This window comes from Silurus aristotelis (genome assembly GCF_946808225.1).
Source record: "Silurus aristotelis genome assembly, chromosome: 19".
NCBI lineage: Eukaryota > Metazoa > Chordata > Actinopteri > Siluriformes > Siluridae > Silurus > Silurus aristotelis.
The window spans coordinates 3,111,455-3,251,454 of record NC_139592.1 but is presented as its reverse complement, the minus strand read 5'-3'; the positions used below and the strand labels follow the sequence as shown (position 1 = coordinate 3,251,454).

Here is a 140,000-nt window from a genome sequence, read left to right as displayed (position 1 = left end):
TTTCGACACTGATCAGAACCATAAAAAGAGAAAAAACATACTTTTAAATGACTTAATCACAGGTTGTTACTTCTAAAGGCCAAATCGGAGCGGAGGATATTAAGTCACAAGCTTTGTTAAGGGCTACACTTCAACATCAGGCTAATTCCTCTGTCTGATGCGAGACGCTAAACCTGACGTTATGTGTTTTCTTGACGTTTTCTTGGCAGCAGAAATTTAGCTCGTGATTGAGAAGTTTAAATCCTGAAGACGTCCAGGGAACCCAACTGAACTGCAAGGGCCTGAAGTGAAATTTTGAACTGTGCACCTGTAGGCTTGGATTGCATGCTGACTCAATTGTAGGTTGTTTTGGGTAAAAGTATATGCCAAACGAATACATGTAGTGTAATGTTTTCTACATTTTTCATAGCTCTGTACAGTAAATAGACCTAAACTTTATGGGTCGAACGTTTTAGTTTCTGTCAGAATGCATTTGTGGTTCAGTGCAACTCGACTTGCCTTGTTTTATCGTTCAGTTTAGCGTACGTTAGGATCAAAATGGAATTCACGTGGCATGTTATTGAAGGAAAATAACCGAATCGTGAATGAATAGTGGGACGTTACTAAAATAGAAGTGGAGTAAGCCATAAATTAGATTAACCAAAGAAATGTACAGGCGATTGAAAAATATGTAAACATTTTATATGAAATTATAAAGAATTATTTTTTTTTTAATTCATTTTCATGTACATTTATTGTTGAAATGTCTGCAAGCCAAGTTACTTGCAGCTTTCAGTTTTTTTCGTATATTTGCCTTCTCATCATTTTTTTTTTCTCTGTTGAACTTTATAAAAGTAAAAAAAAGTCCAAAAATTAAAAAAAGAACAAAATGCAGCTTTTCATGGTAGCAAGCAAACAAAAAGACTTTCCCACGGCAGACTGCTAACACCGGAGTCTCCTTCTATCATTTTAAATAAATATCTTCTAACAAACCTCCTACCACAGATAGTCCCTGTTTTTTCTGCCAAACAACACATAAAAAAAAACATGTCATAATACAAGCTCAAGTGAATGAGCTGTTACTATAGTAACTCATATTTTCCCCATTTGCAAGGACAAACATTACATAATTGATATAAATATTGTATCATATATTATGATGATAACATTTAACATTAAGACTTTTCATTCGTGTTGTCCTGATACCCTGCAGGTCAAACTTTTCCTCCGGTTTGTAGGGGACCGGATGAAGCCTGCAGTCCCTGGTGGTGCCTTGGCGATGAGGTCATGCGTACGTGAAGGCCGACAATGTGATAATGAGAGAGGGATCAAGACAGAAAGAGGCAGCATGAGGGCAAATAACATAATGGTAAATATGGGTAGTGACCGGATGCGATCTCTAGAGGGCAATGCTGTGGTCAGTGCATTAATTAAAGCAATCTCCATCGAAGTGTTGTTGCCAAGATGGCGGGGAGGGAGTAAAGAAGGTAGGGGGGTCGAGGAAGAAAAGAAAGAATGGCATTGAGGCAAACGAAAATGAGATGGCTCGTCTTTTTCCAAGTATAAATGAGTTTTTGATTGTAAGCATTCACACACATGTAAGCATTTTTCACATAAGGCACTGGGAAATGAGGAAAACAGAAGTGTGAAATGAGTAAAAGATGGAAGAATAGGGGAAAAGGGGGAAATGTGCAGATAATTTGGCTTGCGCTTTTGTTTTGGAGCTTTACTGCCTTCTTCTTTAGAGTTCAGGCTCCAAAATGTTATGAAAAAAAAAATCCAACAATGCAAACAATACATTTTGTTTAGCTGCGGTAAAGCTGGATAAATTGAATGGGGTGGAAAAAAAATTAAGAGACTTCATTGGACATTAAAATGTATTGATTGTGCACCTTGAAGATTCATTTTTGGATGATCAAGAAAAGCTAAATTATTGTAAAGGGATTATACTTGAAAAAAAAAAGGTAAAAAAAAGAATAAGGTAATTTATTTGGGATTTAAATATACTGAAACCTTAACGATTGCCACATAGGAAGTCGTAATTTGTGCTGAATTGAATTCTTAAATATTTTCTATATTAAAACAAAATATGATTGAAGTACATTTTTTTTTCTTGTCTAACAGGGTTCCTTTTTTATTCTTCAGAAAATAATTTAGTAATATAGTATGAAATATTTTTTATATTATATTTTATAATATATTTGTAAATATTATAAAAAAAAAAAAAATATATATATATATATATATATATATATATATATATATATATATATATTTATATATGAAGATTATTTTTCTTTAAAGTCTAACTAAAACATCCTTTTTTAAATTTTTTTAAAGCAAAATAAGATAAGGTTACAACTGATTTCAACTTCTTTAAAAAAAAAATATTTTATTCCACACCAATTTATAGACTCTTTAAAATGTATTATAATACCCCCCCCCCCCCCCCTTGCATCAAAATACTTATCTGAAGCTGGAAAGGATCCTGCCGTTCCTCTAATATCCATATAACAAAAAACTGATAAATTATATTGATTAATTTGGAATTTTATATTTGAACTTTATACTTTTTAATTTTAATATTTTATAATTTTATTATATTCAATTATATTCTATTATTTAATATTTTACTGTGTTTGTTTTTATTTTTCATATATATATATATATATATATATATATATATATATATATATATATATATATATATATATATATATATATATATATATATATATATATATATATATGAATATATTATAATATATTATAATATATTATATCATATTTTTTCTGCATCAACTGCATTAAATGATTGTCAAGAAACCGTAATACTATAATTTGACAACTTCGGATCTGTACTGACTAAATCCCATCAAATTACTTTAAAGGCATTGATCTTTTTTTTTTTTTTTTTTGAGGACCACTTTCATAATTCCTTTAATAACGAAGATTTATTCACGAGTTGAGTTGTTCAGCATAGCTCAACGGTTCAGGCTCTGGGTTGCTGATCAGAAGGTCTGGTGATAACAGATAACAGGTCAAGCCCGGTAATCACCAAGCTGCCATTCTTGGGCCCGTGAGCAAGGCCCCTTTGTAGTCCAGGGTGGACTGTATCATGGCTGACCTCAGCTTCCTAACATCACTAAGATATGTGAAGGAAGAATTTCACTGTGCTGAAGTGCTAAAGTACCAGGGAAAAAGAAAATCCTAAAGTGTTCTTTGAAGCATGTTTGAGAAGACATCATGTACCATTTTCAGGCACTAGCACTGCTCTGACATTTAGAGCTGACATTTAAAGGCAACACAAACATGCACACACGCAAGCACACACTCTCACACACTCTCACACACTCTCACACACACACACACACACACACACACACACACACACACACACACACACACACACACACACACACACACACACACACACACACACACATGCCAGAGCTATTTTTGATGTTTAGCACTATGTAATTGAATGTAATGATACACCATGCCCGGGAAAAAAAAAACTCTTCACATTAGGACCAAAGAGTTCTGAATTACATTGCACAAGCATACGTACAAACAGAGGAGAATACACACACACACACACACACACACACACACACACACACACACACACACACACACACACACTACTAATTTGACATCCAGGCTCTATAGTTGCCCCATATCATGCCCCCGAAGAGCTCAGGCTGGACATGTTTCTAATATTCGTATCGGTGTATGGGACTAATAGAATTAAAGTGCGACTGATCTGCTGTCCAAACACACGCGGGCATCCTGCCTGGACACCTGCAATAACACTGCGGGGTCCTACTGAAAATATCCGCACTGTCAAGCCCCCAAAGGGCAGCCCCCAACCACCCCCCTGCCCTCCCGGGCCCTGGCCTGTTTGATATTTTATGAATGGGGGAAGAGGATGAGAATGAGAGACATAAAGACACACACACACACACACACACACACACACACACACACACACACACACACACACACACACACACACACACTGTTTTCTCTTCCTTACGGTTGTCATCAGATAGTCTCTCACACACTGAGCCCTCAGATATGAAACACTTTTAGGAATCTGACTGATTACATCTCAACCCCAAATGGCCTGCAGGCAGTGTATATGTGTGTGTGTTTCTCTCTCTTGTTCTCGTTTCATGTATGTGTATGTGTGCGTGTGTGTGTATGTGTGCGTTTGTGTGTGTGTGTGTGTGTTTGTGTGTGTATGGGTGTGTGCGTTACTACTTGCTTGTCAAAATTTAATAGGCTTTGCTTTCAGTTATTCTTGAATAATGATGTGTTACTTGTATTTTGAATTTGTGTGTGTGTGTGTGTGTGTGTGTGTGTGTGTGTGTGTGTGTGTGTGTGTGTGTGTGAGCACATGTGTGCTTACGAATAGATCACTGTATATCCCGGATCCTTTTTTGTACAAGAAAACATGTCTCTCTCACATTCAAACACACACACACACACACACACACACACACACACACACACACACACACACACACACACACACACACACACACACACACACACACACACACACTTCAAGGTTTGGGAACTTGGTCGAAGCAAGTCTAATTATTCAAAGATGAGAACAGAGGAAGGAACTCTATTATTTTTTATTTTTCTTGCTTTCATTCTCCCTTTTTTATCTCTGGATACATGGAGGGAAAATAGTGATTGTGGAGGCTTGACTGTGTCTCGTTGCTTTCTACAGGATAGAAACATAAACAAGCACACAGCTTTTATCGTCAGCTGAACGAGACAAGGTCAAAAAGTTGCAAGGGAATGATCCAAAATAAATAAATAAAGAAAAGTATATATATAAGAAGAAAACTGCTGTGAGGCATCATATGAAATTAGATTACTTCCCTTTCTCTTTCACTCTTATGCTTTTTTCTCTCTTTCTCTTGGTATGTGTTTCTTGCACTCTTTTTCTGTTTTATATACCTCTTTTTATTCCCTTTCCTGCTGCTCAAAGCCAACCGCCATGAAACCACTGCCACATTAGAGCCTTTAACTAGCTGAGCTTGGCACTTAGCTGGCCCGACGCTGTATCTGCCACCTCGGCCCCGTTTCCCATCCCGTCCCACTCGGCACACACCACTGCCCTTCACGACTTCTCGATCGATGCTCACACATAATCAACTCGTAACTGCGGAAACCTTACTTTAAAAAATATATATATTTCCAGAGTTTGTTCCTGTTGAGTAACACGTTTGTGTTGGAAGAAACAGTTTGTGCTTCAATCCGAATCAGAATACGGATTTTGTAAACACGCAGAGTTCGTGGGATTTCCAGAACAATGCAGGCGAAAGAGTAAGAAAAAGAAAGGGGATAACAACACAAAGAGATTAGAGATGAGTTTAAATGCACTGGGTGAAACAAAGACAAACAGGAAACAGATGTTGTTAGCAGTCAGGTGTGTATAAAGCAATACAATGTGTGCACTGGATTCGAACATGTGGATTTGACATGGTACCTGTATCAGCAATGGAGTCCGAAACGATGCCAAACAAGACACTAGTGTGTGTGTTTGTGCATATGTGTGTGTGTGTGTGTGTGTGTGTGTGTGTGTATTATCTATCTTGCAAGAAAATACTATATGCATCTTAAAATGTGTGTAATAAACACTAGTGGGCAGTAAGGAAGTTAATGTAATGCATTACTGTACTTAAGTAGCTTTTTTATGCAGCTGAACTGCATAAAGTGTTTCCATTTGGGGAGATTTTTAGAATTTCAAAGTCAAATATTTCTTTTTACTCAACTACATTTAGCAAAATCAGTCATTCCTTTTATTTATGAGGATAAAAACTTAACTGGTCAAACATGCAGTAAGACACCGATCAGGGTCGAGCACATGCTCTGTTTTAAACTCGTTCTGATCGGCGCTTGGTGTATTCACTGATCACCAACAGACAGTTCAGCATCAGTTCAACAGCAAGCAGAACATTAAGAGAGGAATAAATGATGAAGAAACTCCAGACTCGAACTCGCCACAACACACGTGGCTTTTTAAGTAGCTGAAAAGTAGGTTTTGGGTTCATGATAATTGTAATAGATTTCAATCAGTATTTGAATCATTTATATCATTCTATTAAGAGAGAGAGTTGAGAGTCACATTAGAGTCTTGTGACAAAAGCGATTACAGTAAAATTATAGCTGTAATAAATCATAGTACAGTGCAACCTTGATACCTGCGGGGGTTACGTTCTATGACCCCTCGTGAGTAACAAATATGGCAAGGTGTTGACTCAGATTTTGATGGTTCCTTTTTCAAGGGGAATTTTACATGTACTGTAGTGTAAATGTAACAAAAATTGTGAATTACTCGTCATTAATGTTTTATTTACGACTTCAAATGAATAATACAATAATAAAATAGTTTTAAAAACATTTTTATGTAATTTTTTAGTAAAAATGTTACTCGCGGCTTCTCGCAAACTATCAGATTTTTCACGAGTCACTCTCAGTCCGGTTCCAAATGAAAAGTCACCAACTATGGAGGTCGCGAATGTCAAGGTCGCGAGAATCGAGGTTCCATAGTACTTTGGATACTTAAGTTCAAGTTAAAGCAAATATTTTTGTACTTTTACTCAAGTTCAAGTTTAAAGGGAGCACTTTTACTTTTACTTTTACTGGAGTACTTTGTCCATCACTGCTAAGACTTACACTTTTACAAGGGGCGTTAGGTTTATTAGCACAATTAAGACAATCCCAATAATTGTGTTAATATACAATATGAAGTCTGTGGACACCTCACTGTAAGATGGGTAGGTGCGTTTTAAACATCTAATTCCTCATTTACTGGAATAATAACCTCCACTCTTCTGGGAAGATGTTCCACTCTAACCGTCTAACCCTTAATATAACCCCCGTGTGTGTGTGTGTGTGTGTGTGTGTGTGTGTTTATGTGTGTTTATGTGTGTTTATGTGTGTGCGCTCTACTCTGTCGCTTAATTGTGTTTGACTGATTCTAAAGTCTGTATTCATAATTTTCTCCTTTACTGCTGGGAAACAGCTGGATTAGCAGCTGGACTTGAGGGTGTAGAGGAGGAGCATCTGTCAAGATGAGGTCATCAACATGAGACAGCAGTTTACAGCACAGACGTTTTAAGTTCTGGGTTTATTTATCATGCCGCATCGTTGCTCATGTAATATTCCTCTACACACACACACACACACACACACACACACACACACACACACACACACACACACACACATACAAAAACTGACTACGATTGCATATAGTCAGTAATATAAAAGTTGCTCTGCTTAGTAATGCCTTTGCTTAATCACCCACAATGCACCAGTTCAAACACATTGTTCTCGACATGTGGTCTAACACAAAGACTTTTCTTCTGGTGAGACGTAGCATTCCCACTTTTTAACGAGTCTGAGAACAAACAGAAAGACAAGCAAGCTGAGCTGGAAGTGTCAGAAGTGGCATTATTGCTGTGTGTGTGTGTGTGTGTGTGTGTGTGTGTGTGTGTGTGTGTGTGTGTGTGTGTGTGTGTGTGTGTGTGTGTGTGAGATCGAGAACAAGTGAGGAAAGGTTTAATAATCTCTTAGGGAGTGTGTAATTTCACTAGATCACATGCTCAGTCAGTATTTTGCAGCCCTTTTGCGAGGTTTCACTGACACCTTCAACACATTTATTTAAGGAATGAAACTCGTATAAATAAACGTTTACACAAAAGTATTGGGACACCATTAAAAGTTTTCCAACCAAATGTGGTTCCTTCCCAAAACCTTCGGAGGCACAACACTGTAAAGGACGTATTTGGTAGTATGAAAAGTTCCTTTTACTTTTCCCCTGTGCACAAATCCAGCTGCATGGAAATCTGCTTTACATGGGATGAATTGGAAGATCTGCTATAGAGCTCTGACTTCAAACCTATTGAACATGATGAATGTGAATGCTGACTGCACCCCAGGCCTCCTCACCTCACCTACATCAGTACCTGACTTTACTAACACCATTGAAAAACACAAGCAAACTTCAACATCTAATTGAACCTCTTACCAGAAAAGTGGATCGTTCCTGCTCTCCAGAATTGCCCGTTCCATCCTGACGGAGTTCTCTTCAAGTGGAGGCCACTGGCTGCATGTGGTTCCACATGAACATGTCTAAGGATCTATAACGTTTCTATGAAGAGATGTGGAGGGAAACTACGAGGACAGATTTGGACTGTGATTAGTGTAGACAGTTTGCTTCAGTGGCTTGGTTCTCTTTAATACAGTTTTTGCATTTAAGTGTCCATCAGTGAACAGTTTATAACCTCAACCTAACCCTAACATTAACTCTAACACGAGTCAATGCATAAATATTATAACTCTAATGAGAGTAGTTTGTGATTTCCAGCACTTATGGCTCTGGATGATGGTTCCCAGCCACTGCACCCTCACATGTCATGTCACATGATCTCTGAACCAGAGTCACATTGTGTGTGGATGAGCACGTGCACATTAGTCTCACTTTCCACTGCATTCATCATCTCGTGCTTGTCTTCCATGAAGAGAGAGAGAGAGAGAGAGAGATTGAGAAAGAAAGAATAAAAGTAGAGAGAAACTCTTTCACCGCTGCTACACACTGACTGTCTGAGGTGATCATTGTTTTCACAACCCCAGACCAGGCTGTTTACCCAAACGCACAGCTGGATGTATGGAAGAAAAGTCTCACGCAGTGTGTGGTGTGTAGGTTCTCATCATTGTACCCAATGTGTACAGTTTGAATGTACAGAATGTGTATTAATTGTTTGTGTTGTTGCCATTCAATGTTTAATGCTTAATGTTTTTACCTGTAATCAACTCATTTGCTTTTACGATATAGGGCTTGTAAATCCCATAAACCTGCAGTTAATATTTACAGATTTGTAGAGCAAGTAATAAAACTCTTGGGGGTGCATAGTTTCAAGAAAATATTTCGTCAGCAGTGTCATGAAGGTTTTCCAACAGTGTATCCTGGAGCATTTAATTCCCCCCATTGTTTTTTTTATCACTCTTTAACAACAACTTGAACAACAGCAACAGTAACAGTCATCCTGATAAAAATACTTGGTGTGGGAAGAAATACTGACTGAGTGGTACAAAATGTTGACACTGTTGACTCCTGCCATATATATATATTTATATATATATATACTGTACACAGTACTGTCAACAGTGTCAATATATATATATAAATTACAGGTTTTCTCTGGAGGGTTTCTCAGGTAAACAATGAAATCCTCAAACCGACATCATGTCGTCACTTGTTTGCATCAAATTCTCGTTGCTTTGAACCAATTGTGAATGTTTTGGTACATTAATCTGCTGTCTGCTGTTTCATATGATATCAATTGTTTATGTTCATGTTCATCAATATAAATGATACTGGTTTCACCTAAATAGTCTTATCCCCCATAACATCTCGTAATCGGTTCATTATTCATTCAAGTCATTGAGTCGTAAATGGTTACAGTTTTTATCAGTTGTTTTGGAGCATTTCTCGAATCACCCTTAAAATTTGCAAACCGTTAAGTGCATTTCTTAATATAATTTATACAAACAACACAAAATATTGGATTTCTTGCAAAAGTCATTTCTCAAAATCCTCAGTTCATCTCTCAAAAGTAAGTATCTTATATCTTATTCCCATCAGAATGAAAAGTCCTTTTTGTCATTGTTCACAAACAAGTTCATTAAAATGTTTATTCGTGTTGTCAGTATGATGCACAGTTTCAGGATTTCTTGATATAAACTAGGTTTGGTTCACAGTGACTGAAAATGCACAAAATTTGACTTCCTTCTGTTTGGCATTTATGAATTTCAGCTGCACAAATTTATTTATTTGATTGTATATTTGATTTATATTGATTGTAAGAGACCCGACAGGATTCACACTTTTACTGTACTGTAAGTGTTCGTTTGTTTCTTAGTTCTTCATCCGTTTTCAGAATGTATAATTCTGTGTTTTGTCTGTATTCACTCTCCAACTGAAGATTCACAAGATTTACCTTTGACCTGTTTTAGAGAACTTGTTGATCATCGGTTGATCTGATGCTGTTCACTTGCCTTCATTAGTGACGTTCAAGATTCATCTGCACAATTCATCACTTCAACACATTTACAAGAAAAAAGTTTAATATAAATGTTAGATGACAAATGGTTTAACCATTTTGCATTCAATGACGTATACAATAAACTGATGCTGAGATGTTTTGGGGGTTAAAAGGTTTTAGGTGAAACCAGTATAATATATTTTGATCAACATGAACATAAACAACTGATAATGTAGGAAACAGCAGACACTCGTACACAATCGATTAAATTAATGTACAAAAGCATTCGCAATTTGATCAAAGCAACAAGAAATATTCTTATGATGTGCACAAGTGACCAAATGATGTGGAGGTTAAACAGGTCATTTTGAGAATTTCATTTCTGATCTGAAAAACGATCCAAAGCAACTGAGAAAAACTGTAAATCACTTGTCAGAATCTGTCAAGCCTAAATTTTTGATAAAATGTTTTTACATTTTTTATGTGTCTTGAATTGATGAATTGTGCAGATTAATCTAAAATATCACTTATGAAGGTGACTGAATGGCATCAGATCAACCAATGACCGATTAATTCTCTAAAACAGGTCAAAGGTAAATCTTGTGAATCTTCAGTTAGCGACAAAGCAAAACACACAATTACAATTTCTAAAAATGGATGAACAACCAGGAAATGGACGAACAACTGTACAGTAAATGTGTGAATCATGTCTGGTCCCTTGCAATTCAGCCTTGTGCATTTTCATTGTCAAATCAACAACATGGATAAACAGTTTGACGATCTTGTTTGTGAACAAATGACAAAAGGACTTTTTTTTTTTTTTAGGATTTAAGGATTTAAGGATTTTGAGAAAAGTACAGGCTTTTGCAAGAAATCCAAAGTGTGGTGCTGTTTGAAGAAATTGTTGTGAGAAATGCACTTACTGCTTCGCAAATATTAAGGATGATTCGAGAAATTTTACAAACAACAGACAAAATCTGTAAATATATACAGAAAAACTTTACCAAATCAACGTATAGTAAATATATTTTCCTTTGTCTCTATGAGCAAGTTGTTGCTATAGAAACAAAGAAATACTTTCGTAAATAAGGTATATTTGTATAAACTGTGGTTCAAAGATGGAACCAGTGCGAGTGCTCTTATACAGAGTAATAAATCTTCAGCACCTTTTGATCAAGCGTTCAACAACTACATCGGCCAAGATTAAACTAAATTAAATAAAATAGCTATTCCATATTGTGTAATACAATAGAACTAACACACTATAATGACCGATACTTTCACATTCATTCCCTAGTTAGGGATCACACATGCTTTCAGAACAATCCAGACATTCGTAAAAAAAAAATGTTTGCAATTTACACACTTAGTAGCCAAATGCTTTAACAAATTGATGACAGGGTTTGAGTAGAAAAAATTAAAAAGAGTGAACCGTTGGCTTGTTACTTGTCGAATCCAATCGATATCTGCTGTTAAAAAGGCGCCGAGTGCTTTTTCCACAGCTGCCGTCGTTTCAGCCAAATCTTAGTACGCTCAAGCTGACGCTCTTACAGGGGGAAAATAGCCGTCACGTCTGCACCACCGAGGCCAACGGCTAGCTCGGGATACTTCGGCTTGGACGTGGAGTGAGATGAAATACGATATGACATTAGAAAAACTTTCTGATTTTCATTTCGCTGCAACAGTTCCTGAAAATGCAACTCTGATATATGAATGTTAGTTTTACGGGTTAAAAAAAAAAAAACTTTGGTTTTAGGTTACGGGTCGTCTGTTTGGAAGTGTCAGGAATAATCTATGTCTTGTTGTGTATTTTACTGGATTTTACTAAAGAACGTCTGCCAACTCGTATATTCGAGCCACAAATCCGAATCTCAGTTCGGGATCAGGCGCTTTCATCAATCTTTTTTTTGGACAGCGTCCCCTCAGATCCGGTCAAGGTGAAAGGTTAAGATGAATAATAAAAGTAACGTATCGAAGCTTATCTTATTCTGTATGATAGACATAAGCGAGTGTTTTTCTGGACCGCTATAAATTTCCCCCGAGCTGCTCGTCGCTGTGATGTTGTACTCCGGGTGTAACTCATTCGCTACAAAACCTGTGGACAGAAACACAGCAGGAAAGGGGGATATTTATTCGCCTGATTATTTCATAAATCACACTGCTGGAAATCAGAGGCTTGGTGTTCGAAAAAAAAGATCTGTTTCTCCACTTGCATGGGTGTGTGGTGAAGAACCCGGGGCCGAGCTTCAGTTTTGGAGAAATGCTGTGGTGTGTTTCACTCCTCACATTCGTATCAGCCTGCGGTCAAGTTGTAACCAGCTACAGGAAGTCTACGGTGGCCCTGCAGGGACAAAATAAATCTGCGTTGAAAGGTAATATGGGTAATCAGTAAGCTTACAGACATGGGTAAGACTGCATTCGGGGTGATTGATAGAACAAACGAGCTGCATGACAGTTTGGTTGGGAGTGTGTGTGTGTGTGTGTGTGTGTGTGTGTGTGTGTGTGTGTGAGTGTGTGTGTGTGTGTGTGTGTGTGTGTGTGTGTGTGTGTGTTTGTGGAAATGGGTGTGTTGCATTCTGGGGTTTTAGCTAAAGAAGAGCTCTGCCCATTCGGTGTTGATTCAGTGTGTTTTTGTTGATGTTGTTGTTCAGCTTCAGATGCTTTGGGTCAGAGCCATGTGTGTCTTCCCATCTGATGCTGGTTTGGTGGCCAGAGTGTTGAGCGAGCGCGAGATGTGTTTGCTCAGTGAGTCATGCTGGAGCTTAGCTGTTGCTCCAGCGAGAGGAAATGATCAGTTTAACATCCAACATTCGCCCTTCCGATCCCTCTCACCCCTCACCACCCCTCTACGCCCGTCATTCTTCATCCATATTTTGTCCGAAAAAGCATGAGAGAATCATGGCGCCATCGTCAGACAACTGAAGGAATGTCAGCCTGCACACTGCTCTTTGAGTGTTACACAGTTCCAGACTGTATACGACATATTTGTTTTTGCTGAAAATCAAAAATTTTTATTTGTTAAATCACAGCAATGGGTGGATTTGAAATCCTTTTAACGGTAATAAACCGTAATCTGCGACGGCATTATGTAAAATACATTTTATGTTTATATATACACCCCAATTCTGAAAAAGTGTGTAAAATGTGTCAAATCTGAATAAAAACAGAATGCAATTTTTTTTTTGCATATCACAAACTTATCTTCTAACTTTTTGAGACGTGTTGCAGCCATCAAATTCAAAATGACTATATTTTTTCCTTAAAATGGTACAATTCCTCAGTTACACAGTACACACACACACACACACACACACACACACACACACACACACACACACACACACACACACACACACACACACACACACATCTGAGACACAGGTTCATTATAACATGTTTAGACCACTTTATGGTCTCCTGCAGTGGTACTGGTATATACGTGTACATGATTAATTTGTCCACACTGCAAAAATCCGATGTAAAAATCAAAGTTGAAATAAAATTGAAGACAAAAATGATAAATATCACCTATTAATTTCCATTTATCCAAAAACTAAACTTTATTAAGTAATTAACTTAAATTCATTCTAAAGCCACATGAAATGCCCATTTATAATGTGTCTATTTCTATATTTTCTGACAGAAAGACTTCAAGGTACTGTGTAGTAAAAGCAATAAATTGACAGATAAATTGTTGAATTTTATGATCATTTATTTTCCTGATAGAAATTATCATGATTGTCTTATAGTTTTATTTCTAACAATGTATCTGTCATTCTATATACTAATAATAATAAAAATTAAATAAAAATTAAATTAAAATAATATATAATAATAATAACAATAAAATTTATAATAATAATAATGAAAATAATGTTTTTCTAATTAAATGAAGTGCAATTTTTTGCAAGTGTTTCACAAGATGAAATGAAAAACAATGGGACATGAAAGGTTTGCCCTCCCCACACCTTTAATAATTAATTTCCCCATGATAAATATGCAGTAAGTATTTATTTATTACAGATATTTAATTTTACTATATGATGACAGACAGGATATACACATTAGGAACAGCTAAGCAGAGACTAAGTTCTTTAATAAAGCCTGTATATATGCCATCTTTAAACGGGAACATTGATATGATCTTATATTTAGTACACCTCATAGAAATACAACAATAAGTACAGGGATTAAAGAGGTGGCCAGGAATAAAAAGGCCTACAAAGCCCTTTCGACGTATAACAAAGTGAACCCAAGATGGAACAAATAAATATAAATCTTATTTTTTTTGAGCAGAAAAAGCTTTCAAATTGCATTTCACCGAAATTTTCCATCGTAAAAACGACTGTGTGGAATTACTTCTGGCCTTCAATACTGGCCCGCCTTCCTTCCATAATTTCACAGCTTCATGTAAAAAAGAAAAGAAAAAAAAAAGCGAACCAATAAAACATAAGACGTTTAAGCAGCTCTTGAAGTAGTCGATTCTAATTTGCTCTCGGTCGGGATTTCGAGTGCCAGTCCTCTTTAACTCAACCCGGCCTTGTTCTGACCACTCATGCATGATGGCTTGAACTTCACAGAGAAAGAAGGAGGAGTAGGAAATAGCATAGTTATCAGTGTGTGCAAATGTGTGTGTGTGTGTGTGTCTTTCTCAGAGAAATGTTAGTTTTTTTTTTTTGAGTATTAAACCATTAAAAAATAATCATACAATACGCCTGTATATGAGTGTGTGTGTGTGTGTGTGTGTGTGTGTGTGTGTGTGTGTGTGTGTGTGTGTGTGGTCTATGCTCTCTGGCCTCTGCACCTGCAGAGTTAAGCCCTCAGGCCCCCCCGGGGGGGGGGTTTATTTAGGTAACCGTCTCCTATTCGCTGTCTTTCTGTCTCGCCGTCTCTGTCTTGTCCCTCCAGAGGAAATCCCCAATTAAAATCAGCCGTTTGAAATAAAACAAAAAATTGCAGCAAAGGACAGAGTAGACGCAAGAAGAAGACACAGAGACTGCACTTCAAGCAGGCCGAGGGTCAGTCGGGAGGCTCTGATGTTAGCTTGTGTACTCGAAAGGAGAACGAGACTCTGAACTTCGGTCCAGACCCAACACAAAATTGTAGTCAGGAGAAAAACAAATGTGAATGGAGAACTTGTTTTTGTATCCAGCAAATAAAAAAAAAAACTAAAATGTATTCAATTTTATGCTTATATATGTGTGGACAGATTCGATAACACAGATCTTACCAGGAACCTGAAATGTCACAAGACAGACAGACAGACAGACAGACAGACAGACAGACAGACAGACAGACAGACAGACAGACAGACAGACAGACAGACAGATAGATAGATAGATAGATAGATAGATAGATAGATAGATAGATAGATAGATAGATAGATAGATAGATAGATAGATCTGTTTCATGATAAGTGTTTTTCTTTGTTTTTTGTTTTTGTTTTTTTGCAAAGATCAAGATTTATATATAGATATGTACAAAAAAAAAATAATTAAATAACACAACGAGATTACTAATCACATAAATCTCAAAACCTTGAATTGTAGATGGGCTTTTACTTGTCACATATAAATTATAACACAGCAAAATTTTTTCTTCACATATTCCAATGATGATAGAAACCTGGGTTCAGCCATGATGGAGCACAGAGGGTTAAGGGCTTTGCTTAAGGGCCCATACAAGGCAATTAATTAAAACATTAACGTCCAACAGCATGTTGAAAACCTTTTGACAAAAAAAAAATTGATTTTGTTCGAATTTGCCTTCTGTGCCTCAAGCTGCCTCTAATTGTAGCGGACGCAGACGAGCCGATGCTCGGTACATAGCACACGTTCCCCCAGCATGACGTGCTAAAGAGAGATTTTGCCTGGTCGTAATCTTCAAAATGCTTCGACCTTGGCAGCTGTGATGCCCAACCTAAAACATCTGGAGTGACAAAATCACAGATTAACACACTAATGCCAGCACACTACTCTCCAAACGACGGTTCTCTTAGCTGATCTCCTGCATATGATGATATCCTCTTTTTTCGTCTTCTGCATTACAAAAATCCCTTATGTACCAGATCTGAGAAGCAAAGGTATTTCTTTTCCCAGATGTTTCAGTGTAGACAATTTAAAATAATCAGAAACACACACAAAAATATGAATTGGCTTCTATAAACAGACCTCTTTGATAGGCAACACATTCATGAAAACAGGTTGATGTGAGGGGTTTTAAACACACATGTCGGTGTTGGTGTTTAGGGTCCAGGTGTCCGATACAGCATGAAGCCATAGTGGACTTCATTCATTCCTGTTTCCGTGGCCAGAAACTACAAAGTAACCAGGTGGAGCTGAAAAAGAGTGAGAGAGAAAGAGAGCAAGAGCAAAAGTGTGTGTGTGTGTGGAGCAAGTTATTGCCTGCTAAAAGAGCCACCTCATAGCCTGCACATTGTAAATCAGCAGGAGGCCCCAAAACACAGCAGGAGATTGGCGGAACTAAGCCACGCCCCCTCGTTACTGACAAAAACCATGCTGAAACTAATGATGGATCACGCAAGCTAACGCGATCTAACTCAGGTTAGCTCAGCTGCATCCTAAACATACTTTATTCATCAAACGGCCAATACATGCTGTAACAAACACAAACGTTAACATTACACACACTTTCATTATTACCATGATCAGCCCCCCATCCCCATGTCTGTCATTCGCAAGAAACCTCCCGAATCTGAGGAAAAGTTTTTCCCATGAACTTCAACTGGGATTGTTTTACACACTGCACACTTTTTTACACACATTATATATATATATTCCTAATGTATTAGCTAATGGTAACAGTGGCACGAAAAAAACTCAATGAGATGGCATGAGTAAGAATCCGTGAGAAGAAGAAAGAAACAAAGGGAAGCCCATCCTCATCTGGGTGACACCAAATATCCATTCATTACAGTATTACAGTTCCATCAATGTTGAGGTTATGTACTGTTCACTGATGTACACTTGAATGCAAAAACTGTTCATGGCAACTGTAGTCCCAAGCCATTGCAGCAAACCGTCTACACTAATCACAGGCCAAATCCATCCTAGTGGTTTCCTCCACAACCCTCTATAGCAACCTCAGAGATCCTCTGACTGTTTATGTGGAACTATGGCATCGAGATGGAAGTCTTGAAAGCAGGACGAGACAGGATCCACTCATCTGGGGAGATGTTTCACTAGATTTTGGAGTGTGCTTGTGGAGATTTGTGCTTATTCAACCACAAGGGTGTTAGTAAGTTTAAGTACTGGTGTAGGTGAGAAGGTGAGGAGGCCTGGAATGCAGTCAGCATTTACATTCATCCCAAAGGTGTTCAATTGGGTTGGAGCTCTATAGCAGGAGATCTTCCACACAAAACAAGCATAACTTCATGGAGCAGAATTTGTGCTTCATGCTACCACATAGAAAGACATCTGATACAATTGTGTGGGTCCAAGTTTGTCGTAACAGTTTGGGGAAGAAGCACACACGATATTTGCTCTATACACAATTTACTTATTTCATTGGATTTCTTGTAGATGCAGTTTTGCAGCTTTAGGGATAGGGGCCTCCCTCAAGGGCCCCGGAGTGTCAGCTTATTGAGGCTGGTATTTGAACTGACAAACTTTAGAGCCAAAGTCAAATGCCTTAAACACAAATCTTCCAGCTCCTGTGCTACTGTATGCTGAAATAAACCTTATTATAAAAATCCTATCATCAAATATGAAATTGTCACAAGATTACAAAGAGAACATACAGAAAAACTATTTTCTACAGGTTTTATTTTCAGTTCCAATTCACCAAGATCTGTGTTTTGCTTCATAAAACGCACAAACGATTCTTATGTAATTCTCGGCTTCAGCTTCGTTTAAGGAACACCGTTCCCAAAAAAGAATCGTATTTAATATCCTCGACTTCCTGCTCGTAAACCAAACCATATTATGGCCTGCTATGGTGCAGAAGACATTAAGCTGCTGCATGTGATGGTGAAAAAAAAATCAGCGGCCTATATTAAACTCTCACATCATTAGAAGGGTGCAAATCCCAGTCTCACACACACACACACGTATCCATGCATTCACTAAAAAAACACACAAACACAGGACTCTCTTTGTAGAAGCTGGAAGAAGGCCCCTGAAAAAAAAACCTAGTTAAACACACATATCTTTTAATTGCCTAATTCTGTCTGGCAAATGAGGTGTGCCATTATCAACATCTCTCTCTCTCAAACACACACACGCGCGCACACACACACATACACACGCACACACACATGCACACACAAAATTGAAAGTGCCAAGGAAAAAAATTGAACCTGAGAAATTGAATGTCTGCATGAAAAAGGACTTTTTGGCACTATTTTAGCATGTACTTTACCTAAAAGTGCTTTTAAAGAGTGCTGTTAGGAAGCTGGGGTCAGAGTACAGGGTCAGCCATGTTACAGCGCCCCCTGGAGCACAGAGGGGCCTTGCTCAAAAGTGCAGCATGGCAATACTTGGTCTTGAACCCCCAAACTTCTGATCAGTAATTCATTTTGCCTCTCACATTAACTACTGATATCTCAGACACTCTCGAAACCTCCTGCCACAAGTCCAATCTCACAAACACATGGCACAACAAGAGACGCCATTTTAAACCGACACACATTTCATGTCTTCTTGTTATTGAGACCAAAGATTAAACTAAACACAGAGTATTTCCACTGATTTAGGGAGAGACTTGATGTGTTATGTCTCACATTATTGCGATCAAGTTTGCCAAACAAAATTTTATATCCAAATGAATAAATAAAGAATTTATTATATGTTCCGGTTTTCTCTTTCGCTCTCGGAGGGCATCGGTGTGGAGCGAGGAGTCATCAGAAAGCAGGTAGTAATTCATAAGAAAGAATGTGGCCTGAGGAGCAGCGAATGCAACCTTAAGAGGTCGGGGAAAAACACACACACACACACACACACACACACACACACACACACACACACACACACACACACACACACACACGCTGTTCCAGTCTGTTTCCTTTCAATAAAACCCAACACTTAGCACTTCATTTCGGAGCACTTTTGACATGATTATGCAGGTTAGTTAAAGGAAAAACAAGGTCAGAGTGAGAAAGTGTGTGTGTGAGAGAGAAATAGAAAGGAATAGAGATAGAGAGACAGAGAGAGACAGAGAGAGAGAGGGAGAGAGAGAGAGGGAGAGAGAGAGGCAGAGAGATGGGAAACAGAAGTTAAGCATTCATCAGAACATTTCAGAGCGTTTTCTCTTTTTTTTTTTCACCCGCTTTTCAGTAATGAATAAATTCTCCATAAATGAAGGAGTGAGGGTGAGAGAGGCCTTTAAAGGGACGTGCTTGGCATGGTGAAGGGGAATATTTTATTGCCAAGCCTTAATGTGCCTTTAAAACAGCCTCTTAATTAAGAGCAAGCTACGGCGCTATATATTACAGCCCATTATCGGCCATTCACACACCAGCCCCTAAGTCCAGGGTGAGCAAACCAGAGGCTAGGAGTTATGGGACGGATGCACATGTACTCATTAATAAACTGCTTTGAGAAATGCAGGAAAGAGAGACTACAGTGTGTATTTCACAGAAACATGTTTAATTTTCAAACAAATATGATAGCTACTGAGACATAACATGACCAGATTCTGCATATATATATATATATATTTATTTCTATCCAATCAGATTTCAGCCATTACATCACCAGACCAGCAGTGACAGCACCTGCAGGCTTTTTTTTTTTTTTTTTTTACCATAGTCTCTCTGTTGCTTGTATCTGTTGCTTTGGAATATGAATGGGTGGCACTATTTTACAGTATAATGCTGTAATGATATTTTACAGGATTAAACTGTAAAATATTGGGCAAATAGAAAAGTGCATTGGTTTCCATTGAAACGCTAGGAAATGTGATCCAATTTGTGTCTCAGGAAACGAGACGAAGGCAGATGCAGGTACAGATTCCGTTTGTATTGCAAAAATATACAAAACTGCTTTACAAAAAACATAGACTTGCGAACTTGAGCAAAACAATGACAACAGCAGAGAGACAAATGCAAGAGATAAAGAAGAACCAAAAGCACTCAAGCTACAGTTCTTTCTAGCATATTTATATACTTTTGGACCCATCAAGTTTCCATTATCTGTCTCTTCCACTCTCTGGACACATATTCTGTCTCTCTACATCAATGTCTTCCTCTCTGTCTCCTTCTCACTCACCCACCTTCCAAAGAGGCGTAATTCCAAACCCATGCCTCCATTCAGCTTCAGGAGGGAAGCCAAAGGCAGCCATTAGGCCACCGCGCAGTGCTATTAAACTTAATATAACACCCTCTCCATAAAACACATCCATTCTACCATGTGATGTTTCTGCTGTTGACTTTGGGTGCACAGACAGCCATGTGAGCAGGAAATCACTGGCACTGTGGTTAAAAGAAGTATGTGTGTTCATAAAGCGCAGAGTAAAAAAAAAACGATTAATAGAATCATATAATTGTGAATTTACAGTAATTGTGTCCTCATAGAGACAGTGCACCTCCACCCCTCCACCACTTCTTGATAATGTTGCTAGAGAAAGTCATTAGGATGAAGCTTGCTGCTAATACTGAGCTTGCTGCTAATCAAGGACAGAACAGCCATTAAACTAATTAAATAGAACGCTCACAAGAATAGAAAGTCTCCGAAACGCTCGAGTTCATCAAAACCAGGGTGAAGTACGAGACCGCTGCACTTTTATTTCGCTCTCGCTCTCTGTTCTTTTAAAGAAAGTTCCTAGAGAGTTGTGAAGAATACTGATTTCGATTGGGAGAAATGTGCAGCTGAAAGATTTAAACCAGAAACTTTGAAGTTTGAAATCCACATTTATAAGCCTAATTGTTGTTTATGGCGTAGTCGGATTATTATCCGAAAAGTTTAACACAATACATTTTTATTTGTAGAGCACTTTTATCCCAAAACAGCTTCACAGGGATAAAGTGGTAATAAAAAATGTTCCTTATAATTCCTTAGAAGTCAGTGGCCACTGTGGCAAAGAAAAACTCCCTAAGATGGGATGTGGAAGAAACATTGAGAGGAACCAGACACAAAAGCGAACCCATCCTCATCACTCAATGTCCATTCATTACAGTTCCATTGTAAAGGTTCCAGTGATGGTGATTAAATGCAACCTGTGGTTCTGAGCCACTTCAGTAGGCTTTAACTTCATAGATCTTTAGGTTGTTAAGGTATAACCATCTTCAGATACACAGAGTGGTCTCGAAGAGAAACCTATCCAGGTAGGGCATTGAGGGGTGATGGGCAGAGAGAAATAAGGATTGTTATATAAATGTGCATGGTTCTTTCCTTCACTAACAAACACCAACCAAAACCAGGATTAGTCAAGATCAAGTTAAGGATGAGTCAATGCAAAGTCAAGATTGAATCCAAATAAACGCAAGACCGTGTCAAGACTGCGCCTTATCACAGGAGAAGATGAGCTCAGTGGTTATAATGTTGGATTTCTAATCAGGAGGTTGTGAATTCAATCCAAGCTGCAGTGTTGTGCCCTTGAGCAAGGTCCTTTACCCTCCTCACCACTGCTCAGTTGTCTAAATGAAATCATTGGGAAAGTGTGTTCCAAATATCATTAATGTCTAATCCAGCAAAATTTTCTAGGCGTATGCAGTTGGCTAGGGTGCAATCATCTGTGGGACGCTAGTGAGCGCCCCCTTTCATTATTTTGCTGTTTTGAAGTATTATGATTACTTGTGATTATCTGAGTGGCCTCTCTGGTGATATTGGCTGCTGCTGTTAGGAGCTAGTGAAGTAGACGGTGGCAGGGAATGTTGTCCATGTTTATCTGGATTAAAATTGTTTCATCATGATGAGAAGGCCATCAGGGGTTTAGTATCATATAAAAGTAAAAAAAAAAAAAAAAAAAAAAAAAAAAAAAAAAAAAAAAAAGGAGGAAAAGAAAAGCGGAATATAGATTTATGCTATTACTATTATGCTATTTTTTAGGGAAGGTTGTGAATGATTTGTATGGTGTGAGGGGAGGAGCATTGTGGTGGGAGGGAGGAGCCAAGGGGGTTGGCAATAGGGAGGGGGAGTGAATGATTTCTTGTATAGGGTGCCCAAAAAGGCGAAAAACGGCCCTGGTCAAAGCAAATAATCAAATTCATGTTAGTTGACAATTTAAGTTTTACAGCTGTGATGTCATATAGAAAAAATTTAAGTCAAGAATAAGACCATCCTTTTTTGAGAGCAACAGCCAAGACCAAGACCAGTGACCAAGTCTAAGTACATCTTTCAGTATGTTCGAGGAAATTCAATAAAGAAAAATTCTCAAGACTGGAACTGAGTTCTACCTACAGCCCAACAAACTACAGTCTGTGGGTGTACCGTGGGTCATGAACTACCAGACTGTGGACCAGTTGTTGTTCCTAGAAAATATTTGTAACATTTTCATTCACCAGACTGAACCATGCACACAAAAAATACTGCTGTAGAGTCAACAATCGTATGAGAAAAAAAACAACATAGTTGTGATGGAAAAAAAAAAACTTGCTCCACCACATGTTCAGAGACTCAGCAAATATTTTAACATTAAAAAATGACAAAAACTATTAAACTGTTGTTGCCACTCATGCCATGTTTGTTGCTTATTAGAACCTTAGAGGGATTTGCAGATTACTGGATCCTATAGCTGTAGAACACACGAACCATCGGAGGCCCGTCTGAGTCGCTCCAACTTCCAACGACACACTGCTATTTTCCACTAGAACCACTTTTCCACTTTATCCCAAAATCCAAACCTAAATCACTATAAAGCAAACAGGAAAACCGAGCTCACATCAGCATCAAATGTCAATTACCCACCACCTTTTGTGCCACCCTCTGGTCACCACATGTACGCTTTACACTCCGGGCGCCTTTGATGCTTCCTGGTGCCACGACAAGGGGAATGCTGGGGATGCCAGGGAATTCTGTGAGTCTCCCCACATATGCCAGCACAGTGAGTGAAACCATCTGTGTGTGAGTGTTTGTGTGTGTGCGTACTTCTAATGGGTTTTTAGGGGATAATAAAGACAATAAAAGTAACGAACATTAAAGATAGAAGAAAGGGGTGTGTCCGGTAAAGAGCCGAGGCTTACACTCCTAAAGAATGTCTGATGTGGTTCACTTCCTGCCTGTCAACACCTCTGCCCCCTTTCCTTTTCTTTTGCTCTCGATCTTACACAAACACACACACACACACACACACACACACACACACACACACACACACACACACACACACACAAACACACACACACACAATTAGAAGATGTAGCTACATGTAACATGACACGTGTAATTATCAACTTTTATACAGACATTTAATACATATTTCCATTCTTTACTCTTTTCAAATGATGTTGATTTGGGCGCTAAACTATGTGCTTACTGCTTAGTCTGTCATGCTCACACACACACACACACACACACACACACACACACACACACACACACACATAAACATGCTCCAGAAGGCCAGAAGGTGTGTAATTTATGAGCTGCGAGGTGTGTGTGTCAGTTTGGTAGTTTGAATTGGTCGCACAGCCTTTCATTAACATGCAGTACTTAATGCGTGTCAATTCGGCATCTCACACACACGTCTATCCATCACTAAACACGTTACGCCACATGGTTGATTCTGTTACACGCAGCCAAAAAATATTGCCCCTGTCTGTTTCTCCTAACGTTAATCGAGAGCAGCGGTGTGCCAGGCTGACAGCAGGTCATACCAGGCTCTTACTGGAATTCTGCTAACTTTGTGTTTACAGTTTAAAAAGTATTTGTACTTCAACATGTAGCGTTTTAGTTCAGAGCTTCACACTCATTTTATATTACAGTATTTATACAGTCAATTTTGTTACAGTAATGACGACACAATTCTAAGAGCTTTTGTGTTTATATTTAATTCAATTATGCATTCATTTTAAAAGATTTGTTTCATAAAAATTCTCCATTATTACTTATATAAATATATTTACATATAATTTACATGTAATTTAATAATACTTTTTTTATTTATCAATAGTTATATGGTATAATAACAACAACAACAATAATAATATATAATTACATACATTTATATTATACATATTTATATATTATTAATGCTAATTATTATACTATTTGTTTAGCAAAATACATTTTTTATCAATTAATTATAAAGAATATAATAATTTTTTATATTCTAAACTTCTATAAGAATTAAAGGTACAGTACATTTAGAAATGTTTCATCATGCTCTAGAGAGAAAATGAGAGGGAAAAAAAAATAATAATAATATAAAATATTTAAATAATTTTTTTAGACATCAGAACTACTGGCTGCTTTGAAAACAATATTTAGATCCATTAGAAAAAAAAAAAAAAAAAAAAAAACGGGCATGATGTTTCCATTATGGCAATCAGACCAGACTGTTTACATACTTATTGTTTTCCAATTTACAAATTTTAATCTGGGTTCCTGATCAGAAGGTCAGGGGTTTAAGCCCCAGTATCTCCTTGAGCAAAGCCCTTAACCCTCTGTGCTCCAGGGGCACAATATCATGGCTCATCCTGGCTTCCTAAAATCGCTGAGCTATGCAAGAATTTCACTGTGCCGTGCTGTAATGTACACGTGACAAGTGAAACGCCCCTTCAGGCTTTTGGGTTTTGTACATTCTGAAATGCTTTTCTGCTCACCACGGGTGTAATGTGTAGTTATTTGAGTTATTGTAGCCTTCCTGTTTTCTTCAACACGCCATTTTCCTCAGACCCCTCTCATAACCTGGCAACAGAACCGCTCACTGGATGCTTTCTGGTGATGACTTCTCCAGCCATATGTATTTCTTCTCCAAACTGTTGCCACATGCAACAATAGTACGTTTTCTTTACACCCTTCTGTTCATCAGCATGACAAATCCCCTGTGCACCACAGGCTTCTCACCTCACCTGCAACAGTACCTGACTTTACTAACACCCTTGTGCATGACTCAAATCTCCACAAAATCTAGTGGAACATCTTCTCAGAAGAGTGGAAGGTTATTATAATGGTAAATAGGGATTAAATGTGGAATGGGATGTTCAGAAATCAAACATTATGGTCAGGTGTTTACTATGTGATATATTGTAAGGTTATGGAAAGAAAGAGAGAGAACAAGATAATTGCTTTGTGTGTGTGTGTGTGTGTGTGTGTGTGTGTGTGTGTGTGTGTGTGTGTGTGTGTGTGTGAGAGAGAGAGAGAGAGAGAGAGAGAGAGAGAGAGAGAGAGAGAGAGAGAGAGAGAGAGAGAAATACACACACATCTGGACAAACTGCTCAGGAAACAACTGCTTCACATCACTGCTGTCATCACCTTTCAGTGTGTGTGTGTGTGTGTGTGTGTGTGTGTGTGTGTGTGTGTGTGTGTGTGTGTGTGTGTGTGTGTGTGTGTGTAGAATGTCTGCATTAGCCCCACTCAACACGTTTGGCTATAATTAAGGTTGAAACTCCTTTCCCTCTACAAATGTACAAGACAGCCCTGTGGTGGAAGTTGTGAAACTGTGTGGCTCCCAGATGGCTTCAAGGTGAGAGGCTTTGTGTAAATGTGTAAGTGCACCTGTGTGTATACCTAGACACATGTGTGTGTGTGTGTGTGTGTGTGTGTGTGTGTGTGTGTGTGTGTGTGTGTGTGTGTGTGTGTGTGTGTGTGTGTGTGTGTGTGTGTGTGTGTGTGTTTGTGTGTGTGTGTGGGGTGGTGCTACTTGAGAACATGCAGACCTAAGGACTGTGTGAGTACACCATAAAAAACCGGCATGCCTGAGAGGGCTACTATGTTGGAAAGGAGATGTTCCAGTGCACCACATTCACACTTTCTCTGACAAATCTTTGACCAAATCATGTGAAGCAGCACTGCATTTTTATCAACACTAGAGGGCAGTGTAGGACGTCTGTGTTTACCTGTGCCCCAGACTGTGGGGGTCAATCAGAACAACTCGAATTTCGTGTCCATCAAATTCAGTGTTATTTTGTAACATACATAATTATACACGGTATGATATCGAGAGATACTTTGTACATTTGTCTGTACCAAAAGAAACAAATTTAAATTAAATAAAAAAAAATAAAATTAAGTAAAATGTACAATTAAACATATGTTTTTTAATTCAATTTGTTTATTTCTATAGCATTTTACACAGTCGACAAAGCAGCTTCACAGAATGTAAGAATTATAGAACAAAAATTTTAATAGGTAAACTTTGTGTATTTATCCCCAATTAGCAATTAGCTTATATGCTTTATAGCTTTATATCCCCTTCATATGTTTTTAGCTTTAAATTCCTAATTAGCTTTATATGTTAGGTTACATATAAATGTAGCAAAATGTAATTAAACATACAATAAAAAAATAAACAAATAGAATATATAGCCCTAAAATCGATCAAATCCTTACGCTCGCTTATTCATAAAAATAGTGCTACTGGCTGTAAATATTGTCTCCGGTGTTGGTGCTTTTACAGTTTGTGAAATGTTTTAGATAAACCCAAGTAACTAGCATCATTCTCTAGACAGAAATGACAGTAAAGAAAGATTAAGCAAAAAATAAATAAATAACAATAATAAAATAAGAGCGATTTGCTGTTTCCAGCTGTTATAATGCAAGTGATAACAGGAACTACATTCTTTCATGTAATGTTTCACATCTTTAAATAAAATGACAGAATAAAGAGTTACTGGTTCATGAATTAAAAGGGATTAAACATTTTTGAGATGCTAATTCTGTATCACACAAACCCAGTCATGGATTCCTTTTGCGATAATCCATTTTTCATCCTTAACTAGCATTTGCAGTGAGAACACAAATAAATCCTTATTCGATCGAACTATACTTTTTTGCAACTATGTTTTCGAGCCCTTGCACTGCTTGGATTAAAATTTTTTTTGATGAATCCAAACATTAAATGAGACTCCAGTGTGATTTGTATTATAAGCTGAGCAATAGCCTCTTAAGTCATCCTTAAGTCAACGTTCTATTTTTGTGCTGGTGATTTTCAACCATGAGGGTGAATACAGATTTGCACTCGGTGCCTGTCTGCGCTTTGACCCCAACCTTGAGCATTTTGGATCAGTCGTTATAAAGAGCCTTTACACCTCCGTCCTGGTGCCTGTGGCTCCCATGTGTTACAGCATTTATTTGACAGAAGGCTCATTATTCTTCATTAGCACATGTGCAGAAACCTGGAACGTGATTCTGACTGGTGCGTGGCATCTATTCACCTACACAAGCTGCTACACAAAAACGCTCTGAAAGGGAAGCGATCATGTACATGATCAAAATCTTGAAAGAGAAATTCATATAATTGTATAATGCAACACAAGTTTTGTAACAATTTTCATAGAAGTGTGTGGGTGAGTGCATTCAGGAGGTCCACCAGAGTTTTATAAAGTTAATTGGTGTTAAAATATGCCTTAATGGATTGCTGGGGATTTGTTTCTTACAGAGCAGGAAGTGGACCAGAGGTTTTTCTGCACTATTAATTAGACCGCATGGTGTTATGCCAAAGCCTCCGGGCTGGAACGCATTTTTGGGGATGAATGCAAGACAAATTTGCTCTGTATGTGTGTGCACATGTGTGTGAATGCTGGCTTTCCCCTCATTCCCCTTTTTTAGGCCATAGATATAAAATTTGGATGTGGAGTTGAGGCAGTAGAGAGAACGTTGAGAGAGCTGAGTTTCCTCTCACTCACACATAGTTTTCCTCCCCATTTGCTGGCATTCAGATGCTTGTTTGGTCCCTGGACTGGATTGCTGTAACTCCTGATAGGCCTACCTCTGAGGGACATCTGACCTGATCCACAATGTACTGTAGCTCCACAACCTGTTTTCGAACTTTAGAAGTTCTCCCACAACGTCTGATTGCTACACTCCTGGTAGCTCCCACATCATATTTAAAACACTAACTCTCATCTACAAAGCCAAATATGGACCAGCTCCTTTCTCAACACTCATCTCATCCTGTACTGCACCATGCTTCCTCCAATCCTCAACCAATGCCCAACTAGTCACACCATTTATCAGAGATTCTGCTCTGTTCTGGAACTAAGGAGGTAGAACAAACCTTTTTCAGCCCTTGTCCACTCACACAGCTAGTCATTAGCAAACTTCAAACAACGTTTTTCATCCAGAAGTACTTAAATCAGCATTTTTCATAAAAAAATTTTTTATAACTATTATTTTCTCCCAACAGAGTTTTTAGACGTAGTTTAGTCCTAATATGGTGCCGTAAAAAAAGAACAAGTATCAGAACAGAGAATTCTGTGACTTCAAACCACATTAAGAACTGCCCAGTGCCATTAAAGCAATGAATTAATCTGAATCCGCTCATATAAATGTATATTAGAATAGTGCCAGTGTGCCATGATGTTGCTTCTCCTTGTTCAATGAAGCAATAAAGTGCATATTGTCAGAAGAAAAGAATTGACCACTTGCTGTTGTTGAGGTAAAATGAAAATGTTTCCAAAAACACCACATCACAAAGTGTTTTATTTCTTTTATACCACAGCAAATAGACAGGAGATTTATAATTACATTCAGTTATGAGGAACATTCCAGAAACAAGGTAGTTATCTCTTAACTTATAACACATACATATAACAGCAAGCAGAGCCTGTGCAACCACCAGACTCCCTCTTTCTCTTGTCTTTTGGATAAGACCAATTTGCTTTTAGAGGGGTCACATTCCTCTTTCTTTATCCCCTATTCACATCTACAGACAAAGAGAAGACAAATGCACAATTTTCTGTAAGATTCTTTGTAGGGAAGTGGTAGCTCAGTGGTTAAATCTCTGGGGTTTCATCCCCAGTATTGCCAAGCTGCCACTCTTGGGCCCTTGAGCAGGGCCCTTTTAACATTCTGTGCTCCAGAGGTGCTGTATCATGGCTGACCCAAGCTCTGACCCCAAGCTTCCTAACATCACTGTGATATGTGAAGAAAGTATTTCACTGTAATGCACATTTATAAAACACGATACAGGTTTTTTTTTTTTATTTGGGCTTTTGTACAGCAGTATGAACAAAAGACATTACAGAAATGTAAGTAATGCACAAGCCAGTGGTGGTGAAGATTATTATTGCATATGCTATATTATACAGTGTATATTTAATTAATAAATTATATAGAGAGCTTGATTTTTCCCAAACTAATTATCTAGCTAGCATATCATTGGCATGCTGAACTGGCAAAAAAACATTTACTATTTGGATAAAAATTTATTTTAGCATTGTGGGAACAAATTTCACCCAAGCTACAAACTTTTGAGGTCCCGAAAATGTGCATAAAATCTTTATCTAGCATTAAAATCATTCTCATGGCTGGATTGGGTGGCTGTTGCAAGATTACAATAGACCACAATATTGGAATTGTTGCGGTCCAACCCACAAACATCCAGTAACGAAGGCATCTGATGCAGCTTGCAATGTTCCGAAGAAAACGCAAAAAGTTAAGCACTCCGTTCTAAATTTGACCGTTATAAAACACCTAAAATTACATCTGAACGCGATAAAGCGTTAACGCAAAACATTTTCTTAAAAAATGCTCGCCTGTGAACAGATTTATGTATGTTTATACTGTTTATAACGACCCTCATAAAAACCTGTGCGCTGTCTTATAATAACCAGGAAATGAACAGAAAATCGTTGTGCATTTGTCTTCTCTCCTCCAGTAGATGTAAATAAGTGATAAAGAAAGAGGAATGTGGCCCCTCCAACCCCTGATACACCTTAGTGTTATGCCCATATCAACCATCCCTTACATCTTGATTTCATACCTTGCATTCCTCAACTGTTTGAAACATGCCCTTTCGGACATCTACACAAATCTCGGAAGTATGCATCAGCTACATCAGTTGTGTGTGTGTGTGTGTGTGTGTGTGAGATTGTCAGTGCCAGATTCTGACACTTCTACAGCTGTATCTCCTCCTACCCTCCAGACTTGCTCAATCCATTTGGATGTCTGGTGTTGGAAAGGATCCCACATGGACACATCGATACCCTGAAGATTTGCAGTTGAGTTTATAGTCGAAGCTTTAATTTTGTTGTAGTAGATAATTTTACCTAATTTCTCCAGAGCTGCTGCTGCAATCATAAGAAGCTATGTTTATTGAATTGATTGAATTTATAGAATTTATTGAATCTTTGGCATTTGGCAGACTCCCTTATCCAGAGTGACTTATATTTACTTTATTTATACACCTAAGCAGCTATGAAGTTAAGGTCCTTGCTCAGGGGTCCACAAGTGGCAGTTTGATGTGGCTGGGATTTGAACTCATGACCTTCAGATTCAAAGCTTTAACCCCTAAACTACAACTTTACCATCTTGTGTTTATCCCAAGACTCCTTCACAAATCTGTTCCTACTCAAAATCTTTTTAATGCACTTAATACTTCACACCTGTAAAAAAATTCTGGGGAGGGGTTCCTTGCCACTCTGCCTACTGTTAAGCTCCTTTGCGACAGTTATGAAGTGCCACACAAATACACTGAATTGAATTAAATAGTAGATTTCAACAGGAGTGCAATCATTTTATACTCCATTTCACAGTGATACCTATTTGTATTGATAAGTGCTGAACTAGCCCTGAGAGGAGTTCCTTAGCCATATATAAGTTTGTTTTTGGGAAGTGGGAGGAAACCCTGAGTAACCATTGGAAGCAAACTCAAATACAGAGAGAATATGAGATGAGACAGCGCACAGTAACCAGAGCTCAGGCTCAAACCTCGGACCCCAGAGCTGTGTGGCATGGCTCCACCATCAAATCAGGCATTTTGCGATATTTTTGGCGAACAAGTCACAAGCACAAGTGTTTCGTAGTTAAAAAAAAACTACTCTAGTCTTCTATCCAAAGAACCTTATGTTAAATATAGTAAAACTCGAGCACAAAGAGATTCATTCTTTGTAACATCTACCATCTTCTATACAGTAATAAACTAAAAGTTGTATAAAGATCCTACAATGGATCACATATTTCCAGCTGCACTGGATTCCCATTAAACAGCATATTGAATTTCCAATATTGAAATATTGAATCCTGCGTTTTGTTTATTAGGTATTACATAACCTGAATAATTCTTATCTACCTGACCTAGTTTTATTAAATGCTCCTTCTCGAAGATCGTTGTCCTCATTCTCTTTAGTTCTCCTTGTATGTGTTTGGATTTTATGGGATCTCGAGCTTTTAGCTACGCTGCTCCTTATTTGTATAATTACTTCCTCATGATATTTGCAACAGTGACTCTTTTTCTACATTCAGATCTTGTTTTAAATCTTTTCAGGCAGGCATATTAGTGATACTGTGTGGAGACGTCTTATTGATTGTACAGTGTTTTATTATTTAAAATTGTTCATTGCGTTATGTGCTTTAACTGTATGTAAGGAATGCTTAAATGTATGTAAGGTGCACATTAAATAAATAAATAATAATATTTATTTATTTAATGTGCACCTTACATACTTTTAATATACATTTAGATATATACTTATTGTTATTAATACTACTACTTCTACTACCACTACTAATAATAATAATAACAATAATTATTTTTAATTATTATTGTTGTCATTTTTATTATTAACAGTTGAAATATTTGGACCATTTAATAATCTCTACAATTGAAAATTAATCACCAAATTCAAAAGTATATATTTCCCACAAATAAAAACAAACAGCATGGATTCACAATATCAAGCGTCTGAACCGCAGCCCAAGATGGAGGTTGGACTTTAATATGCATTTTTTGCCATTGAATATTTTCTTAGCTGGATTTGCATTTATTTTTTAAATAGTAATCTCAGTAGAACAATAAGTTGTACAATGATTATTATAACATGTGCTAAGCTTCATGTTCACAGTAACGTCATACGGAACAATTGAGACATTTTCAATACATTTAGTACTGTTTATGTTTTACAGCATAGATATGTAACATTTGTTCCCTAAATAGTTTCTTTTTGGAAAACAAAGTAAATTTTAGCACTGTGGTAACAAATTTAACCCAAGCAACAAACTTCAGTGGATCCCAAAAGTTTGCATAAAAATGTTATTTCCCAGTTTTAGATTAATTAAAACCAATTTGGTGTTGGAGAAGTAAAATTTCTGTTTCGTTTACATTTGCAGCATTTAGCAGACGTCCTTGTCTAGAGCGACAAATGCACAACAATTTTCTATAATTTATCTTTGTAGGAAGGTGTTAATGCAGTAGTTATGGCTCTGGGTTACTAATCAGAAGTTTGGGGGTTCAAGCCCCAGTATCGCCAAGCTGCCACTCTTGGGCCCTTTCGCAAGGCCCTTAACCCCCTGTGCTCCAGAGGTGCTGTATCATGGCTGACCGTGGCTTTTTAACATTGCTTGGCTATAAAGAATTTTACTGTGCTGTAAAATATAAAGCACAATTACCTTTCTGTGTATTACAAAACATACAGAAAAAATACAGATTTTTATTAAAGCTATTATTATATTATTTTATTTACCATTTTATATACTAATCTTGATTTTTCTTAACTTAATAATCCAGCTAGTGTATCATCGGCATGTTGAACTGCCATACAATTGTTCCCCAGGTTTCTATTTGGATCAAACATTTATTTTTGCACTGTGATCATTTTCACCCTAGCAAACAAACTACTACTACTTATTTCACATTATAAATCAGTGTCATGGCTTTATTAGGTAGCTGGTGCAAGGTTACAATAGACTTAAACAGAAAACATGCAATAAGACACTGCTGTTCAAAATACTGGAACTGTTATAGACAAAATGAAAAATGGATGTCCACAAATATCACTAACTAAAACATAACCACTATGGTTCTGTCAAACCTATTTCCCTTTATATATACATTTTACTATATTCCCCGTATCAGCCATCCAAAAGGAATATTTTCTGTGCTTCAGGATACTTTGAAGTCTTTAAAGGTTTTTTATCTCGACAGTCAGAGTGCAAATGTGTTTGCTTTTTTGTCACACCGAGTGGTTATGAATTCGTTGGAGAACATTCGAGAAATTGAGAACCGTTGCTGTTGTTGGCTGAAGCAGCAGGCAGAAGTCAGTGAGCTGTGTCTCATGTGTGCTTAAAAACGTCTCTGATCGAAACCCTTTAGGGTTCAGCGTGTCGAATTCAGAGAGCTCGACTTCAAAGTCGAGCGAAACCCCTACTGTGAGAGCGAGAAAAAGAGAGAAAAAGGGAAGAGAAGGAAGGAGGAGTGCCAAGTGAAGAACACCAAAAGTGTTGGAAGGTGAAAGTTGAAAGAGAGGTGAAGATAATTTTTATCAGAAGGTAAAGGATTGTGGCAGCTGTCTCTGACAACGTGTGTGAACATTTTGTGTTGGTTTAAGGGTCTGTGTGTGTGTGTGTGTGTGTGTGTGTGTGTGTGTGTGTGTGTGTGTGTGTGTGTGTGTGTGTGTGTGTGTGTGTGTGTGTGTGTGTGTGTGTGTGTAAGCAGGGGTTATTATGGTATTGTATGTCCTCTCTCTTCACTGGCTGACTGCACCTGAGACCAGATACAGTTAATTATCCACCACACACACAGCCACAAACATTAGGAGTGCAGGAAGCAACCAGACTGACAGAGGAACCTTCCCCTGGAGGAGCACAAGTACACAGAGACGAAGGACAGGAGCGAAGATGAGATATGGAGCACAAACTAAAGAACTGATTCTCAACATCAACGCATACAGAGAAGATGACATTGCATCAACATTTTTTGAGTGATTTTTTTTTTACTCAAGAATTCATAACTAGCTTTAACAGAGGAATTCAGAAGATATCACCAGATGTTTAAATCAGGTTCATCACACATGCTTGGTGATCATTTCCATTCTCTATTTGATTTCATCGTTTCTGTCGCCAGGAGGACAGACAGGAGCAGGTGGCATCATGCCCACTCCAGTCAAGTCGTCTGTAGACGGTGTGACGTGTGACTCAGGGGAGCTGGAGCAGGTGGAGAGGACACTTCCTGCAGGTCTGGGGAAAGTGCCCAGAAATTTAGTGAGAAACTTTCCACACACTAAACGTGTGGGAAGCTACCTGGTGGGCAAAATGATCAACAAGGGCTCTTTTGCTAAGGTGATGGAGGGTATGCATATCGGGACAGGAGAGAAGGTGAGACACACACACACACACACACACACACACACACACACACACACACACACACACACACACACACACACACACACACACACACACACACACACACACACAGCTGTCAATCAACAGCATAGCATCACACACTAAAACATGCCAGTCAATGCTATGTTAAAGGACTGTCATCCATTTTTTATGCTGTCTCTCAGTTTACAGTGTGTGTGTCTCCTATCAAAGATGAAAAGTGGTTGCACTGTGATACAGTAGAACAGCACTATTTAAAATATAAATAAAAATAATTTTATGGATTCGGTTATTTAAAAAAAAAAAAAAGTGATCTTTTTAAAAGATTCCTAAGGTAAACCTCAGACAAAGAAGCTGCCAAGATTTCCAATTAATATGATTTGCACAGTAATGTTTGTTCATGTGATTTCCTGTGAGCCTCACCTACCATTTACCATATATATATATATATATATATATATATATATATATATATATATATATATATATATATATATATATATATATATATATATATATATATATATATATATATTTATATATATATAAAATCCTTTTGAAATATTTTTAAGTTGGAGTAGGCAAACAATTTATATCAAATGTCTTTGAATGTGGTAGCATTGAATTTTCCCTTCACTAACTAGGGGACCTAATGAATAACAATGTTCCTGTGCACAAAATTAGCTCTCAGAAAATATAGAGATATAGCTCAGGCATTGGACTCTGGATCGGAAGGTCAAAAGTTCAAATAGAAGCACCACCAAGCTGCCACTGCTCGGCCCTTGAACAAGGCCCCCAACCCTCAACTTGTTCTAAGTCGCTCTGGATAAAGGTGTCAGCCAAATGCCATAAATGTAATTGTAGTTTACATTTGTTGAAGTAGAGGATCTTCAAGTGTGGCTTGCTATAAAGCTCTGACCTCAACCTTTTTTAAACACATTTAGGATGAATGTGAACTCTGACTGCACCAATCACCTCACCCACATCAGAAGCTGACTTTACTAACACCTTTGTGGCTGAATAAGCAAAAATCTGCACAACCGCACTTCAAAATCTAGTAGAACATCTTCCCAGATGAGTGGAGTTTATTATAACAGAAAATTGTTGCCAGGTGATGGCTTCATGATAATGAATCACTAATCCTGTCAATGCAACTCTAGTCATTTTATTTTAAATGGGTGTGAACTTTAAACCTATAATGTCACCCACTTCCTGTTTGTATGTTGTGACATTAAAATTATCATGGCAACATCAATTAAACATAGCATGAATTCCCTTTGCATTTTCAACCATTTTGCATTAGGTAAAGTGGCTTAATCCATTACTTACTATGAAATATAGGGTCATAAATTTAAAGTCAGCAAATGTTGGAAATAAAAGCATTTTGATATGACTTTTAAACATCAAAACAAACAAACAAACAAAAACCCTATTTAGTATATATGTTTTAACAACAATATTAAAATTTGGTTCTTTCTTTGACTGTTACATGATTGTATATCACCTGTTCTTTGTGCTTTTTTGCCATACAGTTTAAAACTTCTTTCCAAAAATGCATTGAAATAATTATCGTTAAAACTAATAACCTAGGATGGGTGACAGGGTAAATCCAAACTTGTGTAGTATAATTTTTTACATACAGATATATGCATATATATATATAAGATGTCTTGTTTTGTTTTCTAATTCACAGCATTTTAGTCCTCTGTCCTCTGAGATAATGTGTTTTGACATTTTTATTAGAAAGAAACGATTTGAACAAACTAAGTAAACTTCAGTAAAAGTTTTTTTCCTTGTATTTCTATTATAATATTTTGGTTAGTTACCAAATCCGACTTTTAGACAGTAGCTGTAAAGTAAATATTGGAGCATGTCTCCACAACAGGCCGTGTCAGGTTTCACTCAACCTGGTCGTATCAGAGGACAAATTCTTTGCCTACAGACTAGTTTCATCAGCCTAGTATGATTCTGCAGAAAAAGCTGAAACGTGCAGGAAAGAAACTGTAGATAAATGGACAGTAGCATATTTGCGGTTGACACGTTGATATTTTGTTTCATGAGGTGACTCTGTATTTGCAATTGGAATAAATCAATAGGCATTAAAACACAAGGTCTACCCATGTCAGAAAAAACGTTGCACAGTGTCACACGGGAACTTACAACTTGTCCCACATTTGGTCTGGTGTACGTCTGGTCATGCTACTACAGGGCCAGAAATGGATAACAACATGGTGGATCGAGTTACCACAAGAGTAAGAGCATTCGGGTGTTTAAGTCTAGGTTCAGGAACAGTGCAAGTGTCCGTGTTTTTTTTTTTGGTGGTGTCTTTTTCCCTTAAGCTGTTTGAAATTTGGGGTTTGGGAAATATCTGTAGCTACCTTTGGTCACAGAAGTGTCAATGGAAAAGATTTTAAACAAAGACATAAAAACTATAACTAGACAGGGTTTGAAATGTACATAGATACTGGAGTTTAATCAATGGGTTTGCAGTAGTTTATATGTAAAAATGGGGATAAATGAGCTAAAAGAAAGTTTAATGGGGACCCAGTGTGGTGTCTTTTTTCCTTGTACGCTGTTTAAAATTTTGGGTTGCAGCTACCTTTGGTCACAAAAATGCTGAGTATGCATTAAAAGTATTGGAAATCAAAACATAAAACACTAACTAGGCAGGGTTAGAAGGGTTGGATAAATGCTGTAGTTTATTCATTGGATTTGCAATAGTTTATATGTTAAAGGGGGAATACATTAGTAAAGAGAATGTTTAATGGGGACCTTGTAAATTGGAAAATCCGGCCAGTTTACTGATCTGCAATTTGGTTTAGATTGGCATTATATAGAATAAAGGAGGTAAATTTTAGGAATTTAAATGTAGAATATTTCACTGCTACTGTTGAACACCAAAAGTAATGTGTGTGTGTGTGTGTGTGTGTGTGTGTGTGTGTGTGTGTGTGTGTGTGTGTGTGTGTGTGTGAGACACAAATGAGAATGCTATGTCTGCTCACCTTGGTGATCAACTCTTTCAGGGGTCACCGAATCCAGTCAATTTGATCCATTTGTGCATGGGCCTGTCTGTTCGTCCAGCTCTCGTTCGGGTCACAGAGTCCGCCCTGACCATTTTTGTTTCGCTCCTGAAGTTGCTATAGCGATGACCAAGAGTCTGATTAAATAGCATGCATCAACTCAGTCTTTGCCATGTGGGCCTCTTTCCCCATCGCTGCTCGGTGCCCTTCATTAGTATCACACTAACAGTGACACAGATGGAGAACGAGACGGTGGATTCATCACAATTTAACATTTAAACATTTGGACTAAATGTCCAGACTGTTGAGTCTGGGAAGGTTTGGTTTGCCCTGACAATGTCTCTTTGCTCAATTATGAAGCTGTGTTTGTTCTTTCCCCTCAGTGTCTATGAGAACTCTACTTTCACGCTTAGATTCAAATTTATATGTATTTCTTTGGCAGATGTCTTTCTCCAAGGCTACTTACGAAAAGGGCAGAATAAATGTTTTATTACCTTAGCAGTGTAGACAATAGGAATTAGAAATAAATGCATGAAATTGAAATTAACTCTTCGGATTCATCAGTCATCTACACAAAATTGGAAAAATGCTAATCAAATTTTTATTTAGATTTTATTTGTCAAATTCACAATACACACTATTATGTGCTGTAAAATTCTTTTTTTGTATTTTGTTTCATTAAAAAAATGCAAACGTAAAATGGAATAAAAAAAGGATAAGAAATTCAGAGTAGAATAATTAGTAGAATTTTCAATAGAAAAATATAGAATTTTAATACCATAAAAATATTTATAAATAAAAATTAATAAAATGCACATGAATTACATACATAAAGACCACAGGGGTAACAGCTAAAAAAAAAAAACACATCTTATATACACACACAACAGACAGGCATAACATTATGAGAGGTGAAGTAAATAACACTGATTATTTCCTTATCATGGCACCTGTTAGTGGGTGGTTATATATTAGGCAGCAAGTGAACATTTTGCCGTCAAAGATGTGGACTTGGAGGTAGCAGAGCTGAAGATATTGAGGTTTTTGTTGGGAGTGACGATGATGGACAGGATTAGAAATGAGTTAATTAGAGGGACATCGCATGTAGGACAATTTGGAGACAAGGTAAGGGAGACCTGAGGGTGACCTAAGACCTAATGGGGACATGGGGTATATCGGTAGGAGAAAGCTGATGATGGAGCCATCAGGAAGGTGGAAATGAGGAAGACCAAGGAGGAGTTTTATGGATGTGTTGAGGGAAGACATGCAGGTAGTTGAATTGAAAGAGGCAGAAGTAGAGGACAGGGGGGTATGGAGACGGATGATCTGCTGTGGAGCCCCCTAATTAAAGCAGCTGAAAGAAGAAAATTCAGATGAGATGATATACTGTATGATAAATAATTCATTAATTTATTCCCTTGTCTCTATAATACATCCCTGTTTCCATCAGGTGGCCATTAAAGTAATCGATAAGAAAAAGGCAAGGCAGGACGCATATGTGTTAAAAAATATGAAACGTGAGCCAAGGATCCACCAGATGATTCGTCACCCCAACATCGTCCTTCTGCTGGAGACCCTGGAGACAGAAAACTGCTATTACATGGCCATGGAGCTGTGCGCCGGAGGAGACCTGATGGACAGAATCTGTGAACGCAAACGGCTGGATGAAAGGGAGGTCCGCCGATACACGCGGCAGATCCTGTCCGCTGTCGATCATCTGCATGCACACGGCATAGTGCACAGGTAAGGGACTTGAGGGTTAGTCACAAACTTGGTTAGTTCATTGGTTTATTTTTTCTTAGTAGGATAGTTGACTATGAAAGTTGTCCAAAACAAACAAACAATTAAGGAAGTTTATCTAAACTATAACTTCTACAGAAAAAGGAACAGCCAAAGTGCACAGTGCACAGATTTCACAAGCAATCTAAGGATAAAACAATGGAGAGGCAATTAATCTGTAAAAAAAAAAAAAATGGAAACTGGAAACAAAAATATACATAATGTTTTTATAGTCCATATATTCACGTCCAGCACAAATGTTCATGTATAAAAAAACTCTCGCATGACAAAAATTAAACATGTTCTCCTACAGTGCAAAACTACCAGCTTTCCTGACCAGAACTGTTTCTCATTTGCTCAATTAGATAAAGTTTGAGGCGTTTTAAAGTCTGGTTAAGCCCAAAAATGAAAGAGAATAAAATGACATTTAAAGCTGTGATGCAGGAACTGCTCGCATTTGCAAGCTGAAATTGTGTGGAGCTTGTTATAACAGAAAATGGGAACTAATTGAGGAATGATATGTTTAAAAAGCACATACCAGTCATATGAATTGAGTCTATTTAGTGTAACTTCCTGTTGAAGATGTTACTGGTACTTGAAGATGGGTCGATTTTGTGGACCAAATAATAGATGATTTTTAGGAAAATCATCTTTTTAACCTGAGACATATTCAAAACAAATTCTGATTTCTAAAAGTGTGGGGAGCACACTGTTTCAAAGTCTGAAAGTTGTACAGAGAGATTGATTTGTTTGACGTTATTTTTCCATCATTATTTACACAGGGACCTGAAAATTGAGAACTTTCTACTGGACGAACACAACAATATTAGGATAGTTGGTGAGTGTTTATTGTGTAGTGTCAGGCTTTTATCGATCTGATATACTATAAGTGGATTATTATCCCCAAACATTTTGATACCACCAACAGAATATGCAACAGATGTAATAAAAAAAACAACAACACTCATATATATCTTATATACTGTATATATAGGTATGGCCAGACAAATGTTATCTCTCTCTCTCTCTCTCTCTCTCTCTCTCTCTCTCTCTCTCTCTCTCTCTCTCTCTCTCTCTCTCTCTTTCTCTCTCTCTCTCTCTCTCTCTCTCTCTCTCTCTCTCTCTCTCTTTTTCTGTGTGTGTGTGTAATCCAGACTTTGGTCTAAGTAACACTCTGAAGCCTGACTCTCTCTCCCCGGAGTTGTTAAACACTCAGTGTGGAAGTCCAGCGTACGCTGCCCCAGAGCTTCTTGCACACAAGAAATATGGACCGAAAGTGGATGTGTGGTCTGTGTGAGTGACCTTCTATATGTTATTGGTTAGAAAAATTACAATAAAAAAATGCAGCATGTGTAAAATGGAGCTGTGGGAAAATATAATCAGCATGCTGTAAAACTTGAGTCTGAGTTTGGGGTTTAAATGTGATTCTGCAAATGAAGGAAGAGAGATATGACATGGTTCCGAGTCGATCAGGCTTTTCCATAGCAAAGGGAGTGCATAGGAAATAAACAGAAAGCTCAGAAACCTTAACACCTTATATATCATTCTACTTGATTACTCAACTATTCATTTCATAGAAAGGTGACTAACTTATATACTCAGAGAATCTCCTTGTATAAAACTGCAATCTACATTAATACCATGAGACAATGATGCAAAATATTTCATTATGATAATAGAATCGATTGCTGTCATCTTTTACTGACATTGATTCTATTGCTACTACTTATGCATTATTATTATATATCTGGCATATGTGTGTATACAGGGGTGTGAGTATGTTTGCAATGATGACCGGTACTCTTCCCTTCACGGTAGAGCCATTCAACATAAAGCAACTTCATCAAAAAATGATTAATGGAGAAATCAGCGCAATCCCATCTGACATTAGTAAAGGTAACACACACACACACACACACACACACACACACACACACACACACACACACACACACACACACACACACACACACACACATACACACACACCCCCGTATTCATAATCCGCATGTAAAATGGTATTATTGAAACTAATAAAAATAACACACTATTTTATATAGCAGCAGAGGTGTGACGTATGTGGGACTAAGAATTAAATTTTTTCGATATTTCTTGTTTAAAATTCCCTGCATTTGGACAATTGAGTGCCTCTTGCGATATTTCGCTATTGTTTTTTCTTCTTTGGGCTGAGTGTATGTGTCTTTCAAATCAACAGTATATGAAGCCTTGGTATATTTGTTCAATGAAGAGATAAAATTTTAGTATTAGTGCACGGTCTGGTCAATACAATATCATTTTCAAGAATATTGTGATTTAGACAACCAGTTTGCGCAATTGGAGGCTCCAACCTCCCCTTGCTTTGCTAGCAATATTAGCTCCTGCAACACTGATCCAAACTTGAGAAGACTTTAGCCAGTGGTTCAGTACAAATGAGGAAAGGAGATGGAGCAGACAAATATATCACATGTAGTTTCACAGAGACAGGTGAGAAAGAGAGAGAGAGAGAGAGAGAGAGAAAGAGAGAGAGAGAGAGAGAAAGAGAGAGAGAGAGAGAGAGAGAGAGAGAGAGAGAGAGAGAGAGAGAGAGAGAGAGAGAGAGAGAGAGAAAATGGGAAAACAGACAATAAGCGACAGCGAGCCGGGGGGGGTGACCTAGATAAGAGGTGCGGATAGTCACGCATTACAAACAGTTTTTCTCCTCACACTGATTATCTGATAATCTGATCCAGCACATTAAATATGGACAAGGCGAACAGTGGAGATTTAACAATCCCAGTCACTCAGACACACCCTTAAGCACCGTGCTGTTTATGTGACCACCCATGAGGAACACTCGGTCTGACACGCTAGCAAAATGCACAATATGTAACTGATAGCGCTGTAGATCAACAAGAACTAATGAACATTTAGCATAGCTTTGTGTTCTCTCTTTTATACTCCTGTGCACTCCAGTAAAGCCTAAATGATTGTGATGCATTAAAAATTGATGCCATTTTTCTTAAGACGTTAAAGAAATACATAAGAAAATGGTGTATGTGTGAATTTAAAGCACCAAAGGTGAAGCAGGGGCCCTAAATTAATGTTTAAACGCAGAGGTTAAATGAGGCCACTAAGCGAATGTTTAAATGTGATCGCTGCTGTCGAACGACACTAGAAACTCCTCCACCGGAGCAAGCAAGGCCATGCGCAAAGACGACTTTTTTTGGGTAGCGTTACCCAACGCGCCCACAGGCCACGCAGTGCGAAGCCGACCTGCCAATCATCAGTCACCTCTGTGCCGTGAAGGTGGTAAGAAAGGGGAGAGTGCCATTTAAACTTGATCTCCTGACAATGTAAGCGAACTAAAACCAAGAGATCACGAGGTGAACGTGCATTAGAGAGACAACTTATAGGACTATATTTACCAAAGCAGGAATGCTAATTGGGGCCAGTGTTGTGAAGTATAGGTTCATATCATATGTCAATTTTCTTTTTCTTTCTTTCTTTCTTTCTTTCTTTCTTTCTTTCTTTCTTTCTTTCTTTCTTTCTTTCTTTCTTTCTTTCTTTCTTTCTTTCTTTTTTTCATTCAGGGGCGGTGCAGTTTGTTTTGTCTCTGCTGGAGCCAGACCCAATGAAGAGGCCGTGTGTTAAAGCAGCCCTTGAGGAGAGCTGGCTTAATGAGGGCTACACTAAAAGACCCGTACACACCATGGTCTACAAGAACAGGTAAAGTGCCTTGAAATTACCTACACTTTGTCTGAATTGAAGTTGCTCACATGCTAACTAAAAATAATAAAGCAGAAACCATTAAAAAAAAGCACTACAATCATTAAGTATCCTGCAAAAATTTTAAATATGAAACTATTTACACTGTGTTTTTAAAACATCAAAATGTACCGATATATCTAAACTCGTTTGAAATGTTTATTTCCTTAGACTGCATCCAGAAGAGCTAAACTCAGCTGTGTTGAACTTCATGACTGAGGCTCTTGGCTATGGCCTCTCAGACATCATACACACAGTGATCAACAACAAACCTTCCACCATCTTAGCTACATACCAACTCCTGTTAAAAAAACTGAGCAGGCACCAGAAAGGATCCAAGAACATGAAGGTAACTCAGTGAAGCACAAAAACAAACATAGTGCAACAAATAAAAAAACTTTGCGATCATGGCATTATTTATTTTTTTATTTTTTTGAAGAAAACATGCCTGTGGTCTGAAGGATAAAGTGACTTTCATTTGTAAAGCATTCATTTGTAATACTTATAGCTCACTTTATGCAAACATAGTTGCATATTTTATTTATTAAAAACATTCAGTTCTTATAATAAGCAATAGCTTCTCACTATCTTTGTGCAACATTGTATGTTTCAGGATCCCTGTCTAATTGTCAAAGGGATGGTTTCAGCCCATTCAAATTAGACAGTGGTCCTCAAACTCAGGATACCACAAGGGGCTTGTATGGCTGTTGGTTTTTACTTCAACCAACTAGAAATATGATTTCTGATTATACTAGTTCCATTAGTTGATCTTGGTCTTTAAAAAATCCATTAGAGATAAAATTTATTTGAGATGTAACTTTTAAAGGTGCTATATAAAATAAAGATGATTATTAGTATTATTATTAATATTTTTGCTGAAATGAAAACTCACATCAAAGCTCTGATCTCAACTCCACTGAACAATGTCAGTTGTGCTCCAGGCCTTTGATTCAACATTGCAGATTTGATTGCAGACCCCTGCTTTAAGCAGAGAAATTGTAGACAGATATTTGAATCAAACTTGGCTTAAAAGTACTTTTATTGACAGACTATAAATGTCACACATCTGTTAGACTGTTCAGCTGAGGTCAAATTACATTCATCGGTACATTTATGGCATTTTGCAGACGCCCTTATCTAAAACAACTTAGAATTATCTTATTTTTACAACTAAGAAGTTAAGGGTTAAGGACCTTACTCAAGGGCCCAGCAGTGGAAGCTTGGTGGTGCTGGGGTTTAAACTCATGCCCTTCCGACTAGAAGTCCAACATCAACCACTGCGCTCCCACCAAATCAGGCTAGAAGCCGTTTCTAACCATGAAAAAGTAACAAAATGCAATACTTTGGTGTACTGCCCAGAAATCAATTGTGAAGCAACAAACTTTTTTAGAAGCTGGAATCCAGTGAGTGGAACCTTCGAAATAAACCTGTGTGGAATGAGACAAGCAACACTTCCGAGAGGAATCAGCAACAGGTAACCTATCCAACAATGATTAGTAATGTTCATGTGGCACCTTTGTAAATAGTGTTCCTTCCTTAGTCCTGCTAAAAAGTTTAAATCTTAAGATATCCACTGTTTAGGGATAATATTGCTGGTGTCTGGTGAACAGACCCATATGTGAGCTGCACTGTTACCACAATGTACCACAATGGTCCACTATGACATTGTCCCCTGTGCATCAGTGATGTGGAAGTCTTAAGTACATTGCAGAGATTCCTGTCCTTCATGTGAATGCCAACTGTATGCTCTTTCTCATTCAACATGTAATCTCACTAATGCTCTTGTGGCTGAATGAAAATCTGACCAAAGAAAAATCCCCACAGCCACCCTCAAAAATCTAGTGTCAAGCCTTACCAGAAGAGTGTTGAATTTTTCAGCAGCATAGGAGGACTAAGTTTTGAGTAGGATGTTCAGAAAGCACATATATATGTGGTACACAGGTGTCTACAAAACCTTGTTTGGACATTCCTGTCAGTATTTTAGTAATGTCATACACTAACCAGGCATAACATTATAACCAGTGACAAAAATAAAATTTATCTCTTCTTCATGACACCTGTTAGTGAGTCGGATATTATTAGGCAGCAGGTAAACATTGTGTCCTCAAAGTTGATGTGTTAAAATCAGGAAAAATGGGCAAGCATAAGGTTTTAAGCGATTTTGACTAGTGCCAAATTGTGACGTCTAGACGACTGGGTCAGGGCAGCTCCAAAACTGCAGCTCTTGTGGGATGTTCCCGGTCTGCAGTGGTCAGTATCTATTAATAGTGCTGCAAGGAAGAAACAGTGGGTGAAGGCTGCTCCTTGTGGTCCGATCCAACAGACGAGCTCCTGTAGCTCAAACTGCTGAAAAAGTTAATGCTGTGAATGCTCAAAGGGTCTGAACTGTTTTGGCAGCAAAAAGGGGACCAACACAATATTAGGCAGGTAGTCATAATGTTATGCCTGATCGATGTATGTTCCTATGCAATGCAGTTTATTTCAACAATTCCTTTTGACACTTAATAATTTGTTGTCAGATTGAGGCTAATGAAAAGAGCCAGAGGCAGTCGAGCAAGACAAAGAGGATCCCATCTCATGACAGAGATTTCCTGATGCGGAGGCCAGATGATGTGATCAGACAGAAACAGTCGAACTCTGATCAAAAAACGTCTACACCCACCAGTTACCCTGCAGACGTCTTTGCCAACAACGACGCTGCAATCAACATGGAAACAAGAGAATGCCTGTTTCCTGAAGGTAGTTTTGCCCAGATCTAGTGTATCTACTAAATACTGGAACCAACATAAATGGAGTATATTTGCTTGATATTTTGTTCTGTTTGTGTGGGTTCAGTTCCAGTGCTTAGTGAGAGGGAACCGGTTCTTACGTCACCCCCCAAATGCCACTGCAGAGCAGGAAGCAGCTCAAAGCTTTGCAATTGCACTTCTTGTGATGCACCAATCATTCTGGAAAGTAAAAAAGACTCCAGCAAAGCATCACCCAAAGCTCATGAGCTAAGACCAACACACTCTGAGAACTGTTCGAGAGATGATCCTGGATACCGACATGATGACAAATTGGAGAAGATACAGCTGTTTTACTCTGAAAAAGTGGTATCACCCAGAATGCATGTAGACAGTAAAGCAGGCCAGCGTTTTAAGGAACTTTTACTGGCCATTGAGGAAAAGACTCACACTGCTCGTCACCTGAGCACCCTGGAATCCTCCTTGCAAACTGTCCCATTACCACGGTTACGTCACCGAACTCTCAAAGACATTTCTCCGAGAAAAGTGGTGTGGACAGGGCTTAAACATCACACTGGGCCATCCACAGGATCCTCCCCATTTCTGGTAAATGGCTCAAAACCACCAGTGTTTTTATCCCAAAGACAGCAGGCTCTGGTTATCAAGAGTCTGAGGCATGCAAAAGAAAAAAGGAATACCGGACCAGGTGGAGGAAGAACAATGGGCATCCCAGAGAACACATCAAAAACCCAGCAATTTGCGCCGGTACAGACCAGTCAGCGCAGAGACACAGAACTAAACCTGCCCATGCTCCATTCCACTTTCCAGAGCAAGGAAAAGAAAACTGTCTCGGATTGGATTTTAATTGAAAAGTTGTGATAAGTGATGGAGACAATAAAAATTTTTTAATGATTACAATAATAGCTAATTCCAACTTTAGTCAAATACATATATATATATACAGTATATGTATACAATTTCCAAAAGCAAGACTTTTCTTGAAAGTAAAATTTATATATTTTGTACATTTATACACTGTGAGTTCTGTGGGATGCCTACAACTGCACCTCTTTTCGCACTTCAGCATATCAGTCACACTTTTGTTGGTTACATTACAGGGCAAATTGGATGATCAGGGACAAATTAAATCCGGGGGTGGTAACATTTTCTAGAATAAACCCTGCAAATTACTGCAAGTTTTTAGTGCTTGAAAATTTCAGTACAGATAGTCCTCGACTTATGATGGAGATGCGTTCCGACGACCCCATTGTAACTTAAAAATATCATAAGTGGAGACATGGCCTAGTCTACCCAGGAAAATGGTGATTAGTATGGTGATTTATAATTTTGTTGTATTGCTACCATCATTTTGAGAAAAAAAAATAGTAACTCAGGTATGCCTGTACTAAGAACTCTTTTGGATTCAAACTTTTCAAATGTGCTACAACTAGTTTTTAATTGTTAAAACAAATTTAGCTAAATATAGCTAAAACACAAGTATATAGACACCTCATCTGTAACCAAAGGCAGCTGCTATTTAACACAGTGTATTTTCCTATGCATCTGTAAAAAAAAATAACTTTGTTCACTTTAAATGTTGCTAGCATATTGTCAGTATTATGCAGATTATTCAGAAATGTACCCATGCCTCTCCATTTTTTCCAAAGTATAAAAAGTAAGCATGGGCAGGGCTTGGGATCAGTACATTCTCATAAATTTGTCAGTGAAAAACTCCATTAAAGGGTCATTTTGGCAGCCTAAGACACTTCATTATCAAACAAGCATGCCAAAGTGAAAAATTGCACTAGGAACATCCAATTAGGAAAGAAGCTCATTTGCTGCTCTAAGATTATAAAGACAAGCAATTAAAAGCTCTTCTCTTCTAACCTCTCTTCTCTTTCTCCCTAGCAATCATTTACCCTTAAGCCAATGTAACTCTGTTTGTCCTTTATTGTGTGCTCAGGGTCTGATTGATGCCCATTGTGCTCTTAAGCCTGTATCATGTTGCTGTTTATGAATAAGCATCGCTGAATGAAATCAATCAGTTGTGCCAAAGGTTCTAATTGTTATTCTGAGACCTTGGATAATAAACAAGATTTAAAATTAAGTAGGCCATTGAGTACACAGGTATCCACTGAACACTCTAGAAGCCAACTTTTGTTCCATAGCATAGGTTTCCAAAGTCTGGCAAGTAATCTCTTTCTTTTTTTTATTTGTTTGGCCACTTATTCACTTATTAGCCACTTATTCACAGCAATTTCAACTGAGCAGTTGAGGGTTAGGGCCCTTGCTCAAGTGCTCAGCAGTGGCAGCTTGCTCATGTTGGGTTTCAATTATATTATATACATTTTATATGATTCAGTGTCCAATGTATTAACAATTGAGCTCAGAGTGCATATTCAGAAATGCAATTGTATATAGTGGATGAGTATATGTGACAGGTATAGAAATGATTGTCAATTATACACACACACACACACACACACACACACACACCAAAAATATAAGGTTTACATGAGTTAGAGTGGAATATCTTGTGTTTCTTGCTGTAGAGCTCTGACCTCAACCCTTTTGAACACCTTTGGGATGTACTGTGCTGACTGTACCCCAGTACCTCACTTACTAACAACCTTGTGGCTAAATGAACACAAATCTTTACAAGCGCACTCCAACATCTAGTGGAACATCTTTCTACAAGAGTGGAGACTATTATAACGGCATATTGGGGGCTAAATGTGAAATGGGATGTTCAGAACATATATACAAACCTAATGCTCAGGTGTCCACGATCATTGGTATATTTTTTGTTCAGGTCAGATGTCAACAAACTATAATTAATTATGCTAAAACAGTTAGAGAAGATGTACAGTAGCATCACTCAAGATGATATCAATCACACATTAAGAAATCACATACCGTGGTTTTAGTGTGTGTGGGTGTGTGTTTGCATGAGTGTGTGTGCTTTGTGATGGGTGTTGCACATGAGCTCATAGCACTCCACTGGAAATAATAGACGGAAATAGGAATCTTTTGCTCTTTTTAGCCTATGAGAAGCTTATGAATAATTGAAAGTGTGTTGTGTCACAAGATACTGTGCTGAGTGGGCCTGGCACATGTGTGTGTGTGTGTGTGTGTGTGTGTGTGTGTGTGTGTGTGTGTGTGCGCATTAGGTTGTGTAAAGTTGGTGACAAGTTTAGCCAAAGTGGAATGTCTGCGTTTTATATATATATATATATATATATATATATATATATATATATATATATATATATATATATATATATATATATATATATATATTACAAAAAAATCCAATCCAATGATAAATGTACAAAAAGATACTAAAGGTTTGATTTTGGCTCACAGCAGAAATGCATTGGTATTCAGGAATTGTCTTTGGATCAAGATTGTGGCCAGGATTTGAACCGGACAAAAACTTGCTTGCAATGACGATATTTTACACAATCGGCAAATATGGAGAGAGAGAACCATAAAACATTGGCAGTATTATGAAGAACACAGAAGTAATTATGTCCATTGCTGGTTTAGATAAAACTCTACTGTTTCCACATTATTGTAACTTGTGAAATAGCTACTCCCAAGTCCCACTTCAAACAATAGTTTGTATTCATCTGAAAGGTTGATAGAAAAGAAAATTCCCTCATAGCATTCAACAGTCTGGACACACAAATAGACAAGTAATAAAGTAGTTACAGTGCACGCAATGCAAGCAACAGTTTGAGTTGTGAAAGTTGTCCCTAAAGGCAGTCATGACATCTATTAAAATGTCAAATCAAAGTTCAGAACCCCCTAAAAGGCCTCTGATGTGCAAAAAGCTGTAATAAGTGTTCCTCGAAAATAGAGCACCAAAAGTTTTAGATAATCTACTGATAAAATAATTAAGGATGACATTTGTAAGCTTAGCCAAGTCGTGTGATAAAAGCCAAACACTATTTTGGCAAAGCAACCAGATTTAGAGCATGTACAGTAATGTTTATTGTTTGCTTTTTTTTTTTTTTTTACAGAGAATTCATCATTGAATACAAAATAAAGCACCCCTACCAAGGTGTTGGAGCTTACATGGTGTAAAAATGGTTCATCTAATTGGGAAGCTTTATCTAGCATTTAGGTTTTTTTTACCTACCTAATGTTTATTCTAACATGTAATCTAACATAAATTTTTTTTTTTTGGTCTTTAATCAAATGTAGAACATGTTAACAATTTCATTATTGGTACGTCATTTTATTATATGTTTTTAAGGAACTTAAAAAAATCTATTTTTAGCAACTACAGGTAGTCCTCGGTTTACGATGGAGATGCATTCAGATGACCCCATCGTAACTTGAAAATATCATTTGTCAAGATGTGACCTAGCCTACCCAGGAATCTTAAAAAATGGTGACCAGTATGGTATGATCAGTATTTTTTTTTAAATAATTGAACTAATTACTGTACATAATTTAGCAAAACAGAACAATTTACCATAATATATATACTGTACAGCATATGTTTGAGGCAGTGGGCATGGTGGAAATTTAGGAGTAGAGGGCAGAGCCGGATAAAATAAGCGATAAGAAGCACGCCTGTAGCTGGTTAGACTAATCAGTGCACTTTGTTTTAGTGTCTGTGACGCGAATAAAGAGGACAGAGACAAGAGATAAAACTGGGCTTTGAAACACCAAAAACACAGAAAAAATGTGCGCTCTAACACAGAGACAACAGAAACCTGCTGAAAGTAAGGCATCTCAACATACCGTACCACATATACGCTGATAAGTTTGCCTGCTGTGCAAAACTTCATCGAAAGACTTCTTAAGTCAAACTTAGGAACTACCTGTATATGCATCACATTGTATGTTAGATCATTATCCAAGGAAATATGCACATTTACTGTGAGCAAATGTGAATCAAACTAGCAAACACCTTATACCTAAGACATTGCCAGTGTGCTGGCATGAAGTCATCTCATAAATGTTTACATATAAGAACAACCATGACCATTGATACATTTCTTTCGGAAAATTAGTCAGATGTGGCATTGCACTACGAATCCTGGCTTCTGTCTACAATCTTATTTTAACTTTATTTTAACCCCTTACCTGACAAAAATCCATAAATTATCACCTGGACATAAAAGGACTTTACACTGAAATCTAAAATAACAGTAGGCAATGACTATCATCTAGAAAATAATGGTGATGACACAGCAATGGTCTCTAGGAGTTTGCAGTGGTTGTTGTAAATGATAATGACTAGCAAATTAATAAACACTATAAAGTATTATTATTTATTGGCTTATCTTTAAGCGAATTATTCATTTTTTAAGTCACCATGGCGATACTAATGATGCAACTACATAAGGAATGTACTTTTCAATGGGCTCTATGACTCAAATATCCATTCTGCAAGGTCTGACAGATCTGTTGACTGTCTGACAAAGTGACCAGGGCATGTCTGGACCTGCCTTAGCACTTCAAGGATTTTAAAGAACACCAAAGCTTATATATTAATCATTTAATGGGCAGCATTCAGTGCAGTGGAGATTCTGATACTCATACATGTAAATCTTTTAATAAACTATGACCACAGATATATTGCAAAAGTTAAGTAAAGTATACTGCCAATGAAAGTATACTGAAAATATACTGCCAAATAAAAAAAACAATTGAAAAGCTTATTTAATTGGTTTGATACTTTTCTGAATTGTTCTAATTCCTGTGTACCATGCCAATAAATCACAGGGATTATCGGGAGACATCACTGGCTAGATCCAGGTCACTGTTCGAGGGTCTACTTCTTATTTTTAAAGTCTGTGTGGCATTTAATATGTTCTGCAGAGTTTCTCCATGTTTTTCTCTCTGGTTACTTCCACCTTTAATGTACATGCTAGAAAGTGGATTGATTACACTAAATTGCCTCAAGGTGTGAATAAGTGTGTAAATTACAGTGTAAGTGGCAGCTCAGTGGATAGGATATTACTTCTGTTCGGAAGGTCATGGGTTCAAATCCCACCACGAACAAGCTGCCACTGATGGAACCTTGATCAAAGTCCTTAACCCTCAGTTGCTGTCTTCCTAAGATAAATGTAAGTCACTCTGGATAAGGGTTTCTGCCAAAACATTTTAATGTAAATGTGTTTGCACTTGATGCCCATGATATACAATCTGCGACTGATACTGAGACCATAAATTCTGTTTTAAATAAAAGATGAGGCTCAGACATCAGCGTCATGTACAAGTAACACCAAGTGATCTCTGCTTGAAGCTGAAATCCATTTAATGGATATAATACAATAGAGAACATTTAATACCTCTCAGCTATGTTAAGTCATTCTGCTCAAATCAGGCAACATGCCTTACAAGTTAATTTAGTGCTCATCTACTCTGGTTATAGAAGCATTCTCTTCTTGTAATGTAAGATGCACATAGCAGAAGACTGTCATTGCCTCGCCCTGACTCGCATTTCCCAGGAAATAACTGAACCAACATGCAGTCTCTGGTTTCTAATAAAGCTCATGTATTATTGAACAAGCCCTCCCGTGTAGCACAGTGTGATGCTACTGGGGACCGACTGGAGGCTCCTGGTCAATGAAACATCTTAACCTACAAGATGAAAATGGAGTTAATTAATGCAAACTAATTAATGCATTTTGTTAACAACATTTCCCACTAACACACATTTAAATACCACAGAGTTTGATTAGAGACTCACATGCTACAACCTATACTGTACTCATAACAAAATTTTACGTGCGGATACTGTATATGATCATTGTGACCCTTAGTCATAATGATCTGCCATGAATGCTTTGCCATGTCTACTCTATGGTAGGCTTACTTTGGCTTATTTAGTGGATTTCCTGCCTTATTGTTTGCAGTGTTGGTTTATGATGTAAACCAGTCTATCAAGGTCTGTATGCTGCTCTTTGGAGTTGAACATGCCGGAGACAAATTTGCTAGTGACTGCATATACAGGTTTAACACTTACATTGAAAAGTCAGCTATTGAGAGCCCAGGTGTTCCAGCTCAGCATCAGGGTCTTCAGAAGTAACATCACTGCAAAACTAAAGGATGCTACTAACCATGAAAGGCAATTGACTGTAAGTAGTTCTATCACTGCTTTCTGAAAGACTACAATACTGAACTATTGGCATTTATCACACTCGCTAGTCCCTCTAATACCATCAACAGTTTAAAATGACTTTTGGAGACTTACTTGATTACCCAGTTTTAGGAAGAAATGCAGGAGAATTATTATTATAAGCAATGTTCACCCAATGCTCCTTGTTTCCTTAATGAATCAGGGGAAAGCTAAATTCAAAAGATGGGCTTGCAGAATGGGTCCAACCAGAACTGGCTGGCAAAGACTTTGTCTATACAGTTGGCTATTCACTCTGACAATGTCCTTCATGCACGATGGCTATAAATCAGTTCTGTCCCCTGTCTAACACCAATGACAACAACAAAAAATTAAATGATGGATGTAATTACAAATGAACTACAAAACCCAGTCAGAGGCAAGAGGGTTGTTGTTTCTGCACAGGTTAAAGATCCCTTCCATCTGAACCAGATAATTATTTGTTGTCTTTCAACTCATATATGGACTTAATCCCACTATATATTCCAGCCTTAATCGATTCTAGGGCTGCCCAGAAATGAGAATGTAGTGAAACTAAATATACTTTTAGTCCCCATAAAGAATCTCTCAAGCATCCAAGGGTTGGAGGGTGTTCTCCTTGGAGGTCATAAAGTGAAAGCTACTTACTTAGCCTTAACTATGCACAAAGGGCTTTCCCATTATAAAACCATCACATTTCTCTTTACCGAGGCTCCTAATAACCTTGCGGTAGTACGCATTCTCTGGTTATCCACTATGCAATCCAACAATCCCACAATGTTCAGGGGAGATCGGCGAACTCATTTAATACAGCCTGAAATGTTATGATAGCTGCATACCTCTGCCATGTTATACAGCCCATGTAGAAAAGCCAGACATAGATCTCTGCTTTATATATGGTACAAGCCAAATTTGTTCGGCAAAACACAAACAGTCCATTACAGATGTCCAGCGTCTCTCCAGCGTATATTTGAATCGATCTTTTGTTCGAAAAGATAAAAACGACAAAAGGCTATAGCAATAATTTGCATGCATATCAGCCCTGTTATATATTCAATCATAACAGGCTTAACAATGTGCTCACATCGTGGTTTCTTGATCCCTTCCATGTGTACCATTAGTATTAGGTATTAGTATTAGTCCATGAAGATATGTTCTGGGCAAATTGTAATTCTAATCTTATCAGGATGCAAGAGGATGAGTGGAAATCTACCTTCAACACAGTGTCTGGACAATACATGGACAACATTTTTATATATTCTTTGTTCCAGCAAAAAACCCATGACGTAAACACAAGCACTGTCAAGTTTGTTGTGAGAACACATTCTGCAGAAATCTCTACACACAAGTTTGGTCTTAGAGCGCCTCCTATTGTCACATGTTATATGTTATCATTAAACATGCTCATGCCCAAATCATCCTATCACTGAAAAGTACACCTCAACAATGATGGGACTATAATGAATAAGGATGGTTTTCAGGTTCACAGTCACCTCTGGCTCGATCATTAGAGACTAACTATCAGATACTAATGTACACATTTTTTTCTACAACTTTTTACATTTATTAAACTCTTTATTTCTTTAAAGCTACTTTTAGACAATGTCCAATGTTAAAAGCACTATGCAAATATGGCCAGCATGCAGTCTAGATCTTTTATTCATAAAAAACATTTGGTGCATCATAAAGAGGAAGATGCGCCAAAGAAGACCTAAATCAGTTGAGCAACTATAAGCCTGTATTAGATAACATTCCTATTCCTGAACTTAAGCAACTTGTCTCCTCAATCCCCAGACGTTTGCAGACTGTTATAAAGAGAAGACGGGATGCCACAAAGTGGTAAACATGGCCTTGTCCCAACTTTTTTGAGATGTGTTGATGACATGAAATTAAAAATCAACTTATTTTTCCCTTAAAAATTATAGACATTATAGCTTTCTTCATGACAATAAACAAAACTGAATATAGAAAATGCAGGACTCAAAGACCTAAACCCAAAAACACGAAACAATGTATTTGCTTTTATTTGACATTTTTATAGGCAAAAAATGTTTTGGGATCTTGGAATAAACAACGCTAAAGAGTTGGAGAAGGAAAAATTCTGGAGTGAGTTGGAGAAGTGGTGGAGAGAGAACCTAGAGATGAACGATTAGTGGGGCAGACTTTAATGGGCATGTAGGTGAAGGGAACAGAGGTGATGAGGAGGTGATGGGTAGGTATGGCTTTAAGGAGAGGAATGTGGAAGGGCAGATGGTGGTAGATTTTGCTAAAAGGATGGAAATGGCAGTGGTGAACACGTATTTTAAGAAGAAGGAGGATCATAGGGTGATGTATAAGAATGAAGGAAGGTGCACACAGGTGGATTATGTTCAATGTAGGAGATGCAACCTAAAGGAGATTGGAGACTGTAAGGTGTTGGCGGGGGACAGTGTAGCTAGACAGCATTGGATGGTTGTCTGTAGAATGGTTTTAGAGGTGAAGAAGAAGAGGAGGAGAGTGAGGACTGAAAGAAGAATAAGATGGTGGAAACTGAAGGAGGAAAACTGTAGTGTGAGGTTCAGGGAAGAGGTCAGACAGGAGCTCGTTGGTGCTGAAAAGGTGCTGGATGATTGGGCAACTACTGCATAAGTAATAAGGGACACAGCTAGAAAGAAACTTAGTGTGACATCTGGAAATAAAAAAGAAGACAAAGACAAGTGGTGGTGGAATGAGGAAGTGCAGGAAAACATAAGGAGAAAGAGGTTGGCGAAACAAGATTGGGATCGACAGAGTGATGATAAAAGTAGGCAGGAGCACAAGGAGATGTGGCAGCAGGTGAAAAGGGATGTGGCGAAAGCCAAGAAAAAGGCATATGAGGAGCTGTATGAGAGGTTGAACACTATGGAAGGAGAAATAGATTTGTATTAATTGGCCAGGCAGAGGAATGGGAATGTGTTGACTAGTGAGGAGAGTGTATATATATATATTCAGATTAGGGTTATGTATATTATAATTCAGATTAGAGTTATATATATTTTAATTCAGATTAGGGAAATGTATATTATAATTCAGATTAGGGTTATGTATATTATAACTCAGATTAGGGTTATGTATATTATAACTCAGATTAGGGTTATGTATATTATAATTCAGATTAGGGTTATGTATATTATAACTCAGATTAGGGTTATGTATATTATAACTCAGTTATGTATATTATGATTTAGAAGAAATTAAACTGATTGATATAATGTAATTCCTAGCTAGCATTATTTCCCAGAAATTTAGAATTTTCCAGTCTCTGGATTTGTCAGCAACAGAAAGTATTATGCGATGGAAAAGTTATCGACTTTATCCGAATATTAAACTTAAAAGGAGACAAAACACATTTTAATTTTAATGAAAAAAATGTTACCTCTTGTTACTCAGTAGTTCAGAACGTCAGCATTCCGATGACTGAATGGCGTTGTAAACAGTGTTGACCTGAGTTTCAGGATTCAGATGCTCATACATTGAATGTGTTTGGTTTCTGGAAGGATTTAGATCCAGATTCTCATACACCAGACCATTTCCTTTATCAGAATATTCCTGACGTAAGAAAATGAAATCAATGTTACATGTACATTATTGTCTTTACATTTACACCTTTAGCTCTGATGGGTCATTAGTTCAAATCCCAGCAAGGCCAAGATGCCACTGTTTGGCCCTTGAACAAAGCCTTTAACCCTCAACTGCTCAGTTATACATTGAGATTAGTGTAAATTGCTTAAAATATAATGGTGTCTGCTAAATTGTGGTAAAAATAAATGCAATGTAATGCAGAAAGACAACTTCTTCAAAAGGTCAGATAGTGTATCATGCAAATTAATAACGTGCTTCAAAGGCTCAAGATGCATTCCATTTACTACGAATGATCTTGAAAGTATGCACATCTGGGCAAGAAAATATAGTGTTCACTATTGTTTCTTTGAATGTTTTACAGGCTTGAGGATTTGAAAGTGTCAAGCTGTTCAGATTTGCATTCTTTTAAACAAAGAGAATTTTGTGCACATCTATGAATCTTCATCCTTTGCTCTCAGATCTCTCGCTTGTCTTTGCACATGATATAATTCTTTCTTACTGACACGGCCACTCATTCAGTGATCTCCACTGCTGATGAATAGCCACCACATGCAAATCTTTTTAGGTCCCCTAACCCATTGATCTCCTTGTTACACATATAAAGGATGGCTATGTATGAATGTTTCTCATATGGTTTGTAGCTATTTTTTATAAGCTTATATGCAGACACACACACACACACACACACACACACACACACACACACACACACACACACACACACACACACACACACACAGATGATAATATTGTTTTTATATTGTTATCTTAGACCTAGACTCTTACTGACATAATGTTTGTGTGATTTTAGAGACCTCATGTTATTTCTTTCCCGTGCATGTCCTCATATTGCTACTAGAAAGAATCAATTACTCACTTTGTTTTTGGCATTGGGATGTCTCCTGGATGAAGGTACTGAACCTGTCCACCAAAAAAATTTGACACTCAGTAACTAGTTAATTCATGAAACAATCCTTCATATGAACAATCCTACAAACTTAGACAAATCTAGAATATCTAATTGATTTACTATAACCTATGCTGCCTGATATGATGTACTGTCTACCCTGAACCTGACTATTTTTCTTAAAATCAAGTCCCAATTTTTTTTATTTCCCTTTAAACCAGAGCATGTTCAACAATATTTTAGTTTAGTTAATTATAGAAAGATGTAAAATAATTTTGATTGTTTTGTAGTTGGAGCAAGTGATCTGGGATGTCCACAATACAAATCTAAAAAAGCCTCTATTGATAAAAAAAAAAAAAAAAAAACGAAAAATTGTTGTATTGTTACTGAAAAATGAGAAAGGGCAAAGTTAAGATGTTTATACAACAATTCCAAAAAAGTGGGATCCTGTGTAAATATAATATAATATAAATAAAATCAAAATGCAATGATTTGTAAATCTTATTAACATATATATATATATATATATATATATATATATATATATATATATAAATATATATATATATATATATAAATATAAATCAGGAGGCACTGCAATAAAAAACTGATATGGACAAATGTATTGGGACACCTGAACTTTCCTGCAATATGTCGTTCTTCTCCAAATTGTTGCCACAAAGCTGGAGGCACACAATTGCATAGGGTGTCTTTGGATGCGGTATAATAAAATTTTCCGTTCACTTAAACTTGGAAACCCAAACTTGTTCCAGCATGGCAATGCCCTTGTGCACAAAACGAGCTTCATGGAGATGTGCTTTGCATGGGCTGGAGAGGAAGATCTTGGTTAGCCTGCTTAAGATCTCAGATCTCAACCCTACTCAACACCTTTGGGATGAATTGGAACACTAAGCGCACCCCAGGCCTCTTTACCTACATCAATACCTGACTTTACTAAGACCCTTGTGACTGATGAACACAAAAGTCAACGAGCACAGTCTAAAATGTAGTGGAACATTTAGTGGGATTTTCAGAGCTAATTAGGACTAAATGTGGAATGTGATGCTCAAAAAGCACATACCATGTTTCTGACTAGGTGTCCACAAACTTTTACCAATACCGTGTATGATAATGTACTGGAAATCACTTCATGGGCTAAGAAGCACTTTAGAAATCATTGTCTGTGAATCATTGACTTTAATTTACAGAGCAGAAGTCCTATGTGAACATATTATAGAATCAGTGTCGTCTTCTGTGGGCTAAAGCCCATTTAATATGGAATAAGGTGAGTGGAAAACAGTTCTATGGTGAGGCGAAGTGAAATAATAGTACATTTTCTCAGTTTAAATCTTTTATTTTTTCTATGGTATATTGTGAACAGAACAAGAAAGCAACACCATAAATAATGTTTTGTTGTTTAATATTATCACTTTCTTAATTTTTCTATTAAAGCAAGTCACATTGAGTTATAAAAACAATTATATGTTTTAACTAGTATTTAAACTAACAGAATGTTTTACATACAGAACTATTGTCAACACACCCATTACAATAATTGTTTCTTTCTTATTTATTAAAAATAAGAGTTAATAATTGCTGTGATAAAATAAATATATATATTTTTTGCATGATGTACCTTCATTACCTTTATTCAAAGCTAATTTCACTAAGAGATCGTGTTTTACCTTGTGCTGTCTTTCCTTTCAGTTTGTAGATCATCAGTACAAATCCTGCAATCAGCAGCAAAGCGGCACAGGCACACACATTGATGATGATGAAGAAACCTGGAGAAAGAGACAGTGCTAAGTGTTAAGATTTAGGCAGTGGTGGTCCATCAGGGCCAGCGAGATCTTCTCTGCAAGCTTAAACAATAAACTTTCTTTCGGCTTCTCCCATTAGGGGGTGCCACAGCGGATCATCCGCAAGTTTGATTTGGCACATGTTTTTACGCTGGACGCCCTTCCTAACGCAACCCTCCCCATTTATCTGGGCTTGGGACCGGGACTAAGGCTTGTGCAACCCTAATGGCTGGGGTCGGTTCCCTGACCGGAGATCAAACCCGGGCCGCAACGGTGAGAGCACCGCATCCTAACCACTAGACCACCAGACAATAATAATCAGAATCACTGACTTATGTTTTAATGTATTTTTGTCCATGAATTAAATTATTCCCAATAGTCTATGCTCTTCATTTCATAGCATTGCAGTTGGACAGTCATAAAAAGCATTTTACTATATGTCATACTCTGTATGAAAAGGCATGTGACAAATAAAATTTGAATTTGAATTTCTCTTTTGGAAAGTGTAAATTTCCGTTCAATCGATTCGAAACGATTCGAAAGGTTTTATCCAATCAGATTTGACATTGGCCGGTGTCAAGGGGAATTGCCGTAAGACCATCACTGTGGGGCATCCTATTAATTCAAATCTATGCTGCCTGAAGCAGCTGCTTTAACCAATCAGATTGCAAGTTGCTTACTTCAGAGCCTGCTAGCGGGTGTCTAAATACGTCGGCACAAGCTGCAACCTGCACAAAATCAAATATATTGCTGTGGATTTAATATATTTTTTCTCATTCTACAATGGCTGACAGAAGAGAAGAAATGGATGTGGTTGCAGATACTCTCACAAACACATTTACGAAACAAACTTTTTGAAGAAAAACTGAAGGCGTAGGTGTGAAACGTATTGACTTTAGGTTCTATTCCAAATATTTAAAAACCTGCAATATGTAGCTGAATCTCTGCAAAAAAGGTTTTGTATCTGACAGCCCCCTCATCATGGTGCACTCCAAATAAGTAAACTAATTCATCAGCTTCTCTCACATTGTTGATGTTCACTCTGAGAACTTTAGCTTTTCGGTCATCGGAAATGGAGAATCTGCCGTTCTGAGGATTTTTCTTAGTTTCAAGAATCTCTTTAACAACAGTGGCATCATCCACTGTGTAGATCAATTTGTAGTTTTTCACATACACCTTTGGATATTTACAAGTGATGGTGATATTCTCTCCCAGATGAATAGTATTTATTTTTGGACCAGCAAAACCTCAACCTGTTAATTATATGAAGAAAAAAAAACTATTATTATTGTGTGGGTGATGCAAAAATGTCCTACCACAAACGTTTAATGTTTACTCACTTTCATGAACTTTTAAGTTCACAGTGAAGTTGTTCTGATTCCCCAATCCAACTCTGTAAGTTCCAGCATCGTGTTTCTTCAGCTTTCTGATCAATACTAAAAAGTATTTTTTTGTGCTTAAATACAACTTGAATCTTCCGTATTGAACTTTGTATTTGGTATCAACACGTATTATATCCCTGCAGTCGTTTTCTTTCACCTTACAAATATATTTACTATCGTGTGCGTGCCAGTTTATATTAGAGAATATAATGACGCTTCCTCCTGAGTAACCGATCACATCAGAGCAGGTTACTTGACCTGTCAAAAGAAAGAAAATCTTATTCATAATCCTAACCTCACTTAGCTTTTAAGATTCTCTAAATCATTTCATATACATCTCTTAAAGAAAATAAATCTGACCTGAAATCAGGTAGAGGCGATGACAAGGAAGATCTTCATCCTGGAATGAAATTCAGCTTCACTTCACTTCATCTGATCCTTGAGTCCACTTTGTTGTCTGATATCTTGCTGCTCTTATAATTCTGTCTTGTAAAGCCATTTCCTAATTTTTGCTGTATTCCTCAGCAATGCTGATTTACATATAACCCACCCACAGATCTTACTGATATACACGTGTTTACCAAAAGAGGTAACATTACTATATTTGTTTGAAAAAGGTAGTGAGATTATTGAATGCGCCATTCACAAGAGAGAACTTTATTCACAAATAGCATTCATAAGCACATAAGTTATTTATTTATTTATTTATTTATTTATTTATTTATTCATTTATTCATTCATCATAAATAAAAATTCATTATTCATCAGTGATTGCATTATCCTGGAGGATCTGGAGTCAATCTTGGAAACACCTGGTGTGAGGTAGGATTACCACCACATCAGGTCATCTGAGGACCCCATACACACAAATTCATACATTCATTTACACCTAGAAGAAATTTTAAGTAACCAGTTCATGAATTATCATGCTTTTGGAAGGGAACCTCACAGACATGGGAAAACCATGTATAGAAATGTTCACAGTTACCCGAACTCAGGATAGAAAAAAAATAAAACAAATAAATAAATAAATATATATATATATATATATATATATACACATACTCGTTAACTCATGATTAATCTCAACTTAATTGCAAATTTTTATCTGTTCTTATTGTACCTTAATACTTTTCACATTTTTTATTCTCTATTCAACATGCGCATGGACAAATATGGATGCTTAATGCAAATGTTTTATTATTAGTGAAACCAAACTCAATAGAGAGCATGACAACAAAATATACGTGTGAATGTTGTCAAGTAATTACGGTGTTTTGAATTACGTAAATCATCAACACACAAAATGTAGACGGTTGTATTTGCCGGATGTGTGCATCATGGGCGATTTTGGTTCTTAGTTTAAAACTTGGTGCATCGGTAAAACAAATGTTTAGTGATTAAATATATATATATTTTTTGGTAAAGAAAGGATGACATGAATAAAGGTTTTAATTTCGCCACTTTTATATTTGTTTATGTCAAAACTAATTATATTCTTCTTCTTCATCTTCTTCTTTCGGCTGCTCCCATTATCATGATCATCTGTCTCTATACCGCCCTGTCCTCTACATCTGCTTCCTTTTTTCCTCCCTTCTGGTGGCTCCATCCTCAGCATTCTCCTACTGATATACTCCATGTCCCTCCTCTGCACATGTCCAAACCATCTCAATCGTGCCTCTTACTTTGTCCCCAAAACGTCCTACATGTGCTGTCCCTTTAATAAACTCATTTCTAATCCTGTCCATTGTCGTCACTTCCAATGAACATCTCAACATCTTCAGCTCTGCTACCTCCAGCTCCACCTCCTGTCTTTTACTCAATGCCACTGTCTCTAAACTATACAACATCTGAGGTCTCACCACAGTCCAATAAACTTTCCCATTCACTCTCACAGATACTCTTCTATCACAAATCACTCCTGCTATCACTCTTCTCCACCCACTCCACCCTGCATGCACTCTTTTCTTCACTTCTCTAACACACTCTCCATTACTTTGCACTGTTGACCCCAGGTACCTGAACTTCTCCACCTTCACCACCTCTTTTCCATTCAACCGCACCACTCCACTGTCCACCCTCTCATTCACACACATGTACTCTGTCTTACTACGACTGACGTTCATTCCCCTACTCTCCAGCATGTACCTCCACCTCTCCAGGCTCTTTTTAACCTGCTCTTTACTCCCTAACACAAATCACAATATCAACTGCAAACATCATAGTCCATGAAGACTCCTGTTCTACCTCGTCCTTCAGCCTGTCCATCACCACTGCAAACAGGAAAGGGCTCAGAGCCGATCCTTGATGCAGTCCAACCTCCACCTTAAACCAGTCTGTCGTTCCAACTGCACACTTTACTGCTGTCACACTGTCCTCATACATGTCCTGCACCACCCTCACATACTTGTCTGACACATCAGACTTCCTCATACAATACCACAACTCCTCTCTCGGCTTTCACTAAATCCACAAACACACAATGTAACTCCTTCTTAACTTCTCTATCAACTTTCTTAAAGCAAATATTGCGTCCGTGGTGCTCTTCCTCAGCATGAAGCCATACTGTTGCTCACAGATGGTCACCTCTCGTCTCCACTACTCTTTCCCATAATTTTATGGTGTGACTGAACAACTTTATGTCTCCGTTGTCACTGCAGGTCTGCACATTATTAAAAACTGGTACCAGCACACTCCTTCTCCATTCCTCAGGCATGCCCTCACCTTCCAAAATCTTGTTAAACAACCTGGTTAAAAACTCCACTGACATCTCTCCTAAACATCTCCATTCTTCTACTGGTATGTCACCTTGTCCTACTGACTTTCCACTCTTCATCAATTCCACATCATTTTAGTATATATATAGGAGTGTATATATATATATATATATATATATATATATATATATATATATATATATATATATATATATATATATATATATATATATATATATACACACACTGGAGATCAAAATTAGAGAACAATTTATAAACAATTGAACAATTCTGAAATAATGTCTGCTTCACTGCTCAAAAGTTGAAGGAGTTTTTGTCCTGTCTATACCATGCTACCAGAACACCTTTTCCTCAAAATAACTAAGGCATTTCCGAAAAAAACATTATTTTGCAGAAAACACACTGATCAAAATTAGAGAACACTTTCAGACACCTCCCAGTTATTGGTGTTAATCTGGTACCTGGTGTTAATTTCCTTGATTATCTGTCAACCCCTATTTAACTGGCAGCCTAACTTCCAGTTTCACTGATTCTGCAAGATGGTGGGCCGTTCTAAAGTGACTGAAAGCCTCCGGCAGCAGGTTGTCCAGATGAAGGCCAAAGGGATGACCCTATCAGCCATAGCAAGACAAGTTGGTCATTCCAAATCTGTGATTTCAATAATATTGACTCTTTACAACATCACAAACTCATTCAAGTCTGCCAAGAAGGCTGGTCGTCCACGGAAGACAAATACAAGAGAGGACAGGATACTGGGAAGGATCTCAATGGGCAATCGTTTTCACACTGCAGCTGGAATTGCTCACCAGTTCAGCGCTGAACAGGGTAAGGATCTGTCTCGACGTTTAAGAGCATTTGGACTGAAAGCCCACTCTGCAGTGACCAAACATCTCATTAGCAGAAAAAATCAAAAGGCTAGACTAAGCTTTGCTGAGGAGCATGTTGTGTGGACAGAGGAGAACTGGTCCAAAGTTTACTTCAGTGATGAAAGCAAGTTTAATTGGGGCCTCTTATACAGCTACATGGCAGAGTGAATGCAAATGTTTATCAGAACCTTCTTCAACAACACATGGTTCCTTCCCTGCGTTCATCACCCAATCAGCCCGCAATGTTCATGCAGGACACACAGCAAAACGGGTAAAGCAGTTCCTTGAAACTGAAAACATTGAAATAATGACATAGCCTGCCCAGAGTCCTGATCTCAACCCATTAGAGAACCTCTGGAAAATCCTTGGTGACAAAGTTATGGCCAAGAAACCCACTACAGTCACCGAACTGTGGAGGAGACTGGAAGAAGAGAGGACCAAAATCACACCAGAGCAGTGTGAGAGACTAGTGCTGTCCTGTGGCCGCAGATGTGCTGAAGTCATTCAGAGCAGAGGCCTGTACACTTCCTACTAATTGCTGACTGTTGTAGCATTCAGAAAATTTTGTTGTAATCTTTTTCCATGCTACAGTCATTGTTGTTCTCTAATTTTGATCAGTGTGTTTTCTGCAAAATAATGTTTTTTTGGAAATGCCTTAGTTATTTTGAGGAAAAGGTGTTCTGGTAGCATGGTATAGACAGGACAAAAACTCCTTCAACTGTTGAGCAGTGCAGATGACATTATTTCAGAATTGTTCAATTGTTTATAAATTGTTCTCTAATTTTGATCTCCAGTGTATATATATATATATATATATATATATATATATATATATATATATATATATATATATATATATATATATATATATATATATATATACACACACACACACACATACATACATACATACATATACACACACAAACTAAAACATTTGCATTCTATCTATTCCTCATTCACAATGTTAATTATACAGCATGCTTGTATTGATATAATTTCTTAATAAATAACTAGAAATATAGGGTAATTTTTTTTTCAATCGAAAAACACAAGGCTTTTTGCTTGGAATCCCTCTACTGCCCCCTAGTGGTAAATTCACATATTCCATCCAGTAATATATACAAATAACAATGTCTAGTCCTATAATTTATAATTTTTTTAACGTATTTATTTTAATTTAAATATAATGAAAATAGACATTTATATCATTAACATTTTTAATTCGTTTTGTGTGTGTGTGTGTATATATATATATATATATATATATATATATATATATATATATATATATATATATATATATATATATATATATATATATATATATATATATATATATATATACATATTAGGGCTGTCAAAATTCTAATTCTTTTAAAAGGCATTACATTTTATTAAAGCGCTATCAATTCAGCGCGCATTTCTGTTTTTACCATTTTTATAAAAATAAAAAAAAATACATAAACAAATAACTAAATATAAAAGAGGCGAAATTAAAACCTTTAGCAAAACATACATGTATTCACGACGTCCTTTCTTTACTTAGATAAATAAATAAACCCCACCGAAAAATATTTTTAATCAGTAAATTTTTGTTTTATTTATGCGGCAAGTCTCAAATCAAACAAATTCGCCATGATTTACACAATCAACCCTCTGGGTGGCGCTTTACTGTCTTTATTGATCATACATATAAAAACAATACATCATTCAAATCTGTCTATTTTTATTTGTACACACTTTTAATAACAACAAAATGATTATGATTATGATGGTATGATTATGACAAAAGCTTCTTGACTTGACTTGAAGAGGTGCAGTTTCTCCGGTATCACCTAATTAACTGTCCGTGTGGAAACATAGCAAAGGTTCCGTTTGGTGTCCTGATGATTTACGTAATTTAAACCACCATTATTACTTTAAAACATTTTCATAAATGTTTTGTCTTCATGCTCTATGTTGCATCCATATTTCTCCATGTTTATGTTGCTTAAAGTATTAAAAACAGGAACTATCATTATATGGTACATTTAGAACAGATAGAAATGTGCGATTAATTTGCGATTAAATATTTTATTTGATTGACAGCCCTAATATTAACATGATGTGAGGTCCAGTTACCAGCGTGACACTAAAACAGGTAGAAGTAATAACTACTTTTTTACTGAAGTGCATGTCAGAGCCAAAACTTCTTTACTTTCACTTGAGTAAAAAAGTATAATCAGTACTTTAACTTTTACCCAAATATTTTAAAACATGAGAATCTGCACTTCTACTTAAGTAAAGGATGTGTGTACTTTTGCCACCTCTGTGTAGAATAACTTGAATAAGTGATTTGGAATATTGGCTGACAGTAGTAATTAGAAGAAGAAAAGAAAATTATTTTATAGCACCTTTATCAAACAAATATCACAAAAATTAATGATCAAATAAGAAAACAGTTTACTTATGAAGCATCTCAGATCACAATAGAAGTTCAACAAGAAGTCAAAGGATCAAAATAGCATGAACTTCTTCATTCTGGATGAGAGATGTTCAGGATTCAGACGAAGGACTGAAGAATGTGACTGGCTGCAAGTAGTGATATTGTGCTGTCTGAGATTTTATTAGATTTAAAAATATTATGTGAAGATAAAGAGCGGCGGTATTCACTCCACCTCACGTAACGTAGTGTTGTGCCATTCCATTGTTGATTGTTTTCCAGAATATTTCTTTGTGTTTTGCTCTTTATGTTATATAATTGGATAATATTCTAAAAAGCAGAAATACACTTCTAAGAATTGTGTAGTCGCAATTCCAACGTTCGCACATCCACACTGACACAATCACACTCACTCGTTCATTGTGTTTCCTCTTCGATGAAATTGTGGAAACTGTAATTGTACACAAAAAAAAGACAAAAAGATATATTTTAAACATGAATTATAGGCAATTTTTAAAAGCATTTTACAAGTTACAGAAGACATTTTGAGGACAGTAAGCACTTTCTAGACAAAAACATACAACTACATGTAATGCTAGCTGTCAGATCTTTTTTTTATTCAAAAACAGACAATATAAAAAGAAGTGAGAGAGACAGAGAGAGAGAGACAGAGAGAGAGAGAGAGAGAGAGAGAGAGAGAGAGAGAGAGAGAGAGAGAGAGAGAGTGGAAACACTACCTTGTACTGCTATGTGTTCTCTTGCATTTAAGTTTGTAGATCATCAATGCAAATCCTCCGATCAGCAGCAGAGCCACACATAAACACACACTGATTACGGCAGATGAACCTGGATGCAGAAAAAAAAAAGAAGATGCAGAGCTGTTGGTCCAAACACATCATCTTTTTACATGAACATTTAAATTGAACTCATGTATGTATCATCACGTATGAAGATGATGTAATATTAGTGTGGAGCTCTAACATACCCATCCTCTGACTCTAATGCACCAATCTTCTGACTGTAGCACAATAATTTAGCATGAATACTATAATGAATAAGTTCTTACTGGAGTATTCGGCACTAGATGGGTTTCCTCTCGGTGCTGCAGAGGTTGTCATGTAGGTTCCTGTTGTTAAAAAAAAAAAAATCCATGACACATTTTCGGTTACATGATATTCAATCAAAAAGGGCAATGATTTGTGATAGTGAAAGAATTCTACTTGTAAAACATCGAAACTTCTAAATCGGTTCACCTGTTACATGCAGTTGAATCTCTGCGAAGTAGGAGTAACACCCGACTGTCCCTGCTTTACTCCACACGCCGAATAAATAAAATACACCATCCGTTTCTCTCACACGCTGAGAACTTTAACGCTTCTGTCATCAGAAATGGAGAATCTGCTGTTCTCAGATATCGTTTGAGTATCAATAACGGGTTTAACATGAACCTCATCGTCCACTGTGATGATGTACTTGTTGTTTTTCTCGTACTCCCCCGGATAGTTACAGGAGATACTTATATTCTGCCCAAGATAAGCGTTCATTATTTTTGGCACCCCACAAGACGCATCTGTCAATTAAACAAACAAGAAAGAAAATAAATTACTATTAAATTGATAAGCTCAACTGTTACGTAATACATTATTATTATTATTATTATTATTATTATTATTATTATTATCATTATTATTATGCCTTTGATGGGCAGAATGGTGTTATAGATAGAGGTTGAACGATGAATTGGTTTTGCCAATTAATTTGCCAATTAGATTTGTTGAATTATAAATCTTTACCGAAAGTTTTTCTGACTTCCGGAATATATTTATTTAATTTAGCAAATTTTTATGATTCAGTACTGTTTTTTTTTTAAATAAATTTTAATATTATGTTACATAGAGTGTTATGTTTGTACATTTTTTAAACTGTTGTTTGATTAATCGGTTATCAGCAAGTATGATCTATCCTAGCTATCAGTATCGGTAAAATCCGCGGTCAACCTCTAGTCACGGATCTCTGAATGAAGCAATATATTTTCATACCATTCCGAACTTTTAGGTTTACAGTGTAGTTGCTCTGATCCTCCACTCCAAATCTGTACATTCCAGCATCCTGTGGCTTCAGCTTCCTGATCAACACTAAGAAAGATCCTGCTGTGTTCCTATACAACAAGAATCGTTTGTACCCGACATGGATACTTTGGCTGTTAAAACGTATTAGATCCTTGCACTCATTTTGGCTCATCTTACAAATATATTTAGTATGGTTTGGATTCCACTGAATGTCAGAGATCATAATGACGCTTCCTCCTGAGAAGCCGAACACATCAGCGCAGTGTACTGCACCTGCCAATCAAAAAAAATATCTTTCATGTCTGTCACCCTACTGCGATTCCAATCCAGGATGAATAACTTTACATAGCATTATTAAATAAAGAACTGACCTGAGATAAGGTAGAGGGTGAAGATAAGGAGGATCTTCATCCTGAAGTGAAATTCAGCTTCTTTTGCAGTTTTCTCTGTCTTTCCTTCTGTGGCTCACTTTAACTTTCTTTCTGCTTTTATAAGTTGTTTCTTCAACTTACTTCCTCTTTGGTAACAATGTTGTACTCATCAGCAATACAGATCAGAATTAAATCCAAACCAGTTGCCAGTGATTGAGAAATCTGACTTTTAATTTCCTATGAAAATTTATTTCTGTGTTAAACTAGATATGTATGTGTGTGTGTGTGTGTGTGTGTGTGTGTGTGTGTGTGTGTGTGTGTGTGTGTGTGTGTGTGTGTGTGTGTGTGTGTGTGTGTGTGTGTGGGTGTGTGTGAATGCAGGCTGTAAACTCTTTTTATCTTCTGCAATTGTTTGGAACCGGTGCGATCTTGTTTAGAACCTCTTGCCATTTGTTGTAATGGAGCAGTGAAGTGGTGTGCAACAAGCTGTCACTGTAGAACATGTTCTAATAATGCTTATAGTGTGAGTGCTATACAAAGGATACAAAGGGAGCTTTGGGTTATTAGGTCACACTGATTACAAACAATTGCCGACACCCCGGAGTTGCTAACTCCTAGTTCCAAAATTTCCCATTTCCCTGCACCACCCTGTATATGTTCTGTGTTTTGGTCTTGTCATTATCAAGTATGAATATTCTGATAGTTATCCTGGTTCTCAATAATAATCTGGTTTCATTTACTCTTCCGTGAAATAGTCTATATATTGTTTGCTGTTGTATTGTTTGTTGTTTTAATAATTAGCATTATATCTTTGCTTTAACTGCACTTTTAAATAACATGCGTGTATGCCTACCAGCCTGACAACAGGATTGTGAATCAGGGATTTTAATCCTGAAAGGAAAGAAGTAAAATCTTAAGAAAGAGAGTGAATACAGGACAAAGAAATGATTAATTCCCTAATAGAAATCACCTCACAATATAATAGTAGATTTTGAAATATTAACCAGGTCAATGACCGTAGGATTAGAGTGTAACCCTGCCACTGATTTACTTCAGTTCAGTATTTTAGTTTTATCATTAATACACCCAGACTGTAACATATAACTCAGGAAACTACATAAATGTAACTTTTAATCTCATGACACATATTTATCCACCTACAGGCTTTGGCTTTTATATCAAGAAGACAATCAATCAATCAGTCAATCAACCAATAAATTAATAAATACATACACAAGTTCCACTGGAAAGTGTTTTTATTTATCTAAAAGAAAATGCGAAACGATGCGCTGTTGTGCAAAGCAGACATATATGCAATCTGCTATAGTATCTAAGTAAGGAAGAAAGGAAGAAAGTAAGGAAGAAAGAAAGAAAGAAAGAAAGAAAGAAAGAAAGAAAGAAAGAAAGAAAGAAAGAAAGAAAGAAAGAAAGAAAGAAAGAAAGAAAAAAATTATTTCATTATAACTTGAACAAGAGTAAAACTATGATTGTGTAATACATTTGCAAACATATGGAGGTTCATAAGAGGCCAAATACAAGAAATCTCTGTGGTCAGCATAATTTCTCAAGCTAAGGTTGCTGCCAGTCATCCAAAACCCACAATTATTCCTTTGTTCACATTTTTCACTTTCATTTAAAAAAAATGGTGACAGAAGCAAAACTACTTCTACATTTGAACTAGACTCCTGCACCTTGTTCAGTCAGAGTTTGATAGAATGTGCCGATATTTTCTGACAAAGAAAAAATATATTATTTCATTCCATTACATGAGAAACTGTGAAAAATCACTACATAAATATTTCTACTGCAAGAGATGATCATGACTAATAAATCAGATGTGTTGCTGACTCCATGGCCCTCTAGCAGCATTTTCACGTCCTGTCATTGGATAGTAAGAGATTTTGCTAACTATCTTTAGATTACTAACTTTAGTTACTAACTAACTAACTTTAGCTATCTTGAGCAAAGTACACAAGCTCAAATATATTTATTTGGATATAATAGCTGTTTTTTCATTCCACAATGGCTGATATAGGAGAAGAAATTGAATTGATTGCAGATAGACTTACAAGGGTATTTATAAGTTGGACTTTTCAAAAAAAGCTGGACATTGTGAGGAAAGGGGTCGACCCAAACAGTGCAAAACAATTGTTAAGCTTTTTTTTATGAACAATTTATACTTTTGTTTTCTCTTTTTTGTAGATTTTAAATTAAAACATGTCCGGCCACTCAGAAAATGTGCCTTGAGTAAATAGTAAAAGAATAGGATAAAAAGAAACAAGAGAAGATGTGGGAAAATGTATTATATAGAGATAAGGCGGTATTAAAAAAATAGTGTAAATATATTTAGATGTGCAAAGAAGTACAGCATGTAAAAAAAATGTATTCATTTCAGGGACCAAGCTGTCACACTCGGATCAAGAGTCGGCGAACAGAATACAGTCAATACACTTTATTAGCCTTAGTACACGAGACAGAAGCTTTTTTTAGAAGCACAAACTGGAAAACAGGTAGAATCCGTAACATGGGAAGTCCAGGGATGATCGCTAGTGTGAATCGTAGATCGGACGGTGAGCGAGTGGGAACGGGGATTTATAAAGGGAAGAGTAGCAAATGTGTGCTGAGTGCAGGAGGGAGGTGTGGCTGGTGGTTCCCTGACATTACCCCCTCCTCTATGGGTGGCTCTCGACACCCTAACTCGGCTGGGATGCCTGCGGGGTACGGGGTGGTTAGAGTGGCTGGCATGAAACAGAGTATACCGACGGCTGGTCCAGCATCTCCGGGGGAGGAGGATCTATGGTGACTTCAGGGTGCTCTGTGGTGGGGGGTGTGAAGGGTTTCAGGAGTGACACGTAGAAGGTCGAATGAATGCAGTACCGAGGAGGAAGGTCAAGCCGATAGGCCACGTCCCCCCTGATGATCCGGAACGGGCTGGATAGGTGCAGATCTTGGGTGGACAACCAGAGCTGATCATCCAGCTGGTAAGGGGGGCTTCCGACCTGCAAACCTCTGACAATGCTTTATTTTAGTATTTCCTGATGTAAGCAATGTTTTGGATTACAAGTATTGAAAATGCACGAGGCTGAATTGGCAACTATGAATGAACAAATTTACACATTACTGTATGTGGGATATTGATTGTAAGAGACTGGACAGGATTCACACTTTTTTATTGTTCGTTACTAGTGGACTGACAAAAAAATGACAATATAATGTCATTGTGATAGAAAATAAAAAGACACAAATTAAAATTTCAAAAGGTAAACATAGGAAACACTTCTTAGGCAGAACTGCACATGCCCCACTATACAGTGTAATCTGTCTCTACCCCCTGACGTCCCAGTCTGTCGGGCCACAGATTTTCATCCACATCACAACAGATCTCATCCCTTGCAATACCATTGTGAGGCCATGACTGACAACATGGTCCACAATAGTAGCTCTAATTTCATCTGAAATGGGTCTACGTCTCTGGCCTCTTCTTCCTCTTCCTCTATTTTGCCTTCTTAACCTTTCAGCATGCATCCTTATTCTAGGCTCTCGACCATGTTCATTTCCTAGTTGCTTATCCATTTTCAACAATTGTAAATCTGTGTTTTGCTCTTTTTATATACACTCGCCAATTACAGTAAAGGTTCACGAGATTCAGCCTTGACCTATTTTAGAGAACTAGTTGATTATTGGTTGATCTGAAAGGGAACACACCCCTTCATTAGTGACATTCAAGGTTCATCTGCACAATTCATCAATTCAAGACACATTTACCAAAAAAGTTTAATAGATCTGTGAAGAAGAAGAGCTTGACAAATTTTGACAACTAGTTTAACCATTTTGCATTTATTGACTTATGCAATGAACTGATGCCTAAATGTGTTGGGGGTTAAAACCATTTAGGTGAAACCAGTAAAATACATTTTGATCAACATGACATAAACAACTAATAGTGTAGGAAACAACAGACACTTGTACACAATCTATTAAATGATGTACCAAAGCATTCACAATTTGATCAAAGCAACGAGAAATGTTCTTATGATGAGCATAAATGACTAAATGATGTGGAGGTTGAACAAGTAGTTTTGAGAATTTCATTTCTGATCTGAGAAATGCTCCAAAGAAAAACAGAAAATAATACAGAAAAACTGTATTATAAAAGGGGTAAAACACAAGAAGCCTGTGATGGGAATGATATACTGATTTATCTTGGATACCCAACCATGTTTTAAACAACAATAATTATAATAACAATCATTTCAGAATTCTGGCCCTTAATGGATATAAAATACATATAGAAGAAACAAAAATTTATATATATATATATATATATATATATATATATATATATATATATATATATATATATATATATATATAAATATATATATATATACACAAAATCTTTTGGTAAAATGACAAAAATTATTATTAATATTTAGGTACTTATTTGACAAAAAACATAGAAAAAAATACAAAGATAAAATTTTGGTCTGCTATCTGTTAAAATCCTACTCAAATTAACTGTTTAAAATTGATCCAGTAAGGAATTAAGCTCCATCTGGTTGAATCTTCTATGATTTTTACATTTAGCAGACCAAAATTCTCTCTTTTTATTGATGGAAAAACAAGCAATGCAGAATATTTTCAAGAATATCATTTTAATATTATTTTATTTTCCTTGTTATCAGCTTGGTTAGTAATGCTGGTTCATAATTCAACTGTTGTACTGCATCTGATAACAGCACAGAATACAGCATGGTAGCATCAAATAATAACGATAAATGATTACAAATATTTTTTAAAAAGCAGTTTTATCACTAATGTCATTATTCCGCAATAATAATGATTCATTGATTTAATGTTTCACAATAGCTTTCTCATAATCAGCATGACTTTATATAATCACATAATGTAAAAATTAAAAGAAGCAAAAACAGAAAGAAGAGAGTGAGTGAGAGAGAGAGAGAGAGAGAGAGAGAGAGAGAGAGAGAGAGAGAAAGAGAGAGAGAGAGAAACAAGCAGTCCTGCAGAAATTGCAAATGTGATTTAACATGAATCGATTTGAGCTCATCGTTTTTTTTTTTTAAGTCACAGTCCTATAAAGAAGCGAAGAGAAAGAGGCCCTTGAGTGCTGGCCTATTACGAGCCACTATGAGTCAGAGCAGAACATCAAGCTCAAGAGTTCAACAGTTAAAACAGGATGTCAGGAAGTGCTTCGTGTACTGCCACAGTTTCATAGGGAGTTCACACTGCTTTCGTACACATTTGCTGAATCAGTGTTAAAGTTAGAAGTAACCTGAAAGCACAAGAATAATGATTATTGTCACCTAATGTTTTCACAGCACTGAAAACACAACTGAGCAGGGCAGTAAAGAAGTTAATGTTACACAATATCTTGAAAACACAAGAAAACACAAAGTAACACACACACACAACACACAAAGTTACTCACTGGTTTGTTTGCTTTACTCTTCAATGGAAAAGTGTAATCTGTAATAAATGAGAAAAAGTATACATACATATATATAATTTATTTTTATTCTTAACCTTTCCATACTATATGGTCAGATTATGTTTGTATATACTTTCATACTTTATTTATTTAATTTTTTTTTACATTTCAGACTTTAAGCCGCTACTTTTTTTCCCACGCTTTGAACACCGTGGCTTAAACAATGAAGTGGCTAATTTATGGATTTTTCATGGATTTTTTCCAGTTTTATAAACTTCAAGCCAAAAAACTGAGCCCCATAATATTAGACCAATGAAATTGCCGAATGGGTTCAGGTGAACCAATAAAACTCTTTATATTAAATCGGGTGCGCTCCCACTGAATCGGCCCACACCACATCATAAATATGGATGAGGTTCCTCTGACGTTTGACCTGCCGCTCACTCGGACTGTCAACAGGGATAATAAATAACGCACTTCACCTGTGTTCTGAGCTGCACGGCATCGGGAGAAAAGCTTCCACCGATGGTGATTTTTAAACGCACGTCGATGCCAAAACTTAAACTCTCGAGAGAAATTGTTGTGAAAGGAAGGAGGAAGACAGTGAACAATGACTTTCTTGGTCGGCTACTGTTTAGATACAAGCCGTGTAACAGACACTGTCTTTCGTTAAAGCCTGTGTAAAGTTAATTAGTTTCAATGTAGACACCTGCGGCTTATAGACAGGTGCGGCGTATTTATGTTCAAAATAAAAATCAGTGGGTGCGGCTTATATTTGGATGCGCTTAATAGTCCAGTAATTACGGTACTTTACTCTTTTTATTTTTATCTATATATTGTATTTTTTCTCAAGTCAGACAGTCAGCATTTCATTATATGTCATACTCTGTATAAATGTATTTGTGTCAAATAAAATTTGTATTTGAATTTTAAAAGTGTGTCTTTAAACTTTTACTTCAATTAAATTACAAAATTTTTACCTTGCTTTCTCTTGCATCTCAGTTTGTAGATCATCCATAAAAATCCTCCGATCAGCAGCAGAGACACACAGACACATACACTGATGATGGTAAAATAAACTGGAGAAAATACAGAACAGAAAAACTGCTGTTTTGTTTTAGCTCCAAAACTTCCAGATGTGAATGAATAAAACACTAATCTCCTGACTGAGTCTGTTCAAGTGATGGCTGGTAAGCAAAAATAGCGACGTTGTATTCATCATTCATGTGTCTATTTCATTACGGGGAAGGATACGTACAATCGGTGCGTTGTTTGCCTGGTAGTGGAGCTTGCTCAATCGACCCTTAGGGCCACGAAGCACACGATGCAGGCCGGGAAGGAGCACCTCAGTGGCCGGGCAACCCATGGTTTGCGGACCTGGTGTCCCTCATCGAGGGCCCTCCTTGGGAAATTCCTCCCGGGAGGGATCTCCTCTTGCAGGCGGACGGAACCCTGGTTCACCCCTGCCTGGAGTTGTGGAGGCTGTGGCTGTTGCCCCTGAGGGGGCACAGTTTGTAGCAGCTGGTCTCTCTGCCGAGGTAGTTGAGACCTACTCCATCCCAGAGCTCCCTCCACGGGGATGTCGTACGCCGCAAGGTGGCGGCTGTTCATGGTGTGAGCACCACGGCTTAGACTCAGTTAACTGCCTGGTTGGTTCAGTTCTAGAGTCCTGCAGCAACAGTTTGCCACAGGGTTAACCCCTTCGACCCTGAAGGTTTACGTGTCTGCTATCACGGCTTATATTACAGTCACTGGGTAGGCACCCTCTGGTGACATGTTTCCTCTGTGGCGACTGGAGGTGGCCCTTAGGTACCTGAAGACCGCTTTTCTTTTTGCGGTTTCCTCCCTGAATAGGATCGGGGATCTACAGGCTCTGTCCGTGGCCCCATCCTGCCTGGAATTTGCCCATTGCGTTTCTATATACAAAACATTGTTACGTTTCTAAGGTGCCTACGGCTCCCGCACGACCTGTCGTGCTACAGGCATTCTGCCCTCCTCCTATCCTAGCCCCCGACCAGGAGAAGTAGAACCGGCTGTGTCCAGTGCGAGCAGGATAAGTCCATGGAGGGAGGCGGAGCAACTGTTTATCTGCTATGGCCCTAATAGGAAGGGATTCCTGGCCAACAAGCAGACATTAAGCAAGTGCGTAGTGGATGCCATCCTTTGGGATCAAGGCTCACTCCGCCTGGAGTGTTTCAGCCTCTACGGCCTGGTCCGCTGGAATTCCACTCCAGGACATTTGCGACGCTGCGGGCTGGTCCACCCCGCTGACCTTTGTTAGGATTTATGACCTTGACCTCAGAGCCACTTTGGGCTCATCTGTCCTACGTGCAGGTGCTGAGGCCCTCACACATGAGGCAGAGTCTGGTCAGTGTGGCATGATTGGACATCTCGTTCCCAAAGTGTTGCGACGCAGCTCAAAGTTCACGAATGGGGAACGTCTGTAAGTTATGTATGTCACCCTAGCTCCCCGAAGGGCACGAGACATTGCGTCCCCGTGCCACACTCCCTGCATTTCTGTGGGGCTTACCTTCTCTCTGTGCAGAAGCCAGTGTCGCTACCACCACGCAGCCATTGTTTAGCTCCTGGTCATTGCGACATCGACCGCCGATGATGTCACGACTTGCCTATTGGCCAGATTTCAAACGCAATTTGGAGCGCGGACAATGCAGGGGCGTTCCCAAAGCGTTGCGAAGCAGCATCTTGTTTCCTCGGGGAACTAGGGTTAACCTAGAGACGTTCTTAGTGAAACACACTGTAGATGGGATTTCTTTCTGCAATGATGATTTTGTCATGTTGTTGGACCTTGTTGTTGTTATTGTTTGAATGATTGTGCTCAATCCCACTGTATTTAAAATAACAAATTCCAACATTTCATGATACATTACTTGCTCAAGGCCATGACTTAAAAGAATTCTTAATCTATACATACATGTTTAGTGCTTGTGCATGTTTAAAGTGAATGCTTACTGAAATACACTGCACCAGTCGGAGTTTCTGTCAGTACTGCTGATTTCATTGTGGTGGTCGCCTGTGTTGTTGGTTGAGGAGTTGTGCTCATTCGTTCTGTTGTTTTTAATACATGGCACATGGCACATGAATACTTGTTAAAAGATCATAAAAAAGATGAGGGTTTAGGTTGTATTTAAATGTATTACAAAAATAAGTTTCACCTATTATGTGAAGCTAAATCTCTGCAAAGTAGGAATAATATCCGACTACCCCCTCTCCGTTACACACGCCAAGTAAATAAAATACTTCATCTGTTTCTGTCACATTGCTGATGTTCACACTGAGAACTTTAGTACTTTTATCATCAGTAATGCAGAATCTGCCGTTCTGAGATTTTGTGTTAGTATCAAGAATTCTGTAAATATTATTGTCAAAATTCACTGTGTTTATATATTTGTAGTTTCTCTCATACTGCACTGGATATTTACAGGTGATGGTTATATTCTGTCCAAGAAAAGCATTCATTATTTTTGGCACCCCACAAGATGAACCTGTTGTACAAGCAAAGAAAAATAAATAAATAAATAAATACCAGTTCATTTAACACAGTTTATAAACATACTAGCTCTATAATTATTTAATAAATCTTTAATTTCATGTAGGTAATAATAACACCTTGTGGTTTGTGGTGGTTTCTTATGGTTTGTACTAGTAATTAAAAAAATATTAGAATTTTACTCACTATTATACACTTTTAGGTTCACAGTAGAGTTGTTCTGATTCCCAAATCCAAATCTGTAAGTTCCTGCATCCTGTGGATTCAGCTTTCTGATCAATACTAAGAAGAATTTTTTTTAACTTGAGTACAACAAGAATCTTCCATCTTGAACTTGGTGGCGTTTGGTGTCGGCACGTATTATATCACTGCAGTTGTTTCCTTCCACCTTACAAATATATTTACTGTCATGTGTGTACCATTTTATATTAGAGAATATAATGACGCTGCCTCCTGAATAACCAATCACATCAAAGCAGTTTACTGGAAAATCTCATTTAAGACTGAATCATATTTGTGATATTCTCACAATGCAGAATAAATAATTTCAGAGAATATCTGACTTGACATCAGGTATATAGTGAAGATTAGAAGAATCTTCATCCTGGAATGAAATTCAGCTTCACTTCACTTCTTCTCCGTTACTTCTGTTGGAGTTTCCTTTGTTTATCTTCCTCCTTTTATAATTCGTTCTTTAAGTCATTTCCTGTTTTGTTATGATGCGGGATTCATCAGCAAATTAGATCAGCAGATCAAAAACTGTTCTCTTCATCAAATCATGTGATGATGATATTTGTCTTTTTCTTTTCAGTATTTAACATATTCGTTCAACAATAGATGCCCCCCTTATATCCTTAGATTTCATATGATGTACAGCTTTTATTTCGACTTAAAACTTATTTTTCTCTCTGATATTTACAGAACAGTTGGTTTGAAACAGTTTTTTGCTGACAGTGTTAAATGATATTGTGTTTATATTTACGTTTTTATTTTAAGTTTTTATTTAACGTATAACGATATTATGTATTATGTATTACATTAATATGAACCATTCAGTAAAATTTATTGCATAAAAATTTTATATTCAAATGTTTTATACTGGCCAGGGTTGTTGTGGGTCTGAAGCTTCCGTGGGTGTGGGGCTTCTGTGTTCCCTGGCTGTGAGGTAGGAATACATGCTTTACACCATTTAGGCATAACATTATGGCATTATAACATTATGACCCTGATGTAAATAACACTGATGAACTCTTCATCATGGCACCCGTTAGTGGGTGGAATACATTAGTCAGCAAGAGAACATTTTGTCCTCAATGTTGATGTGATCGGTAGGTGAATGCTGAGGATGAAGCCACCAGGAAGGAGGAAATGAGGAAGGAAAAGGAGGAGGTTTATGGATGTGGTGAAGGAAGACATGTAGGTAGTTGGTTTGAAAGAGGCAGATGTAGAGGACAGTGGGGGTATGGAGACGGATGATCCGCTGTGGCGACCCCTTAATGGGAGCAGCCGAAAGAGGAAGAAGGAGAGGTCATAATGTTATGTCTGGTCGGTGTATATTAAGTCACTTGGAAAAGTATAATGTTTGTTATTTATGTATCCCTCTTGTGGCTGTGAATTTAATTGCCATAATTTTTTTAAAGTGATCGTTAAATGTGATTTAAGATGTTCTTGATGCCGCTTATATATAGTAAACATCGTCTCTGGGTTACGAATGTAACCCTAGTTCCCCGAGGGAACGAGATGCTGCGTCATAACGCTTTGGGAAGGCCCCTGCGTTGTCCATACTCTGAACCACATGTGAAATCTGACCAATAGGCGAATTGTGACGTCATCGGCGGGCAACGTCGCGTAAACCAGGAAGCTACAAATGACTGCGAGGTGGTAGAGACGCCAGCTTTTGCAAGAGAGAAGGTAAGCGCCCCAGGGATGCAGGGAGTGTGGCACGGAGAAGCAGCGTCTCGTTCCCTCTGGGAACTAGGGTTACATTCATAACCGAGAGACGTTCCCATAATCGAGCTGCGTCATAACGCTTTGGGAACAAGTGTCCAATCACGCCACACTGACCAGACCCTGCCTAGTGTGTGAGGGCCTCAGCACCTGCACGTAGGGCAATGGAGCCCGGGGTGGCTCTAAGGTCAAGGTCATAGAACCTGGGTTAGGGTTAGGACCAGGCCGTAGAGGCTGCCACACTCCGGGTGGAGTGAGCTCTGACCCCGAGTGGTGCTGGGAGGCCAGAGGACACGTAAGCCAACACGATAGCATCCACTACCCACCTGCTTAACGTCTGCTTATTGGCCAGGAAGCCCTTCTTATTAGGGTCATAGCAGACAAACAGCTGCTCGGACTTCCTCCACGGACTTGTCCTGTGGAGGTAAGTCGGTTCTGTCGCTCCTGGTCGGGGGCTACGAACGGAGGAGGGCAGAATGCCTGTAAAATGACAGGTCATGTGGGAGCCGAAGGCACCTTAGGTACGTACCCAGTTTTTGTGTAGAGAAACACTCTGGCCATGCCAGGGGCAAACTCCAAGCTGGACGGAGCCACGGACAGAGCCTGCAGATCCACGATCCTCTTCAGGGAGGAAATAACCAAGAGGAAGGCAGCTTAACCGACAGAAATCTAAGGGCCACCTCGGCCAAGGGCTCAGGCGGGGTGATATATGCCGCAATGGCGGACACGTAAACCTTTAGGGTTGAAGGGGTTAACCCTGCGGCAAACTGTTCCTGTAAAAACTCCAGAACTGAACCGATCGGGCAGTTATCTGGGTCCAAGTCACGGTGCTCGCACCTTGATGTGAACAGTCACTATCGTGCGGCGTACAACCGCCTCGTGGAGGGAGCTCTGGAGTGGAGATGGGTCTTCACTACCTCGGTAGAGAGAGACCAGCTGCTACGAACTGTGCTCCTTCAGGGGCAACAGCCACAGCCTCCACAACTTGGGCGGGGGTTACCTAGGGTTCCACCCGCCTGCGAGAGGAGATTCCTCCTGGGAGGAATTTCCCATGGAGGGCCCTCGAGAAGGGACACCAGATCTGCAAACCATTGCTTGCCCGGCCGTCAAGGTGCTACCAGGAGGAGACGGACTCCATCCCAGCGAACTCTTTACAGAACTCCTGGGAGCAGCGCGATTGGGGGAAAGGCGTACAGGCGTAGCTTCGGCCACGACTGTACCATGGCATCCAGACCCAACGGGGCCGGGTGAGAGAGAGAGAACCAGAGGGGACAGTGCGAAGTCTCCCGGGTCACAAAAAGATCCACCTGGGCTCTGTAGAACCTCCGCCATTCCAGCTCCACCACCTCGGGGCGGAGTCGCCATTCCCCAGGCCTCGGCCCCTGTCTCGATAGGGTGTCTGCTCTGACATTCAACTGTCCCGGGATGTAAACGGCTGAGAGGAGTCTGTCCCGGGACCACAAGAGGATCTCTTGTGCTAGCTTGTACAAGGGCCGAAACCGGAGGCCCCCCTGGTGGTTGATGTATGAGACCACCGCAGTATTGTCCGTGCGGACCAACACATGGCGATCTCTCAGGTCTGGGAGGAAGTGTTTTAACCCCAAAAACACCGCCATCATCTCCAGGCAATTTATGTGCCACGAGAGACGTGGGCCGCTCCACAGACCCTGGGCCACCAACAGAAACGTTGGGTCCTTCCATACATCCAAGGCTCGAAGGGCACGCCACAAGACCTTGATAGTATGATACGGATTCCCCCTGGGGGAGCACCCTCTGGCCCGGAGCCACCACTGGAGGGGCCTCATGTGGATGAGGCCGAGTGGAATTATACTGGACGCTGCTGCCATGAGACCCAGCAGCCTCTGGAACTGCCTCACAGTGAGTGGCTGGCCTTCTCTTGCCCTCCTGACTGCGATGAGGATGACTTCGATCTGGGCAGGAGACAACCAAGCCCGCAACCTGGTCGAGTCCCAAACCACGTCCAAAAAAGTGGTTTTCTGTACCAGAGAAAGCGCACTCTTGCCGGTGTACAGTCTGAACACAAGCACTTTTATGCATGCGAGAACGACATCTCGATGCCGAACCGCCTGGTGCTCTGAATGAGCCAGTACCAACCAGTCATCGATATAATTCAAAATGCAGATGCCCTGGAGCCACAGCGGGGTCAGTGCTGTGTCGACTCATTTCGTGAAGGTGCGGGGCAAGAGTGCTAGGCCAAACGGGATGACCCGATATTGGTAATTAAAAGCAAACTTCAGGAGCCTCCTGTGTGCAGGAGGGATGGAAATGTGAAAGTATGCGTCCTTTAGATCTATCATGACAAACCAGTCCTCGGACCTGATCCGAGTCACGACCTCTTTGAGGGTAAGCATCCTGAACCTGAGCCTCATAAGTGAGCGGTTCAAGGAGCGAAGATCTAGAATGGGACGCAACCCACCATCCTTCTTCGGAACGACAAAGTACGGGCTGTAGTAGCCTGACTCTCGAACTGAGGGGGGAACCACCTTGATGGCCCGTTTCCCCAGGAGAGTGCGCACTTCCTGTTCAATGACCAGAGCCTGCTCATGCCCCACCAGGGTGGGACACAACCCTTTAAACCGGGGAGGAGGTGATGGGTGGAAAGATGGGGAGTGAACCGCTGGAGGGAGGCTGCGCCCTGAAGCAAACCTTGTGGCAGGGCTGACAGACCGGCCTCCTCGACCCGAACGGACGGAGTAGCGTACTGCGGCCTATGACGCCTCATATGAGGTGGCAGGTCTCCCCCATCTGACTTTGGGTGGAAGTGGAGGGAGACATCCGCTGGAGGAGGGCCGTGCTCTGAAGCACATCTTGTGGCATAGTCAACGCCCTGGCCTCCTGGTGGTGCAGGGGAGAGACGGGCACCGTAGCGTGAGGTTTACACCATCCCCCGACCGTAGACTGTCAGGATCTACGCACCACAGACCTTTTGTTAGAGGCGAGGGTGACCCTCAGGTCATCGTGCTCCTTCTTGGGCCTAGAGCATTGCCTGGGGCCCTTAGGCCCTACCCGTGGAGATCGGGTGGTGTTTCTGGTGTTTCTGGTCTTCGAACAGCCCCACGAGATCGGCGAGGGAGGTACTGCTGAAATGCAGCCGACTGCTTTTTAGACTCCTGGAACCTGTTAACGACCACGCTCCTCTCGAAGAGAGCGCTCCGGGAGCGAAGTGTGCGCATAGCCATGCGGCTGCAATGCGAGCAATCGTCTCCCTCGATAGCCGATTGTGCATGCTCCATTCCAAGCAAACAATGCACCAATCATGCGTATCCTTCGCCCTAATGAAACGGGGACACGGATGAACACATTCACGGTATTTTTGCCTGCAAGCCATCACTCGATCAGAAAAAACACAGAGAAACAGCACTTACCTGAACGAGCAGAAGCTGGGGTCTCTACCATCTCGCAGCCATTTTTAGCTTCTTGGTTTACGAGACGTCGCCCGCCGATGACATCATGACTCGCCTATTGGTCAGATTTCACATGTGGTTCAGAGCACGGACAATGCAGGGGCATTCCCAAAGTGTTCCCGAAGGGGATCTCTAGTTCTCAGTTTGATCAGACCGGTACTTTCTTAGATAAAAGCTGTTAAATTACTATGGAAACTGCATCAGCTAAAAAAAATCTTCAGTAGAGGACTGATATAATTGCAGTGGCTTGGCCTTCAGCAGTGTCCAACCTGAATCAATCCATCTTTTAACACCATCCTTACGATGCCGTTGAACATTGTTTGTGCATTACGGTATTCCTGAGAATCTGAAATGATTGTGTATTTTTGTGCAAATCCTACAGGATAGAAAATGCAAAATTATGAATAGTTCTTTTTTTTTAGCCGACCTTTCCTCATGGTGTCCAGTTTGCCATGACACCATCCGTCTTGTAAATGTCTTTGTAAGTGTATCTGTGACAATATCAGTATCTTCTCCTCGGTTGTGGAATAAAAAAAAACAGCTATTTAATCCACACGAATATATTTTACCATGTGCAACTAAAACCTGTAAATATAAAATTGTTTTATGTTATTTATGGCATTTAAATTATGTTAATTATTATTTTTATGTATAATAGTTTGGATTGAACTTCTGTTGTTTTATTCTTAGAATCGAAATATTAATATCTGTTTGTTGTTTTAAAGGTCTTTACTGCCACCTAGTGGGAAGGACACGCTGTGCATCCTGTAAAAAACAGAAATAGCATGTTTTTATTTTTCCGAATATGATTTAATTTAATATCTATTTTTGTTTACATTATATTTGTATGGATCTGTGATGTCGTTGCAGTAACCATACAGTCAAATTATAAAATAAATGCATTTTCGCAATCACTGAAGTTTGTGGGAACTGAGACAAATGTAATTGTTTTGAAAGTTAAAAGGTTTATTTAAAGGTTTTATGCTTCCATACATAAAAAGCAGATAAAGAAAAAAAAAACAATAAAGAAATATGACAAATCTTTAATTGCTTTTAAATGTGCAGGTATTTACCTCATGTTAATGTACTATAGTTAATTCATGGGTGCATAGAAATTGAAGGCTCCTGTTATCAGAAGCCATTACATAATTGTCATAACCACAAATAAATGTACAGTAGGATCAGTAATATATACACAGATGATCTTGAATTCTTTTTTTAAAGACACACTGATATAAACAGCCTTATTTCTTTTGCATTCATTTAGCAGACATACAATTCTGTGCAAAGGTTTAAGGCAGTTGTGAAAAAAATGATTGCTTTAAAAAAAAATGAAAACAAGTGTTCGATTATTTTTATAATGTAAAAAAAAAAAAATAGAAAGTAAACAAACAGAATAAAAATCTAAATTAAATCAATATTTGGTGTGACCTTTCACCTTTTAATTATTAGACTTTTTGCAGGATCAGTGTCAGGTGTGTGATTAACTAATTATACCAAGCATTAACTTTTTAAAGCATTCAGACTTTTCAGCATTTTTTCATAAGTGTTTAAATCTTTTGCACAGCAATGCATTTTTGAGACAAAGTGTCTGTGTTGTGTGTTCATAAAAAACGTCAAACTATTGCACAAAGAACTTATCTGTAAGAGGTTCAGGAAAACTGTATTGTAATGTAATTAATAAATGCAAAAATAATGATTTGTGTGCTCTCAAAGCAATTAAAGACGTTATTACGTTGCAATATTTACATTTTAATTCATATTGTGCTGTTATTAAACTGAGATACATTGCAGTCAGCTGTTTTCAGTGGCTAATGCATGCACAAACGGAATCTAGTCATTAAAAATAATTTGCATATTTACTTTCATTTGCATATCATATTTACATGTTACATAACGGAGAAACATTTTCAGAAGAACGAAATAGAGTACGGATGAACACATGGCAGATTGTGCTGTTGCATAAAATAAATCCTGACAAATTCTTGCCTCGATTTGGATTGAATCATCAGGATTTACTTAAACCTGAATAGTGTCATAAACAGAGGTGAGCTGTGTTTCTGGATCCAGACACTCATAATCAGCCGGATTATACCCAGGATCAGAATGAGCCTAAAATCAGAGAAGTGAATCAAAATGACGTTTTTCAGTGCAGTGATTTTGAAGATTCATCTCTCTCTCTCTCTCTCTCTCTCTCTCTCTCTCTCTCTCTCTCTCTCTCTCTCTCTCTCTCTCTCTCTCTCTCTTACACACACTCAGACATCATCACAGGTGGTACTATATTCTTTTTATATTTGCAGTATTCACTTCATTATTCAGCAGTTACTTTGTTGGATTCTCTCTGTACTTTTCATTTTATTCTTTGTTTGTTTCTGCTTCTGCTCTGTATTGCTGAAACATGAGGCTGTGCATATTTTATTTACATATTTATACTTCGGTGTTATAGAAATTAAATATGTATTTTTTTTTTTTACTTGATTACCTTCTCAAACCAAAATTTTTACTTATTAAAAACATGCTAATGAAGCATATTATAAATATGTAAATGGGCTCAGTTTAGCCTCCAATCATTTCAGTTTAGCATGTTGAGCTCCAATTTATTTGAGTTAAGTTTCCATTCAATCCAGTCTTAATTTTTGTTAAGTTTCCAGTCAGTTAAGTAAAAAAAAAAAGTGTGAAAAAAAAAAAGGTGTAACTCATGTGTGTTGAGGTTACAGCTTCACCTCTTATTGTTACAAAACACTGACACTGGAGACTCACTTTGTTAAAGGCCTCGGTGTGTCTCCTAGATGAAGGTCTTAAACCTGTGCACAAAAATTGCACAGTTTCTTAAATCACTGTTTATTACAGTTAAACTCTGCATGTGTGTGTGTGTGTGTGTGTGTGTGTGTGTGTGTGTGTGTGTGTGTGTGTGTGTGTGTGTGTGTGTGTGTGTGTGTGTGTGTTTGAGAATGGCTTGTACTTGTGCAATATAACCGTCTTGTACTTGTGCAAAGCCACAACATTCTCAAGAAGAGATTTCTCTTTAGTTTTTGATGTCGAAACAGATGTCAAGCATCAACACTAAACATTATGCTCCAAGACATCCACAAGAATCATTTGTTCTTGTCATAATTTCTTTTGAAGATAATACATTCTTTTTGGCTTTTCTCTGAAGTTAATTGGAATGGGCGCAGTTCTCTAGTTCTCTATTCTGAACACTTTCCAATGTTGAAAAAGCCAAATAAATCTCCTTTGACACCCAAAACTCGTACATAAATATAAAATTAATGTCTCCATACAGAAATCTTACCTATTTATATGGTTGATTTAGTTTGTGGCTTAAAACAGTAACATTGTTCTTACAGAAACTTTAGCATTTCAGAACAAATGCATTAACAAATAATCTGTGATTTTCAGATGGAGCAGCTATTAACAAAAATTCAACAAAGTGTAGCTACAAATGCTAAAGATTTTCACCCTCAATCAACTTTTCACTTCGACATGTGCCTTACATTGTACCTCGTGTCATCTTGCATTTCAGCATAAAGATTAACAGTCCAAATCCTCTGATCAGCACCAGTGCCATATAAACACACACAGTGATAATAATAGTGTAACCTGGAGACAGCAAAAGAGACAATAAAGAACAGGAAAAGACCAAAAAACTCATCATTCATGTCTATTAAGACAAAGTATTTTGTAATGTGCACATCAATTTCTACTGTTTTTCCATTAGATTTTAAATAAAGACTGAATTCTTACTGAAACATGCTGGAGATGGGCTTTCTGTCTCTGTTTAAAATATGGAATTTCACCATGTAATTGTTAATACATTACTTGCTCATTGCCATGATCAAGACAATTATAAATCTTAATGCTAATGAGATTTATTTTCTTATGAACGTCAAAAAAGACAGAAATACGTTTCACCTGTAATGTGAAGCCACATCTCTGCAAAGAAGGAATAATACTGGAATGAACCTTCTCCAATCCACACTCCAAATAAACAAACCTTTTCATCAGTTTCTGTCACGTTGCTAAAGTTCACACTGAGAACTTTATCACTTCTGTCATCAGAAATGGAGAATCTGCCGTTCTGAACATTGGTTTCAGTATGAAGAATCACTTTCATGAAATTATCTTCATCCACTGTATATATATATTTGTATTTTCTCTCATACTCCCCCGGATAGTTACAGGTGATGCTTATATTCTGCCCAAGATAAGCGTTTATAATTCTTGGCACCCCACAAGATGCATCTGTTAATTATACAAGCAAAGAAAAATAAATGCTTTGATTTTGTGTAAGTAAAAAACATCTTGTTGTTTGTACTGGTAAAGGAAAAAAGGATTACATTTTTACTTACTATTATAAACGTTTAGGTTCGCAGTGATGCCGTTCTGATTCAACGATCCAAATTTGTAAGTTCCTGCATCCTGTGGCTTCAGGTTTCTGATCAATACTAATAAGACACCATCTTGGTCTGAATAAATCAAGAATCTTCCATTTTGAACTTGGTTGAGTTTGGTGTCAGCACGTATTATATCACTGCAGTCATTTCCTTCCACCTTACAAATATATTTACTATTATGTGTGGACCAGTTTATGTTGGATAATAAAATGATGCTGCCTCCTGAGTAACCAATCACATCACTGCAGTTTACTGGACCTGTCAATCAAAAGCAAATCTTATTCATGACTGTAACCTCACTGAGCTTTCAATACAATCCATAATAAATCATTTCAAACAGTTACTAAAGGAGAATATCTGACCTAAGATCAGGTAGAAGAGGAAGATGAGGAGGATCTTCATCCTTGACTAGAATTAAGGAACTTCACTTCCAATTATTTACTTTCAAAATGTCCTGTCTACCCCACTGATGAGACTTCAACTGGTCGTTACTCTAATCATCACTTCTACTTTTTGGTCCAATTTTATTTATTTTTTTACTTGTCATTTCCTCTATTCTTTCAATGCTAAATTTATCAGTGGTTCAAATCTGCAGGTAACTTAATTATTCTTTATATTGATTTGATGTTATTAGTTTTATTTTAATTTCTGTTAGTTTGTTTACTCATTTTGTATTTGTTGCTTTATTTGTTGTTTTTCTTTATTTGTTTATTTACTTAGCTATACAGTTATTAACCTTTGCATGTGTTTTATTTATTCATTTGTTCATTCTTTCATTCATCGATACATTTATTTTTGTTTGTTTTTTTCTTGTCAGTGATGAACATTTTCTAGAACAGAAAAAGTAAAAAGAACATTAAAACACTCTTACAAATGATGAAAAACTGTGGTATCTTAGGAAACAATTCCCCAATATATATGTGTGTGTGTGTCTGTGTGTGTATGTGTGTGTGTGTGTGTCTGTGTGTGTGTGTGTGTGTGTGTGTGTGTGATGACTTGATTTAATCATGAAGACAACAGAGGCCTTTATACTGACAATTTTTATTGATGTAAGTCATGTTCAGGGGTTTACTGGGACTGAACCCTGCATTGCATCAACACTCAAACTGTTACGCACGGACGAGGCGGAAAGCGGAGCTGTGCAAAACCAGGGTTTTAATGACAGAATGGCGTACAGTCAAATGAGCACTAACACAACCAGAACAGAAACCCGGAGCGAAGCGGCAAAAGCAAAAGGGCTGAAACGATAGTAGCGTGTCGATGGAGCAAGCAAACTGGCAGCAGAACGGGAAATCGTAGAGCTGACGGCTTGAGTCCATAAGGGCAATAACGGACGGTGTTGGTGGGAAGCGAAGCTGCTTATATGGGAGGGAGTCTGATAGAAGTCAGGTGCGCCGAGTTAGTAATCAGGCGAGAAGCTCCGTGTTGGCGGGGCATGTGCGGGCGGGAGTGCAGGGTGCTCCCTGACACCACCCCCTCCTCCAGGGGCGGCACCAGACGCCCGAGCCCTGCGACGAGGCCTACCCCTTCCCCGGGGCGCCGGGCGATGCGGGTGAGCCGCGTGGAACTCCACCAACAGCGCCGGGTCCAGGATGTCCTGCCGAGCCACCCATGAGCGTTCCTCCGGACCGTATCACTCCCAGTCGACCAGGTACTCAAGGCGACCCCCGCGCCGTCGTGAGTCCAACACCTCGCGCACCGCGTAGACCCCTGGCTGGTCTAAGAGGAGCTCCAAACGGTAAGTCACCTCGTTGACCTGCCGGGCGATCTTGAACGGGCCCACAAAGCGGGGGCACAGCTTGCGGCAGGGGAGCCTGAGACGTAGGTCCCGGGTGGAAAGCCATACCTGGTCACCTGGCCGGAAACGGGGCGCCTCCAGCCGATGGGCGTCGGCGTGCCGTCGTGTGTTCCGCACTGCCCTCCGGAGTTGTGTGTGCGCCGACTCCCAGACCCGGTTGCTCTCCCGAAACCATGCGTCCACGGCGGGTACGTCACTGGGCTCGTCGGACCAAGGGAAGAGAGGTGGCTGGAAACCCAGCGTACACTGGAAGGGCGTAAGCCCCGTCGCGTCCTGGCGCAGCGAGTTTTGGGCGTACTCGGCCCATGGCAGAAAACGACACCAGCTCTCCTGGTCCTGGCTGCAATACGCCCGAAGATACTGGCTGAGCTCCTGAATCTTCCTTTCCGCCTGCCCGTTGGTTTGGGGATGGTAACCGGAGGAAAGGCTGACTGAGACCCCTAGGAGATTAAAGAAAGCCCTCCAGACCCGTGACGTAAATTGCGGTCCTCGGTCCGAGACGATCTCCTCTGGGAGGCCGAAGGTGCGAAAGACTTGGTGGAACAGGGCCTCGGCGGTCTCCAGGGCGGTCGGCAGGCCCTTCGGGGGGATGAAGCGACAGCCTTTTGAGAACCGGTCCACTACCACCAGGATACAAGTGTTCCCTTCGGAGCGGGGGAGATCGGTGACAAAGTCGACACCCAGGTGGGACCAAGGACGTTGCGGGACCGGGAGTGGCACCAACCTGCCCACGGGTAGGCGACGCGGTACCTTGGTCATGGCGCATGTGGGGCACCCTTGGACGAAGCGAGCGACCTCCCTCGTCATACCGGGCCACCAATACCGGGCTTGAACTAGCTGGAGGGTGCGTTTCTCGCCGGGGTGGCCTGCCCCTAATCCTTCGTGGACCGATTGGACTAACTCCCGTCGACATGCGGTCGGCACATACACCTTACCCTCGGGGCACCCCTCCGGGCTCGGTTCTTGGAGCGTGGCCGTGCAGATGTCCTCATCTAAGTCCCAGATGATCGGCCCCACGATGAGATCGGGCAGAAGGATGGGGACCGGGTCCCCGGGCTCGTCGGGCCCGAACAGGCGGGAGAGGGCGTCCGCCTTGCCGTTTTGGGCCCCCGCTCGATAGGTGACCTGGAAGCGGAAGCGGGTGAAGAACAGGGCCCACCGAGCCTGCCTGGGGTTCAATCTTCGGGCCTCCCGCAGGTACTGGAGGTTCTTATGATCGGTGATGACAGTGAAAGGGTGCTCAGCGCCCTCCAACCATTGCCTCCATTCCTCCAGGGCGAGTTTGATGGCCAGGAGCTCCCAGTTCCCGATGTCATAAATCTGTTCAGCCGGAGTGAGTTTGTGGGAGTAATACGCACACGGGTGGAGCGTTGGAGGGGAGCCCGTCCGTTGAGAGAGGGTCGCCCCTACCCCTGTCGAGGAAGCGTCCACCTCTACGACAAAGGGCTGACAGGGGGTAGATCCGGCCCTTGGGTAGCTTCGCCCCCGGAAGCAAGTCAATAGCACAGTCCCAAGGCCGGTGAGGAGGAAGACGGGTGGCGGCCTGTGCACTGAAAACGTCTGATAGAAGTCAGGTGCGCCGAGTTAGTAATCAGGCGAGAAGCTCCGTGTTGGCGGGGCATGTGCGGGCGGGAGTGCAGGGTGCTCCCTGACACAAACACTATTCTGCCTTCAGCTTTTGATTATTATTATTATTATTAATAATAAACAATAATGGTTATTGTTTATCTGTCATTTGCACTCACTTGCCTTGATGAAGTATTACAGGACGCTGCTACAATGTTTTTTTATAAAGCAAAGCATGTACATTCTAAAAACAAAAAAATGCTCATTGCATATATTTTATATTTGTCAATACAACGTTCCGTTGTTTTTTGTTTTGTCATTTGTCAGCTGAGCAAAAATGCAGAGCAAAATCTTCAGAAGAGCAGGAAGACAAACAGTTGTCCTCAGCCATGCAAGAAGGAGAGATATTTCCTGAACTAAACTAGGTAGCGCAAGAAGATGAAGTTTGTGGTGTGTTTATGTGGTAAGACATCACCAATAGGCCTATATGCATGCTTTTTTTTACAGTTGATAGAAACTAGAGAACTCTGAGGAAACCCACATTAACAACATGAGGACATACAAAATAAAAAAACACACTCGAGCTCAACTAAATACTAATAAGTTGCAAGAGCTAGTAGGAGCAGAACCGAGTGTAATTTCAGGTTGTATTTTCTTTCCAATCAGATTGAATAGCTGTTTTTCATTCCACAATTGCTGAAAAAAAATATAATTCATCTGGTCACAGATACACTTACAGGGACAAGACATTACTTTTAAAATTTTGGCATTTTGGTTTCAGCAGATCCTGAGCAGCCAGTAAAGAAGTCGTCTACTTCATGTGGGTCCACATAAGCAACATCCACCAAAAAGCATTCAAGGGAAATAAAGTTTAAGGCAGAATCTAAGGGGGAACTTACTCCCTCAGCCAAACCAACAGTCTTAGCGACGCACATGAGGCCAGGATTCGGCCTGCAGCCCTCTGCAGGGTAGGTGGGTAGAGAAGCATCCCCAGCAGGACACGGAGGCTGAACAGCTTCTTTATCAGAGCACAGAGATTAAGCAGCTAAGCAATGACCTACACTGGGCAACTGGAGAAAAGACAGAAGACTAAAAAAAATAATAATTATAATAAATTAAATAAAAAATAAACAATATCAGGAAACCATTCCACACATTACAACAAACAAAACTACAATCAGGCACAAAAGAGAATTTTAAATACACTCAGGGCTGATAGAGCAGGTGGAAACAATAGGAGCTAACAAGGAGCTCTCGAACACAATGGAGCCATCTGCTGGTTGGAAACATGAAACGCAAGTATTTTACAGGTAAAAACATTTTTCCAAAACTAAAAAAATCAGCATGTAATTAGTGCAGTGTATGCATTACTTATTGACTGTTAATTAGCATATTCTGAATATCAATTTTCAGTGATGGTGAATTCAAATTGAATTGGAGACCATGAAACCAAATACATATAATGTCAGTCCCCCCATGTGCCACCAAAACAGCTATGACATGTCAAGGAACCCTAAAGGTGTAAACATTTTAAATGTAAAATGTAAATAAAAACAGAATGCAATGATTTTCAAATCTCCTAAATACATATTTACGAAGAAAAAACCTGAGATACAATTTTAAAGGGAAAAAATGTCATTATGGATTTTATGGCTGCAGTTGATGTAAAACTATTTGGAACAGGGTGATATTTACCACTGTATCATCATGTATTTTGTCCATATACATCTAGGAAGTGAGGAGACCAGGTGATAGAGGAATGTTGTCCCATATGTGTCTGATTTCCATCTGCAAAATTTCAATTTGTCTGGCCACAGAACAGTTTTCAGATCAGAGGGGATGCCCGTGTTTTTACATCATGTTCATGCTTCTTTGCATTAATGAGCCCAAGCAGAGATTTCTATTACAGAATCATGAGATGATGATGAGGGCATCCAAATATGGATTTTCACCACTGTCTCTTGTGCACAAAGATTTCTCCATATTCTTTTCAACTTTTCAACTGTTTTCCAATTTTATTTTGAGGAACATTATTCTGAAATTGTTCCACAATTTGTTGACACAGTCTTTTACAGATGTTACGATGCACTATTTATACCCAGTCATATTATTGACCTGTTGACATTTAAACAAATGTTTAATTTTTATAAAACTCACTTTGTCAAAACTTTTGTTGCCCTGTCCCAACTTTTTTTTGAGACGTGCAGCCATTAAATTCAGAATGACCTTTTTTTTTTTATGTTTTCTATGTGGTGAATTTGGGTTTATGAGATTTACAAATCATTGCATTTTGTTTTTATTTACACTTTACACAATGTCACAACTTCCTAGTAATTGGGGTTGTAAATTGTAAATTAGAGGACGTTAAAAGTCCCCGACTGATCTAACCACAATTGTTTTCAATTACTTTCTGTTGTGTTTCCCACTCAGCCACTTGGTTATGCTGTACTAAGTAAAATTTTAGATCCTGCTACTGTAAATTGCACTGTTTTATTGTATTGGCTGTGATAAACCTAAAGATTGTGTGCTTGTTAATGGGTGTGTATATTTTTGTCTTGCAGAAAGTTTACACAAATAAATCCCCTCCCAAAATCTAAAGGGAAAGTGAAAAATTAACAGCGAATTGGATGTCAGTTCATTTCAGAACACCACCAAGAAGCAATTCAGCTTTAACACATGGGAGGAGCAAGAAACAGCAAACAGCAGCATATCTTAAAAACTCTCGTTCAGCAGATTTAAATATTTTCTTACACTATAGATAGCTTTACACTCGGATGCCCACTGTATTTTATTTCCCAGCACAAATGATTTTTTTTTAGGCTAAAATAAAAGCCAAACAAAGAAAAATAAAGAATGAGAAATTACCTGACTTAAAAAAAGACTGAAATATTTTTTTGTGGTGTTTTATATATAAAGAGCAAAAGAATACAAAGGAGAAATTCATTGTCATGTAGCAGATGTATACATTATTATATTAAATGAGACCACAGCAATAAATGTATTTCATGTTATCAGCATGGTTTTTAATGAAAAGAGAGAGAGAGAGATAGAGAGAGAGAGAGAGAGAGAGAGAGAGAGAGAGAGAGAGAGAGAGAGAGAGAGAGATCAGAGAGAGAGAGATGTATTCTTTTAGAAACTGCAAATCTGAATTTGTGATCAGTATTATTTAACTGTAATAATATACCATTAGCATTATAATGGATAGATAGCTGTATAATCAGTCATTGTGAAGTTTTCGTACAAATTATCTGAATCAGTGTGACGATTAGAGGTAACCTGAAAGCAGAAAAAAAAAATAAGCGTCACTAATATAGAGAACACACACACACACACACACACACACACACACACACACACACACACACACACACACACACACACACACAGAATTACTTACTGGTTTATTGTTTTCACTCTTGGATGATGCAGCATAATCTGTAATTGTATGAAAAAGACATGAATCAGCTGTGTGTGTCTGTGTGTGTGTGTGTGTGTGTGTGTGTGTGTGTGTGTGTGTGTGTGTGTGTGTGTGTGTGTGTGTGTGTGTGTGTGTATATGTATGTGTGTGTGTGTGTGTGTGTGTGTGTGTGTGTGTGTGTTTAACCTTGCGTTTTCTGGCATCTCAGTTTGTAGATCATCAGGGCAAATCCTCCAATCAGTAGCAGAGCCGCACAGACACACACACTGATGAAGGCAGAGGAACCTGGAGAGAGAAACAGAAACAAAACAGAACAAGAACAGAACAAAAAAGCATAATTCCTGGCCAAAATATATATTTTGTAGTGTAGGTGTGTATAGTAGAGCTGCTCTTTTGTTCTAGCTCCCTTTTGTGTAACACCAGGAGCATCCTGTAATCCTGAAATCAAACCTGGAATATTCCAGTTCCTGATCCCCTGACTGTAACACACTGATCTCATTACTGTAACACACTGATCCCTGACTGTAACACACTGATCTCATTACTGTAACACACTGATCCCTGACTGTAACACACTGATCTTATTACTGTAACACACTGATCCCTGACTGTAACACACTGATCTCATTACTGTAACACACTGATCCCTGACTGTAACACACTGATTTCATTACTGTAACACACTGATCCCTGACTGTAACACACTGATCTCATTACTGTAACACACTGATCCCCTGACTGTAACACACTGATCTCATTACTGTAACACACTGATCCCTGACTGTAACACACTGATCTCATTACTGTAACACACTGATCTCATGACTGTAACACACTGATTTCATTACTGTCACACACTGATCCCTGACTGTAACACACTGATCTCATTACTGTAACACACTGATCCCTGACTGTAACACACTGATCCCTGACTGTAACACACTGATCTCATGACTGTAACACACTGATCTCTGACTGTAACTCACTGATCCCTGACTGTAACACACTGATCCCTGACTGTAACAAACTGATCTCATTACTGTAACACACTGATCCCTGACTGTAACACACTGATCTCATTACTGTAACACACTGATCCCTGACTGTAACACACTGATCTCATGACTGTAACACACTGATCTCTGACTGTAACTCACTGATCCCTGACTGTAACACACTGCTCTCATGACTGTAACACACTGATCTCATGACTGTAACACACTGATCCCTGACTGTAACACACTGATCCCTGACTGTAACACATTTAACATGGATACAGAATGATATACAATGAGTTATGTAGAACAAGTGGCTGCTTACTGAAACACATTGTAGATTGGATTTCTGTCTGTGATGATGATGTCATCATGTTGGACCCTGATGTTGTTGGTTGAATGGTTGTACTTGATCCTATTTTTTAAATGTAGAAACTCCAAAATTTCAGGGCATGATTAAGACAAAATTTTAACTGATACACACATGTTTAATGCCATGTTTAATTTTGATCTTTTCTCACCTTTAATGTAAAGCTGAATCTCTGCAATGTATGTGTAATATCTGACTGCCCCATCTCCGTTCCAAATGCCAGGTAAATAAAATACTTCATCAGTTTCTGTCACATTGCTGATGTTCACACTGAGAACTTTAGCACTTTTGTCATCAGAAATGGAGAATCTGCCGTTCTGAGAATTTGTGTTAGTGTTAAGAATGTTTTTAATTAAATTGTTATCGTCCACTGAGTCAATATATTTTTTGTTACTTTCATACTCTCCCGGATAGTTGCAGGTGATGGTTATATTCTGCCCAAGATAAGCATTCAGTATTTTTTGCACCCCACAAAATGCACCTGTTAATTATTTAAAAAAAAATAATAATAATAATGAATGAATGAATTAAAATTATTTTAATAAGTGTGTAATAACAACACAATTTATAAACATAACAACTCTATAATTATTTATTAATGCATTGATTTTGTGCAGGTAATAATAACATCTCATAATTTGTACTAGTAATGAAAAAAAAAAGATGACATTTTTACTTACTATTATACACTTTTAGGTTCACAGTAGAGTTGTCCTGATTCCCCAATCCAAATCTATAGGTTCCTGCATCCTGTGGCTTCAGCTTTCTGATCAATACTAAGAAGAGATTGTTTGTGTTTGAGTACAACATGAATCTTCCATCTTGAACTTGGTGGCGTTTGGTGTCGGCACGTATTATATCACTGCAGTCGTTTTCTTTCATCTTACAAATATATTTACTATCATGTGTGTACCACTTTATATTAGAGATTATAATGACGCTGCCTCCTGAGTAACCGATCACATCAGAGCAGGTTACTGGACCTGTCAATCAAAAACAAATCTCACTCATGACTGTAATCTCATGTTTCTCACATTCCAGAATACATAATTTCACATGCAGTTACTAAAAGAGAATATCCTACCTAAGGCCAGGCAGAAGGTAAAAATGAGGAGGATCTTCATTCTGGAATAAAATTCAGCTTTAATTCACCTCTACTCCTTTACTTCTGTTGAAGTCTGCCCACTGAGGAAAGTTCTACTGTTCTTTGCTTCTACTTTTTGGTCTGATGCATTTCTTTCTCACTCTCTGTTTTTAGTTCTCTCATTTCCTCTTTTAACACATTAACACATTAGTCAGCGGTTCAGCTCTGCATGAAACTCACACTGATATATTTCCAATATTGTGTCAAAAGTTTGTTATCAATCATGTTATAGTATTGTATTAATCTAGCTGAAAAACCAACAGGAGACCAATGTGTATTATTCTAAGCAGGCATTTACAATATATACTGTATTTTGCTTTTTAATTAATGCAAGTTTATATTCAATCAGATGTTTATAAGTCCTGTGGCTGAACATTGTCTGCTCATAAACATTTAATGCCTTTGTCAGTTTTTAATTCAATAATGTCAATCCACCTCTTAATTCTGTCATTATGAGGCCACGGCTATAAAAACCATCAAGAAAAAAAATGCAAAAGTATCCATGTTCAAATAAAAGCTGACCAATTGTTTTGAACTGTTTTAACTGACCTTGCCTCAAATGTCCAGCTTTTTTTTTTCAAATGTCTGTCTTGTAAATGTCCTAATTGCATCTGCAACCAAAATGCATCTCCTCTGTCAGTCATTGTGGAATAAAAAAAAAAACAGCTATTAAATAAACATGAATTATTTGAGGTCGTGCAGTTTGCTACAGATGCGGTTTGATAGCTCTGACTAATGCGCTCTCCGACCGTCCATTTAAAGGTGTGACAAACAAAAAAATTACGTGTGGCAAAGAAACAAAAAGTTTATAAACCTGCAGTGCTCACAATACAAGTGGGATTCACTTTTCATCTGCAAATATGAATCTTTGTGTACAAACCTAGAAAGCTCCAACAATGTTATTATTGAGCAAAATTTGCACATTCTTAGTGAATGCACAATATAGGGGTGCACTCAGCGTTTCAATTATTCCCTATAGCAGGGGTGGGCAATTAATTTTTACAAGGGGCCACATGAGAAACCTGAATTGTGTCAGAGGGCCACACGAACGATAATATTTTAGGGATGCACCGAAATGAAAATTCTTGGCCGAAACCAAAAACCAAAAATGAGCCAAAACCAAAAGGCCAAAACCGAAACACCAAAAGAAAAGATTGTCAATTTTTAGAACCATTGCATTTATGGCTATAAATGAGTACTAACCTCACTAAAATAAATGCATTGCATTCAAAGAATAAATCAATTACAAAAGTGTTTTATTTATTATAAATTATTGTTATTTATTTGTTACCATTCATAGTATTGACAGACAGGCAGCGGTCAATTATTATTAGCAACGGGTCTGTTAAACGAAAATAATTGACCGCCGAACTTTTGGAAGCCCATTCAAGTGAATGGAAGGTTCTAATCTACAGCATTAAGAAAAAACGTGTAATAAATAATATTATATTATAATTATTATTATTTTCGGGATGCCCTTTGCCTTGGCACCATCACTGGAAAACTTTCCTGCCTTTTCAAAAAAGTCCTCTACAGACGGAGTGCGCATGCTCGGATTGACTTTACTTTTCTGCGCCGCGTTCTTCTCATATTTAGAATGGCAATCGGGATGTTTGGATTTCAGGTGATAAATTAAACCCGACTTGGAGAAACTCTTTGCAGATACACCCCCTCTTGAAATTTTAGCATTGCATGTTTTGCAAATCTCTCTCCGCACACCGCAGACATGTTGCTCTTATCCAGATAACCGTGTGCTGCTGCGCTTTTTTATTGCGTCATCACAACTGTGTTTCTGCCGTGTTGTTTCGGTGATTGAGGCATTTCGGCCGAAAATTTTCGGTGGCCGAATTTTCGGTGCATCCCTGTAATTTATGATTGGCCTCACGCGGGTCGGATAGGGACGTACAAAGGGCCAGATGCGGCCCGCGGGCCGTAGTTTGCCCAGGTCTGCCCTATAGTGTTCAGTAGGGATGAGATCAGAGCTCTATAGCAGGCCACTCAAGATCTTCCTCTCCAAAGCATGTAAACCAGATCTTCAGGAATCTCACTTTGTGCACAGGGGTATCGCCATGTTGGGACGGGTTGGGGTTTCCAAGTTCAAGTAATTGCAAGATTTTATTATAGAGCATCTAAAGACGTCTTGTACAATTGAGTACCTACAGTTTTGTGGTAACAGTTTGGAAAAGAACCACATAAGGAAAGGTCAGGTGTCCCAATAATTTTGAAAATATAGTCCAGCCATTAGGGTTGCACAAGCCTTAGAGCCGGTCCCAAGCCCGGATAATTTTTTTAGGAATGCTACAGGCCTTTAGCTAAGAAATCTTTTAGTCTCACCGTGTAGTAAAATTAGGTATTTATAATTTGCATGGTTTGTATTTTAAATAACTAAATAATCCCTTGTTTGTATTGGTAGATCAATCAGCCATCTGAATTACATTCTGGACTGTAAGTGATGGTGTGGATAAAAATATTAGCCAGTGAATTGATTGCATTTGCAGTGCGGTGTTCTAATAACTATTGGTGTAACTATTGTAGAGCTAAAATAAGGCTAAGTGCTTTTCTCTGGTCATACATTCTCATGCTCACTTCACAGGGAACTGTATAAGTGTCAGGCACAAGAACTCGCAGGAAACCGGAGGTTGAATGTACAAGAAACGTGTTTACTTAAGTCACTCAAGAAATGAAAGAGCAAAGCAGAACAACACGCAGGCATGAACTAAAACACAAAAGAAATACAGAAAACAAAAGAAACGTCCAACACACATGAAGCGTGATGTAAACACAAAGGGTGAGAGAGTCCACAATGTTCGTAGGCCTAAACTGTAGAACGGACGGTGAGACTGTGAACGACTGGGGTTTATATATGGTGGTGACTGATGTGACCCAGGTGATGATGATTAGTAATCAGGTGAGCTGCTAGGGTGGATATGAGGGTTAGGAGAAGGCGTGGCTGGTGGATCCCTGACAGTACCCCCTCCCCCAGGGGGCGGCTCCTGAAGCCCTGACCCTGCGCCGCGGCCGACCCCGACCCCGGGGGGCAGGACGCAACGGATGAGCGGCGTGGTACTCCTCCAGGAGCGCAGGGTCCAGTACGTCCCGCCGCGCCACCCACGACCGTTCCTCGGGGCCGTAACCCTCCCAGTCCACGAGATACTCCAGGCTGCTGCAAGGAAGCCGCAGTTGCAGATCCCGAGTGGACAGCCAGACCCAGTCTCCGGGCCTGTACTGGGGGGCCTCCCTTCTGCGTACGTCAGAATGACGCTGGGTTTCTCTGGTTGTCCGGCGCAGTTGGGTGTGTGCGGCCTCCCACGTCCTAACACTCTCCCGGAACCAGTGGTCCACCGCAGGTACATCAGTAGCCGAAAGAATGCTCTCCAGACATTTGAGGTGAATTGGGGGCCTCGGTCAGACACCACTTCCTCCGGAAGACCAAAGTTGCGGAAGACGTGATGGAAGAGGGCTTCTGCCGTATCCAGGGCTGTGGGGAGGCCTTGTAGGGGAACAAAGCGGCAGGCTTTAGAGAACCGATCGACGACCACTAGGATGCATGTATAACCCCCCGAGCGAGGAAGGTCAGTGACGAAGTCCACGCCGATGTGCGACCATGGTCGTTGTGGAATAGGCAGGGGGATGAGTTTACCCACTGGCAGATGCCGGGGGGTCTTTGACACGGCGCAGGTTTTGCAGCCCCGGACGAACTCCGCCACCGTATCGCTCATCCCGGGCCACCAGTAACGTCCCTGAACCAGACGTAGGGTTTGTTTCCGACCCGGGTGCCCCGAGGCTGGGTTTTCGTAGACAGACCTGAGCAGGGTCTGTCGGCATTCTTGTGGCACATAGGTTCTGTTTCCGGGGCAACCAGGGGGCGCGGGTTCCCTCCGTGTGGCCGCGCGAATATCCCCGTCCATGTCCCACACAATGGGACTCAAAATGAGCGTGGGAGGCAAGATCGGTCCTGACTAGACGGGTTCTTCAGGCCCATAGACCCTGGAGAGCGAATCAGCCTTGCCGTTCTTTGACCCTGGCCGATATGTGATGCTAAAGTTGAACCTGGTGAAGAAGAGAGCCCAACGCGCCTGACGGGGGTTTAGACGCTTGGCCTCGCAGAGGTACTGGAGATTCTTGTGGTCGGTGATGACTATGAAAGGATGAGCGGCCCCCTCCAGCCAGTGTCTTCACTCTTCCAGGGCCAGCTTGATGGCCAGGAGTTCTCGGTTACCTATGTCGTAGTTCTGTTCAGCGGAGGATAACTTCTTTGAGTAGTAAGCACAGGGATGGAGCCGCGGGGGGTTCCCTGAACGCTGGGAGAGGGCGGCCCCTACTCCCGTGGAGGATGCATCCACCTTGACGACGAACGGGAGCTGAGGGTCAGGGTGACGAAGAACCGGGGCGGTACAGAACCTCTTGCGTAGTTCCCCGAAAGCCTTTTGTGCCTCCGAGGTCCAGGAAAGGACCTTGGCCTTACCACGCAATAGTGATGTGAGCGGGGCGGTAACCAGGATGAAACCTCCTATGAACCGGCGGTAGAAGTTAGCGAACCCTAGAAACCTTTGGAGCTCCTTGATCGTGGTGGGGGCCGGACAATCTCGTACGGCCGTCACTTTTCTCTCATCCATCCTGATGCCTGCTGCGTCGATGACGTAACCTAGGAACTGCGTCTCCGAATGGTGAAACTCACACTTGGAGAGGTTGAGGTACAGTCGGTGTTCTCGCAGCTGTTCTAGGACTTGGGTGACATGTTGATGGTGTTCTTGTAGCGTACGTGAGTATATCAGGATGTCATCGATGTAAACGATCACGAACCGATGGAGAAAAGGTCGGAAAACCTCGTTCATGAAGGTCTGAAAGACGGCTGGAGCAATGGAGAGCCCGTACGGCATGACCCTGTACTCGTAATGGCCTGAGGGAGTGATGAAGGCCGTCTTCCATTCGTCCCCCTCTCGGATGCGCACCAGGTTGTAGGCACTTCGGAGGTCTAGTTTGGTGAAAACGCGAGCCTCCCGTAGTTCCTCCAAGGCTGCCGGGACCAGGGGGAGCGGATACGGAAGCGGGGAGATCTGTGCGTTCAAGCCCCTGTAGTCGATGCACGGCCGCAAACCCCCATCCTTCTTGGCCACAAAAAAGAAACTGGAAGCCGCCGGAGAGGTTGACTGTGTAATGAAACCCTGACGGAGGGCCTGCTGGATATAACCCTCCATCGCTTGGTGTTCCGGGGCTGCCAAGGGGTATATCCGTCCCTTCGGTAGCTTAGCTTCGGGCTTCAGTTCAATGGCACAGTCCCATGGCCGGTGTGGGGGTAACCTGGTAGCAGCCTCCTTGCTGAAGACGTCCGAGAAAGCATGGTAGACCTGGGGGACTTCCACCTGAGAGGGTTGTTTTGCTCCTTCAACTCGAGTGGCTGCCAAGGTCAAGGTGGTCCGGTAGTGGAGTCAGGAGTGGATGTAAGCATGTCTGCCGGCAGGTGGGGCTACACTCCAAGATGTCACACAGGTCCCAGGAACAAGTAGGGGAGTGTTTGGCTAACCAGGGACGACCTAGGATCACGTCCACTGTCAAATCCTCCAGTACGAGAAGCTGGATTTCCTCGTGATGTAACACTCCGACCTGGAGGGTGATAGGGGGCGTGCAGTGCTTCACCTTACCCCGTCCTAAAGGACGTCCCTGGATAGTCTGCACGGTTAGTTCCTGAGATCCCCGCTGTCGGCGTAGCTGGAGGCGTTCTAGACACGCCTGTGAGATGAAGTTCCCCGCTGATCCTGAGTCGACCAGAGAAATGACAGATAAAGAGTGAGCAGGGGTTTTTAAGGTGACCTGGAGTGTGGACAAATGAGTAATGTCAGAAGTAAGAGTGACACTACTCACCGTCCGACGGGGAGGTCTAACTGGGCATTGGGCCACGCGATGTCCTCCTTCTCCACAGTAGAGGCAGGCCTGAGTCGCCCGTCGGCGTTCCTTTTTTGCTGAGATAGTCGCTGTGAGCCGAGTTGCATGGGTTTCGGCAATGGAGCTGCTGATGCCGCCATGGCGGGCGCTGGGCCGTGCAGGGGAAACCGGCCAGCAGTCAGGTGTTGAGAAACGCGGATAGATCTCTGAAGAAACGCCTCTAGTCCTAGGGTGTCATCAAAGTGCCATTGCCAGCCGGAGCTCTTGGTTTAACCCCCTGCGATACACAGCCAGCAGCGCCTTCTCGTTCCAGCCAGCAGATGCCGCCAGAGTACGGAAGCGGAGGCTGTAACCCTAAACGCTGTCGGTTCCCTGCTGGATGTTCAGCAGCTGATCTGCCGTTGAGGTATCCCCGGGGGCGGTGCTAAAGACCTCGGCGAAATGCCCAGTGAAAGCGGCAAATGACGTCAGCGCCGGGCTCGCTGCGCTCCAGAGCGCTCTCGCCCACGCGAGCGCTCTTCCGGAGAGAAGGAATATCAAAAACGCGACCTTAGCTCGTTCGCTGGGAAAGTTCTGGGGTTGCATCTCGATATACAGGGATACCTGAAGCAGGAAGCCCTGGCACTCAGCCGTGTTTCCGGAAAAAGAAGCCGGGAGCGCAACCGGGCTGCCGAAAGCTGAACGGGGAGGAATCGCGACCGCGGGTTGGTCAACCAAATCCGCAGCCGCGGCTGCGGGCTGATCCTCCGTACCGAGGTAACGCGGTTTAGCTCCTTTCCCTGTTGCCCTTCGGTTTTGTTAAAGGTCCGTTCTTCTGTCAGGCACAAGAACTCGCAGGAAACCGGAGGTTGAATGTACAAGAAACGTGTTTACTTAAGTCACTCAAGAAATGAAAGAGCAAAGCAGAACAACACGCAGGCATGAACTAAAACACAAAAGAAATACAGAAAACAAAAGAAACGTCCAACACACATGAAGCGTGATGTAAACACAAAGGGTGAGAGAGTCCACAATGTTCGTAGGCCTAAGCTGTAGAACGGACGGTGAGACTGTGAACGACTGGGGTTTATATATGGTGGTGACTGATGTGACCCAGGTGATGATGATTAGTAATCAGGTGAGCTGCTAGGGTGGATATGAGGGTTAGGAGAAGGCGTGGCTGGTGGATCCCTGACAATAAGCTTGCAGACACAGGAAAGATTCACACCTGACTTGCTAACCTCTTTTCACTAAACAACAGTCGGCCACAATCCTGCTGCTAAATATACTAAAAAACTGCTAAATAATTTGATTTGATGTTAAACAATGTATGCCATTGACTGGCCTCTCTGTGTAGGAAATTTAATTAAATTATGTTTTATATTGGTGAAAACATGAAGACAACTCAGGCCTTTATAGTTTTTAATTAAGATTATGTGTAGATGAAGTGGATGAACTTTTCTTTGCATCAGTTCAGTAGATTACAAGACAAAGTAAATATTGTACTTGTATTGTATAACTAGCAGTTGGTAATTATTTAATACATATTCATGGAAAAAATATATAAAATGTAAGGGATTCTGATGGCCCGCTCACACTTAAATGCCTGCGCAGGGTAAAAAATAATAATAGGATGATCCTGCTAGAATAAAAGGAAACAGTGGAAGTAAAAGTTTCCTCTCTAATCTGCAGGTAAAGTGTTACAACAGCAATAAGCATCTGCCATAACATTTTTCATCAAATAAATGCTGTACATTTTACAGGTATTTAAATTGTTATATGTTATTTATTACTTTTATGTATAATGTATTTTAATTGTGCATACACAATGTTATGCAGGTCACTTCACTTTTATTTGTTTTTTAAAATCAAAATATTAAGTCTGTTTAGTGTTTAAAAAGTCTCTACTGTCACCCAGTGGGAGGGTCACGATCGGTGTGATGATCAGAAGTAACCTGAAAGCAGAAAAAAAAGATAAGCGTCGCTAATATAGAACACACACACACACACACACACACACACACACACACACACACACACACACACAAATCTATCTATCTATCTATCTATCTATCTATCTATCTATCTATCTATCTATCTATCTATCTATCTATCTACATATATATATATATATATATATATATATATATATATATATATATATATATATATACACACACACACACACACACACACACACACACACACACACACACACACGATAGAATCAACCTGCAACAAACAAAAAATATTTTAGTCTCTTTTAAAGTCAGGTTTTCAGTTGTTGACTTATTTTCTAGTGTAATTTCTCATTCTTTAGTTTTCTTAATTTGTGCTTGGAAACCACTTGGTAGTTTATGGATGTTTTACAGTGGGCATCCGAGTCTAAAGCTATCTATAGTCTAAGAAAATATCCAAATCTGATAAACAAGGGTTTTTTGCAGATCACCACACAAATATGGAAGTTTTTTTATTTTGTTTCTTCAATTCTGTAATGAAAATGAAATAACTAAAATGAAGGAAGCTGTTTATTATTTCTGTGCTTTTTTTAATGTAAGATATGCTGCTGTTTGTTGTTTCTTGCTCCTCCCATGTGTTAAAGCTGAATTGGTGGTGTTCTGAGATGAACTGACATCCCATTCGCTGTTAATTTTTCACTTCCCCTTTAGATTTTGGGAGGGAATTTATTTGTGTAAACTTTCTGCAAGACATAAATCTTTAGGCTTATCACAGTCAATAAAGTAAAAAAAAACTGGGCCTCCAGTGGGGACATACCCAACTTAATCCACCTCTCAATACCACCACTATCACGTCCCAATTATAGAAACCATCAATACAATACAAAAACACAATATAACAACACGTGGCATTACACAGAGAGAGACATTTCACATATGGAGGTGAAAACCATTTTACTAAAGCAAGAAACCCAGTTAAGACTCCAAACCTCTACACTACAACCACAACTGTGCACCTACAACATCTGGAGCAGTTCTGACTCAATATTTGTCTAATAACATGACAAAAACATAACAATTTTAATAAAATACAACCTACTCACCAGAGATGCAGACTCATAATTTGCAGCGCTCCTCAGAGGCTGTAATCCAGTGGTACCGCTCGTATTCACTGGTCTGGAAGTGGAGAACGAACCCTGTCCCGTGCTGAGACAAGCTAATAACAATAATGATAATAATAATAATAATAATAATAATAATAATAATAAAGAAATATGATAAGCAACAAATCCTTTATTGCTTTTTAAAATGATGTGCTGTGGCCCAAAATTTATTATGGGTGCACTTTTTCTTAGTGCCACATTCACAGCGCAACCCTGAAAGATGCACATTCAACAGTTTAATTCCCAATTAATACTCATTTAAATGAACGCACTTTTCAATACATTTATATTCATAAAATTTAATTACAATAAAATAAATCTGTAACACAAAACTACAGTTTCTGGTGCACATAAATGCAGAGCTTCTTAACATAGTAGCCTTCAAAATAAACATATTAGGAAACATTTATTTTGTATTGATTTAGCAGATATACAGTACTGTGCAAAGGTTTTAGGCAGTTGAGAACAAATGCTGTAATGTTAGAATGCTTTCCAAAATAAGTGTTCATTTATTTCTGTCAATTACTACAATATAAAGTGAACAATCAGAATAGAAATCTAAATTAAATTTATATTTGGTGCGACTGCAATTTTAATTTAATTGCTTTTAAATCTTACACTTTTTTGGGATTTTGTGTGTCAGGTGCATGACTAACCAATTCTATCAAGCAGGAGCTAATGATCATCATTTTCTTATGTAGGTTGAAACACAGTCACACACAATGAAATAGCAAAAAGAAATTGTTGATGTTGTCAGCCAAGGAAACATAATGCAGCAGATGATAATTTTAAAATTAAAATGTCAAAATCAGAACTATTTGTCTATAGTAAGTGATAAGTTGTTTACCAAAGGGCTGGAGAGCACTACAATAACCAGTGTCTACAAGTTTATGTAGCCACATGCTGCCAGTGCAGGCAGAAGCTGATCACTGAGCTACTGGATGATGTCCCCAGTAAAGCTCAGGGTATGTAGGGACAGCCGTGTACACAGGTCTTGAATTGCAGAATGGACAGCGACTAATTTGGTATTAGGTTCCTTGTAGTGTTCCATTTTTTGGTGGGCCATGAGGTCCCTGGATTTGGAGTGTTTTTGCTGGGTTCACAACTGGCTTGTTCATTTTTTCAGGGCCAGGGCTTGAACTGGCATCAAATGCATGAATGTTTTTAAACTGGGTTTGGTATCAGAAAAGAAAGTAAAGAAATTTGAAATAAAAATAAAAATTAAAGAATAAAATAAAAAAAGGAAAGAAAACAGGCGAAAATAATAGTAAAGAAGAGAAATGAAAAAAACAAAACAAAGAAAGGAAAATAAAGGAAGGAAAACAGATGAAAAGTAAAGAAAGAAAAGAAAACAGCTCTGTTAACTTAAAGGGTAAAAACAAGTGCTTCATTGCGATTAAATAATTGTAAGTCATCTGCAGTGGTCAATTTAAAAATGTCTACATACAAAGTTCAGCCACAAGAGGGAGCCATTTAACAAACGTGTATTTCTGCTTATATCTAAGCGATAACACAATAAAATAATCTATAACCACAATAAACTGATCGACAATGACCAGAACCAGCAGCACTGTCTTATTAGGATAAAAAAAAAAAAAATCCTTAAAGTCCGTTTACATCTGTGGTACAATCCAAGACAATAACAAAAAGCTGATTGGCTGTTGTATGTTGGTTCATTTGTAGTTGTAATGCAGTGAATTATATTTGTACTAGGAAAAGAAATAACTACACCACCACGAAAACTAACAAAAACATCCTGCTGCTGGAGCATTTCAATGAGCATTAAAGGCAGCACAACTCAGGCATCTTCGGTTTGCAAGACGCTACTGGAACTACTTTACAAATCGCCTAATGTCTAATGAAACTAAAAATGACAAAGAGTTTACAAAAAGTGTTGTTGCATTGTATATATATATATATATATATATATATATATATATATAAAAAAAAACACAGTCAAAGACACAACTGGCTTTTCATTTTAATTTTATTTTTCTAAATGCAATGTTTTAAAAAACCGTATGCTTCTTTTTTTTTTTTTTTTAAATAACATGAAACCCGAACGCCAAACGTATCAGATCACTAATGTACAGCCCAGAATCCTGTAAGACACCAGGTATAGGGAGGGGAAAAAGATAGGGGGGAAAAAGGGGTAGTGGGGGTAGTCTAAATACACTCATTTACAAAGAAAGATGCGCATGCATTCATATACACACATATACAAACATACGTACAGTCAGTTCAACACAGTCACTGAAGACAGGAAAAGAGATCAGGATGAAAAACAGTGGAGACCAAAAACAACAACAAAAAAAAGGCCTAATGACGGATTCCTTAAAAAAAAACAAATAAACAAATAGACCCTGCACTGGGTACCAAAACTGAGATCCTCACACCCTTGTTCACTTCCCCTTAAATATAAAGTATTACTGGCTTGTAAACTAGCTAGAATATAATTAAACGTTATAATATATACGTTATTTCTCATCGCTCCCATGTTGACGGTGCAGCAGTGCCTTCAAGGGAAAATGGACAAGAGGGTATTAAAACCATTACTGAAACGAGGCCCTGTTCTGGGCTTCTAATGACAGATTAATGCCGAATCTCTACGCTGTTTTAGACGTCCTTATCATGTATCGCGGCTTCGCTAAATCAACCCCGTCTCTGATTGGCTGTATCAGTATCATGGGAATTAAACCCCGCCCTCCCTCCCTGTTTCATCCCGGCAGAGTTAAAGATCCTCCGACCAGCCTTGTAGTTTGGATCGGCGTGTCTATAACAACAGGCAGCCGTTCTTCTTGCCGCGCTTCTTGGCCTGCAGCGCCGCCCTGGTGGCCATTTCGAACACTTCCCTGACGCCGTCTTTCGTCTTCGCCGAGCATTCTAAATAACCGAAAGCGTTGATCCGGTTCGCCATGTCGCGAGCTTCTTCAGGTTTTACGGGCTCCTGCGACAAGATTAACGAAACGCACAAAATCAGAATCGTCTTCGTTAGCAGGTAGCATGCTGCATGTACAAGGAATTTGTCATGATGTGCTGGTTATATATATATAAAAAAAATGATATATATAAAAAAAACAAAAGAAAAATTAAATAAAAAGTAAAGAATTAAATCGGATGGGATACATCAGTGGTGCGATTCGCTTTATAAAACAATGAACTAACAGAAAAGTAAAAACCTGTTTCATCTTGGAGAGCTCTCGTCGAGTGTGCTCGTCGTTCCGCAGGTCCTTCTTGTTCCCTACGAGGATGATGGGGACGTTCGGACAGAAATGCTTCACTTCTGGCGTCCACTTCTCTGGAATGTTCTCTGGAAAATTTGAAGAAAATGGAGGGTGTTAGCGTTGGTGATAAATTTTCTTTTTTTCACTTTTCAAATGTTTCAACAGAATTACAAAAATATTTCAGCCCAGCAAATTGTTTAATGAAGATTAAATTCTGAGTGCAGCTGCGACAACCAATCGATAATAATCGATAATGAAATTCGTTGTCAAAGAATGACGTTATCAATTAGTTGGGCTGCTCAAGTATTGGTTTAGCGTAACAAGATAATACAGTAAATGGAGAGTCAACCGACAGCAGGAAAAGGTGTGCGTCCCAAGTCGTCTGAGGTACGATATTAAACGCAACAAAGAAAACTGTACCTGGAAGTTATGTAAAGCGGAGTTTGTGTGGGATGGAAGTAGCACGGTGTTGCACGAGCACGTGAAAATAAAACACAGTGGTGTGACGGATGAAACTGTTTAATCCTCATCACGTTGAAATGTTAGTTTACCGAAGTGTTATTGTGTAAACTGTTTGTAACTTCAGGACAGTCGCACCGGATCTGTTCTGTCGTTGACTCGCGAGAATCAGGTTGCGCAATCAAATCGCGACATCATGATGAATTCATGCACATTAAAACAGTGTGAACAAACACAATCAAAAAGCAGCAATACAGCAGCAGTAAACGATTACATTTCTAGTCACTTTTGTGGTTTTCAACAAATGATTATGCATTTGTACACCAACACATTTTACCCCTTTTTTTTTCGAGCCTGTGAGCTTTTGTTTGCTTCTCCATTCATTTCTATTTTTATAGCGTTTGTCTACTACAACAGTAAAGTATCTGTTTTTAAACGTGTTTTGGAAACTGCGGCTTTACTGCGTTCACGTGCTTGTTTTAAATGTTTGTATATTTAATTTATGCATATATTTAATTATACAAAATATGATTAATTATTTATTCGATACCCTCTTGGGCCAGCTGCCACTCTTGGGCCCTTGAGCAAGGCCCTTAACCCTCTATGCTCTGGGGGTCCCTTACGAGGAAAATATCAAGGTCCGTGACGTGGGGCCGCCTTCCCGTGGGCTCACCACCTGCAGGAGGGACCGTAAGTGACGGTGCTGTGAGGATTGGGCAGCAGTCGAAGGCGGGGGCCTGCTTAGACTGCTGCCCCCGTGACCTGAATTACAGATAAGCGGGAGAAAATGATGATGATATATTCGATACTTATATCTTCACATGTGAACAAAATCTTTGTGTAATTTTTTCAACAAAAAATTGTCTAAAATAAAGTTTAGATTTTATATTGATTTTTCTAAAGCCTGGTTGTCAATTTGCCATCTGCAAAATACAATACAAATGTTGATTTACAAAAAAAAAAAAAAAACCAGCATGAGGGAATCCCCAATTCACTCCTCAACAAACAGCACTATACGCTTTAAAATCTCTAAATTAAAAGTATTTAATCGTTTGCATTTTTAACTACACATTTATACATAAATACCCCGAATTAGGGTTTTCTATAGCTATAATAAGTTATAATATTATTTAATTAGAAAAATATACTTTTTTAAAAATCCGATTAATCGGCTAACCGTAATAAATAAATAAATAAAAAATTATAATAAAATAAATTCAGATTAATCGAAATATTCGTTATGTGCAGCCCTAATACTGACTGCATTTCGGGAAATGTTCTGTTGTTAGTGTTGAGTGTCCTGTCGTGTGTAAGGAACTTGATCCCAGTGATTATAAAAAAAATAATAATAATTTTATAATATATTTAAAAATATTAAAGATTTTATTTATATTACCTTTTTTTTCCCAACATTAATATTTATCTCACGTAATTTGTTGTTTAGGCACTGATTTCATTCTGATTGCTATGTATATTCGTTGTTGTTCTTCTTATATGTTTGTTGTTCATTGGCGTTAATAATATTGTAATACTGAGGTCTAATCTTGGACTTGGAAGTAATTAAGCGTATAAATAACGATATTCACATTATTCTTTTACATACCATCCTCCTGGCTGAGGGATAAAATCGCTGAACACTGAAAATATCTGAGAACTTGAGACATGGCTCACCCAAGCTATCAGGACTGTCTATAGAGAAGCACATGAGGATGACGTCCGTGTCTGGGTACGAGAGTGGCCTCAGGCGATCGTAATCCTCCTGACCGGCAGTATCCCACAGAGCAAGCTCCACCTGCACATGACCACACACACACACGATGTACATCATTCCCCATGCCATTTTTCCCTTCAGTTTGTCACCTGTTTGTACTTTGGTGTCGCTCCACACATAGACAATGAACGACTAGAGGAATTACTATATGTGGAACTACAAAAGATCAACGACTGGTGCATCAAATCATTCTTTTCCTCAATCAATAATCCTGAGTGCCTTGATAATAAAGTTTCTTTAAACAATGAATAAATAAACAGAATCAAAGTTAAAAACCACACCTGCTTTCCGTCCACCTCAATGTCGGCGACGTAATTCTCGAACACGGTGGGGACGTAAACCTCGGGGAACTGGTCTTTACTGAACACGATCAATAAGCATGTCTTTCCACAAGCGCCGTCCCCGACGATCACCAGCTTCTTACGGATCGCCGCCATCTGAAAAGCACGATTCGGAAAATTCTGTGTTTATTCCGGAGCGCAAAAGTCAACAAAAGGTGCATTTTAATCATAAAATATGTGTGAAGAACACAGTTTATGTATTTACATGAGGAAAAAGAAAGCTATAAATAATAAAAAGATAGATAGATAGATAGATAGATAGATAGATAGATAGATAGATAGATAGATAGATAGATAGATCAACTATTTAATAAAAAAAATAATCGATAAGTTTGGGTTTTAGCGTGATGGCAATACAATACAGTAAATGAAGCGCAGTACAGGGTCAACTGGCAGCAGGAAAAAGTGTGCGTCCCAAGTCGTCCGAGAGCATTTTATATTAAACGCAACAAAGAAAACTGTACCTGGAAGTTATTGCAAAGTTGAGCGTTTGTGGGATAGAAGTACCACAGTGTTGCACGAGCACGTGAAAATAAAACACAGTGGTGTCACAGTTGCACGGTGAGCAGAAACTTTCAATTCTTATCATGGGAAAAATAGTGAAGTTTAATGAAGTGTTATTGTGTAAATTGTGTGTTTGTAACTTCGAGACAGTCTCACTGGATCTGTTCTGATTTAGCGAGCTTAAAAGCGTTGCATTACAGTATTACCAGTGTAGGACCATCAGGGCCAGCAAGGTCTTCTCAGCTTGCCTCAAGTCTATCAGAATCACTGACTTAATATATTTCTGTCCATAAATATGTATTCAATTATTCTATTTGAGTCTATTCTCTTCGCCTTCATAGCTTTTGTCTGTATGAGTTTCTATCCAATCAGATTGTGTGTTTCAGACCAGAACTGTGAGCACTGTGGGCTTATTCCACGCACTTCATGTTGTTTAAAGCCGTTCCAATCGGACTGCGAGGTGCCGACTGTCGTTCTTTGATTGGATAATCAGAGGGTTAGTCTGGAATATCAAATCAGTAGACCGAGAAGAAGAAACTGATTTGGTTGCAGATACACATACCGATATTTTAAAAAGAATGGACATTGTAAAGAAAGAATTAAAGTTTTTCATTCATACATTATTTTCTTTCCTGTGGAATTTGCACAAAAATTCCCCTAATTTCCAATCTCCAAGAAAACAATTAGGAACAGAAAAAATGCAGGGAAAACCCAGATCATTTTATGAGCTTAATATTGATGCTTCTGATAAAGATGATGCATGCTTCCTGTATGTATTATTTGATACATTGGCAATAAAAAAATGTAATTAAAAGAGATGGACTACTCAATTATGTTTCCTGTACATAACCTATGGAAAGCTTGCGCATGCGCATCGAGTAGAAAATGAACGAATCACTCTGAGTCGTTCTTCTGAGTCATATTAAACGATTCGTCCATGAACGACTCGTCGCTACCCGGATGTTAAAAAAAAATTACACAAACCCCGTGAACGCGCTCTCGGCCCATCCCGAGGCCTGTACAGCACAAACAGCGTCACCTCGACACGTTTTATACACAACAAATGCGTTAAATCACAACAATATTGTCAGTATTTAAGAAATTAAATAAAATGAAGTTGCCGAAAACTGCTCTAAAAAGCCGGCTAACAGCGGACGCGGGCTAACGGTAACTAACGCCAGCTCCATGCTAGAAAACTCCACTGAGCGCTTATTACCGCTTATAAAACCGTCATCCTTCAAAAAACGTCGTTCCAACAATATAAATCTGAAAACACGCGTTCGCTCGCTGTCATTTTTATTTGTATTTATTTTCCTTTACCGTTTCGCTGAACGCCGAGGAAGTAGCGACTCACTTTCCTGTTCGACTTTAGGCCCCGCCCACCTATGGCTCCGCCACGCCTCTTCCCGGAAGTGCCACGCAGTAAAAGTGTACGCGAGCGAGTAGCGGTTCTCGATTTCAAAATAAAAGACCCACTCCGTTCGCTTCCTCAGCTTTATATCAATATATGAGGTGGTGAAAAAAAGTTTCAAGACTACCCACAGTCACAGGGAGCACCGACCTTCGTAAGTCAATGTGCCAAAAAACATTGTCCTGTTCATATCGGGATAAATTAACATATTATTCAGTAGGTATATTGGTTGGCGCTATTTTTTGTATATCTGTCTTGTATTGTCTGTTTGCACTAGGGTGCACACACAGTCACAAGGAGCACCGATCTTCATAAGTCAATGTGCCAAAAGACATCGTCCTGTCCATATCGGGATATACTAACATATTATAAAGTATGTATGTTGGTCTGCGCTATTTTTAGTATTTTGTGTATATCTTTCTTGCACTGTCTTGTATTGTTTGTTTGCACTTTCTTTTTTTCTTGCACTGTTGCATTGGGGAACAACACTGCTGGCTTGTTCGTATATCATATGGAACAGCCCAGGTGATCCTCATGTGGGGTTTGAACATGCGACGGAAACTTGGCAGGAACAGCACATTTGAAATCTACCAAGAAATCTATCGGCGTGCCGTGGACAACCCGTCCTTCATTTCGAGAATCATTACCGTTGATGAAACTTGGGTGCATGGGTACGACCCTGAGACTAAGCAACAGTCTTCACATTGGAAGAGCCCATCATCTCCATGACCAAAAAAAGTGAGGCAGGTTCGCAGCTCGACTAAATACATGTTCATCGTCTTTTTCGACATTCACTGCATTGTGCATTGAGAATTCGTCTCTAGAGTCCAGACCTCCAATAGTGATTTCTATTGTAATGTTTTAAGGCGTCTGAGGGAGAACAAAGCTTTTTGATACCACCCATTACAATAATCACCTTTTTCTGCTGGCTTAAACTCTACCAGGATCATATATTTTAGTATGTTTTTTGCTCTTGAATATGTATTAAATGATTCCTAATAATCTATTCTCTTCATTTCATATCAATCAGATTTCAGTCGTCACAGCACGTGTTACCGGGGGTCAAAGAAATTTGCTGTGCGCCATTCAGAATCAACAGTGTGGGCTCTTGTAGTGTAAACTCCATTTTGCCTGAAGGCTGTTGCTTTAAAAACATCGGATTTACACATCCTGTGATTGGATGGTCCGAGAGCGCACTAGCAAGAGCTCCCAAATATATTCATGTGGATTAAATACATGTTTTTTCATTCCAGGATAACTGTCCTTGGAGAAGCATTATTTATTGATTTTATTTCTCTGCAGGTGAATCCTGGGTAAATTAGATATAAGCATATTTCCTTTATTAAATCTTTCACATAATAACACCAAAGTGTTACATTTGTACCTGCAACCTTTTTTCTTCAAACAACTTTAAAATGTCAGAAGCCTATTATAAAGTACTGACTGATATATACTTTTTGGGGACGTTCTAGTTAAATTATAACCCTGGTTTATAGGTTTTCCTGTACAACATATATTAGAAAGAGAGATGGGACTTTTATTTATATTTTTCCTGATCCGGTTTCAGCAATTATATCGTCTGGCCCAATCAAGTTACACCTTTTCATTATGAGCACTTCCGGGTTTAGATAATAGGCGAAAGTTAAGTATAAATTTTAGATAAGTGAATATGCTACGACATTTGCAGCCAAAATATTAGATTTATTTTTATTTTTTTTATATACAATGAGGATTGTATTTTCTGGAGAAATCCTTGACTGAAAGCACTTAAAGCTGGCTGGGGCAGAAAACAAGGGATTGTGGGTTATGTAGTTTTTTATGACGTAACTTTCTTGTGAAATTAATAAATTAAATACAATGTAAAAGAAAATACTATTAATTTCTAAGAAAGAAAGAATTTTTGATGCAGAATCTTTAATGGGAAGTCGAACTACACTGCTGATAAGTAAAGTTTTTGATTAGGTGAGATGACGAAAAACTCGTTCGGAATTCGCTTCCGGGATTTTCGAAATGACGCAAGGACCGCTCTGTGACGCTAGGAGGCAGTGCGGAGACGGCGATGTGCGAAGCCAATAACCGCCAAAGACAAAAATAGAGCCGGCTTTCTGCAGGAGGGAGAAAAGCGCAGACTCAGCGGCGTTCAGTCACAGTCACAGTCACACGTTATGGACGTCCGAAAGCGTCCGAGAGAAGAGCCGCTGTGCGCGGATATCCTCGGCACCCCGGAGAAGCGAAATGCGGCGACAGAAGACAACAATTTCAAGCAATGGGACACAGAGGAAATCTGCTCTTATCTCCGACACAACGGGCTCGAAAAATGGGAGCAAAAGTTCAGAGGTGATTTACTAAAAATTATAATAACTCACTTCACCATAAAACCGCACCCAAAAATGTTATTTAAAAACAAATTCAATATTTCATTAAATTTCTGTCTACACCCGTTCTCCGGCGAAAGCTCCACCTCCTGCATGAATATCTTCTAAAATCCTTTCACTGATTAGCAGCTGTATGCCGAGGGGGCGGGGCGTAGAGCTTCCAACCAATCGGAGCTCTTGTCGCAAAACGGATGGAAGAAAAAAAATCCCAACTTGTTATATATTTTAATAGGAAAATAATAATAAAAGATGAGGGAATATATAATAATATTTGTTATACACAGGAAAATTATATTAATATTGCTTTTGTTTGCATTCTTTTAAATGACAATTATATGTAATTGTAATGTAAATATATGCAAATTGTTTAATAATGATGTAATAAATCATTTTTTTTTTACATTGAAATCTTTATATTTGGATTATTAAAAGTGAAGGAAAGAAAAGAATGAGGGAGAGGGAATGGTGGTGAGGAGAATGAAGGAAGTGAGATTTGGATAGAGATAAAGAGGAAGCCAGTAAAAAAGAAAGTAGCTTGAAGCGGTTTCTGGGGAATCTGGGGTCAGAGCACAGTGTCAGCCATGATGCAGCACTCCTGGAGCACAGAGGGTTAAGGGCCTTCCTCAGGGGCCCAAGAGTGGAAGCTTGAAGATACCAGCGTAATGGAACAGAAAGTCAGACACAGAGAGAGAGAGAGAGAGAGAGAGAGAGAGAGAGAGACAAGGACAGGCTCAGATTTCTAAACTGTGTTTATTCCAAGTGTATTGGAGGTGAGAGAGACGACCCCAGAGACAGACAGAGCAACACTGTCCTCGATCGTCCTTTATAGAGCGTGTGAATAGTTCATTATTCTGCTCCCACACCTCATATATTTTGTCGTGTGTGTGTGTGTGTGTGTGTGTGTGTGTGTGTTTGGGAGGGTGACCTTGCATGTGAATGTGTGTAAATGATTGTGCCTCTTGGTGTGTTTATCCACAGAACAGAAGATAACAGGAGTCGGGGTGTGCTATCTCACTGAGCTCCACCTGGAGAAGATGGGGATAGAGTGAGTATGTAGTTGTGGTGTAGGGTGTGTGTGAGGGTGCGGTTGGGGGTGTCTGTGAGAGAGTGTGGTTGTTTGGGGATGATTTGCTAGGGATGTGTGTGTAGCGTGTATGAGAGGGTGGATATGGGATGGGGGTGGTGTAGATGTGGGATGGGGTGGTGTGTCTGATAGGGTGGTGTGTATGAGATGGTCGATGTGGGGTGGTGTGTCTGAGAGGGTGGTGTGTCTGAGAGGGTGGTGTGTATAAGAGGGTGATGTGTATGAGAGGGTGGATGTAGGGTGGTGTGTATGAGAGGGTGGTGTGTATGAGAGGGTGGTGTGTATGAGAGGGTGGATGTGGGGTGGTGTGTATGAGAGGGTGGTGTGTATGTGTGTTTGTTATATTTGTTCTATAATATTATAATAGATTTTGAACACTGAAAATTGTACTGCGTGGTGTTAGTGGTTATATGATGACTCAGCACTTTTTGAATAAAGTTAAATGTGATTTCCGGTTCTCCTTCTGCTCTCTCTCTCGCTCTCTCTCTCGCTCGCTCGCTCTCTCTCTCTCTCAGGCCACTTGGCTGCCGTCTACAGATCCTCCACTGTTTCCTTAAACTCTGCCAGATCTCATCCGAGTCCATGAAGGTGTGGTGTTTTCTTTTCTGGCTTTATTCCAATGTTCTGGAACCAAGTTTTGTTTTCCTTATACTGTAATAAAAAATGGCAAAAAAAAAAAGCAACAAACTCAATTCAACACGTCTCCTTTCACTGTAGCCACAGCTGCACCACCCGCATGCATCATCTCTAGCAGAAGCATTGAGATGAACCAAAATTACCCCTTTTTTTATGCATTAAAAAAAAAAAAAAAAAGCATTGTTTTTTTCTGGGGATTTGAAATGACGCCAAATTGGGTATTTTTGTGCTGCAGGAAGGAAAACGCATAAGTCTCAAAAGTGCAACTTGTATCTGCGCCTTTAGAGGGTCCTGGAGTAAACAAGTTGAAATCTGATTAGTTAAGCAACATGGATGTCTGCAGTGTTTGTCAGTGAAGGCCTTAGTGCAGTTCCCGTTAATCACGTGATGTGACTGCTGAAATCTGATTGGATAGAAAATCTAAGGAAAACTTGCACTTGAGAGAAACACTATGTATCGAAGAAAATAGTCTACTGGGAATCATTTAATACATAATAATAGACAAAAATGTGAAAAGTAAAAGAAAGTGGGCGGGGCTTCCGGGAATCCATACCTAAATGGCGGAGAATTGAATTAAACAAATAGCAAACGTTCTGTTGGAATTTGTCACTTTGCACAACCTGTATTAGTTATCAGTAATGGAAAAATAGAACCGTGATAATAAGTTCTGCTCGTCCTTCAGGTGTTCAACGATCCGATTCACGGCCACATCGAGCTCCATCCTCTGCTGGTGCACATTATCGACACTCCCCAGTTCCAGCGTCTGCGGCACATCAAGCAGCTGGGAGCCACGTACATGGTGTTTCCCGGAGCTGCACACAACCGCTTCGAACATTGCATAGGGTGTGTGGGTGTGGGAGTGTGTGTGTGTGTGTGTGTGTATAGACATGTCGCAGGAAGTTAAACCAGTTTGTCTGGATTTGATTTTATATAATTATAAAGACGCGAGGTGCAACGTACAACTGAAACCATATTTTATTAAAGATAATTTTATTGATGAATGTAATGATTCAGCACACAGGACAACTCTGAAGAACGTGTATATATAACCAGATGAGCAGATTTCATGATGAACTCTGTAGCTAGAGCAGATGCATGCTTGAAGTGCATGAAAATGCAAATATCCCTCTAAATTTAGTTGCTTATATATTTTAAAAAAATGAATGCGAGATGAGATGCTGTCGTGCACTCGACTCGAATTAGTCATTAAAGCAACGCAGAAGGGATGATTTTTCCTCTATTGTTATTGTTCTATATCATTTCCTGTTTATTCCTGTGTCTCAGCGTGGGATATTTAGCAGGTTGTCTTCTCCAAGCTCTGAACCAGAGACAGCCCGAGCTCCTCATCACCAAACAAGACATCCTGTGTGTTCAGATCGCCGGCTTATGTCATGACCTCGGTAAGGACACACACACGTCAGACATAACATTATAAGATTTTAACAGTATGAGCGGTGAAGTGAATAACACTGATTATCTCTTCATCATTGCACCTGTAAGCGGGTGGTATACATTAGGCAACAAGTGAACATTTTGTCCTCGAAGTCGGTATTTTAGAAGCAGGAGAAATGGCTGAGCGTAAGGATTCGAACGAGTTTGACAAATTGTGATGTCTAGACGTCTTGAGTCTCCAAAACTGACTCAATTTTCAAAGCATAAAATCAGGAAAGACTGCTGCAAAGTGCAAAAAGTGATTCGAAAAGGGTTTAGAAAGTCTAAATGTGTGGTAATAGTTTGGTAAAGAATCAAATTTGACTGGAAAAATTAGCTGTCCTAATACTTTTAATCATATAGTGTATGTATTTATGTAAAATTTCTAAAATGATGTTTGCTGTTTTCTATGTAGTTTTGATTGTATTTAGGGAAGTGCCCAGGCCCGATGTATTTAGGGAAGTGCCCAGGCCCGATCATTACCCTTTTGTGTTTTTGATGCGCTCTGATTACTAACATTTCTTTGAATGTTCTTAATGTTCACTGCAGTGTTAATAACAGTGTGATGTAGATCCTGTGTGGCACAGAGCCATGTCCTTTGGACAAAGCATGAGTCATATAGGAAAGAAAACAGCATTGTTCCAGAATTAAGACTCCACTTCCTATTTTTTTAGTCGCATCATGAATTATTATTATTAATTTTTTTCAAACTTCTGCTTCTTCTTTTTTTGTTACAAAACCAAAAATGGTCATTTTATGATCTTCGGCAGGTCATGGTCCCTTTTCCCACATGTTTGATGGAATGTTTATTCCGAAGGTCCGACCTGGACTGAATTGGAAGGTAAGAATTTTAAAACTAATAATGGCAAAAGTTTGTGGACACCTGACTGTAAGATTGGTGTGTGCTATTTGTTTTTCACATCCCATCTTTCATTCAAATTTATGGAGCTGGATTTGTGTATTGGGGGCTTTGTCATTCTGGAACAGGTTTTAGGTCTCCTAGTTTAAGTGCAGGCTAAATTGAATGCTTCCAAAGACGTCCATATTGAAAAGTCTAGGTGTCCCGATACATATAATGGATTTGTACAGCGTGCATCCGTTTTTTTATTTTTTTATTTTCCCCTCTGAAGCATGAGAAAGCATCTGTGGAGATGTTCGACCACCTGGTGAAAGTGAACAATCTGGAGGATGTGATGAGGAAGTACAATCTCTCTCTACCCCAAGACCTTATCTTTATTAAAGAGCAGATTGCTGGGCCTCTGGACTCCTTTTCCTCCTCCTCCTCCTCCTCCTCCTCTTCCTCAGACAACAAGGTACAGCATCTGTGCGATTTCTCCTCACTGCAAAATACAATGTAATAGCAGAATAACTGATGTTCAGTTTCTCATTTTCTCACTAGTGGCCGTACAAAGGAAGAACAGAGGAGAAATCGTTCCTGTATGAGATCGTAGCTAATAAGAGGACCGGCATCGATGTGGACAAGTGGGATTATTTTGCGAGGTGAGTCTGTGAATTGAATCCTTGCTCAGGGGCCCAAGATTTGCAGTTTTGTAGATACTGGGGATTGATCCTCCAACCTTTAGCTTCAAGTGTGTTAGTAAAGTCAGGTAGGTGAGGTAATGAGGCCTGGGGTGCGGTCAGCCTTCACATTTATCTTAAAGGTGCTCAGCTCTATAGCAGGAGATCTTTCACTCCAACTTATGTAAACTATATCTTCAGGGAACTGGTTTTGTTCACAGGGGCATTGTCATGCTGGATGTAAGGAATTTGTATAGAAATAAAAACAAAACAAAAAACAAAAAAAACCTACTTGACCAAATTTAAAGGTATTTTTGTTATTTACATTTTAAGATGCTTTTAATGACTAATTTATGACAAAGCATGGAATTAAAAATAGGAAACAATAATTGCAATAAAAACAGCTAACTTTAGATATATACATGAAAACAAAATAAGTAAAATGAACGGCATAATGTGTAAGTTTTATTGGGTTTAAAGATCTTTGACGAAATAAAATATTTTGAGATTTTATGTATTTGTGTTATTGCTCCTGTGCAATTTGGACAACAGCAAATTTATTATTACTATTATTATTATTATTATTATTAATAATGTTTTTCTTCCTTAAACAGAGACTGCTATCACCTGGGCATCCAGAATAACTCCGACTACCGTCGCTTCTTCAAGTTTGCTCGAGTGTGTGAAGTGAAGGGCAAAAAACACATCTGCACCAGGGACAAGGTACAATCCATTCCCACAATGCTTTGCATTAGTTTGACCTACTTGATGGTTCTTTTGCCAAATCGATTAAGAACAAAAGTGCTTAAGGGTTAATAGAGCAGGTGCTAGTGCTGTATTTTAATAAAATGTCATTCTTATCAGTACTCTGCATTGTTGTGTGATCATTTGGAGCATTTTATTTTCACTTCTGTGTTTTAACATTACATTAATAGGTAATATTTTCTTGCTCCACAGGAGGTAGGTGATCTGTATGACCTGTTTCATACACGGAACTGTTTGCATCGACGTGCTTACCAACACAAAGTGGGTAACATCATCGAGGTCATGTGAGTACACGCACCATGTTGAGCAGAAATTTACACTCAGACCCTCAATATTGATTTTATTGGAGCTGAAACTGATCAACAAATGCAGTTATCGATTAGTTGGGCTGCTCAAGTTTCGGTTTAGCGTGACAAGATAATGCGGTAAAGGGCGGTCAGTACAGGGTCAACCGGCAGCAGGAAAGTGTGCGTTTTAAGTCATCCGATGCATTAAAGCATTTTACATTAAACGCAACAAAGAAAACTGTACCTGGAAGTTATGTAAAGCGGAGTTTGTGTGCAGAAACTGTTTAATCCTGTTTACTGTTTTATATGCAACTACAACTTCAAAACCAGAACCACAAAATGGAAGATCTGTCTATCTAATTAGGGTTTGGTCACTTCACCACAGAACCTAAACCGAGTCCAACAGTGTGATGTGTGTTTGTGTGTCAGGATAACCGAAGCTCTGGAGAAGGCCGATCCATACATTCAGATTCGCGGCACTTCAGGAAAGATGCGCAAAATCTCCGAAGCCATTGATGACATGGAGGCGTACACTAAACTCACAGGTCAGATTTGTATCAGATTGCCGATAACACACATCACAATCATCCAAAAAGCGTAATATCAATATATTCTAATCATCAAATCAGCCAGTCCTTAATGACAGTATTGCTGACCATGCAAAATGTTTTTTAATTCAAACGAATAGAAAATATTAATCTTCGCTTTAAGACTAAATGTAACTTTCATGTACCCGTTTCACATCAGTAATAACTGGGTGTGTGTATATATTAGTATGCAGTTTTCTGTTTCTAAACTCTCGACCGCTCTACAGATCACATTTTCGAGCAGGTCCTGTACTCGTCCGATCCGGCGCTGATCGAAGCTCAGTCCATCCTACAGAACATTCTCTGCAGACGCCTGTACAAATGTGTGGGGCAGACAACTCCTGACACTCACTATGAGGTCTCACAGGTCAGCTCACAATCTTTGTGGAATTACAGTCACCTGATCGATTCAGGTTCCTGTATAATGACACGAAGGACAGCAATCTTTGGTTAAAGGCATGCAGACGGAGACACGGACGATTTCAGTTCAACTTCATTCAGTCTCACTCTTTCAAATGTAGTGCAATAAACATGCTTATTAAAATGGTGTGTGCAGACACCCGTTGAATAATGTTTTTTTAACAGGTCAATTATTATGAAGATGAATCACATGATGGTTTAACTGGTTCCCACACCCAGGTGTGTGTGTCTGTTTGCATGAGTCATGTGTTTTTTTTTTTTTTTTGGGACTTAAAGTTTGCTGAGAAACGTGCAGACGTGGCCTTGAAATTAGAGGCACACAGACTCATGGAGATGCACAGACACACAGATGTTTTGAACTTGGTGTTTAGTCTCACTCTTTCCCACAAAGTGCAATAATTTTTGCTTATCAAGATGGGTCACATGATGGTTTAACATTCCCGCACCCAGATTACAGCTGTGTGTGTGTGTGTGTGTGTGTGTGTGTGTGTGTGTGTGTGTGTGTGTGTGTGTTCTCTCATTAATATCGACACAACACACCCTATGAATTACACTCATTGAGCAGTTGTCTGTAAATAGGCGTGTTTACACACACAAACTAATGATTAGCAAATTTTTTAAATTTACAATATTATAATATTTAAAAACTTTTTTTTATTTATAACCTAGTTTATTAATTATTAATTATTTTTAATTTCATGATTTCTGAAGCATCAGTGTTTCCTGTTTGTTTTCTCTCAGGCGATGTTAGCCGACTGGTCTCGCGAGGTGTCTGAGTGTAAACCCGATGGAGCGGACGTGGATTTGATGCCCGAGGACTTTGTGGTCAGCGTAAGTGAAGAAAATCTCTCATCATTTTTGTCTGAAGCAAAACCAGACAAACCTCTGGTGCAGGATGTGCTAGGGCCTGTACAAGAAGAACAAATGACAGAGTTTCCGCTTCCCGTTAGAGATCATTGATATGACGAACACATGGCTGTACTGCATCATCATGAGGCATTCAGATGTTGTGCCAACTCCAGTTGTGTCCCAACTCATGAAGAGTTTGGACATTAGACTTGAACAACCTCTTTATCGTGCCTAAAAAAAAAAAAAACATTCTACACAGCTGTTTCCCCATCATTGAACATTTAAAGGCTCTGGCATGAAGGAGGAGTTGTTGAATCTATAATGATCTCCGATGTATAACTATTTTATGAGTTGCTCAGGTACTCCTGGTTCCACAACTTCATTTGTGTATAAGACTGTAGAAAGGGCGTTAGTCATAATCACACACTTCGGTGTTTGTTATTTCTCACTCGCGGGTCTTTTCTATTGTTTTATTTTTGCTCATTATAAATCACACTCTTGATGTATGCGCCTGTGTCTCTGTCTGCCTGTCTCTGTCTGCGCCTAAATCTGTCTGCACCGCCTGCGCCTGAGTCTCTGTCTGCGCATGTGTCTCTGTCTGCTGTCTCTGTCTGCGCATGTGTCTCTGTCTGCTGTCTCTGTCTGCCCCTGTGTCTGTGCCTAAATCTCTGTCTGCGCCTGTGTCTGTCTGCGCCTAAATCTCTGTCTGCACCGTCTGCGCCTGAGTCTCTGTCTGTGCCTGTGTCTCTGTCTGCGCCTGTGTCTGTCTGTGCCTAAATCTCTGTCTGCACTGCCTGCGCCTGAGTCTTTGTCTGTGCCTGTGTCTCTGTCTGCTGTCTCTGTCTGCGCCTAAATCTGTGTCTGTGCCGCCTGCGCCTGTGTCTCTGTCTGCGCCCGAGTCTGTGTCTGCCTGTCTCTGTCTGCGCCTGTGTCTCTGTCTGCGCCTGTGTCTCTGTCTGCGCCTGTGTCTGTCTGCGCCTAAATCTCTGTCTGCGCCGCCTGCGCCTGTGTCTCTGTCTGCGCCGCCTGCGCCTGAGTATAGGAATGTGTAACGGTTTGGAAGAGTGACATTGAGAAGTGAACTAACTTTCTAATGCTGTGGCAGGTGATTTGTATGGATTATGGAATGAAGGAGAAGAATCCTGTAAACAACGTTTACTTCTACTGCAAGAACGATCCCACTAAAGCTATCAAGATCCGCAAGAACCAGGTATTCTGAGTTTCTTAGTCATGCAAGTATTATTAAGAAGTACCACTTCTCTTCTTCAGTCTCTCTACATTCCTCTTCATTTTATGCAGATTCTTTCTTGTCTTCTTCCTGTTCCTTCCTGATCTTCTCCTTTTTGTCTTCCTCTTTTTATCTTCATCTTCTCTATTTTTTCCTTGCTCTTTTTTTTTTTTTTTTATACTGACTCATCCTGATCTCCTCTCTCTCTCTTCAAGATCATCTCTATGATTCACCCTTCTTCTATTTTTCTTTTCTGTTCCTCTGTACCCACCTGATCTTTTTTTTCCTCCTCTCTCTTCTTCTCACATTTTCTCCTCTTTTTTTTTCTTCCTGTACTTCTTTCCATCTTGTTTCTGTTCATCCTCTTTTCAATCTTAATCCCTAATCCTTTTTTCCTCTTTTTCCTTCTCATCCATCATCTTCTAATTATTCTTATTTCTCATTCTTCCTGCACTTTGCCCTCTTCCCGCTCCACTTTCTTCTTCTTTCTTCTCTATATCCTCTTCCACATCTCACCACAATCAGTTATTCTCCAAATCCTCCACCCTACAGCAAACAGAATACCCACAGTGCACTGGGTTTTTAAAGGTATATTTTGGATGCATACTGATTTGAAGGACAGATGAGGATGTAGTGCAGTGAACCGGAACACACGGTCATGTGTTTCTCTCCTGCAGGTGTCCAAGTTGCTACCGGAGTGTTTTGCCGAGCAGCTGATCAGAGTTTACTGCAAGAAAACGGACGAAAGGTATCTGGAAGCGGCGAAGAAATACTTTGTACAGTGGTGCATGAACCGAAACTTCTCCAAACCACAGGTAAATCTCAGCTCCCTGCAGGTGTTTCTTCACACAGCAGATAAATGAAAGTAACTGACAGTGTGTGTGTGTGTGTGTGTGTGTGTTTGTGTGTGTAGGATGGCGATGTCACGGCCCCAGAGCTCACTCCACTAAAGCGAGACTGGCAGAATGAAGACGACGAAGAAAGCAACAGTGACTCGGATGTCCGAGGTCCAACGATGGTCAACGGCGGAAAACGCGTAAAAATTAACCTGTTCCAATCGCCGAAAGAGAAACCGAGCTAAAGTGTTTGCACCCCCTGCTGGCAGGATGACAAAAATGCTCAGGTTTTTTTTTTTTTTTTTTTTTTTATTGTTTTATTATTATTTTATTTGAAAGCTTTTCCTCTCAACACCATAACTTTAACAGTGTTTCTGTTAGTGGCAGTAAAAGGCAGGAGGTGTGTATTTAATGCTTACGTATTAATGCATATCAGTATTTTAAATTATAAAATAAATAATAATTATAAATTATAATAATAATAAATATAACAATAAGGCTGGGTGAAATTGCAAAAACATCAACAGCAACTGACTGATGTGATCTATGACATATAGGATAAAAGATTTATAAAAACTGAAACTGAACACAAGAATAAATTCTAAATGAAGAAAACTTTTAAAAATTGTTAAAAAGAAAAAGACACCAACGTGACAATAATAGACTGTCTGTGTCTCATTTAAATGTAAAAAAAAAAAAAAAAAAAAGACTAATGTTTCCAGCTAAGGAAAATACATTGAGACGAATGCAAGAATTGAAAAGGGTTCCCTGAAAATATTACAGAGCAATAAAAACAATGATATATATATATATATATATAATATAAAAAAAAAAAAAATGGTGTAAAGCTTGTAAATTGTCACTGCAAAAAAACCCCCGAATCAAATATCTTCCTAACATCAAGACTTTCTGTTTATGAACACTTAGCCACACCCACATTCTCTCTTTTACCCTGCTGTACTAAATGGCATAATGGCATGGAGTATTATTATTATTATTATTATTATTACTCTGTATTACTCTAGTAGTATTATTTTTATTATGCTTATTATTGTTTTATCTGTGTGTGTATGTATATATGTGTGTGTGTGTGTGTGTGTGTGTGTGTGTATATATGTATGTATATATACACACGCACACGCACACCTATACCATACCATCTTCTCCCGCTTATCCGAGGTCGGGTCGCGGGGGCAGCAGTCTAAGCATATATATATATATATATATATATATATATATATATATATATATATATATATATATATATATATATATATATATATATATAAATCTATCCATCCATCCATCCCACCCCATTTATCCACCCCACACCACCCAAAAGTGTTCAGTAGGGTTGAGGTCAGACCTCAATAGCAGAGGATCTTTTGATTTTGTCATGCTGGAACAGATTTGTCTCCTTGTTCAAGTGAAGGGAAAATGTAACGCTGTAGCATCCAAAGACGTCTTTCAATTGTGCGCCTGCATTTTTGTAGTAACAGTTTGAAGAAGAACCACACATGGCTAGAAAAGTCAGGTGCCCCAATACTTGTCTTTATAGTATTATTATTATTATTATTTTTTATATTATTTTTATGTATTTTTATTCTACTGTTTGCTGCCACTAACAGAAAATTGTTTGTGTAAACTGGCTGTTTTCTTTTTTGCTTCTCTTTTAAACTTTATTTCTCTTTTTTCATCATAACCTTTTAAAAAAAATTTTTTTTCAACTTGATTTAAAACAGAATCATGTCTTTGCTCTTTATCAAGATATCCTCACGTCCTAATTTGAGTGAGCGGTAGAGTCCAGGGGGTGGAGCCTGAACCACATTCATTCAGTCAATCTTGCACTTTTACTGCTATACTTTCTCTATGTGCATACATTATTTATTATAATAATAATTCAAATACTTAAACATTGTTATGCAGCTCCACCCTTAAAGGAAACACCTGTCACTCGTGTCATGTGATCTACCTCTGTGTTACATGCACGTGAGGTGAAAGAGTAACATTATTCATGTATCAAAAGCGCTCAAACAATCAGAGGACGTTTTAGATCATTTTAGTCTCATCCTGAGACACCAGTGTCAGCATTTGTATTAGTTTTGGTCGTTAGTCACTGTTTGTTTATCTTTTCTCTGCTTTCTGGAGGTCTATACATGCAAGCAGGTGTTGCTGTGACTACATTTATGTTTTGTTTTGTTTGTTTTTTTTTTTTAACTCCACTCCTATCTTATGTGACGCAGCAGCTCTCTGTATTCTGCACACTGTTGTCAGTTTATGGGACTGGATTTAATTATCAGCAATTATGTCAAAGGGTGAAATATATTGAAAAGCAGAAAACATGACTGTTTGGACTAACAAATATAGACCTTCGAGGGGGGAAATAGTGTGAAATGGGATGGGGGTTAGACAGTCATCAGAAGTGTGTTTGAAAAAGAAAAAAAAAAATCGAATAAAAAAAAATGCAGAGAAAAGATATAGAATAATATTTGCGTTACTATCAGATTTCTTTCTTTTTGTATCAAGACTTGAAATCGTTCCAGTATTTGTTGTTTTTAGAATTTATTTTATTTTTAAACCCTAATGTGTGTTTTTTATTTTATTTTTTTATTACTACACTGTTGTCTTGCTGCAGGTGCAACTTTGGGGGGGCTACTTGCACCAAACATCATGTGTGTGGGGGGGGGGGGGGCAAACTTTTGCACTCAGGCGTGACAATTTGCACAACAAATGCTTTATACTTAATTCATGTACAAGCACCACAATGTTTTCATTTACAGCATTTGGCATATGTGACTTACAATAATCTCATGAATACATCTGAGCTGTTGAAGGTTATGGGCTACAGCAGTGGCGGCTCAATAGTGCTGGGATTTGAATTTATAACCTTCTGATCAGAAATCCTGCATCTTAACCTCTGAGCTACCACCTCCCCCATCATTTTGACACAAAGAGAGCAGTCGATCATGCGACTGACTGGAAGCCCCACCCCCTTTTTTTTTTAGCCTTTGATCTCATACTATGTCGATTTTTCCTGGAGATTTTCTTTTTATTGCCCTTTGTATTTATCGATATGCAGTATCTTAAAAAAAAAAAAAGCAACACCACCACGACAGGTATTACATACATACGAATGGTGCAAAAAAAAAAAAAGAAAAGAAAAAAGAAAGTATAGGTTCCTGCCTTTATTTCTGCAAGTACAGTGAATGCAGAAGGCATCAAGTTGATTACTGTGGACACGTCGTGACACTGATAAACGTGTTCCACTTAGCACTTAACATCGAAGTATGCAAAGTTTTGCAGCAGTCGGAACACATTATTACTCATATTAATAGTTGAACACTCCTAAATAATAGGCAACAATTGCAAAACTGGCTCTCTGTTACAATCTGCTTTTAAAGAGCATTCATAAGAATCCGCATCCATCCTATTTTTCATTCATATATCATATAAGTGAATGAAAACATTTCATTCTTCTGCAGCCAAAGGTGTCCCAATACTTTTCCCAATACCATACAGCATATATTCTGCAGCAAGGATTTTGTTCTCAGGAATCCTTTTTCTTTTTTTTTTTTTGGGTTTGGATTCCACTATTGGCCGATGCACTTGAGCGTTACAGGATGTGTGCGGTTTGTATTTTTATATATTTAATATCTACACGATTAAGAAGTTGTACTGGTGATTTTGGATGTAGGTAATTAATAAAGTGGGGAGGATTGAGAGTTATTCTGTTCATTTCTTTAATGTACATTCAACACCATGTTTGAGGTTTGCTTGCTTGAGTTTGTTTGGCATTCTAGAAAAATTATCCATATTTAAAAATGTTATTTTTTTTTTTATAAGAATTTGTTTAAATTACTTCTTTATTTTAAATCACAGTTCCATCCCTATTTCTTCCTATATCTTCTAAAACATCTTAAAACATTCAAACATCTTTCACATTAAATTAATTTTACTGTAGTTATTTGATAAATGTATATTATGTGTAGTTTTTTGGTTGCAAACATGCTATGGGGAAAAATTTGCTTTATTTTGAATAATCGATCAGAATTATGTAAAATGTCATGAATACCAGATTTGATGCATCAAATAAGTAAATCTTTCCAGATTGTTCAGTTTGGTGAAGTGAAATGAACTGATGTGGAATTAAATGGAGTCGGTCGAATTGGAAGAACCCATGAGGTGAGGCGATGTCACACTTCAATACTTTATTTTTGTATTTCAAACACTGTTTCCATCCCATATACAGTGAGGAAAATAAGTATTTGAACACGCTGCTATTTTGCAAGTTCTCCCACTTAGAAATCATGGAGGAGTCTGAAATTGTCATCGTAGGTGCATGTCCACTGTGAGAGACATAATCTAAAAAAAAGAAAAAAACCAAAAATCACAATATATGATTTTTAAACTATTTATTTGTATGATACAGCTGCAAATAAGTATTTGAACACCTGAGAAAGTCAATGTTAATATTTGGTACAGGAGCCTTTGTTTGCAATTACAGAGGTCAAACGTTTCCTGTAGTTTTTCACCAGGTTTGCACACACTGCAGGAGGGATTTTGGCTCCTTTACACAGATCTTCTTTAGATCAGTCAGGTTTCTGGCCTGTCGCTAAGAAACACAGAGTTTGAGCTCCCTCCAAAGATTCTCTATTGGGTTTAGGTCTGGAGACTGGCTAGGCCACGCCAGAACCTTGATATGCTTCTTACAGAGCCACTCCTTGGTTATCCTGGCTGTGTGCTTCGGGTCATTGTCGTGTTGGAAGACCCAGCCTCGACCCATCTTAAATGCTCTAACTGAAGGAAGGAGGTTGTTCCCCAAAATCTCGCAATACATGGCCCCGGTCATCCTCTCCTTAATACAGTGCAGTCGCCCTGTCCCATGTGCAGAAAAACACCCCCAAAGCATGATGCTACCACCCCCATGCTTCACAGTAGGGATGGTGTTCTTGGGATGGTACTCATTATTCTTCTTCCTCCTAACACGTTTAGTGGAATTATGACCCAAAAGTTCTATTTTGGTCTCATCTGACCACATGACTTTCTCCCATGACTCCTCTGGATCATCCAAATGGTCATTGGCAAACTTAAGACGTGCCTGGACATGTCCTGGTTTAAGCAGGGGAACCTTCCGTGCCATGCATGATTTCAAACCATGACGTCTTAGTGTATTACCAACAGTAACCTTGGAAACAGTGGTCCCAGCTCTTTTCAGGTCATTGACCAGCTTCTCCCATGTAGTTCTGGGCTGAGATCTCACCTTCCTTAGGATCATTGAGACCAGACTAGGTGAGATCTTGCATGGAGCCCCAGTCCGAGTGAGATTGACAGTCATGTTTAGCTTCTTTCATTTACTAATGATTGGTCCAACAGTGGACCTTTTTCACCAAGCTGCTTGGCAATTTCCCCGTAGCCCTTTCCAGCCTTGTGGAGGTGTACAATTTTGTTTCTAGTGTCTTTGGACAGCTCTTTGGTCTTGGCCATGTTAGTAGTTGGATTCTTACTGATTGTATGGGGTGGACAGGTGTCTTTATGCAGCTAATGACCTCAAACAGGTGCATCTAATTTAGGATAATAAATGTAGTGGAGGTGGACATTTTAAAGGCAGACTAACAGGTCTTTGAGGGTCAGAATTCTAGCTGATAGACAGGTGTTTAAATACCTATTTGCAGCTGTATCATACAAATAAATAGTTTAAAAATCATATATTGTGATTTCTGGATTTTTTTTTTTTTAGATTATGTCTCTCACAGTGGACATGCACCTACGATGGCAATTTCAGACCCCTCCATGATTTCTAAGTGGGAGAACTTGCAAAATAGCAGGGTGTTCAAATACTTATTTTCCTCACTGTAGAGAGAGAGAGAGAGTGTATATAGATATGTGTGTTTAGTTAGCAATAACTTTTCCACAAAGGGCCAGATAGTTTTGGACGACATTTTTCCCCTCAATAAATTATCATTTAAAAACTTGGGTAAACTTTGTATAATGCTAAAATTAGTTTGATGATCTAAATCATTTATTCATCACACTGCACACAAGTACAGCAAGTGTTTAGCAACTACCTGTTTAGAAACTTGTGTTTGGCTTCGTCCTGAATCACACACTTGAGAATGGGGACCCGTGGTGGGTATTTGACCTTGGAAAAACTTAATGCCATGTTTGGTTGTGTTTTTAAAATGTTCCATTTTTATTCATGCGCAATTCCACAAGTTGCAGCCCTGAGAGAGCGCCCCCTACAGAAAGAGCTCCTTCATTTCACTTGACTTCATCACAAGCTTTATTCCAATGTACATAAACAGTAGCGAAGCTTCATGATTCATTTATTAATTCATTATTATTTTAAAAAAAGACAACAAAAGGTTGCATTCCCATTTCCTACTCTTCTACACGTTATCAAACCTGCGAAATAGCAAAATAAGAACAGCGCACGTTTATATTGAAAGAAAAAAAAATCCTTTCAGTAAAAGAACAGGAGCGAAAGGCTTAAGAACAATCTTGACAATTATTTACATTTAGAAAGCTTCGCTGATTCTTTCTGGGGGTTCTGCTTCGCAACTCGTCTAATAAATCTATTCAATACTAGCAAAAAAAAAGTGGTCTGATGTTAGGCTTTGCAGCTCGGCATGTGCCGAAGTGCTCAGCTAATAATCACGGTTTACGATATTAGCGTGACCTGACATTGTCCTGCTTTCATTACTCAGCAGTTTAAACACTAATAAACGTCTGATGTGTTTCATTTAGGATTTATCTTTTCTTATTCCTGTGTATCCCAATCGCTCAATCTTCAGCTTCGATACAATCTCTGTTAGCAAGATCTGTCAGGTTCGATAGCTATATATAGCTACATATACAAACATTGACACACAAGCATATGACTCTTAGTGTTAGATTTATATTTCTTCTGTAATGACTAGCCATCTAGCTAATTTTTATTAGCCCAGACATGCAAATGTGACTGCTGAACAGGGAAAAGAAAACATAAGCTTTTTCTTGCTCGTCAGCTTGGATACAATCACAGTTTGGCTTTCGAAACCCTAACCCTTAGCTTACACAACTGACTAGCTAAAATAACACAAGCTAGCAAGTTCTGTTAGGTTGAGCTACATTAGCTAGCCAAATGGAGTTTCTTTAAAATAAAACTGCATTAGTTACTCAGATTACAAAGCCATGACTTCTATCCATTAATTCATAAATAGTATGGGCTTAAAAATGAGGGGAATAACTTTAAATGACAGTTTGGCATAATGCAGTATTTCTTCTGCTCGCGACCCACAACCAAGTTTGATTTTTGGCCCTTCGTAGTATGGGCACTTTTGTTCTAGAACATTCCTTTAAAATTCCTTGCTAGCTAGATGTTAGCCAATCCATGTTCTAACATCTTTTTATTAAAACAGCTTTCTCATTCAATCCGATTAAATGCCACTTGATTTATAAAAACAAGCTACCTCCTTCAAAATTTCCCAATCGAAACTCGTAGTTCATAGTTTAAACAGTGGCGTTATATTATTTTTAAAAAACTACGAATCACGATATATCATCCGACTGATTTTCTCGGCACATGCCTAGCTGAACTACGTTTTAGTAACTCATGCTTGGCGTTATCTCAGATGGACAGATTCACGAAAGACAGATGGGAATAGAAAATGAGGACAGAACAACAGAGCCATTGCTCTGTAAGGCATCATATTCAAATCTCAGCATTAGGAGGGTAATAAAACAGGCACCACCTTACAGACAGATTCGCCATATCAGTGAGATTCATGCGCTTAGCATCTGCGAAGAATAGAGTTCAGTTTGCATTCACAGAAATGCATTATGGATTTTTAAAAAGCACAGATTTTTGGCTCTGGACATGTTTTTGTCTAATAGCGAGTAGCAACGAATACACTACTGAACACCCTGCAGATGACAATACACAGGTAATGATACACACATATGATTCCTGAATTGTTCAAAATAAGATAAACACGTCAGACGAGTACACACCATACATGGAGGCATATAGGATACATATGCTGCTATGGTACAGTATGGCATCATTTTATAACCCTGAAAATAATATAAACATGGCTAAATAAATGGCCATTAATGTAAATGTAAATACAAAAAAAAAAAAAAAAAAAAAAATCATCTGTATGATGAAAGAATACAAGTTTTGCATTAAAGAAATGTAAAGCAAATATATATATATATATATATATATATATATATATATATATATATATATATATATATATAAAAGTAAAATATAGTGAAAAATAATACAGATCTGCTTATGAAACATTTATATGTATGAACAGAAAAAAAAGTGTAAATATGTATATTATTTTATATTCCTATAAGATACATATGCTGCTATAGTACAGTATAGTATTATAGAATGCTGGATTGAACACCAACTAATTATTGAAACTAAAATATGTCTATTGATGTAGGATGAAATAAAAAAAAAATATGAAATAGAATTTTTTTTTTTTTTTTAAAGAAAATAGTGCAAAATAAATATGAAAGACAGACATGATAACTGTGGCACTAAAGCAAGTGTAAATATACAGTATATTTTTTTAAATGTATATATTAAATTAAAAACATAAGACGTCATTGCCAGTCCTTTAAGTATCTGTCACTGATTTCTGGATAATTTCTGGCTTATATATATATATATGACGAGATGTACCACAGTTAAAAAAAAACTACTTTTTATCGCGTTCCTTATGAACACATGGACGTGTTTGTATTATTTCACTAGTACACTGTATGAGCATGCTAATATAATGTTGCCAAAATTTTTCATTTTGAAAGGAATAATAATAAAAAAAAAAGACATTACAGCAGTTTTTTCGTGTGTAAATTAGTATGGATTATTAATTTGAAACGATTATCGCATACGTTTTGCATAATAATTTGTTTTACTGTGTCATGGAGGGTTTACGGAGGGGGTATTGATGGGAAACGTTACAGGAGAATATGTCAGAAAGTGCGCACACAGGTTGGGATGAGAGAAAAGGAAGGGAATTCATTGTCACGCTCAGCTGTAAACCTGAAGAAAAAGAAGACAGCGTTTGTAAACACTAATCTGGAATGTTGTATATAATCGTGTCTTTAATGAAAGGCCTGGAAAGACTAACGAAAGATCACATCACATGACTTTTATGCCACAGCTCCTCCCTGACCATGCCCCCTTCATTAATATTTACCTCTAATTAGTTTTGTTAGTCTCATAAGCCTGTATTTATATAGCTGTATCCCAGTTTGGAGTGTATCCGACGTCCATGGTGAGACGTAACACACTAATACAAACCAGTTACAAATAAAGAGGTAAGGAAAGGGGGCGGAGCTAGAGCTATAATTTGTGGGTGGTCATATTGTGTTGTATGAAGAAAAGCTCAGGTAAGGCCACTGATGGATTAAAGTCTGCCCAGGCCTTTGGATTAATTTATGTGTGTGGGTGGTGTGTTTGTGAGTGGGCGTGTGTGTGTGTGTGTGTCTGTGTGTGTGGGTGTGTGTACATAATTGTATGACTGTGTGTGCTTTAAAAACAGTTGTTGGCAGTGATGGAATATTATTCGGCCTTAAATGAAAGTTGCTATACGGCGAATAAATGACGTTTGTTTAATTATGAAGGAATGAGAGTACTAGGTCAGGTTGATCTCGTCATCTTAGTCCCTCTCTATTGTAATATAGAGGGGTGGTGTCTCAGTTGCCCCCGAGGATGCCGGTGACGGAGGTGGGGAAGCTGCCGCTCGGTGGAGGGTGCATGTTGGGGTTGGTTGGTGACGGGACCCCTGAGCTCTCTTGCTCTCCGTGGGGGTATGGCTGCGTGTCTCTGCGGCCGCTGTACTGCCCGATGAACGAGCCGTCCTCGTTGAACTGGATGTCCACGCTGTCTCCGTATTCCACCAGGCTGTCGTCGCTCTCGCGCTTCAGATGGGGGCACAGCGATCGCTGGCTGAACGAACGCTTCTCGTCGTTGTCGCTGCTAAATAATCAAATATCCACAAATTAAATCCGGGCCGATTAGATGAGGTCAAATCTCCTCATTTAAACAGACTGACATTCATCAAAATGTATTTGTAACAATTTATTATTATAATTATTATCATTAATATTATTACATTATTATTATTATGAATAGTAGTGTTTAGCAGATACAGGCCTTTTATAGTGAATAAACTGATTATCTGGCTAACAGACATATATTAGGGATGGTAGATTTACAGATTCGCATTGATTTAATAAAATGTGCATCAGATACAAATTAGCATTTGTATCACAATGATTTTTATTTTTTTTAAACATATTTCCATCTGTAAATAGATGATGCGCTATACTTTTATTATGTAGAAAGTGAGCAATAATTTGTGACCAATATTTGATATGTAGATTGTTTTCTCGACGCTAAACTGTTTCTCAACTGAGGCGTGTCCTGAGAGTCACATTGATACAGATTAACATGGCAGAGGTAGAGCTGCATCTTCCTGCAGACACAACAGGAAAAGAACGTCTGGTTTAATTTGATCCTTTTTTTTGCATAACAACGACGTGATTGTGAAAGGGGTACGCGTTAGAAGTCAGAAGGCACTTAAGTAAATTGATGATTAGCTGTTTTTCTGCACCAAAGAAATGAATGTGATCTATCTGTACCATATTGAATTGCAGATTATCGTATTTCTTTTCATTGCATCGTATTTGAATTGCATAGGGTTTAGTTATGGAGATTCATAAATATATGTAAATATATATATATATATATATATATATATATATATATATATATATATATATATAAAATACTTTGGTCAAAATTAATAGACTGAGCACTAAGAATAAAACATATTAGAACTGGAAAAAAATTTAATGGAAAAGTAGAAATAGAACTGTTTTAATTGGAATAAGGATAAAAAATAAGCTCTCAGGGATGACCACATTATTATTATTATTATTATTATTATTATTATTATTATTATTATTATTATCAAACATCAAAACTTACCTTTCAAGGGATCTGCATTATTGTCAGCATTTTGAGAGAATAAAAATATCGTCAGGCAAAATCTCTACATGACGCTACACAAGAATGTTCTTTAACAGTGAGACAGTTCACTTTTATACTGTATGTAATACATCCTCTAATTAATGCTTTTAAAACCGTCACAATCATGTTTGTTTTATGATTTACACCAGCATCATTGTCTCTAAATTAATAATTCCTGCTATGAACTGAGTATAACGCTGTACTTCTCTCGGCCAATCAGAACACAGCATACTGATTTCGGCCCAGGAGAAACTCTAATCAAATAACAGAGGAGTTGTCTGAGAGGTCTGAGAGGAAGGCAGTGTGTGGTACCTGTACTCGCCAAATGCTTCATCCTTCATGGGTTTTGCATCCGAGTCCATCTGTCCTTCCTCTTTGTCTTTAACTGGAATAATGATAAATAAAGATAGAGGAGGACAGATTTAAATGAGAGGAAAATCATAGTATGAAATTGCATAAATAAGTAAAACAGAAAAAACGCTTTTGTGAATTAACATATTGAGTGTAAACTAGCAAAAGAATAAAAATAAAACACTAGGGATTGTGCCATTATAGGAGACATTTTAATGACAGGGTATTGTACTGTGGCCCAAAGTAGATTAATTCCATTACATTTTATTTGTATACCACTTCAAACTATGGACATATGAAACAAACATGATATATGGTATAGGTAAGAAACCTTGAGAGGAACCAGAATTCTGTGACACCAAATGTCTATCCATTATAGTTTCATCATTGTTGAGGGTCTATGATGATCGCAATGTTGAGCTATTTTCTGGTTCCATAACCTCAACTGACTATAAGACTGTAGGAAGAACATCACTCATAATCTTACATTCCAGTGCTCATGTTAGTTCTGTATTGTTTAAAAGATTTATAATCAAACTCTTGATGTCACCCAAATAAGGATGGGTTCCCCTTTTGAATCTGGTTCCTCTCAAGGTTTCTTCCTCATAACATCTAAGGGGGTTTTTCCTTGCCACAGTCACCATGGCTGCACATCAGGGATAAATACACATTGTTCACCTTAACTGTTAAATTCTGTAAAGCTGCTTTAAGACAATGTCTGTTGTGAAAAGCGCAATAGAAATAAACTTGACTTGACTGGACTTGACTTTAAGCCACTGTAGCAAACCGTCCACACTAACCACCAGTGTTGGGCAGTAACGCGTTACTAGTAACATTTACATTTTGAGTCAAATGTAAGCTGTGTCTTTCTGGTTCGAAGGTCGTATCTACTGCGATAAACAGCAACTCCAATCTGTCGAAGCTCCTCCAGAAACTCCATGCCTCAACAAAGCTAGAAGCTAGAAGCTAACCCGGTGTTCTGTTCTACATTGTTGATAGTTTTCATACTTAAGCTGTGAAAGGAACAATTTTAAGAGCTCAACACAACAGCTTTTATGATGCAAAACTTTAGTTTTTGATTCTGAATATATTATTCAGCTTGTTTTGTTGTTTATTTCAGAAATCCTTGTGATATATTCAGTTTGTGCTGGTCTGACTTTAATAAAATAGTGTTTCAAAATTACTTTGTGTTTAAGTCAGTTTTGTGTTTGTATAGACCATAACGCATAAAAGGGCATTAATGGGAACATTAAAGAACTTTTAACAGTAACGTATTACTTTTCGGTGTAAGTAATCAACAAAGTAATTGAGTTATTTTTTGAATGAAGTAACTAGTAACTGTAACTAGTTACTATTTCTTCGTAACTAACACAACACTGCTAATCACAGTCCAAATCTATATGACTTCATGGTTCTTCAGTTTGACCCTCCACAGCAACCTCATGGATCCTTAGGCTATTCATGTGAACCCATGCTCAGCTGCAGTCAGTGGCCTCCAGTTAAAGAGAAATCTCCAACCTGAAGTATGGCATCAAGATGGATCAGGAAGGTCCGGAGACCATAAGGGGACAGGATCACTGGTATCTCAGGAGCATGTGTAGCTCGATTATTGTGCTTATACCACAGCAATTTGTCACATTTGATTTTTTTTTTTTTAAATGAAACAATAAACTTTCACAGCTATAGTTAACATCCAGAAAACAAGTTCCCCCTATTTATCGATTTACATTATAGCAGGCATAAATGGTTGCTCTATCACCAGCCTTTCCTTCTGATCTCTCGATGTTAACATGTAAAATGTGCAGCTTGGAACTTGGAACATGCTACTGAGAAACTCCAAAACGACTTCCTTGTATCAAAGCTCTGACACTGGAGACTTCCTCCGTAAATATGAATCTAGCATATTAGATTGAGTGCAATAATCTAAACTTGTGATGCATGTGCGCACGTGTGTGTGTGTGTGTGTGTGTGTGTGTGTTACCTGAATATTTTCCGCCTTTGCTCTTTTTGATTAAGCAGAGGAGAAGCAGGAGGAGGAGAAGCAGCACAATGGCGCTGATGAGGGCGATAAACCAATCCTCTGTGGCAAAGCTTCTCTGCACCTTGTCTACATCTGAACATGAACAGTGAGAATGAAGAACAGGAACATTGGTGCAAAAATGGGCAATTAAAGCATTTTATTTTACAGCTGAATCATTAACGCCCCTGCCAGTGTGTTAATTGACAAAAAAGAAGTTGTACCTGGTCCATTAGTCTGCAGGTCTTGTGTCCAGTATGTTACGTTGTTGTGGCGAATTTCGAGGCGGTACGGGGTTCCTGCTTTCAGTCCCTGCAGCTGATAAAAGGTCTGCGTCAAATTCACCTGCTCCGATTCCTCCCACTGACCTAAAACAAAGACATACACGCAAACCTTTAGACATTTACACACTCCCTCCAACTGGACTACTGAGAACAAGATTGTTTCTAGGTCAAAGGGGTACCAGGGGACAACCAGGGGGCACCAGTAAGGTCCAAAAGAGCACAGATGTCCGAGAGCACTAATCATAATTCTTGTTATAAATTTATGAACAACAAAGTTATGAAGTGCAGTTTACAAACAGAAAAGAGTTGATAAAACTGAAAATTAAAATATTTTTTATATATAATATAATAAAATATAATATAAGCTCACTCAGAACTTAAACTAAACCCTCCCAAATGCTAATATCTCTCATAAATGCAATCTTTATTAATTCCTATTTTCATTTTCCTACTTTTTCCCCGATCTCTCACTCACCGCCCTTCCCCAGGTAATGAATCGTAAACCCGATGTTTCGATATCGTTCTCCTTGCACCCAGCTCAGATTCACAGACGTTTCTCCGACTGTCGCGTTCACAGTAGTTGGTGGAACTAAAAAAAATAAATAAATAAACACGGCAGATGAAGGGAAATACACAAAAACTCTATCTATCTATCTATCTATCTATCTATCTATCTATCTATCTATCTATCTATCTATCTATCTATCTATCTATCTATCTATCTATCTATCTATCTATCTATCTATCTATCTATCTATCTATCTATCTATCTATCTATCTATCAATCTATCTATCTATCATCAAAAACACTGTGCTTTTGTAATATAAAGA

The 140,000-nt window shown here is 38.8% G+C and overlaps 6 protein-coding genes and 3 long non-coding RNA genes across 18 annotated transcripts in view; 3 read left to right on the top strand and 6 right to left on the bottom strand.

Annotated features, from left to right (window-relative positions):
• Positions 1 to 33,979: 33,979 nt before the first annotated feature.
• Positions 33,980 to 46,442, top strand: LOC310714874 (uncharacterized protein; the record flags this gene model as incomplete). The annotated part of the gene is made up of 10 exons (XM_083520900.1): positions 33,980 to 34,204; positions 38,684 to 38,976; positions 39,795 to 39,850; positions 40,167 to 40,305; positions 40,781 to 40,908; positions 42,582 to 42,717; positions 42,928 to 43,105; positions 44,147 to 44,230; positions 45,276 to 45,495; positions 45,592 to 46,442. The coding sequence occupies 10 exons, from the start codon at positions 33,980 to 33,982 to the stop codon at positions 46,359 to 46,361; spliced, it is 2,229 nt and encodes a 742-aa protein (XP_083377026.1). The 3' UTR covers positions 46,362 to 46,442.
• Positions 46,443 to 65,555: 19,113 nt separating this feature from the next.
• LOC310714940 (uncharacterized protein) lies at positions 65,556 to 68,951 on the bottom strand. 5 transcript variants are annotated; one of them, XR_014530166.1, is made up of 7 exons: positions 68,757 to 68,951; positions 68,356 to 68,658; positions 67,570 to 67,886; positions 67,383 to 67,442; positions 67,054 to 67,162; positions 66,730 to 66,767; positions 65,556 to 65,777 (listed from the first exon to the last, which is right to left on the bottom strand). XR_014530166.1 is itself a non-coding variant. In XM_083521035.1 (6 exons), exons 1-5 carry the CDS (start codon positions 68,794 to 68,796, stop codon positions 66,734 to 66,736), a joined length of 546 nt encoding a protein of 181 aa, XP_083377161.1. In that variant the 5' UTR covers positions 68,797 to 68,951; the 3' UTR covers positions 65,556 to 65,777; positions 66,730 to 66,733. The 5 variants fall into 5 exon arrangements, 3 of the variants coding, with proteins under 3 accessions (XP_083377161.1, XP_083377162.1, XP_083377160.1); XR_014530165.1 differs by having other exon boundaries at positions 65,556 to 66,767; XM_083521035.1 differs by lacking the exon at positions 67,570 to 67,886.
• A 4,443-nt stretch (positions 68,952 to 73,394) lies between these two features.
• LOC310714954 lies at positions 73,395 to 83,122 on the bottom strand. Its single transcript, XR_014530168.1, has 4 exons — positions 83,047 to 83,122; positions 75,186 to 75,284; positions 74,206 to 74,243; positions 73,395 to 74,049 (listed from the first exon to the last, which is right to left on the bottom strand). It is a non-coding gene; the product is annotated as an uncharacterized lncRNA (long non-coding RNA).
• On the bottom strand, positions 77,026 to 78,195 carry LOC310714956. The gene is made up of 4 exons (XR_014530187.1): positions 77,900 to 78,195; positions 77,379 to 77,708; positions 77,176 to 77,271; positions 77,026 to 77,050 (listed from the first exon to the last, which is right to left on the bottom strand). It is a non-coding gene; the product is annotated as an uncharacterized lncRNA (long non-coding RNA).
• Positions 83,123 to 83,873: 751 nt separating the features above from the next.
• LOC310714920 (polymeric immunoglobulin receptor-like) lies at positions 83,874 to 96,879 on the bottom strand. 3 transcript variants are annotated; one of them, XM_083520999.1, is made up of 7 exons: positions 96,711 to 96,879; positions 96,307 to 96,609; positions 86,998 to 87,327; positions 86,830 to 86,859; positions 86,587 to 86,685; positions 85,846 to 85,889; positions 83,874 to 85,197 (listed from the first exon to the last, which is right to left on the bottom strand). In XM_083520999.1, the coding sequence occupies exons 1-7, from the start codon at positions 96,748 to 96,750 to the stop codon at positions 85,105 to 85,107; spliced, it is 939 nt and encodes a 312-aa protein (XP_083377125.1). In that variant the 5' UTR covers positions 96,751 to 96,879; the 3' UTR covers positions 83,874 to 85,104. The 3 variants fall into 3 exon arrangements, with proteins under 3 accessions (XP_083377125.1, XP_083377126.1, XP_083377124.1); XM_083521000.1 differs by lacking the exons at positions 96,307 to 96,609; positions 96,711 to 96,879 and adding exons at positions 87,435 to 87,737; positions 87,842 to 87,989; XM_083520998.1 differs by lacking the exons at positions 86,587 to 86,685; positions 86,830 to 86,859; positions 86,998 to 87,327 and adding exons at positions 94,448 to 94,546; positions 95,582 to 95,671; positions 95,778 to 96,107 and having other exon boundaries at positions 84,821 to 85,197; positions 96,711 to 96,875.
• A 10,847-nt stretch (positions 96,880 to 107,726) lies between these two features.
• rhoac (ras homolog gene family, member Ac) lies at positions 107,727 to 113,519 on the bottom strand. Its single transcript, XM_083521027.1, has 5 exons — positions 113,373 to 113,519; positions 111,489 to 111,644; positions 111,108 to 111,228; positions 108,933 to 109,063; positions 107,727 to 108,700 (listed from the first exon to the last, which is right to left on the bottom strand). The coding sequence occupies exons 2-5, from the start codon at positions 111,642 to 111,644 to the stop codon at positions 108,527 to 108,529; spliced, it is 582 nt and encodes a 193-aa protein (XP_083377153.1). The 5' UTR covers positions 113,373 to 113,519; the 3' UTR covers positions 107,727 to 108,526.
• Positions 113,520 to 113,540: 21 nt separating this feature from the next.
• On the top strand, positions 113,541 to 114,017 carry LOC310714966. The gene is made up of 3 exons (XR_014530196.1): positions 113,541 to 113,617; positions 113,741 to 113,836; positions 113,984 to 114,017. It is a non-coding gene; the product is annotated as an uncharacterized lncRNA (long non-coding RNA).
• A 1,503-nt stretch (positions 114,018 to 115,520) lies between these two features.
• Positions 115,521 to 126,120, top strand: samhd1 (SAM domain and HD domain 1). Its single transcript, XM_083569488.1, has 16 exons — positions 115,521 to 115,800; positions 116,817 to 116,883; positions 117,438 to 117,510; positions 118,241 to 118,401; positions 118,843 to 118,958; positions 119,760 to 119,830; positions 120,120 to 120,302; positions 120,389 to 120,489; positions 121,122 to 121,230; positions 121,465 to 121,556; positions 121,989 to 122,104; positions 122,374 to 122,513; positions 123,308 to 123,397; positions 124,521 to 124,625; positions 125,321 to 125,458; positions 125,557 to 126,120. The coding sequence occupies exons 1-16, from the start codon at positions 115,629 to 115,631 to the stop codon at positions 125,722 to 125,724; spliced, it is 1,902 nt and encodes a 633-aa protein (XP_083425614.1). The 5' UTR covers positions 115,521 to 115,628; the 3' UTR covers positions 125,725 to 126,120.
• Positions 126,121 to 134,933: 8,813 nt separating this feature from the next.
• The window catches only part of l1camb (L1 cell adhesion molecule, paralog b), a 49,195-nt gene continuing 44,128 nt past the window's right edge, over positions 134,934 to 140,000 (bottom strand). For all 4 annotated transcript variants that reach the window (XM_083520826.1, XM_083520823.1, XM_083520824.1 and 1 more), the window contains 5 exons: positions 139,645 to 139,758; positions 139,110 to 139,253; positions 138,850 to 138,981; positions 136,830 to 136,902; positions 134,934 to 135,461 (listed from right to left, as the gene is read on the bottom strand). In XM_083520826.1, coding sequence (XP_083376952.1) covers positions 135,179 to 135,461; positions 136,830 to 136,902; positions 138,850 to 138,981; positions 139,110 to 139,253; positions 139,645 to 139,758 — 746 coding nt within the window. In that variant the 3' untranslated portion in view covers positions 134,934 to 135,178. The remainder of the gene's footprint in view (positions 135,462 to 136,829; positions 136,903 to 138,849; positions 138,982 to 139,109; positions 139,254 to 139,644; positions 139,759 to 140,000) is intronic.

What these genes read in the sequence shown, in the direction of transcription:
- LOC310714940 (XM_083521034.1), bottom strand. Translation starts at nt 68,796, where the DNA reads ATGAAGATCCTCCTTATCTTCACCCTCTACCTTATCTCAG. An exon ending in CACCCTCTACCTTATCTCAG is followed by an intron (nt 68,659 to 68,756) that starts GTCAGTTCTTTA and finishes TTTGATTGGCAG; the next exon opens with GTGCAGTACACTGCGCTGAT. An exon ending in AGAACACATAGCAGTACAAG is followed by an intron (nt 66,768 to 67,053) that starts GTAGTGTTTCCA and finishes GTACAATTACAG; the next exon opens with TTTCCACAATTTCATCGAAG.
- LOC310714920 (XM_083520998.1), bottom strand. Translation starts at nt 96,750, where the DNA reads ATGAAGATCCTCCTCATTTTTACCTTCTGCCTGGCCTTAG. An exon ending in GATTCAGCTTTACATTAAAG is followed by an intron (nt 95,672 to 95,777) that starts GTGAGAAAAGAT and finishes TTTAAAAAATAG; the next exon opens with GATCAAGTACAACCATTCAA. An exon ending in CCAATCTACAATGTGTTTCA is followed by an intron (nt 94,547 to 95,581) that starts GTAAGCAGCCAC and finishes TTCTCTCTCCAG; the next exon opens with GTTCCTCTGCCTTCATCAGT.
- rhoac (XM_083521027.1), bottom strand. Translation starts at nt 111,644, where the DNA reads ATGGCGGCGATCCGTAAGAAGCTGGTGATCGTCGGGGACGGCGCTTGT. An exon ending in TTGAGGTGGACGGAAAGCAG is followed by an intron (nt 111,229 to 111,488) that starts GTGTGGTTTTTA and finishes GGTCATGTGCAG; the next exon opens with GTGGAGCTTGCTCTGTGGGA. An exon ending in AGCTCTCCAAGATGAAACAG is followed by an intron (nt 108,701 to 108,932) that starts GTTTTTACTTTT and finishes ATCTTGTCGCAG; the next exon opens with GAGCCCGTAAAACCTGAAGA.
- samhd1 (XM_083569488.1), top strand. Translation starts at nt 115,629, where the DNA reads ATGGACGTCCGAAAGCGTCCGAGAGAAGAGCCGCTGTGCGCGGATATC. An exon ending in TCTCATCCGAGTCCATGAAG is followed by an intron (nt 117,511 to 118,240) that starts GTGTGGTGTTTT and finishes CTCGTCCTTCAG; the next exon opens with GTGTTCAACGATCCGATTCA. An exon ending in GGTAACATCATCGAGGTCAT is followed by an intron (nt 121,557 to 121,988) that starts GTGAGTACACGC and finishes TTTGTGTGTCAG; the next exon opens with GATAACCGAAGCTCTGGAGA.